This window comes from Talpa occidentalis, unplaced genomic scaffold (assembly GCF_014898055.3).
Source record: "Talpa occidentalis isolate TD23 unplaced genomic scaffold, MPIMG_talOcc4v2.1 talOcc4.13, whole genome shotgun sequence".
In the NCBI taxonomy this organism is placed as follows: domain Eukaryota; kingdom Metazoa; phylum Chordata; class Mammalia; order Eulipotyphla; family Talpidae; genus Talpa; species Talpa occidentalis.
Window position 1 is genome coordinate 5,165,554 of NW_023601322.1, and position 119,099 is coordinate 5,284,652.

Below are 119,099 nucleotides of genomic sequence, written 5' to 3' on the forward strand. Positions count from 1 at the left end.
ATTAGTCTCCTCTTAAAAACACACTGATTCATTGATGTTTTCACAAAGCTAGTTCTCAGCATCTTTGCCATCATTTAAAATATTTTCATTGGGCCTCCTCTGGTGGCGCAGCGGTTGAGCACTGGGCTGCAAAGCTGCCCACAGCCTCTGCAACGCCCGTTCAATCCCTGGCCCCCAGAGAGGGTCCCACATGACGCGACAGACCTCTCCTGCCGCACCCGCTGCTCCCTTCAGCAGCGTATTTCGTCAGTCTGCCTGCTCTGCTCCCCGCTCTGGGCTCTGGTGAATTCTCTCACCTTCCCGCGCTTCTGACTGTACCCAGTGCTTGTATAAATAAATAAATATCTTTAAAAATAAATAAATAAATAAATAAAGTACATTTTCATTATGGGACAAGTCTTCAATAATGCCACGGATGGTCCACTGTCAGATGTCAGCTGTTTGGCAGCTATACTAATATCCACCACCACGAAACAGTGCCACCGTCACCCAGAGCAACGACCAATCAGAAGACCCACAATGCAGAGGCTGTTCTAGAAAAATCTATGGCAGTGCTGTATTTTTAAAAATCAACTGCTTCCAGAAGAGTAGTAATTTTCCAATCTATCCATTAAAGTTGAGTTTCAGGCTGGTTGTTTTTAATTGTAAGAGACGGACACACACATTTCCTTAACATATACTAAAAAAGCACCTGCTAGAGAATTATGTGATTAGATTACTCATGTGAAGAAGAATCTTTGTCTGTAAACTAGTGGTAGAATTTAAAGTTGAAAGGCATTTTCATAACACCAAAGTTAAAAATCCATAGGCTGCACTATGTAAAAGTCCTCCCCTCTTTTTAAGAAGGTACCTGCAAAATATTCACTGAACAAGGAAATTGCTAAAATTCAAGAAATTAAAACATACTGTCGTAGAGGTTTCTAGTAGTTTTGTCTTTGTTACAAATGTTTAGTAATTCTGGTTAGATGCAAATAGAACCTGGTAAGAGATCTGACATCTCTTTTGGTGGCTGATAATTGAGTGGTGTTTGCAGTTTTGTCTTCCATGCCAGTACCTATGTCTACTGCCTCAGTCACAGAAAGCACTGAAATGAATAAAGATACATTGATCTTCTTATGGCACTTACGTACCTATAAATGCACAGACCTCCCACATGGCACCTATAAGCCAACACATACACACACACACACACACACAGTGCATATATAGTACATTATATGTGGGAGTATATAAATGGTACGTGTCCATGGTATCTATAGCCGTATAAGCACATGGTATTCCTATATGTCCTTTTATACATAATTTATATACATATGGGTGAATTTTCATGCAATAATGTTAAACTGAAATTTGGCTCTTTTATAGTAAGAGCCTCCCCTCCTTGGCAAGCTGTATTTGCAGCTTGGACACGTTTGGCCTGTGTAGACATCTGAATCTCAATCCCTTAATCTGAGAGGGTCTCTGCGGCACCAATGACTTTGAACTGCAACAATGACTATTGTTGGTTCAAGTTGTGAATCTGAATTCTTAATGAAGAGGGGGAATGTCACAAACACCTCTTTTCGGCTTTCAATATGACATGACTTCAGGAATGAGCATATTGATGAGTTTGCCTGGTTGGTGAGGACACGCTGATCTGGTCAGAACTTCCATAATCTTCCAAGTTTCCAGGCCCTGTTTAGTTCTAGCCAAAATTTACTCTGGTCCCCAAGGACCCAGGTCCCAGTTCAGTCTGCCATGGGACAGGACATGTGGGTCGGCACATATATCTGTTCTAAACAGGCCACAAATCAGCTCTCCTATTTCCTTACTGACTTACTCTACAGTATTTTAAGATAAGCAGAAAAGCACAAAGATTATATAGAATGAATTATTCCTTACTTGTGTCCCATTCCACTTATTCTTAGCAGCCATCATGATGTATTATTCATAATAATTTATGTGTATGTCTCCCTGTATAGACTCAAAGTCCATGCTGGCAATAAATCATTGTTTATGAAACATTATTCATTAATCTTCACATCATCATCATCTAGAGCAGTGACTGGCACAGAATAGAAGTCACTGCTCATTCTGTGCAAATGAATAAAAGGGAAACAGGTATTTTGATGAACAAATCTTGTTCCAAATTGAAATAATTCTGTGCTTTCACAAGTAGAAATTTTCATAAAAATTCTCTATAGATTTATCACTTGTATATGAATCAAAACCAGCTATCCCATTACAGTGGCTTATGAATCCCTATGATAGAATCTGTGATCATTGACCATAACATGGAACTTTAGATATCTGCATTGCCAAGTCAGGGAACACTAACGCAATTTACTCCTATATTTTCAATAAATGTCAGAATAGCAAAGAATAAGAAAAGGTGACATGAAATTGAATTTTTCTGGCCATTTAGCTTCAGAGATCATATGAGCATAAACTCCTTATATAAATTAAAAATATGAACTTATAAAACTCATCATTAACTCAAAGAATTGAGTGAAAAAATAGAATTGTATATGAAAATACTATAGCTACTTTAATCAAAGTAGAAATAAAATGTATATATTTACAGAATATTGACATTAAAACACCCAAATGACAACTACCACTAAGCAAATATTAAAAAATCTCCCAACTACTTATCAAAAACAATCCCATCTATAACAGTAACTCTATCATTAACTTTAGGATAAAATAATTTTGAAACAAGCTACATTTTCCAAGTCAATTCTAAATAATTCTAGTTTTAGCATTTATGTTATAGACTATCAAAGTTATTTGCAACATGATGCACATTGACTCAAAAATAATTTTTTGAAACTAACTAAAGAAGAAGCCAGAGAACAGTAACTTCAGCTGAATTTAAATGTTTCTGCAGATACTTACCTACTTACCAGCAAACGGTCTTTATAGTGCAGCTCAAACTAATGGGAAATATTCTTAGGAAAGTAAGATCAATTGCTTGGAAAACACTGAGACAAAGCTATCCCGGGAAATCAAATCCATAGGGGCCTATTTATTACTTCACTTTGCCTACCTTTTAGAAAAGTGTGAAACTGTCACATTTATCACAGTCTAACATTTTCATACAAAATCTGTGGCCCACTATTTTCATATACATGAACGAAATGATTTTCATCCCAACGGGAAAAAGGGCAAACTGTCTGCCATCAGAGAGCAGGAAAAGACACCTGCAGAGGGCAGGGGAGGGGGAACAGCAGGGCGCCCCAGAAGCCTCATACCTTGCTGGGGCCTCGCAGGTCGCTCTGTGATGTCGTCAAGCCCAGGCCAGTGGTGCTTCCTCTCCGTTTCCCTCCCAGGAGCTCTTCCATCTCTTTCACCTGGACCTTCAGCCTTTGATTTTCTCTCTCCAGCCCTTGTTTTTCTGTTTCAAACATCTCCCTCTGGTTCCACTCCGAGGTCTTTTCAGCCTGCAGTCTCTCTGGCTAAATGAAGGGAACACAGAGAAGCAGCTGGTCACATCTGTAATTGCAAAAGCTAAGGCACCCACAAGCAGGCCCCCCAAGACAGGTCCACGGGGTTCTGGCTCAGGACGTCAAGCTGTGCGCATAGGCAGATCCTCAGCTCTGTCCTCCCAGGACACACCCAAAGCCCAGAGACTTAAGAACACTCCTTCCTTCCCTCACCAGCCCCTTCCTTCCTTTTTATGTGATAACATTAGTTTACGACATGACATAGGTGTCAGGTGTACAGTTTCTCTCCTCAGCAGCTGTACATAACACCTCTCACCCACACCAGAGTTCCAGTCACCGTCCACCATCAACCATTCTGCCCCCTGGACCGAGTCCACCCCACCCACACCCCATGGAAACCATCACTCTGCTGTTGGAGTCTAAGGGTTTGTTGTTATTTGGTTTGATCTTTGCTTTGTTTCCTTAATTTCTGCAAATGAGTGAGGTCACAGGCTACTGTCATCTTCTGACTTCTTTCATGCACCATAATCCCCTCAAGGCCCGTCCTATGTACGGAACAGTTTTCTCTGGGGATAAAAAAAAAAAAAAAAAAAAAAAAAACAAAACCCAAAGTCTAGCAGAGCAACTTCTGCATATTGGCAAGAGGAAACCCATGTCCAGGTGAAGGTGGCAGAGCAACTTCTGCATATTGGCAAGAGGAAACCCATGTCCAGGTGAAGGCGGCAGTGGAGGCTGAGACAGTCTCACAAACATTCACACGCACACCCTGGCTCAGCCACCACAGTCAGGAGGGAGCTGACAGCCCTGAGCTGCTTCCTGGGGACCAAGGACTCCAACCCCACCATGGTCCCCCCATCTCTCAAGATCTGCACTTAAGGAAAAAGCAATTTAGGGGCCTCGCTGGTGGTGCAGCGGTTAAGGTCAGCGCAATCAAGTTATTGGCATCTACTGTGGCATGAGTCCGATCCTGGGCCAGGGGTGACCCACATGGCACAACAGACCTCTCCGGTCAGGCCACTGCTCCCCTCAGCAGTACATTTTAGCAGATCCACCTGTCCTGCTCCCCGCTCTGACTCTGGTGAATCCTCTCACCCCCTGCACCTCTGGCCTGCACCCCAGCTCTTATATACATAAACAAATAAATCTTTTTTTTAAAAAGGGAAAAAGCAATTTAGTCAACAAGATAAACATTACACTTCAATAATATCTTTGGAAACAAATTTAGATTAAAAGTGTTTAAAACTGCTACTTCACATACATATGGTTGTACCATTATTGGAGAAAATGTTCTGTCCTGCATCTAAATGAGGCCGTTGCTTCTAAAGAACAGGAAACCAAAATGACATTCTTGGCACTAAATCCTTTTTATCAATTAAATATAATAAACTGAGGGAGTATACATTAGATGATGTGGTTTGACAGCCGGGGTGTCTGTTGAGGATATGAAGTGAAACGTGTTTCTTGATCCAATTTGGAAATGACATTACTTTAATTTTTAAGATTAATGCTTAAACATTTTGACCATCATCACATCACTTATCAGAATAAAAATAATAAAGCTGTAACAAAAAGTCACCGGCTTAGTGATGAAAAATTAATTTTAGGAGAAAAATGTAATTTTGTCCAAGGGCAAATATAATGCATTAAATGCCAAGTCTTTGTAAATTTGGAGATACTTAAATTTTATACCTAATAACTGATAACCGATAGACTGAGGCTTTAAGTAAGTAATGGATGGCATGAATGAACACATTCTAAATCTTTAACACAATAATTAAAAGAAGGAATGATTTTAACAGCAGTAAAATGAAACTTAAACAATTATGTCTAATTATATACTAGTTGCAGCTATTTGCTTGATCCACCAATTGTCTAACAAATGTATATGTCCAACACATCAAAAAGAAAAAATTCTATAACAATTAGAATATCATAAAAATTAAAAGAAGTTTCATTTTTGTTTCCATTTTGCAAATCTCTGTTGTCAGTGTATTCTTTTCCAAGAATCATATGAAAATCCACCACCTTGAAAGTCGTTCAATTGAATGCAGATTAAAATAATGAAGGAAAAACTCTGTTACCATGTTGGCTTTCAGAGTTTATAGCAAGCAAATCTAATACTATTATCAAATTACAATGGATTCCCATTGATTTGCATGCAGTGATTAAGAGAAAATCCTAAAATATTTTAATCCTAACTCTAATGTACTGTGAATTTTAACTAAAGTAGGTTTTAGTGTTAAAAGAATTTCAAATAATATAGGAATTATTGAAATTATCTTCTAAATTTTTTTTTGCAATTGTAATCTGCTTTATTTTTTTTTTTAATAATAAATTTTATTTTTATATTCCCCCATACAATTGCAAACGCCCCATTCTGACCCCAATCCTTCCCCTCCGCCCCCCACCCCCCAAAAAGTGTCTCTGGTTCATAGTTTTTTGTTGATTTTGATTTTCACTTTCTTATATTCATTTTCCTGGTCCCTTATTTAAGTTTTCTAAAAGTAAAAGTATATTCTAATCAGAGCTCACTGAAATATTTGTGAATTTAATGACTTTTAATTTTATGCATAATGAACACTGAAAAAAAATACATAATGGCTAACCAGTTATCTGTTTAACAAATATTTACTCAGTTTCTTGTATATGTCAGGCACTAAAGAGGCACCAATATCCTACTTTCAAAATACAAATAACTATGTAAGTACCAAGCAGGTGGTAGTTCATGAAGGAGAACCCCCTGGGTACTGAGAACCACCTGCAAAATTAGGCAATCAGAGGAGGTTACCTGAAGAAAAACATTATTTAAGCCGAAACCTGAAGCTTAAGAGGGTAGCGAAGCAGAATCAAGGCAAAAGTGTCCCAATAAAAGAAGCGGGAAATAGGCTTTTGCATTAGAAGAGCCAAGAGTTGAAGCATAAAGTAGCAGGATTTGGAGAGAATATGATATGAAAGGAAATTGGACAAGCAATCCTGGTTCTCAAAAGTAAGTATAAATATAAGGCTCACTTGAGTTGCTTGTGGAAAATGTAGTATTGTGATTACCCCTAAGGAGAGAATAATGGATCATTTCAAGCATGTTCCTCTATGAATTCTATCTTCATCAGTGGTCATTGCATGAGACTGTGTAAAGGACACGCCAAGATTCTAATCAATACCATAACTAGAATGTTTAAGTCTTGTCGAAATCTTAACTGCTTTGTCATTTTGCTCTTAAACATGGCACCTGGCACAGATATGAAAATGTTCCAGCAATACCTGTGGAAGGAAGGAATCTCCTCTACGAGAAAGTGTCCCCCTATTTCGATTACAACAATTACACACAAAGTGAAATTAGCACAGCAAATTAGAAGAACCAATATTTACTGTACCATTAACTAACACCAAAGGATTTCTCGGTACATTTATTCTGAACTCTTACTACCCTTGTCATAGTTCCATCACATTCTGTAGTTGGAGAGTGCAGTGAGATCAAGGATTTTCAGCAAAATGACCTGGAGTTATAAGGGCTGATAGATTCCAAATTCTTTTGACTCTGAGACTCTCCACTTTCCATTTATAAAACATGGAAATTATTCCTTAAAACCTGATATAATGTTGTGAGGCAGAAATTAATTATTTAGGGGAAATTTTATTAACTTTTCAAACTTAACCCAACTATTTCTTGTCATAATTTTGTTTTCTAAAGAACAATCTATCTCAACAGTCAATTCAAATATGACAGATCAAAGAGTGTGTTAAATTTTTAAGATGATAATCATTTTGCAAATGGACCTTGTCCACTAAAAAAACCCAACTAGAAAGCACAACATGCCTTTCTGCCTGTCAGAGAAGTCACCCAAGACCAGTGTCGATGTTCCAATAATAGATCTGAAATATTCAAAATTGTTTTTTCAGACAAGTCAACCATAAATTCTCATTATCAATACTGTTATTTTGGAGGTCAGAAGTGAAGAGCAGGATGTCTGTGATCCTACTAGTAAGAGGTCATTCCCCATTTACTGAAGACCTCATTTATTTCTGGCAAAGAGCTCTACATTTCCCACCAGGAGGAAACTGACGCCTAAGAGTTGAAGTCACCCTCAAAGTGGGCAGAGCCCATGGCGTGGTTCTCCTCGAGTTTATCCAATTCCAGTTCTGAGTTCTTTCCCCAGATACCTGCTGGCAGACAGCCAACTAATGAATGCATAGTCCTTACAGTAGCTCGGGGCTGACACCATTGTACTACACCACAGCAAGGCTGTCATTATGCTTTGTTTGGTTTGGGTTTATTAGGGATTGGGTTCTTGTTTTGTCTCTACCAGCATACCAATTTAGAGGAGAGGAGATTTCTGTAGACTCACATTCAAAATTCATGCCTAAATGCAGTCTGAATATTATTGATATCACCCCTGGATCTTTTAACATTCTTACTCTAACCTTGGGTTAGAATCACAAATAAGAATTGAAGAAACTCCCTCCTAAATCAAATGCTGTCCATTGTTCAATAGAACTCAGTGAGAGCTCATTTTCTCTTTTACCAAAAGTCAACAGAACTATGAATGATGTTAGTAATGTGTAATGTCATATATGTTTTTGTTATTTTAAATCAATGGAACACTTCTCAAAGCAAAGGTTCCCAGAAATAATTTGAAACAAAATACGTGCAGAAGTTAAGTAAAAGAAGAGGGAGCTGCATGCAAAAATAAACTTAATCCAAACACAGATCTTCCACACTTAGCAAAAATTAAATAAAAAATGGATGACAGACTTAAATGTAAAAGGCAAAGCTATAAAACTCTTAGAAGATGGATAACAGAGGAGGAAATCTTGATGCCCTCAGGTTTGGTGATAACTTTTTAGATACATAATCAAAGGCATGATTCATGGAAGAAATAATTGATAACCTAGTTTCATGAAGATTAAAAACCTTGGCTTTGTGAAAGACAATGTCAAGGCAATGACAAAAAAAGCTGAAGATGGAAATATTTGCAACAGAAATATCTGAAAAAAGGATGGTCATACAAATATATGAAGAATTTTTAAAGTCAGCACTCAAAAACAAAAAAACAAAAACCCAGACATCCCAATTAAATATGGGCCAAGATCTAAGCAGACATCTCGCCAAAGAAGAGCTCTAGAGAACAAGTGATTATATTGGAGGATGTTGCATGTCAGATGATATTGGGAAAATGCAAAGAGTGAAAAGGTGAGTTTTTACAACTCTCCTGCCAAGTTTTGATGTGCTGCAGTGGATTTCCCATAAACTCAGTAAGGCGTGAAACATCACAGAAGCATCGCCTACTGAAGTGGATAAGTGAAATAGTGCAGAGCTTGTGAAATGAGGATCTTGTTCCAATAGTAACAGGAACAAGAGGGTAGATGACACGTATAATAGGACTTAATTTTGTCATTCACCAGTGACATCCTTGCATTGTCTGATGTTAGTAGCAAACATGCACACACACAATGCTGGATGATGCATTAGAAAAATGAATACATTATAAGAAAGTTACAATTAAGTAAGCCATGAAAGTAGATCTTTGTTTCTAAAATCTCCCCTAGAAGTAAATTAAAGAGTAGATGAACTCTCTTGGCCTTTGAGTTGCCAAAGAGATCTCATCAATTTTGGTAGCTGTCAGTATCCAAAGAACATGAAATATGCTGATACTGCCTAAAATGAAGTTTTCCACTCAACTGAGATAATATTTTGCCACTCATTAATTCATATATTCATTTTTTTAAAGTAATTAACCACTTTATGTAGAAGTTAGAGTGACAAGTATGTGTTGTGAAGGTTCAGGCAGAACAGAAAGTTTAACTCTCATTATTAACACTGGGTTGTAAGTGAGAGAAAGTGTTTATCTGATTTACATAAGGAGCACAGACAGAAAGGAAATGGTGGAGCGAAGATCTGGAGAAGAAAGCTAATTTACTTATTAGGAAATTAGATGAGAGAGTTAACACTGATGAATTCTTTAAAAAAAAAAAAAGGCATAATGAAGAATCAAAGCTATTTTTCTTGTTTATCAAACCAGAATTATGCAATTTAATTTTACATTATAATTTCATTGTTCATGACATTAAAAAGATTAATATTGTAATGAAAGGTGTTAATTCCTTCCATTCATTTTTAACCAAAGTCAGTACTGTTACAGGCTCTCTTTCACTGCTGACAGCTCTCTTGCTAAGTCAAATGTCCTGAGGCGAGTGACTTTGATCCTGTTCTGTGTTTCTTCTCTGTTTACCAATCACTGTATAAAAGTTACTTGATACACACACACACACACACACACACACACACACACACACACACACTGATATACTTATATATATATTTTTTTCTTTTCCTGGTATATATGTAAGTTTAAAGTAGCTCTAAACTCTCATGAATTATATATTTTTTAAGATTACTTTGTGTTTTGTAAATAATCATATCAACATTTAATTTACAATTCTCTTTCCAATTCTTATAATTTCATTTTTCTTCTTTGCTGAAATTTCTGGCATCTCAAGTAGAATGTTAACTAAAAAACATAGCATGCTTCTTCATCATTAAACAAAATATTTGTTCTCAAATCTAGCTACTCAATCAAATTTGAAAAGTTTAATTACTTGTGTGTTAAATTGTTTCTGCCTATAATCACAAATTGAGTTGTAGCAACTGTTTTCTATGTAATCTTTGAGATAATCACATAATTGATTTTTCTTTTACTCCAGTGTGCTAATTTACACAATAGATAATTTAATGTCATAGTGTACTTTCCATTCCTGTGACACATCAGTTTTTTGGATTCACTATGAGATTAAGATTATGTGTATTTAATTACTATTTGTGCCATTATATTTATATGCAATGGACTATAATTTTCCTTTATAGTATCCTTGTCTAGATGCAGTAGGGTTAAACTAAAATGATAGAAAGAGTTGTAAGATTTTTCCTTTTATTTTCTTTTATGGAAAATAATCTAAAAATTGAAATTATCTGCTCTAAATAGTAGAACTTAATCATAAAGCATCCTGATGCTAGACTTTTATTATAAGAAGAGTGTAATTCATTAATTTTTAATTTATTTCATTTAATGTTACGAATTTACCAGGCTTTCTATTTCTATAAGAGTCATATTGAATAAGTTATATTTTTCTGGTCAATAATTCATCTCATATAAGATATTATTTTTGTAAGTAGATCCCTTCTTAGAGTTTCCTTATCTTCATAAATTTCTGTTCTATCTAAAGCTGTGTCCCATTTTTATTACTAGTCTTCTAATGACACCTTCTTGATTAATTTTACCTAAATTTTATTTTCATTTATTTTTAAAGATTTATTTATTTATGCATACAAGAACTGGGTTGTAGACCAGAGGTGTGGGGGAGTGAGAAGATTCGTCAAAGAGAGTGGGGAGCAGAACAGGCAGATGTACTGAAACACACTCCTGAGGGGAGCAGCAGGGAGAAAGGAGAGTTCTGCCGTGCCATGTGGGTTACTCCCTGGCTGGGGATCGAACTCGTGCTGCAGTGGCTGGCGATAGCTTGATAGCTGTGTCTTTAACCCCTGAGCCATCAGGGAGGCCCTTATTTTCAATTTTTTAATAACCAATTTCTGGCTTTTCTGATTGCTTTTATTCAACATTTTAAAATTTTATTAATTCCTCTTTCCTTCCTTCTACATTCATTTTAATTTTTCTGCTAGGGTATTAGGGATTACTTTTTTTGCCTTTGGTATTTGGTTATTGTAGGTACTCCAAGAAGAAACTGTGCAATGGGATTTAAAATGCAATCAGCTTAGGAGGAGGGAATGTGTATGAAAAGAAATGGAACAGGAGCCAGGAGAGGCAGCAATTAGTCAGCCTGTATCAGGACTCACTTTGAGGGACAGACGCTGGGCAGAAAGTTTGGGGTGGAAGCACCTACCAATGTTAGACCATGTATGTGAAGGGATAGTAGAATTGGAGTTTTTTCAAATACCAATTATTATAACAATTATAATCAATTCAGATAAAGATCATCCATGTGTGACAAAATCTTAGATAAAAGGTGGCCAAGGGGTTAAGTCTCAGTGCTACCAATGCCATGATCTGAGTTTCATCCCTAGCCAGCGAGCTAAGCCACATGTGGCACAGCAGACCTCTCCTGTCTCACCCGCTGTGCCCCTCAGCAGTGTATTTCAGTAGATCCGCCTGTTCTGCTCCCCACTCCATCTCTGGTGAATCCTCTCACCCCCACATCTCTGGCCTGTACCCCAGCTCTTGTATGCATAAATAAATAAAATAAATCTTAAAAAAAAAAAAGCCTAGGTACTTCTAACAGCAAAGGAGATAAACAATGGTGATGCTCTGTCTTCCAAATACTAATCACATCTATGATTTCCAACTTGGGGTAGACACTTGGCAAAAGAGTCCCTCTCTCCATTTTACAGTGGGGTATACATCAGGTCAACAGCCAATGGACTGGTCTGTGTCCGGTACATTGACTATATATGTCCAGGGACCAATGGGGAAAGTTGGCTTGGTTCTTTTCATCGTTACTCTCAGTTTCTCACCTATTATTTCCAACGCTTGCAGAATTTTAATTATATTTGAGCAGCGATGAATTGAATTCTGGTCAAACATGTTATGCACTAGACACTATAAATATGTAATGATTTTGGGATATTTTGATGGTTTTAGTCTATATTAGCAAGGTTATAAATTTCAGATACTTGTCAAAAATATTGTTTTCAATTTTGATAGTAACATTAGAGGTTTATTTAAGTGTAGCTTTACATCTGCAGTTTACATTTTCTGTTCTAGAAGAGATAGGCGCTCTCTCAAATGTGAGTCAGTTAAAAAGATCGATTACTCAAATATGTCAGCGAGCCAAAGTCCTCCACGAACATTTGTCCAAATTTAAAAACAAATGTCAATGCCTATGGATTGATTACACGAGAATCTTCAACTCCCCTGACCTTTTTACTGAAAAATTCTTAGACATTTATGGTAGACGAAAGAATTTCCCAAAAGATTTGATAAAGGTCAAAGTATAGACCTGTGTATTATTTGAAATTTAGTTTCTAATAATTATTTGTGACCAGAATTCAAAATCACTTGCAAGGGAAAATGTAAGTGGTTTTCATCTAAAGCCAGGCAAATTTTCTGTCACACTATTTTCCTTCCAAATACACACTTGCCCACCTCCTCCCTTCCACAAGATGAAATAGATGGGGGAAGAAAGCAGCTCATTGTGGGATATCCATCCACTATGGAGGCCAAGAAGAGTTACCTTACTGCCTGCAGCCAAGCCGACAGGGGAATCACAAGCCTGTTTTGAAGCCCAGCTTCACACTCACTGGCCCGGAGGCCTTGGGTACGTTCTGAAATAGCTCTTTTCTCAGTGTTAAGTAACTTCAGACTTACATGTGCCACCTTCATCTTTCCCTAGTAGATTATAATTGAATTAATGACAGACTTAGTGATAATTGATTTAATTTCTACTTTAATTCCAATAGAAAAAACTAAAAGATTATCTGCTTTAAATACCTAATCCAGTTAATTCACACATACTCAGTTAAGATACTATTTGCCTTCAATATATTCTCCAAGGAAAGGTGATAAATGTAAAAAATAGTAACACTAAGGAAGGGAAAGTAAAAGAAGAAGTTTTCTCTGATACATCCTCCAAACTCTTAATTTCTATTAGATCATCAGAGTTCCAATTTATGTTCAATGAGCCGTGCTAATTTAAGTTTGTTTATTTACAAGTTTTCTGCTCCTGGAATGAGATTTCTCAGGTGATCAGCTTAAACAATAGGGAACCTTAAATACTGAACTCAATTACGTGTCACTGAAAACTTCCGGTTATCAAATTTCTTATCTGTAAGATAAGTCTTGTATAACTTGGATTGGATGATTTATCAGGATCTTTTTTGAGTTTTAACTTGTTCTCTTACAAACTACTTGTGCAATTTTATTTTGAAAGCAAAGTTATAAATGCACCTGGTATTAAAAAGTAAATAATTGTTATTTATGTAAGAGCAGGTTAACATTCCAGCCTTTAATTTTACTGATTTCTGTTCCCCACAATCAATTTTAACATTCCAGCTGTATCCTCCAGTCTTTTCTTTGTATACATGAACACTGCTCTTTCAGTTTTAGATATGATAATCAAAATTCTAATGCTGGGATAACCATCAGCTGTCTTTCTTCTGTCAGCATTTGGGACTTGAAGTAAAGTGAATGAGAAAGATCAGACTTGCTTAGAAAGGGGTGGAGTGCCAGGAAGGGCACTGAGCAGGTTTCTATGATCCACGATCCACGCAGACGGGTAAAGGAGACTCCTGGAGCCCTCAGTGGCTTTCACAGGCTTTTATTGAGCTTTACATGAATTGCAGCAACCAGGTACACAGCAGGCAGGGGTGCCTGGGGCCAGGAGGGCTGCAGGCCTCCAAGCCCCCAGCAAATCTTTACTCTGGGCTTCTCTGGCCTCTTTCTCCCTTTCTCTCTCTTCCCTGCCTCTTTCTCCTGCCTCTGCTTCCCTTCTCTTGGTGACTATATCTCAATATTCCTCCCATGGCCCACAGAAGTAAACAACACAACAAGGTAACAGCTGAGGGTGCCTCATCAGGCCCTGGCAATCCTCATGGTGGGAGGGCAGAAAAGCCTGAAAAACCATTTACCCTACAGGGGACATGTCCCAAAATTCATGGCAAGAAAAGACCCTGGATGTGCTTTCTCTGTGCTATAGAGCATGAATCTAGAGTGTCTGAGATAATAATAATCTTGTTTATTTTCTTACCCAAGTGGCTCATTCAAATTTCCTCAAGTGTAGTAATGCAAAACCTGCTCTTGTAGTACAAATAGCTGTTATTTGTTTTTAGGATATTTGATCATTTTACTATTGTTAGAATGATAATGATAGTTAAATGTTTACTATATTGAAAAATGAAGCATTTCCATCATCACGTGCTGTATCATTTAACAACATGATTATAAACATTTTTGCTTGGTTTATGTAATTAAGCTTAATACACTAATATAGGAGATTTATATCCCTAAAAATATGCCAAAAATTCAAAACAATAAGATGAATAAATATTTAAAATATTTAGTGGATTTATGGTGGTGTAAGTTAGCATCACATAGTGGTGAAGAGTGTGAGCTTCAAGTCTAAAGTGTGTGTTTCACTAGTAAGGAAACCTTGAGATCATTCTTAAACTCTAAACTCCCTAGGCTTTCTCCTCTATAAATACATACACACACACACACACACACACACACACACCCCTGATGGTATTCGATCATAAAGAAAACATGTGTGTTTTAATAGATATGTGTGCCTCTTCCATTATTTTTCAGTATTTAAGGCAAAGATACATACATTAAATCACTTTTCTTTTTTTGGACCATATCTTTTCCTTCTATCCATGCTAATTTCCAAACTGCATCCTCTACTTTTATAAGAATTACCCTTTGACTAATAGGATAATTTGGAAGAATAATTGTCTTGATTTATCACTGGCCTGATTTATTTCTACAGTAATGCAATTATAATTGTGGTAGTTATTACAAAGTCTAAAGTCAGAGACACAAACGTGAATGAAACAAATTTTTTCTTTTTTTTCCAGGGTGCTTGAATCCTTGCTAAATTATACAGAGAAAAAAAAAAAAAACCCTCAAAACCTCAGCCTACAAGACTCATTAATTCCAGAATCACTGTTTTGAACTTGTACAGATCAATACTGAAAATAAAAACCAATGTGTTCCATCACTGTTAAAAACAATTGAAGTGCCAGTCACCTGTGTTTATGAGGATTTAAAGGAAATATGAGAAAAGTTTTACTAATTCATAATTTATAGAAGTTATCAAACTAATTCATAATTTATAGAAGTTATCAAACTAATTCATAATTTATAGAAGTTATCTAACAGCATATTCCACTGCTTAAATAACTAAAATACAGGAGAATTTCTAATAATACTTAAAAACAAATCTTACCTTCAGTCAATACAGTAAGAAGTTCGGAGGGCACTGAATTTCTTCTATTAACTCCTGAAAGTTGGGTAAGAATTGGGCTTATCTTTATGGCTTCAGTTGATAACTACTATTTCATGAAATTCTCCCTTTTTAGTTCTTGAAACTTATTTATTTATTTATTTATTGTTTTTTTAATTATAAATTTTATTTTTATATTCCCCATACAAGTGTGACCCCCTTATTTTGACCCCAATCCCTCCCCTCCCCCCACCCCCATATTTGTTTGTTGATTTTGATTTTTACTTTCTTATAGTTATTCTTTTTCCTGGTCCCTTATTTAAGTTTTCTAGATCCCTGCTATGAGTGAGACCATCCGGTAAGAGTGGGCATATATGAGATCGCTGTGCTTGGAACACCTAAAATGCAGTCATATACAGAAGACATCAAATCATATTTCAAATGGGGGGAGACAGTGATGATCACCCCACATTTTAATTTTTTTCTTCCAGCCACACAGAACGGTGAAACAGAAGACTCTCCTTTCTTTGCTAGGCATTTTATCTTTCTCCTCATCATTCAATGCAGAGCCAGTTTTGGGGCACATGCCAGTGGTCACCCCCTGCCACGGAATGAAGCCAGGATCTCCACCATCTAAATGACACCCTCCCTTTCCTGTCCTGTTCACATCAACCTTTTGACGGAAGCAAAGTGTGATTACTCATCTGCTTGAAGGCACCTATTTTCAGAACTTCTCTGTTAATACAAAAACATGATTTCTTTTTTATTTATTAATGTGTTGGTGGAAATACACGTCTATATAATTTGGGGGGCATATTTTCACCCCTGCAGTGTGCACAAACTTCTCCCACCCCCCACCCAGCCCCCATGCCAATGTCCCGTCCCTTTCCATCCCTGCTCCTGCCCGCAGTCACTTTATTCCCTTCGGTAACCATTACGTTTTTCACAGTCTAAGAGCTCTGTTTGTTGCGCTTTTCCAGTGAGTGTTCTTTGGCTATTTATATTCCACACACAAGTGAAACCATCCGGGATCTGCCTTTCACTTTCTGACTCATTTCACTCAGCATCACCACCAAAAGATCCATCCTTTTATCCCAAAAGGCACTATTTCATCTTTCTAAATAGCTGAGTAGCGCTGCACTGAGCATGCAGGCCACAGGTTTTTTGTTTGTTTTTTTAAAGATTTATTTATTCATTTATGAATAGAAGAACTCAGGTGCAGGCCAGAGGCGTGGGGGTGAGAGGATTCACCAGAGACAGAGTGGGGAGCAGAACAGGCAGATCGACTGAAACACACTGCTGAGGGGAGCAGATCTGTGGCGTCATGTGGGTCAGCTCCCTCGCCGGGGATCGAACTCAGGCCGCAGCGGTGATAGCACTGATACTCAACCCTTTGCCACCAGGGAGTTCCCTGCAGTTTATCCAGCAGTCTGTCTTGGCATGTAGCTTGCTTCTGTGCCTGGCCTGTTGGTGACCCTGGGACCACACACATTGTGTCACGGAGTTTCCACATCATCTGGGTAAATCCCCAGCAGTGTACAGCTGCCTCACGTGGAGTTTCTGTCTTTATTAAAGGTATGGCCAATTCTGTTTTCCATGGAGGTTGCCCCAAATTATATTCCTACCAACCGTGGATGAGCATTCTTGAAAACTTGTTTTCTAAGGGAAACATTTTGAGGACAGCCATAGGAAAGTTCTAAGTTAAATATCTCTAATACAAGAGTATTACTCTAGTGGAGATTGGAGTCCTTGATAAATGCAAGCATTTCTAACAGTTTTAGTAAAGCAGTTTGGAATTAGAATAAAGAGTAATAATCGATCTGACAACATAAAAATGGAAATAGCATATGAAGATGAATCTGCTGAGCTCACTTGTTGCCCCTGTGGAAAGCAGTAAACAGATTTCTAAATGATTATAGAAAATTCACTTGCTCGAGAGGCAAGAAAAGTCACAGATGGAGGTGTGTGTCCTGCAGGGAGCGAGAGCCGGAGGCAGCACAGTGCCGTCCCAGGTGGCCTGGGGACTTGAAGGTCGCAGAGGGTACCTTGGAGTGAGCACTCAACTGTACAGCAATTTCTAAAGAAGGGGGTTGGGCTGATGGCGACACATACTAGCATTTAAGAGCCGTAATTTATGCTTCTATCCATGCCCACATCACAGTGCTGAGTAGATTGATCACCACCAGAAGATAGAAACTTACAGGTAACAACAAAAAATGCTCAGACTGCAATGAAATCACCAATCCAACTTAGCATTTTTCAATAGCGAGTCATCTGGAAAAGGTACTATTGGGGGACTATGCCAGCAATTGCATTTTAAATACTTTTTCCACCTTACACAATTCAAAATCTTTTTGAAAAAAAAAAAATCTGTTACCCAAAGCACTTAATACTTCCTGGATAAATGATCACAGGCTTTTTATCCATTATTCAATTTTATATTTATCAGTTTTCTGTACATGCAGGACAAGTGACAGTTTTAGTCATGGATAATTGGACTATTTAGGCTTGTATTTCTCTAAATGACCAGAATTCATTTTTTAGTGTGACAGTTTGATTTTCACTTTTTGCAGCATATTACTTTTCTCTAATGGTTTACTTATATCCAATCTCTTTTTATAGATTCTGTTTCATGATTTCTGTCAGTATCAACCCAGAATGTGCCAGAATGCTTAAATTACGGACAGACTTCTAAATTAACCCGCTTGCCACCATCAATACCCTGTTTCAAAATTATATAACCATTTCTGATATATTTGCAGTATTCTCAGTAATCCAAATCTCTTTGCTAGAACATGTAAATAGGAAGTATGAGATCGAAAATTTTCCAATGAACTCAGGTCAATACCTATTGAGGCAATTTCAGAAAATTAAATTAGGATGGCATTGGAGTTCTAGTTATACAACACCCGTCTAGTCAAAGAGGATACTATCTAACTAAATAAATAAAATAAAATAAATAAAATAAAATAAACAAAATCTTAGGTATGTCTTCATCTACAATGTCTAAACAGCCAACTGCAATGTCTACAATGTCTAAACAGGCAACTCCCCAGCCTCACACACACCCCTACTACACAGCTTCCGTGCAGTGGAAATAAGCTCTCACTTATATGACTGTGGGTGAGTTTTGATGTCCCTGGTTGAAGGGAGTTCTGCGAGGGTGGATCCATTTCTATGTCACAGGTCATGGAATACATATTCCCTGACTCAACAGAGAAGCTATAAGGTGTTTGCAGATCAAACCGCCCCCTCAGTTACTGTCATTTCCTGCTGAGATGGTGGTTTCTCCCCGACCTGCTGGCGGCTTCACATGTGGTTCTGAGCTCCACCTCACGCTTCCTGGCTGCTACTATGCACCCTTCACCCCTCATTCCTGGCCTCTTCTGTGTGCATTTGCATAGATGGTTGTACTTGACCTAGAAAAGCCTACCGTGGCCAGCTCTCCCTCACAATGGCAACTCCTCATTGCCAAGTTCACTGGAGGTGTCTGGTAAGTATTTGTTGAATAAATGATTGAATAAGATATTGAATGAGTCAATGAGCATATGAACTATTTATTTTTATTGTCTTATATTTTAACTTCACTATTCCTGCAAGAGAATTCCAGATGTTGCTCATATAGAGAAAAGTTCTGCTTTTAAACTCCAATGAATGACACAATTTGGGGGTATGGAAAAAATTATGTAACAGTGGCCTCCCAAGTGGCACAGGGGTTAAAGTCTCAGTGCTATCAAGCTATGGCCAGCCACTGTGGCCTGAGTTCGACACCCAGACATGAAGCTACCCACATGGTGCAGCAGACCTCTCCTGCCGCCCGCTGCTCCCCTCAGCAGTGTACTTCGGTCCTTCTGCCTGCTCTGCTCTCTGCTCTGGCTCTGGTGAATTCTCAGTTTGATAGGTGAATTCTCAATTTGATAGGGACAGCTTGATGTGGACAGCTAGCTTTGTGTTTATGTTGTCTGGGATTTATTAAAGTTTTTGCATGTGAGGGCCTCCCCGGTGGCGCAGCGGTTGAGCGCTGGGTTGCGAAGCTGCCCACAGCCTCTGCAGCGCCGGTTCGATCCCCGGCTGCTCCCCGGCCACCAGAGGAGGGTCCCACATGGCGCGCAGACCTCTCCTGCCGCCCGCTGCTCCCCTCAGCAGTGTACTTCGGTCCTTCTGCCTGCTCTGCTCCCCGCTCTGGCTCTGGTGAATTCTCTCACCCTCCCGCGCTTCTGACTGTATCCAGTGCTTGCATAAAATAAATAAATAAATCTTAAAAAAAAAAAAATTAAAAAAAAAAAGTTTTTGCATGTGAATGTCCTACATTTGGAAATTTTTCACCCATTAATTCTGGGAGCACTAGCCATCCTCGCGTGTATCCCCTCTCCTCCTGGCCTCTGTTGGCAAAAAGCTTGATCTCTTGTTATCCACCCATCAGTCTCCTCCACACCTGCCAGCAAAGTCTCTCTTTTTTGTTTCAGACATTTTCTTTCTGGCATTCCAACCGGATAATTTTTATTGTTCTGTATTCAAGTTCAATGTTTTTTCCTCTGTCCCATTTGCTGACTTTTAAAAATAATTTCGGTGATTGGTTTTTTCAGTTCTGATGTTTCCATTTGTTTTTCTATTTCTCCTTCTACCCTTTATCGAGGATTACTAGTATTTTCATTTTTAAGCATGTTCATAGTCACTCATTAAACATTTTGATGATGGCCACATGAAAATCCTTCCACGTAATTAAAACATCCCTGTCATTTCAGTGCTGACATCTTTGCTCTCGATTTATGAGTAATGTTCAAATTGCATCCTGGACATTGGGGATATTATGTTATGAGGCTCCAGAACTGACCTAGACATTCTGTTTGAAATGGGATCTTCTGAAACCACTCTGGAAAGTGCAGGAGCACCACTGCCTTATCACTCTAGGTCAAGTCAAGGTAGAACTGAAGTTTCCCATAGACAGCTGATTGCAGGAGCTGATTGCAGGAGCCAAGTGAGGCTAGGAACATCTGCAGCCTGACAAAGCCAAAAGTCTTGGATCCCCACTCACTTAGCTTTTGCTAATAATGGCTGAGATGGGGCTCCATTTTCACTGTGATAATTGAACACAGTAGAGTAGCTATTTTCTAAAAGATTTTGTCTTGCTAAGCTGAACATTCCCAAGAAGACTTCAGTTGGGTTTTCTTTTGATTGTTTTGATTTTTGTTTTGTGCCTGTTGGTGTTTCTAGGCTGCTGGTGTGTATAACTCCTATTCTGAGATATATGTGGCAAAAAGAAAATCTGGGAAACTCATTACAGTGTCATTTCTTTTTTTTTTTTAAAGATTTATTTATGCATACAAGAACTGGGGTACAGGCCAGAGGTGTGGGGTGGGGGGTTGAGAGGATTCACCAGAGACAGACTGGGGAACAGGGGAAAAGAACAGGCAGAATGACCGAAATACGCTGTTGAAGGGAGCAGCGGGCGAGGCAGGAGAGGTCTGCTGCGCCATGTGGGTAGCTCCCTAGCTGGGGATTGAACTCATGCTGCAGTGGCTGCGGATAGCTTCATAGGTTGAGTCTTAACCCCTTGCACCACCAGGGACTCCCCTACAGTGTCATTTCTTGAGCCCCAAATTCCCTAAGGGGTATGACTCTTCAACTTCAAGTTCAGCGTTCAAGTGAGTGTTCAACTAAGAGTTAGTATTTAGCATTTTTTGTTTTATTTAATGGGTTAAGTAGCAAAAAATATGTCTGCTCCATCTCCCCAAAATGAAACAGGAATAGTATGTAAATGTGTGGGAGGGTGAGAAAGGAGCAAACCATAAATAAGTAAAGAAGAAATCAAAATCCCCAATAATTTTACAGTGAAATGCCAGTTATATATTGTTTGGAATAATACAAGATATAATTATTTTCCCTTGAGAAGTGTTTTATCTCAAAAATTATGGCCTCAAAAGTGTAAAGGAGTGTTTACTGATTATGAGTTTGCTTTCAAGAAGCAGATTATAGGAAGATGTCCTGGTTTCCTGATTATAAAATGCCAGTTGATTTTCATTCTAAATAAACTCATTTCCAGTTCAAAGGGCCTTGATCTTTAAAAGGGAGAAAAAATTAAATGTATCCAGCATATATTTGCATATATGCACTTATTGAGACATATTAATTTATCAGGTGACTCCCCGCTCAGAAAATTCACCTCTTTACACATGAGAGAGAAGAGTCTACTATTTAAATACCTTGAATTTCTTTTCATTTTTTAAAAATTATTTATTTATATATTTTTACACCAGAGACAGAGGGGGGAGCAGAACAGGCAGATCTACTGAAATACACTGCTGAGGGGAGAAGCAGGCAAAACAGGAGCAGGTCTGCTGTGCCATGTGGGTCAGCTCCCTGGGCAGGAATGGAACTCAGGCCACAGAGGCTGGTGATGCACTGAGTCTTTAACCCCTGCGCCCCCAGGGAGGCCCTGTCTTTTTTTTTTTTTTGTAAGGTTTTTTTTTTTTGTAAGGTTTTTTTTTTTTTTGTAAGGTTTCCCTCTGTTCTTCCTATAAGTGAAATAATTTGATATTTTTCTTTTTCCTTCTGACTTATTTCTCTGAGCATAATCCCTTCGAGCTCCATCCATGCTGCTGTGAATAGCATTAAATACTTTGAATTTCCATGACCAATCAGATTTCTAAAAGGGGAAGAGCATCATCCTCTTCGTAGGAGTTCCAAAAGAGATTAGGCAGATTATGAAATAAAACAGAACACATTCATCAGGGGGAGGCATGTTGGAAACTAACAGTTTTAGAAAGTTGTTTACCATCTGGGGATCATCAGTGGTTAAATGCCTGGGCTTTTGATATTAAGATATTTGTCTTCCCAGTTCAAACAACATTGTTAGAAATTTGTTGCATCAGTAACTCCACAGGACAGTGATAGAGCAAGTTAAAATGTCAAATACTGGCCGCTGGCAGCACTGGGTTCTGGATTTGAAAGTCATTAGCTGGTGGCCTTTTGGAACTTGTCTAACTTGCTTAACCATCTGAGGCTGATTGTAAAAAATTGAACTAAATGAAAACCAGGTAAAAAATACATTCAATATGCCTAAGGTTACTGTGTGAGTGAGGTGAGTTCTCTAAGGCTATTTCTTTTAAATATAGATAAAAATATACAGGTCATGAGTGTCAAAATATTGAGATCTTCTGTTTTGATGGCCCAGCACTATGTGATGTGACATACAGAAAATTCTCAGTGAATGGAAGTTCAATAATAAACACATCAATAAAAAGTGGCAAACTACTAGAACACTTATTAGTTTAGATCAATAAATTACAAATTTAAATGACTTTTTTGTCTTGGAAAATATTAAAAATAATTTATACTGTTAGCTACAGAATATTGAAATGAGCATGTGTATACACAACAGGTAAGATAATGTAAATTGATACAATATTTCTAAGGGGCAATTTGGCAATGCATATAGAGGATTTAAAAAATAAACTTGAGCAAGTGATAGCCTTTCTATGAATTCACCCTAAGCCATTTTTAAAAGAGATATGAGTACACAGCATTCAAAAAAGATAAACACATGCAATTTGCAGCAACATGGATGGCGCTGGAAGGGATCATGCTCAGCGAAATGAGCCAAAAAGAAAAAGAAAAATACCGGATGGTCTCACTCATAGCAGGAATCTAGAAAACCTAAATAAGGGACCAGGAAAATGAATAACTGTAAGAAAGTGAAAATCAAAATCAACAAAAAACTATGAACCAGAGACACTTTTTGGGGGGTGGGGACCGGGAGGGGGGGGATTGGGGTGAGAATGGGGCATGTGCAGTTGTATGGGGGAATATAAAAATAAAATTTATTATTTAAAAAAAATAAAAATAAAAGAGATATGAGTACATACATACTGCAGTATTGAGTATAGATCTAAAATTAAACAATTTTCAAAATAGATTATATTTGTATAAAATTATGGCATAACCATTATCAAATTATGGCATAAATACACCATATACATTTATGCCAATATAAAAAGTTGACATGATTTTAAGACCTAACATACTCAATGTAAAAAATGAAATAGTGCCAATAATGGTAGTTAATTGTCTTCTTTTCCAAGGAAAAGAGGTAGTTTCTACCCTAATTTAAAAACTTAAATGAACACACACACATACAAAACACACACACACACAAGTTCATTGTATCTGTAAAAATTTATCCCAACTTTTATTTTCTTTTGAAAAAAAGGCTTTGTTCTGCAGTTGTGTGAATTGAGCATACCACTCAGGAGCACACAGTAAAAGACAATGAGTATCAATATTGGCTTTCAACGCTTAGCACTTCAGTAAGAATTAGGTAAAATCATGTCTCCTACTTGAATATGTGTGGGAGATTGATATTAGGGTTCTGTACAAGTAAGACAGAAATAGCTTACTCAAGGCTACATACTAATAAGGAAGTTTTGGAACTTTGTACTAAACCAAACTGGAAAAACCTTGCACGTCAAAATCCTCTAACGCTCTGGCTCCTGCATAGCCTGAAGATGATACAAGATGAGGCCCCCAACTCTTGGAGAGTTATCACTGACATCTTACCCTATGAATCTTCCTGTGTTGCTGTCCTTAACTAATTGTAACTTTTATCCAACTTATTTTAAAATGCTTAACACAGATGCTTCTGGGGACCAAGAAAAAAGTGGTATCTGCCTAACGGGGTGTTCCTCTTAGAGAATAAAAGCTATAAAACATCATCATTTGTTTTCCTTTAACTTAACCACTGGGAACAGTTGGTTCTGACAGTTCAGAATTTCTCATGGTGGAGCTGCCAATGTACCCTTCCTATCCACAGCACCCCGTTATGCAGCGCAGAGAGACAGGGCAGCAAGCTGGGACACGCAGAGAGCTGGTTCCCCTGAGCCCCTCGGTATCCATTTCCAGCACCCCAAGTGCTGCTTAGACTAGTTTCCCTGGCAGTATCTAGTCTTGCAGTGTCTAAATCCTGTGTGATAACTATTATGGTTGTTTTCATTATGTCAGTCTGTGAACTGAGACTCAGAGAGGCTTAAGGATTTGACCAGAATAATCAGTGTGTGAGCTGCTTCTGGCTCCGAGACTGGCATTTTCTGTTGGTAATGCTCATCTGATATGAAACACACTGCGGTGTGAGTTTAGTCTTTACAGCATTTTACAGGGAAAGATCATTTATCACAAATCCATTCCCTCCTAGCCTTTATTTTCACTATCTTAATTCCATTTCCTGAAATGTTTCTACGCATTTGTATCCAAGATATCTTCCACAATTGCCCATTAAAAAAAATAACTTAGGATTTCCTATTTTTAATACACCAACACTAGTTTTTATGAAATGCAAATAATTCACTCCCTGCTCCTATCTCTAAGGGTGATAATTCTCCTTTACCAACAAGACAGAACACAGAGTTTACAATCTGTGAAATTTAATTTGTTGTTGGTGGTGGTAGTGTGAAAAATAGATGTTTCTACTATTTTACTTATCATACCTAGAAAATGAATTAACTATAACAAAAGTGAGATTACCCTGTCTGTCACCCTTGCCAGCTGCCAACAACTTTATTAACTCCACCGTAAACTACACTCAGCACCTCTTGTATTTCATGAGTCCTTACGATAATGTAACACATTAGATCCAATAGCCAACTGAACTTTTAATAAGTATTTACTCACAGTAAGACTTGTATTGTCTATAGGGTGTTTTTTAGTCAAACATTTTCTTAGAAATAATCAGATAATTCAGTCTAGTGATGAGTCAATACTATCCCACAGCATTATAAAACCACATATTAAAACAGATTACATAAACTGACTTGGTTGTTGGTGACCTTCTTCCTCATTAAGTAGCCAAAGATCCTCAGTTAGACCTCCCAGAACACAATCATATAATCACCCTCAGATAGGTTTCAGAATTATATTCTTTAATACCTTACCTCTGCTCTTAATTCACAGACCACTCCATCCTTGCTGCTTTGAGATTTCAATCCTTCCTTTGTTTCTGCTGATATTTCTTCAATATCATTTTTATGTTGACCATAGAGAATATTAAACTGAAAAGAGAAGGTTAAAAATCATCATTGCATGATATTACCAAGACTGGTTCCAAGATAATCCATATTAGTCTTTTAGATTGTTTTTAGTTTGATTTCTGGCAGGTTTTATTTTTATATTCAGAGTAGAAAAATCTTAAATTTATCAAAAACAAATCACCAAAACCTCATAAATTCTAATTAATCAATTGAGAATTGGACACAGGATGGTTACCTCCACAAACGTCTGATAATTGACCATTGACTCTCAACTAACCCAACTGATCTTAATTTCCAGTCTTTAATATTTCCTCTACATTATTCTTTGTACTCCTGGCTATGTCTAGTTTCTATGAAGCCTGAACAGTATATAGATTATAGCAGAACCAACTTGACCAGTGAAAAAATACATCGATGTTTTATTAGAGCTGACAAAATATATGTAGAACATCTACAAAAGATGCCTATGAATTGTCAGAAAAAACTACTGCAGAAAAACAGAACACATGACAAGTTATTCAGTACTAAAAAGAAATGCATCATCAAGTCATAAAAAGACACTGAAGAGCCTTAAATGCATGTTACTAAGTGAAAGAAACCAATCTGGAAAAGCTACAAATTGAGTGATTCCAACTATATGACATTCTGGAAAAGACAAAATAGCAGCAATCAGGGGTTGAGGTGGAGAGAAGGGAAGGAATAAGAAGACACAGGGGATATTTAAGGCAGTGGAAATCTCTGTGTGCTGGATACTATAATGGTGGATGCGTGTCATTAAACCTTTGTCTAAACCCATAGAATCTACAAAATGAGAGGTTACCCAAGGTAAACTATGGACTTTTGGGAGATAATTATATGTCAAAGCAGGTTCATCAAGTGTAACAAGGCTACCACTCCAAGAAGGACACAGATAATGGAGAAGGTTATGCATGAGCCGGGTAGGGGCTGGTGGGAAGTCTACACACTTTCCGTAAAAATTGGCTTTGAGCCTGAATCTACTCTAAAAAGTCAAGTCTATATTAAAAAAAAAAAAAAAAACAGAAAAGTGAGAACAGTCCTGTAAATGCACAGTGATTTTCCCCATAGTTGTTCTTATAATGAAAAGTTTCCTCACAACCATGAAATTTGGTAATGTGTAGATATATATATATACACATATGCTATTTTATTGTTTACCATACTTTTCACTAAAAATATATTGATAAATGTTTCTAGAGCTTCTGGAAACTTCTATTATTTGTATGTAATCTACAATAAATTAGAATGTGAAAGCTAATGTTACACAACTTCTTTAAAATGTAAAAACAATATTACTCATAATGTGATTATTGTTAATAGTAATATTAAACATGGAGATCCTTAATCTCCAGAGCTGGAATTGATATATATTCCATATTTCTAACAGTAAATTCTGTGTTAGGTATTATTATTACCCATCCCTTGAAAAGTAAATCATATTTTTACTAGGCTTAAGCAACTTTCCAAAGTTCACAAAGCTAAATGCTAGAGGGAGAAAATTATAAAAATGTTCTTGCCAAATTCATTATCTGAGTTCTAAATCACAAATTATCTATAACTATAAAGCAAAAGCCCATTATAATAACTGTTTGAAAGGCAATACACTGGTAAATAGAAAACAGAGGGAGCATAAGTAGATGATGCAATAGCCTCCATCATAGCAATCAGTGACAGTGAAGGTAGATTTGACTTGCAAACAACCACAGAGGCTCCATGTTTAGATTTAGTACCACAGAGGATGCAACAAGGACCTCAAGGTGAAACAGGACAGAAAGACACAAAATTCTTTGAAAGTCTGTCTAGGCATGTTTCACCCATTTTCATATAAGGAGACACTGAGGCATTAATCTCTAGCCAAAATAAAAGTTGTTTTGCTACAGGAAATAATGACTTGCCAGGGTAAAATGAAAGCAACAGGTTATGGGTTGAGTTCACCAAAGTAAAATCCAATTAAGTCTGATAATTGAATGCCCCTAACTTACCTTCTGAAATCTTGGTCATTAATTCTCAGGGAATTAGATCAATCAATAAACCCTGCCATTGTCAACAGAACTTTCAATCAACCTTACCACTCAAAGGAGAAAAGAGGTGGGGAAATAAATTTTCATACACAACAGTTGGGGGAATCCACACCAATTAACTAAAATAATTCCATTCCCTTTATCATTATAAGTAGAAAATCAAGGCTCTTTATATAGAGAGAGAATCTAAGAGCATGCAAAAAAACTAGCAGTCAAAATTAAGTAACAGAGTGTCTGAGGGGGAAAACAAAACAGAAAAAAATGGTACAACTTAAAAGATGAAAGAGAATGCTACACTTTTGAAAACTGAACTCCCATCTTCAGGGAAAAAATGAATATATGTAGCATTCATAAATTTAGGACAGAGTAATTTCAAAATTGAGAGAATAATAAAAGAATTTCTTTTATTGTCTTGCCATACATTGTTTGGAAAAATTTACTAGAGAAGTTAGAAGACAGAGTTGAATGTTGGGATGCCCAACAATTCAATCCTTATTCCTGTTCTCTATACATTCAGCTCTCTGGACAGCTTGTATGTTCCATGGGCATTGCACACTAATCAACACACTGACAATGTGCAGAATGTCTTTCTTCCCCATCAATATTGCTACTTTCCATTTTGATGGGGAATGGAACTATGAGAGCTCAAGTGTAGATCTTCCTTGGCCCCCCAGGTCCCGGAGTTCCCATTTCAGCTCTTGGTTTCCTCATTCTATCAAGTAAGAAATAGCTTCTTACAGTCTCCTCCATAAGCTCCCCTTTCACTCATTCCTTCACTGACTTCTGTTTACATCCATTCTCCATACTCTCCAACACACGATATTCTCCTTGCCCTGACTTAAGTTTTTGGCAGAAAATGACATCGTTGATGATGCCTTGTTCATACACACTTCTAGCTTAAGTGTACAAAAGCTTCTGCTCCATTTCTTCCTGTCTTGCCAACCACTCTGTCTTCTGTTTCATTTTCTTTGTCCTGGCAGGGGCCAGTCCTCCAAGATCTCTTTGGCTTCATTTAATGCCCCAATTCTCTATGGTCCCATCTACTCCCATGGTTTCAACCTGCATATCATTGCTCATTGTTCACATTTCTTTTCTCTGCTCATACTTTCAACGTTCTGCCAAATATTTCCATTTCTACTTTGGCATGTTCAGAAGTCAGTTTGTTGTCTTTCACCCTTAAGATTCTCTTTCTGTTGATGTTCTGCCATGATGAATGGCTATCCAAAATTGGACTGGAAATCTAGAACATCTTCTGTCTAATCCCCATGTATTTACAACATTCAACTGATCCTCACACCTCACAATATTTTTCACTTGAATATTTGTCAACTCTCCAGATCTGTCTTCTCCCACCAAGCTCAGGACATGTTTCCTCATTGTCAGGATGCCCCAAAATTCTTCTTCACACTGAAGATGGAGTCTTTTATTTTATTGTAAATCAACTGATCTTAAGCCAACACTTGTCAGTGATTGTGGCATTGCATTCTGATTGATGAATGTATTTATAAGTTGACTCTTAGGAGGCATCCCTGGTGGCCTAGGGGTTAAGTCTCAGGCTGTCACCACTATGGCCTGAGTTTGATCCCCAGCCAGGATGCTGACCTGAAGCAGACCTCTCCTGTCTCACCTGCTGCTCCCCTCAGCAGTGTAGTTCAGAAGATCCACCTGTTCTACTCTCCATTCTGTCTCTGGTAAATCCTCTCACCAACCCCCACACCTCTGTCCTGCACCCCAGTTCTTCTATGCGTAAGTAAATAAATCTTTAAAAAAATAAGCTGACTCTTAGGATAAGTATTAAATATCAGCTACTTCAAAGTATAAGGCCAAGTGTTTAAAAATTACTCAGTTTCTAATAGCAATACCATGTTTTTTATGAAAAGTGAGATAAATAAGAAAGAATGTGACCAGATATAATAGAAGACCACCCAAATGCAGTGGACTTAGTAATAGATAAGAGCCAGGTGAAGGTTCCACCTTGAATTAATTATATATGTATAAAGAATTCTCTGAAATTTCATATCTCATATCATAGCTACGAAAGTTTTACCAAAATTCATTATAGTAAATTTTACCTCATTCACTCCCTCAATCTTAGGGAATGGTAGGAAAGATACTAAAGAAGAAAGGTTAACTGTGATTAACATACAATGTATTGGATACTTCAGTCCAAATAACAACACTAGCAATTGTCTCAGTGATCTTTAAATACCTATGCTCCCTTACTGATGTATCATTTACATTTTTAAAGACTCTTTTAAAAGAGTATATTTATTTAGATTAAAAAACTGAAGTTTCTGATGAATTTTAAATGATCATTTTAAATACAATGATCATGTCACACTTCACTGTGGCACTGATATCTAAAAACCGTAGAAATTTTATATTCATTGTCATCTACTTAAAACATTATATTGTTAATTTTATTTCTTGAATGTTTATTTCTATTTTACATCCTCTAGATCATCATACTGTAATATGTGTATACATGAAAGTGTTTTTACTTTATAATAGGCAATAAAATATGTATATGAATTATATATGTAGGTGTCATGACTGTAAGAGCTCAAATGTTAAAAAGTTTCTTTTGGATTAGATTATCTGAACAATTATTATTGGCACCTCATTGCTGAAAAACAAGACAAGATACCACATATTGTGATAATTATTAAATATAAACCAATCATTTACTGGAAATGCATCTGTTAATGAGATGGATAGATACACTTTTCAATTAGTTTGTGAATCCATGGATGAAATTACTTATTGATAGAATGAAATAAGAATTACCAGTTTTATTTATTCACTTTTAAATGTAGGCACTGAGAAATCTGATCACACATGTTGACTAAAAAAGATTTTTTTATAGCAATCATTGCTTGTGTTATTTGTTAATATCCTTTTGAATAGATAGGTGATTATATCACCATACATTACATTTATTTTTCATCATCTATATATTGCCAATCCATTAAGTTCTATTACAGTACTTTTATGAACAAGAAGAGGAGAAACCACCAGAGGTTTTCTAACCCATTGGTTAGCTGGTTTTTCAACACCAGAATTTCAAAGCATCTCTTTTTTTGGTACTATAAGAGCATTTCTGTATTTTTCTTTTTCTTTCTGGCTTATTTCGCTGAGCATGAAAAATACCGGATGGTCTCACTCGTAGCAGGAATCTAGAAAACTTAAATAAGGGACCAGGAAAAAGAATAACTCTAAGAAAGTAAAAATCAAAATCAACAAACAACTATGAACCAGAGACACTCTATGGGGGGTGGGGGGTGGGGAGGGGAGGGATTGGGGTCAAAATAAGGGGGTCGCAATTGTATGGGGAATATAAAAATAAAAAAAAATTATATTAAAAAAATAAAAAGAGCATTTCTGGTAGAATGTTCTGAAGTTATACTGGGGTTGGAGATAAGTGTACTTTTCATTTGAGAAGGGGGTGGAAAGTAATGTGGACTAAAATAACTTGCTTGCATATTTCAATGGTAGATCGATTTTTGAAGATCTTATCTGGAAGGTGGGAGTCTTGGGTTGAAAACTATCCCTGTGGGAATTGTGGGAAGATGGCCTTGCCATAGTCATGGTAATTAATCAATGTCTACAAATCTCTCCATGAGACCAGGCTAAGCATTTAGAATAATAAAGTTAAAAGCCTTTGCCTACAGCCAAAGGAGAGGACATGTTTTTCCCTGTGAACTCTGAGACACAAGTGGGCTAAGATAATCCACTCAGAGCTTCAAGAATTGTAGGGTCTCTGCATCTGCATGTGAAAATTAAAGGGAAACATGATCTAGAGAGCTGGAGAACCCTAAAACTGACAATAGACATTCCCTGGGACACACATCCTGTCAATATGAAGACAGTAGATGAAACAAGGGGAGTCTGGACATATGATTGGTGAGTGTATGAAAGGTCCATGGTAAAGTCTGAAGAAATGATTCTTTATCCTACACATTAAAAAAAAAAAATCCTTCAATGCCACACCCTATACAGAAAGGAGAATGCTGAGAATAGAACCCATATTGAGAAGCTCTGTGGGGTAAAAGCAGAGAAACACAGATGTGTGTAAAGTTAGGAACCAGGGCCAGGAGTTAGGGGAAAGAATGTGGCCATAATGTGGAGCACCATACACAGATGTTAAGAGAGGGGAGCCCCAGAGCAGAGATACTGGAAAATGTCTCTTTACCCACACATTTTCATCACATAGACAGAAAATTAAATTCACGTAAGAATGAGCAACAGAAGAGAATCATAGTTAGATCATATGGAATGCTGCCACAAAACAAAAGAATAGGAAGCAGAATTATGTTCTTACAGATAATGAACTAATTATACAGATACTGACAACATTCTAGAAATGCATGTCTAATAGAGACAAAGAAAACGAGGATCAACTGTTTTCAAAAAAACTTAATAAAATTGTAAGTTATATAAAAGAGCAACACAACCAAGAATTAGAAAACTCAGAAATGTAACAGTACCTGGAAATAATAGAAACAAAATAAAAATCACTCCAGAATGAATTACCAAGGACACAAGAGCTAATAAACACACAGGTAATGCCTCATGAGATAAGATTTTAAAAACAGACATGAAAAGTCTAAAAGTAATAAAGATTAAAGATTAAAAGAGACGTCAGGAATCGACAGTGGGGAGTAACATTGAAGACTCAGCATATTTATACATTTCGCATTTTTTCCACTGAAAAATAGTGACCACCTCAGCAGCAAAACACACAGCTGTGCAGTGTGGACTTGAGATAATTTTTAAGTTTCCAGGAGCCACAGAAATAGCTTATCCTGGGTCTAAAGAAAAAAGGGCACATCCTGGTGTATCTTTTTATACCACAGAGTAAGGAAACTTCAAGATGACGAAGATTATAACCGCCACCCCCAAACCCCCTTCTCACCGTGTTCCCAGTACAGGGAGTTTTTTGCTTTCTAAATAAATCAGTAAGGATAAAACTGAAGTTGATTGAAGCACACTCAATAACTTTAAATTCATGTATTCATAATTATACTTTAAAAACCTAATTTGATTAATAGTGGAAAATGAAGTGATCCAATTCATTATTCTGAACATTGGTAAAGGCAAAAAAAAAAATCTATCATGTGTTCCGGTGATCTAAATGAACAAAATCTTCTATGAGAGGAACTTCTTTTTCCTTAAATACTCCAACTAATAATTTAAGCAGGAATAATAGATTTAGAAAATAGCGATTTTGCATCTCCTAGTCCTCAAAGTTCTGGACTTGAGTGTCAGTCTGCTCCTTCCTAGCAACAGAGATGGTCAAATGCCCAGTGCTGGGAATCGGACACGGTCCTGGAACTGAATCCAATCAGATCCCTTTATCCGAATAACATTTTATGGGAAATTCAGAGGACATGGTCACATCTTAAAGCACAACATAGGATGGAATCTATAAAGGTCAAACTGAAACTCCATAGGATAGTGGCTCTGGGTTGATTTTTATTTTCTCAAAAAATTTAAAAAATGGAGAAAGAGATTTAAAGAAAAAACTGCATATTAAGTCACACATAGGAAGACACCTCCACCCAAAATATCTAAGCTTGATTTGATATTCTTATTCAAGTAGATAAACCTGGAAAATAAAATTATTTATCAAGGAAATTTTAATCGGAATTTTGATTTTTATTAGCCAATTATTGTTTGTTTGTTGTTTTTAGGTTTGAAAGTGGTAATGTGTTTAACAACAAAAAGAGTACTTTTGTTTTGCAATATGGACAGGTATACCTTCAGGTGAAATAGCAAAGTGAAATAAAGATGGAGATTTTATAAGTGAAAATGGTTAACTACAAGTCAGTAATTTTTAAATATGGCTGATAGTGGCACTGGGATTTGTTTAGGTTATTTCTATCTCTATAGAGCTAAATTTTTCATAACAAAAAGTTTAAAAAGTAGTATCTTACTTATAAACTCTGTCTTCTTTCCTTGACCATGAATGTATTTAATCCAGTGTAAAAATATCTGACTTCATCTTAAAGCACGGGATTTATTGACTTACCGTCTCGTGGTAATTCAGTCATTGAACCTGTATCTATATACACAGCATTCGTCCTTTCTACAGAAAAGATAATGTCCATGGAATGGAGGCTGACTTTTCTTCCCTACATGGTGATAGTACTTCATCCAAGAGCTGTATCAAGTCACAAACTTATAAATCAAAACTATGAAAATTAACACAACCTTATTGCAACCATTGGAAAGTATTCAAAACATCATTTCGAATACCAGCATTTTGCAACGCTGCCCGACTCTCAGTCATGTCAAGAGGAGGCTCAATATTCGCTTCCATCACCCAAGGTTATACAATTTAGCTGAGAGCTGAATTCTGCCCAGAGTCATTCAAAGACCAGGGAAAAGCCAATTAGAGCCCCAGAGAATGATTATTCTTTTTTTTTTTAAAGATTTATTTGTTTATTTATTTATACAAGAACCAGGGTACAGGCCAGATGCACAGGAGGGTGAGAGAATTCCCCAGAGACAGAGCGGGGAACAGAACAGGCAGACTGACGAAATACACTGCTGAGGGGAGCAGCGGGTGAGACAGGAGAGGCCTGCTGCGCCATGTGAGACCCTCGCCGGCCGGCCGGGATCGAACAGGCGCTGCAGAGGCTGTGAACAGCTTCACAGCGCAGCGCTCAATCGCCTGCGCCACCTGGGGAGGCCCACGAATGATTATTCTTAACAGATTTATCCGCAAGGTTATAAAGGATATCACAGTGGTCAATACAGGATGAATCATGACTCGCAGAGAATGTTGATCTGAGAGACTTAATTTGTATTTCCATAAAACCAGTTAACAATGGAAGACACCAGGGTGTAGTCCTTATGCTAGCGTTTATCAATTTATATAATATATATTTAGAGACATATTGATACGAATTGGTTTGATCAGGAAGGAAACTTATTTGTACAATTATTGACAAGTGCGGGAATCAATCCTTTTTCTTTATCCCACTTTTAAACTGGAAATACTGCTTTTGCCATCCCCTTGACTTCTGAGTTAGCCTTTTCTGACAACTTCAGGTACTAAATCACAGTAAAACAATTTATTTCTTAGTCACAGTCTCGAAAAAAAATTCCTAGCATTTTTGTAAAAGAGTAACAGCAGAGTGGTTAAAAGGGCACTGGAAAAAGACCCAGACCCTTGCATTGTATGGATCTGATAGAGGACTGATAAGGTTTTCCCTGCACTTGGACAATCAGACCTTTTAGGTCTCATGGTCATTTACTGCTCACAAAAGGTGGAAGACAAACACGGATATGATGTGAAAGTGAGAGACGGAAACTATCTCTCTTACTAAATTATCAAAAGGAAGACAAATTAACAACTTAAAATGTAAAACAAGAAAATGTCACAGAAAAGGGGGCAATGACCATTGTTCTTTTAAGTCAGAAAAGAAGAAAATATCCTTAATAAAGCTGTAACATTTGTTTAGAGTTGTCATAGCTTACAAAACACTCACATATTCCATATAAAAACTTTTTTGAATTACATTTAAAGGGAAACAATATGGAAGCTACACTCCTAACAGATGATCAAAATGCTACTGACCACTGGCTAAGACAGTAACAGGCCAAAGCTACCAACCTGAAGCCATTAAAAGGGACAGAAGAGCGGAAACCAGTGTTAGAAAGGCACCAAAGATAGGTAATCCCTGAGAATGAGAAATAAACAAAAATAGTCCAGTATAGCCTGGAGGGAGTTTTTAGCTCACCTGGGTGGGGGGGGGGGAAGCAAGGAAAGTGGGGTGACCTCCCTGAGTTGACACCTCACAGCAGGGAGGATGGTGAGAGAGATAAGTGGGTGGGAGTGGAGTTAAGAGGGATGGGGTGAGGCTGGAAGGGTGGGGGAGGAGCAGAGAGGGATGGGGTGCGCTGGGAGGGCAGGGCTGACTCTGTGGACAAGGGTGCCTGAGAGGGGAGAGTTGAAGGGGTAATTCAGGAAGTCTGGGAGAATCCAGCAGGATGGTGATCAGGAGCACAGGAGGAAACTAACCTCTGAAAGGATTAAAAGAAATAATCCTTAGGATTGAAGTTAGGCGAGTAATAGTAATCCTGTTGCCACCAGCCAGGGGGGCAAACCTCACAATTCACAGTTCACTCGGAAAAGGACTCAGAATGGTTTCGCATCAGCACTCAGTAGGAGTAACAGTTTAGACGAAATGCTACTTTGGTCTTAACTGATATGGTTTTAAAGGTTTAAGAGACAAAGGATCAAAATGTCCTCAACTAATGGAAAACAGCTGGAGAATAATCATAAAATTATGAAAATATTCAGCACCCAACAAGACACAATCCCTGGTGATGAGTCCAATACAAAAGTACTTGTCATGCAAATAAGCAGCAACAGACAGCCCAAAATGAGGAGAAAAACCAAATGAGATGGGCCCAGAAATTACACAGGTGATAGAATTGTACGCCGCCAAGAGACCGTAAGCATCAGTAAACTTTAGACAGGTTTACTCATGACTACAGGCTCTTTACTCATTTTCATGCAGTGTTTAGTTTAAAAAAAAAACAAGAACTTATAATTGTAAATTCTTATGTTGGCCTTAAAAGTATAAATCTTCTTCCAGCCTCTTTGCAGTCTCATAACCCAGCCTGCCTTTATCTCGGACCTGGGGACCAACACCTGGCAATGGGAACATAACGGGAGACCATATTCCATGGCCAGTCTCCCGGGGAGGGCAGGGTTCTAACTGCGGTGAGGCCAGCCCGGAGCACAGATAACCTGATCCTAGAAAACCAGGCTCAGAAGCTCTGGAGTAACCAAGATGCTTGAATGTTTCATGAATCAAACCTCCCCTCCAAAGTCTCTGCTTTCCGTTGGGTCCCCAGAGGGACCCCAAGAACTCAGCGAGCTGGGACAATGTCAGACATCGTGCGTGGGGTCACTGGCAGGGGGATGGAGGATGTATTTGAAAATATCCTGACTGATATTTTTCAAAATGTAATAAAAAGAATAAACACAGATTCAAGCAATTCACCCCACTCCAAGCACAACATATAAAAGGGAGATCAGATGGGGCGTTGGCTCAGCTGTCTCAGTGGAGGGTGAGGGGAACACGCGCACCCGTGGATGAGTAACCCCATGGACACATGAATAGACAAAGACGGGGTGGACAAAGAGCTACGCTGAGTGATTAAAAAAGAGGGAATCTCGCCATTTGAGACAACATAGGTGGAGCTCAAGGGGATGGTGCTACGTGAAAGGTGTCAGTCACTCATGACGATCGTGGTGCAGTGTGTCCAGATGGTGACATATACAGCTGTACCCTAAAAAGCACGCAGTGCTGTAAACCAATGTGACCTCCAGAAATATAAAATAAAACACAGGTATTTGTTTTTGACCATATGCACATGTACTGTATATGGACATATAGCAGATGCAGGACCTTGGTGTGAGTGATGTAGGCTAAGAAAGGGTGAGCAGAAAAAGCAAAAATGCATATGCAAAAACCACTCCAACATTTAAATGTAAAGTAATAAAGTAATATTTGCATATATACCTTTATGCAAATTATACATACACAATTGTATGCATATGCAAATATTTTTCAAAGAAAACATGAAGAACTAAGAAAGAATAAATAAATTCCTTCACACAGGATAAGAATTTGCACACGCACAATGACAGCTAGTTTTGTTCTAATTCTTGGTTTTCATTTCTCATTAAAAGTGAGACAGGAGTTCTTTTTTGGAGATAGAAGTAAGCTGTTCTGTTTTGCATCCTCAGGGGAAAACACTGTCTTTGCAATGGCAAACTTTTCAATCTTCTCCTTGCAAAGGGGAAACACAGGCGCCAATTACCAACAACACTCACAGACTACAAAATACTCTTCCTCAAGTATTAACATCAAATAAAATTAGATGAAGATGAGCTCCAACACACCCATATATATATATATATATAGATCTCCAATAAAAACATAAATACAATATCTATATAAATACATCTATTCTATACCAGCTATTCTTTTCATCCATACCAAATCTTTAATCAATTTCAACTATAACAAATATTTATCATTATTGTGCTTTAGAAAAATAACATGTAGAAGCATTTTTCTTTTTTAAAGGCATCTTTTCAAAGTTGTTTTAGATTCACAGGAAAATAGAAAATTGATGGGGTGATGCAAATTTCACAAACCCTGTGTCCTGACATGAACACACTCCCCATTGTCAATATCCCCCATCACAGTGGTGTCCTCGTTACAAGGTTAAAGCTACAATGACACATCATTACGCCCAGAAGTCCACAGTTCACCTCTGTGTCTACTTTGGGAGTTCCTCATTCTGTGGGTTTAGCCAAAAAGTATAGTGCTATCCACCATTGTGGCCTATTTCCATGTCCTAAAGATTTTCTGGGCTCTTTCTAATCCTTCTTCCTCCCACTCAAAACTGAAAACCACTGACACTTTTATTGTCTCTATATAGTTTTGCCAGGTTCAGAATGGCAGAGCTGGCATCACACAGAATATCTTCACACATTTGGTAGTATGCATCCAACTTTCCTCCCTGACCTTTTCATGGCCCAATAACACATTTCTTTTAGTGATGAGCAGTATTCTATTTCTGGATGTACCACGGTTATTCATCCATTGATCTACTAAAGGACCACTTCTTTGCTTCCAAGTTTTGATATTTATCAAGAAAGCTGCCACAAACATGTGCAAGTTTTCAACCCCTTTCGGTAAATTTGAAGGAGCCTGATTGCTGGATCATATGGTCACAGTATGTTCAGTTTTATAAGAAACTGTCTTCCCAAATGGCTCTGCCATTTCGCATGCCTACCAGCAATGAGTGAGAAGCCCTGTTGCTCCCCAGGTTCACCTGAGTTTGCTAAGTTGGGGCCATTCTCTAGGTGTGTGGTGATCTTTCATTATGGTTTTTATTTCCACTTGCTTTTGACAAGTGATGTGACGTGTGCTGTCTTTCCATATATTTTTTGCTATCTGTATTCTTTGGTGAGGTGTCTGTTAAGATATTTGGGTCATTTTCCTTATCCATTTGTTTGAGTTTTAAGAGTTGTATATCTTGAATAACAGTCTTATCAGATAAGACATTTTGCAAATATTTTCTTTGATAATATGGCTTGTATCCTCATCCCCCTGAAATGGTCTTTCACAGAGCACAATTTGTTAATTTTAATGAAGTCCAACTTACAATAATTTCTTGCTTGTCTTGATGTTGTGATTAAAAAGGTAGCCTCAAGATCATCTAAGTTTTCTCCTATGTTACTACTAGGAGTTTTATAGTTTTGTGGTTTATATTTGGGTCCATGATCAATCTTGAGTTATTCTGTGAAGGGTGCAAGATGCATGTGTATCTTCATTTTTATTTGCATGGGAATGTCCAGTAGTTCTACTATCATTTGTCCAGACTATCCTTTCTCTACAATATTGTCTTTACTTCTTTGTTGAAAGATCAATTACCTATATTTATTTGGATCTATTTCTGGGCTCTCTAGTCTGTTCCACTGATCTATCTGTCTATACTTTCCCCAGTTACACACCATCTTGATTACTCTAGCTTTACACTAAGTCTTGAAGGCAGGTTGAGTTAAAGGTGACATGGTATTTGTTGTTCTGGGCCTTTGTGCAAAAGTCCCAATTAGTCTGTTGATATCAATCAAAGAACTTGGTGTTATTTATATTGGGAATAAATTAAAATCTATAGATCATGTTGAGAAAAACTGGTATCTTGATAATATGGAGTCTTCCTATCTAAATCGACTCATCTTCAAGATACATTTTTCAATGTGATACCATTTAAATTTATTATTTATAAGCCTTTTCAATTTCACAGAATGTTAATCCTTAAGTTCCCCACTCAATTTCTTTATCTCTTAAGAAAGTTGAAATTACAGAACATCAAAGTTCTGGGGGAGAAAATGTGTTTTAGATTTTTGCTTTTAGATAAATAGGGTTTTAAAAAGATTAGCATGGTTTAATTATTAATTAAATATTTCCTGATGATACACAAAGTTACTATAGCATGAAACCAGAAAAAATCAAACAATTATCTTTGAATATATTTTATTGGAGCTAAAGTATGTAATTCAACTTCATTAAATAGCAAAGTAGTACCACCTCGGTCTAAAGATCTTACATTTCTGTAAAACTTTAGAAACAAATAGTTTCATGACTTAGCCCTTTTCTATTAAACTTCAGATAGTGGCATGTACTTCTGTCAAAACCAAAGTTTTCATTTAAGGAAAAAAAATATTTAGAAACCTCTATCTCGGGCCTCCCCAGTGGCGCAGCGGTTGAGCGCTGGGTTGCTAAGCTGCCCACAGCCTCTGCAGCGCCAGTTCGATCCCCGGCTGCTCCCCGGCCACCGGAGGAGGGTCCCACATGGCGGGCAGACCTCTCCTGCCGCCCGCTGCTCCCCTCAGCAGTGTACTTCGCTCCTTCTGCCTGCTCTGCTCCCCGCTCTGGCTCTGGTGAATTCTCTCGCCCTCCCGCGCTTCTGACTGTACCCAGTGCATGTATAAATAGTAAATAAATAAATCTTTAAAAAAAAAAAGAAAAAAATAGAAAACTCTATCTCTCACTGCAGACATGCATAAAACAGCTGTTAATGTATCTCTTTCCTATAGAAAACAGGAAGTTATACCTCCTGATATTTTTGTTCTAAATGGGGTAGTCACTTAAATACCATCTGCCCAATGAATTATGGTGAAGGAGTGGCAGGTTATGGGCACCTTGCTGATGGGTATGGTGGACCCAAATACAAATCATGTATTTGAAAAAGGTGTGGACAGAGACCTCTGAATCATATACAGTGCTGCAAACCACTGTCAATGCAATAAAAAATAAATAGAAACAATGCTTGTGTTCTCTATTGAATTGTGACCATAGCAGCTGTTAAGGTAGCAGATTACAGAAATTCTATTCACAAACCTGCAATAAAATGAAAGAAGTCAGTCACAAAACTCCATTCATCGGAAATGTCCAGAATAGACAAATACTAATTGGGTTAGTATTTTCCAAAAAAAGATGGGATGGATGTGAATGAGAAGTGATTGCTAATACATAAAGGCTTTCTTTTTGGACTCATGAAGTTTTCTAGAGTTGGTTGTGGTGATGGATGCACAACACTGAATAGGTGAAAAATACTAAACCGTGCTCTACAAATGGATGTATTGTATGGTTTGTCAATTAGAGTGCATTAAAACTTAAAAATATAAAACTCCCTGGTGGCACAAGGGGTTAAATCTCAGCACTATGAAGCTATGGCAGCCACTGCAGCATGAGTTCGATCCCCAGCCAGGTAGCTGACACACATGGCCAGCAGACCTCTCCTGTCTCCCCGCTGCTCCCCTCAGGGTGCATTTCAGTAGATCCATCTGTTCTGTTCCCCTCTCTCTCTAGTGAATCCTCTCACCCCCTGCACCTCTGACCTACACCCCAGCTCTTGTATGCATAAATAAATAAAATAAGCCTTTAAAATAACTTAAAAATATGTAAAGAGAAAAGATTGTTTTAATCAAAGCCATTGCAACATTATGGCTTCTAATTTAATTTTACGTCTCAAAGAGTTTCTGCCAGGAGCATTCTTAATCAAATGATCTAAAACACAGTCGCTCTTTCACCTCTTAATTTGTGTTGTCAGCTCCCCTATCTCAGGGAGACTCAAAAAGCCTACTCAGGGATTTCTCTACGTATTTCATAGCTTAATGCTGAGAACCCAGTTCAGTGGAGGGATTTCACCCTTCTCGAGTTCTCTCCTCTTTGTTTCTGTTCCTATTGTAATGACATTTAAATGTGTTCCTATGTGGCTGTTTGCTATTTATGTAAATAAGCTACTCTTGGACACGCTCTTATATGATTTTTCACTAACTCGGTGACCTGAAATTTGTTAAGACATTTCTACTCTCCCCCAACATAAGAATTCTTGAAACCTTTGGAGATCCATCCTGACCTGTGCAAATAAATGTTTCCACTGACCAAACAGCTGACAAAACCACTTTTCTTTTGAGGATTTTGTGCCTTTTTGTGTAAACAATGCAATATCTGGAATCAGCAAAAGTCCCCTATATAGAGGGGGAAGGTCAGAACAATGGAAAAATAGGCCAAACGTAGGGAGCTGAAATCTTCCAGCAACTTTCTTCCCTTGCTCTGAGATATCCATTCCCACTTCATTGAGTCCACCTGTGGGCCCCCCTCACTGAGAGGCAGACCCTCGCTAGAGAGGTCCCCATCAGGTGCCTCCCTCTCCAGGGGATCCCTGTCCAGAGGAAAAGCTAAAAAGCAAACAAGCATCTGTAATAAGTGATGCAATAATTGGACACCTGGGAACAGGAAAGAGGCTGAAAACAAGAAACAGAATATTTAGAATCTAAAGGAAACCTGTTGGCTGGAGAGTCCATTATCATATGTTCCAGCATCCCAGGCGGGGTTGCTGGACCGTAAAGCAGCCGCATGCTCTTTGTGGATTTCTGCTGTTTTGGTTTGGCTTTTTTTGTTGATTTTGCTTTCTGTTATTCCAGTTTCTTGGGTGTATTTACAAGGAACCCCCTCACCTGAGGAATCTGAGTATTTCCATAGAAACTGCTTTCCATTTTTGGGGGGCCTCCTTGGTGGCGCAAGGGGTTAAGCACCACACTGTGAAGCAATCCACAGCCTCTGCAGCATGAGTTCAGTCCCCGGCCAGCCAGAGAGCACCCCACATGGCGCGGCAGACCTCTCCTGTCTCGCGCGCTGCTCCCCTCAGTGGTGTCTTTCGGTCTGTCTGCCTGTTCTATTCCCCACTCTGTCTCTGGTGAATCCTCTCACCCCCCACATCTCTGGCCTGTACCCCAGCTCTTGTATGCAGAAATAAATAAATCTTTAAAAGAGAAACTTTTCCATTTTAGATGTTTTCCATCCTATGTAAAATTTTGTGACTTTTATTGGTCACAATAAAATTTTTTATTTGTCAATAGATCTCTTAATAGTGATTATTAGTTCTCAAAGAAGGGTTTGGTTATGAAATACTAAAGTTGGCATCCATTAGCTAAAGTAAACTGTGCTCGAAGACAATCCAGGCTTAGAGAATGAGATGAGCGTAGTACAAATTACATTGTCATTGGTTCGATATCCTCACTAAAAGGAGCTAAAAAAAGGAGGAACAGTGTTCATGTTCAAATGAACCATTGTGGGGCCTCCCCTGGTGGTGCAGGCGGTTGAGCGCTGCACTGTGAAGCTGTCTGCAGCCTCTGCAGCGCCGGTTCGATCCTGGCTGGCTGGCGAGGGGCCACATGGCAGACCTCTCCTGTCTCGCCTGCTGCTCCCCTCAGCAGAACAGTCTGCCTGTTCTGTTCCCCACTCTGTCTCTGGTGAATCCTTTCACCCTTCTGCAAATCTGGCCTGTACCCTAGTTCTTATATAAATAAATCTTTAAAAGAAAAACAAATGAACCATTGTGAGCATTCGACCCAAAGGTACATGAAATGTGCCCAGCACACTCATCATCAACAAACTCAAATCAATACCATGAGAGATGTCACTTGACACCAGCTAGGACGGTTATTATAAAAATGCAGTTGAGAAGTAGAAAATCTGGAACGCTTGTGTATAGTTGGTGGAATGCAGAATAGTGTAGCCACTAGGAAAACAGTGTCGATGTCCCTCAAAAAAAATTGAAAATAGAATAACCACGTGATCCAGCAATTTCATTTCTGGGGTATATCAAAACTTATTGAAATCAGGGTCTGTCAGAGATATCTGCTTCATCATGTTCAAGCAGAATTATTCAGAATAACCTAGATATGGACACAACCCAAATGGCCACTGACAGCTGAATGGATAAGAAAATACAGAAGATAGATGAACGGGCTATCGGTCTGTCTTAGAAGGGAGGAAATACTGCCATTCGCAAGAATTGGATGAATCCCAGGGACATTATGCTAAGTGAAACAGCATTTAGTCACTCATAAAAAACAAATACTGTATCATTCTACTCACACAAAGTATCTAAACTAGCCAAACTCATAGAAGTGGAAATAGAAAGTTGGTACCCAGGGGCTGGGTGGGGACAATGAGGAAGTGTTTATATGTGGGTATAGTTTCTAGTATTAAGATGAATGTGTTCAAGCTCTGCTGTATAACATAACACTATAGTTAACAATACATCATGAATTTTGAACTATTTAAGGAAAAGAAAATAGATCTCTAGTTGAATGTTCTTACTGCAAACTACAAATTTTCTACACAGAAATTTTTGCAAGTGATGGATGTGCTTAGCATTGCGGTTGTGGCAATGGAATGTGAATATGTACAAACTCATCAAAAATATACACTAAATGTCTGTATTTTTTGTATCCATTATAACTCCATAAAGCCAAAAGGACTCATTAGAAACACTTGGATCTCCCCCTCAATAAACATGCCACTTCCAAATCCCCCCAAAAATTAAGGGCTTTTAAGTAGAGACATTTTTTGCTTTTAGATTATATATTTGAAAATATATTTATAGAGTAAAAACTGACATGTAACGTACATGAAAAGAAGGCACAATTTTGAATTTATCACTCCAGATTTGTTCTATCACAGAGAATGTTTTATGGGGTGCTCTCCATTCCTGTCTTAGGGAATGTTTTATGGGGTGCTCTCCATTCCTGTCTTAAATCCAAGAGTTTCACAGGTTGTTTATACATAAGCCTGGCTGGGGTCAGCTCACAGCAGGCAAGAGAAGCACAGAGATTGGGGTTAGGAAAGCAGGCAGGACTGTAGTCCAATTCCCTTTTGACCAGAAAACTGTTCCAATAAAATTAAGGTTAAATAAATAAAGATTCCAATGAAGGTTAAATAAGAACTACCGCTGTTTACTTAAGGGAGGATGTGTGTCTCTGGAAGGATCTTATCTGAATATCCCTGTAAGGGGGATTTCTTATGCAGGGAAAAAAAACAAAAAACAAAAAACAAAAACACACCAACACAGCATCTTTGGATTTAAGAGTCTTCTGTGGAAGGCATCTGCCAGGTGGGAATGAAGATGTTTCCTGAACCAAAAGCTCCCCACCGTGTGGAAACTTTGCCACCCTGTGACTCACCTTGAGACCTTATCCTCTGTTTTCTTTTAACCTATCTGATCATGCATCTCAAGCTATTAACTGTACAGTCACTAAATATCAGCTGAATCCTTTGCATTGTTTTAAATTTTAAAACAGCGTTGCTTAAATGAAACGGATGTTAAAACATCCTGTTCGCACTTGGCGTTTCCTTTATCATTTTATGTCTCTTACAGGAACAGTGGATTCTGAGCAGCCTGATTGTCTTTACAATTGTCTTTACGATTCTTGTGATGGCCTCAAAGTTAAAGAGATCACCTCAGTGTTCTGAGGGTTACCTTGGCAATGTCTAAATTATCCACTAGTACTTCAGTTAATTCTGACTTATGCAATTTACTGCTTATATTATTCTTAAGTACGTTTGTTTAAAAAGGTCTTGATGGCACTTGTATCAGCAAAATGGCATCCCACAGGCTTCATTGTTCGTTCCCATTACAAAATTTAAGATGGCATTTTATCAGCCTCTCTCTCCAGTCCCACAAGCTCACTTACATCTTGCAAAGAACAAGTCAAACAGATTTTCACGAGGGATAGGACGACAGAGGTGAAGCTTCACTCCAGCACCCTGGAAAATCTAAAGTCCTTAGGGATGCAGAGCAGTGACCTCCCCAGGCAGAGAGGGCAAGTTTTGGAGTTCAATGACTGGAGTTGAAGTCCCTGTTCAGAAGAGAAGCAAGTAGATGTGGAGAGAAAAGAGCGGCTCACCACCGACCGCCATGTTTGTGGCGCACTGGGTGGAGGGAGGTGCAGGGAGCAGATGACCGTGCATTATGTGGGATGCACATTATGAGGCTGCAAGTTCAATGGGGAAGGCATCCAGCCAGCAAACACAAAACTGCACAATGATGAGGTCTCTAAAATCTTACACATTTTTTTGAGAGAAATAGTGAAGAAGTAATTTTTAGACTGAAACAGTTTGAAGAAGCTATTTATAAACTGAGGCGAATGTGGGGTGACAGGCTGTTTGAAGGTGAAAGACCCAAGTATGTCTCTTCTAGATGGGGAGAACATCATGGACCCATGTGTGTGAACTGGGGTTCTCCAAAGAAACAGAACCAGCAGGATGTCTATATCACACACCACAGGAATTGGCTCATCTGACGAGGGAGGCTGAGCGTCTCTCCTCTGTAGTCTGCAAACTGGAGAACCAGGAAAGCGGGTGCTGTCATTCAGCATAAGTCTGACGGCCTGAGAGGTGGAGGCTGATGAGTATAAGTCCCAGCTCAACCTAAAGCCCAAGAGCCAGGAGTGGAGATGTCTGAGGCAGGAGGAGATGGATGCCGGGGTCCAGTGAAGAGGAACTCGCCCTCCCTCTGCCTATTTTGTTCTCACTGAACCAGATGATGCAAACTTCTCTACTCAGATGACTCACTGAAGTGCCAATATCCTCCTTAAACACTCACAGACACCCAGAAATAATGTTTTATCCACACTCGGGCATCCCTTGCCTCAGTCCAGTTGGCACATAAATTCACCATCACAAGTCTGCCCGCTGCCCTCGCACCATAGGCATCTACTGAAACCATATTTAATCTCAAATAAAATCAAGTTTATTCTAGCCCCTTGGAAACTGCAGAGCAGTTGCCTCATCCCACCAATGAAAGACAAGTCTGGCTTGAATACAATTCTCAACAACCCTTAAAATTAGGTGTCATGATGCAGAGTTACTAGGCTACAGATCACAAGTGGAAATAAGGCTCACTTCTCTGGGGAAGTAGTTCCCACACGACCCCACGCTCTTCTTGTCCTCTCTCCGCTGTATGCAACATCTCACTCTGTGAGCCCTGAGCGCCCGGAGGTCAGCAGCCACTGGGTACAAGAAGGCTGCCCTCCCTCCTGGAGGGATCAGAGGTGAGTCGGGAACTCTCCACGGCATTTGGGGGCATTGCTTGCCAGAGAAGATAGGAAAGAGAGATGATGTCAGATCAACTGTGGAAATGCCAAGCTGACTCAGGCAGGCAGGTGAACTGGGTGTAATTTGATCCATTTTGCAGTCTAAGAAATATCACCAGTTGCTGGGTGGAAAAATGAAAGAATCAGCCAACATCAATGGGGAAGAGACATGGAAGAGAACAAAGGAAGAGATGATGGTGACTCTGCACGTGACCATGCAGACATGGAAGGGAGCAGTGTAGGCCAGACCTGGGAATCAGAGCTGAGAAGATACAGTCTGGTCTTTGGCTACTTCTGTGGAGTGATTTATTTATTTAAGCCACAAGGTAGCATTGAGAGAGAGAGAGAGATTCTCCACTAATCAGGCTTATCTAAGTACCTTCAAGATCCCTCTCTTGATGCATGCAAAATAGCATGCATAGAATATTACCTTCCTATAACTCATAATTCTAACCTCTGTCTCCCCCAAGTCAGAAAGGTATTTTGATGCGTTTGAGAGAAAAGGCTTCCATATGGAGTTAACATAACATCACTGCCTGTGTCTCTATAAATATTTTACGTCTCTATAAATACTTATAAAAAGAACATTGTGAATTGTAAATTACTAGAAACATTGCCGTTATCACAAAAAAAGGTAGAAAACATCTTAATAAATTCCTTAAGAAGATACTGGGTAAAAGCATAAAAAATTTTAAAGATTGAGCAGCTGCATTTCATTTTTCAGCTTGAGGCCAATTTAAAAATGTTATCAGTATTCTCCACATTTGGAAGGATAGCTTCCTTGACGGAAAGAATGTCATCGATGGTGAAAGAATAGAAGAGAATTATTTGTGATCGATATAACTTAGATGAATGTTTGATTCTCTAGATGATGAGATTTCATTAAGATGATCTTTTCAGCACACTTGGAATTTAAAATCTAATTCAAATCAATATTTACAAACAAAGGAAAAGCTGAATAAGTATGAAAATCAGCAGAGCAACAACATTTAGAATACAATCATCTCTACCTTGCATTGTCATAATTTCATTTTAAAATACTTCTTAGATTTTACAATTAAATTCCTAGATTTACTTCTCTAAATGCCAGTGATTTAAGAATGATTTCTCTTCCACCAGACTTCCAAATACGTTTTTAAAAATCTGGGTCTATTAAGCACATCTGTTTCCAACTCAAAAAATCGCTAATCTTTCTATCAGTACTTCTTTGCCAGGCCTATATTTGCTTATAATCTAAACAGTTTCAGGCATCTAAGAAAGACTTACACTTGTATTCAAAAATGTTTATAGAAGAGCAACAGTGAAAGCAAATGTCATCAGAATTTTTTGAGGAGTAAGACAGGAGAATTCATCATGAGATAATTTTTTTCTGATTACCAATCCATGATATGGGAATATTTTGAATATTGAATATTTTACACTTCTTGTTACTCTAAAAGCCATTTCTAAATGTACCATAAAATGCTTATTCTGTAATGACAATTTATAAAATAATTAATTTTTAAAAAACACTAAGTATTTTTCTTTGTTCAGTTTTAAATACTTTAAAGCATTCTAAGATATTTTATAAAATAATTTTAATACATGTGCCTACCACAACTCTTCAGAGAGGCTCTACAAATATACAAATTCCTTTTTAGGATATGAAAAACACAGTTTAAAAGTAATTTGGAATAAATAACCCTGTGTAGATAAATATTTTCCTTCTCTATCTATTTATAATAACATCTCCTCATTTACATTAAGAAAATTTGTTTCATTCACTCCATCATGGTCATTTTTATTCATTGCCCAAATTTTTAATTCATCTAAGTGAAACATGCACTCAAAAGTTCATGTGTTTGAACAAGTTTTTGACAATTTTAAGTTTCTTCTGTTATGAAAATACTATCATCCTTTTATTTAGAAAAAACACCACACATGTACGAGTACATCTTTCTGTATGGGAATCAAATTATAGATCCAATTTACACTGCATAATGCTACTTTGATTTTATTTTTTTCATGTATAAAGCTTTGCTGAGCAATGCAAAGCAGGTATTTTCCCATTTGAAATCAAAAATATATCTTTGAATAAAAAACATAATATATTTAAAAATATACATATTACTTTGCAGACTAACTAAAAGCAGTGACTTTTCAAGAACAATTGCTACATAAATGTTAAATTACTTGAAAGGCAGATTAACGTCAGGTCTGCACTGCCCACTAGTGGCAACATGTGTTAAAAAGCTGTTTAATTAAATTCTATTCTTATATCTTAATTGTCTCCATCAAATTTTAAGCCTGTTAGGACATATACATGCATATTCTTTTTTTTTTTTTAAGATTTATTATTTATTTGTTTATTTATTTATACAAGCACTGGGGTACAGTCGGAAGCACGGGAGGGCGAGAGAATTCACCAGAGCCAGAGTGGGGAGCAGAACAGGCAGAGTGATGAAATACACTGCTGAGGGGAGCAGCGGGCATGGCAGGAGAGGTCTGCGCGCCATGTGGGACCCTCACCGGCAGCCGGGGATAGAACTGGCGCTGCAGAGGCTGCAGGCAGCTTTGCAGCCCAGTGCTCAACCGCTGCGCCACCAGGGGAGGCCCTATACATGCATATTCTAAGCATAACATGACTTTTGTATTCTATTTTTCTCATATAACATTAATTTACTTTCAGTGTTCACACCCGGAGACTTGTTTACTCAGGTACCTGGGTAACTTTGAATAAGGATGCCATGAAATAAACATATCATGTAAATCCACAAGTTAGAAATCCATATATAAATAATTCATCATTTAAGATAGAACTAAACCTTTCTGACAAACTCACAATAATTCATCAAGGAGAAATAAATTTAACATAAATAGTTTTAATTGTCTAACTTATCCCTCATTGAGGAATGCTACATTTCCTATAGAGACGCCTACACTAAACTTTTGTGGTTCTCACTGAAATTACCTTTCATTCATTAATGATTTTTCACAGGAAGTGTTTAAGAATAGTAGGACAAATTGTCCTTCCTTTCCAGTGCCAGTGGGCACAAGGTTAACACAGCTGACCATTCTGGAATCTGCACGGTAACTGCTTCCCTCCGCTGGACATGCAGATACCTGCCTATGATCCATAAGAAAGGCAAATGCTGGCAGCTGGGGTTCTGGAACATTCTCTCACGTGACTTCAGCAAACTCAAGTGAACATTATCACTTGCTAGAATCAAACCTGCAGTGACATTCATTTGAGATTTCTTAAAGAGGAAAACTACCACTTTTTAATAACTGATTGTTAAATTAAGACACAATTTCAGTGCCTCCCCTCGTGGTGCAGGCGGTTGAGCGCAGGCTGTGAAGCTGTCTGTAGCCTCTGCAGCACGGGTTCGATCCTGGCCGACTGGGGAGATTGCCACATGGCGCAGCAGACCTCTCCTGTCTCGCTCGCTGCTCCCCTCAGCAGTTTATTTCGGTCGTCTGCCTTTTCTGCTCCCCATTCTGTCTCTGGTGAATCCTCTCACCCTCCCACAACTCTGGCCTGTACCCCAGTTCTTGTATGCATAAATAAATAAATCTTCAAAAAAAAGACACAATTTCACAGCTGATTTAGATACTCAGCTTCTTTAGACAGCTGACAGTCTGTGTGTCTGAACATGTATACACATGTGTGTACATCTATATTGCACACGTATCAAGTGATAACTCATTTGTGGACATTTAGCTTATGATACTGTCCCTGTTTTTTTCATTGTGCTGCTGGCTATTCTATTCCACATGCTACCTAGCACAATGCTTCAATACCTACAATACATGTAATTAATAAGGCTTAATAATGAATATTAACAAGCCATTGAATCGAAGGGTTTATGACAAAATGTGATCAATGCAAATGCAAAGGAAATGTATCAAGGTTATTGTATCAAAAGTTAATCATTAAGAAACCCTGTTATTGAGAACAAGATTTCTTAGCTCCTGAGTTTGACTAGGTGTACTACTGACAGGTGAGTTCAAATATTCCTCTTAAGAAGGAAACTCAACTTTTTAACTTTTTTTCCTCTCATCTATTGGTCCTACTGCGCAGCAGGTTACACATATGAACAGAGAAAAGCCTCGGTTTCATTTTTTCATGTTCATCACGTGTCTCCTTACCTCGTTCATGGAGTTTGTCTTCGATTCTTTCAGGTCTTCGTACCTCCGTTTCCACACAGACAAAGCTGATTCTAGCCGTACTATTTCTTTCTCCAAAGATGAACGCATTCTAAATAAGGAATTAAAAGAAACTAGGCTTACAAATTACAAATAATTTGAAGAATGCATTATAATTGGAGAAGAATAGACTTTCTCTTTCCCTAATGTTTGATATTTTATTGTCTATTGTAATGACAGAAAACTTATTCCCACTTATTAAAAACTACAAATACTGAATAAAACTTGAGTTCATTTGTTATTCTGTCAATTAACTTTACAGTAGGTTAAGCACATTTAGTTTGCCAGTATCAAAATAATTGACTTTCTGTCTGCTTTCTCCCGTTTTAGTCATGCATTTCTCTCAAAGCATCTTTATTCATTTTGTTCCCTTACATAGAAGAATATGTTTCTAATTTTAATATTTTTAAATCTAGCTTTATATTGTGACTGAATATGAATGAAGAATTCCTTGATATGACAGAGCATATCAAGGAGACTACCTAACAATTTAAGAAATCAATCACTAAATGGAGATGTAAAAATACTTTTAAAACATTTGCAATTTTGTTTTAATGAAGCAATTTTTCTGGTATCTTTGTCATTTTGAATAACTGAAATTAATTTTTCCACTTGCAGAAAAAGTGACGAAATAAGATTAAACTCTGATCCTTGGATATCTTAATCATTGATTTTTTTTTTCCCGATGCCCACATGCCTATTAGAGTCGCCGAAAATAATTGTTTATTTCTGGTTGTAATTAGCATCTATTGACCTTTGCAGATGGCAGGCTCTCATCTGTGTGATTAGATTACTGTTCGAAAGTGCCTGCTCTTTCTTGCACCCCCTGGTACACAATCCTCGGCTTTGGCCAGGGGACCTCAGTCATGGTACAGATGCAGAAGCTGGAAGACCTCTTGAGGTTGGCTCTTTTATGCGGCAGCCATCACTGTGAAAGATTCCCCCAGTAACTGCTGCCCTGGAACCAAGACATGAAGCAGACCCCAGCCCCAGCTGACCAGGGAGCCAAGCACAGCAGGTCCCGTGGGGCCCCCTGGCCCCACCCTCCTTGCACCCACACGGGCAAAAGAAAGCATTGTCTTAAGACACTGAATTGTTCGTTGTTTTTCTTTTTTTTTTTAATGCAGATAATGCTATTTAAAAGTGGAATCCTGTATTAACACAAAAGAAAAAAATAGAGAAAGAGTAAAGTCAGGGACTAGAGACAGGATGGGGGCTGGAAAAATGATGACAGAACATAAGAAATTGGGAAAATAATACAATGTGCTATTTCATGATGAAACATGGTAAAACTCACTTTCCATGTCTTGCAAGCAGAAAATGTGTCTGACAGGACCCAGGGAAAGCTGGTGAGCAGTCTGCAGTGCAGCCAGACACTTAAAAGTCTGTAAAATTGGGCTTTCCCTCTTATCTCTTGTATTTTGGTCATTGTTTTCAAAGTACTTACAGGGCTGGCCCCTGCTCAGAATGGGAGCATGAGAAAGTGGATTCTACAAGAGTCTCCCCTCAAAAGCCCAGTCTAGATCAGCCAGCCTCCAGACAGCAGGCAACTCAAGTGCCACTAAGAATCCGGGGTTGTTAGTTACAGCCTTATTGCACTTAGAGTAGGTCCATACACATGGATCTATTTCAAAGATGATGTTACTAGAACAACCTTAGAAGCATTCACGGAGCTAGAAGATGCCTGCCAGAACGAAAATTGAAAGCCATTTACATTACTATAAGGATGACTCTTCCAGGTAGCAATCCTACGAAGAAAATAATTCAAAAAGAATTAAGCTGTAAATATATTTGCTTAATGCAATGACATGGCTAAGCAGTCCATTAAAGAATTACATAATTGCTTTTGCTTGAATCGAGACATAAAATTAAAAGAATATGAACAAATTAGGGCTTAATTTAACCTCAAAAGACTCAGGTTGCAAAAACAACCAGCACTACAATTTGGAATATTAATATAGAAAATACATTAAAATCAGCAAACAAAAAGGCTGAGTATAAAAGTCTCTCTCTTATAAGCACTGCCCTGAATGTCTCCTGCTCCAGGCTGACAACCTCGGTACAAACTTCTGAGACATGAGTCAACCCAGCAGCGTGCAACACCTAAGTTCTTAGAGACCGAGTTTGGAATTTCAAAAAGAATAGAATTAAGTGCAGAAATAATAGGCAGATAAGTAGTAATATTTTGTGTGAAATACAGAAAGAAATAGAGAAAGAATGTAAAAATTATTGTATAGTAAGATATTTATTTGCCATTTGGGTATTTTTGAAATTCTGTATAAAGGCATATTCAGTAATGAGTAATGTTGACCTAGACTTGTGAATTTAAATCGCAATTATACTGATTGTAACTTCCTTGAAATGTTTAAGAATCACCATATTTGTTATTTTAATTTATTAGACTTATATTAGTAGAAAACAGGAATGCTTTCTGTTGATAATAAAAATTTTTAAAGGAATGGCATCTATTAAATTAGTAAGAGAATTTTGAAGGGTGTTAATTAACTATATTTGTGTGATGAAGCATACATCACTAAATTCTCTCAAAAATCATTTGGAGAATCATTTTATTTCTAAATAGGACAATTTGAAAGTGTTGGAAAATTCAGATTTCTTAATTTCACAAATTCATAATTAACATGTTGAAAAAGCAATGTTAGTTTTTTTACATTATACTTTAATAAATCAAATGATAATATTAACAAAAATGTTCACATTAACATGAAAATGATTACTGTTCAACTTAAAATGATTTTATTATTACTGTAAATAAATGCTAATTCTCAAAATTGTTATTAGAATTATTGAGGCAACTCTTCCTTCAAAGCTTTTGTAATAAGTTCAAGAGGAACATTTCAAATTATATATTAATTTGTTTTAGTTATCCATAAATGTAGGTATGTCTAAAGATGTAATTATTTCTTGGTTATATCTAGAATATATCTAGATTTAGAATTACTATTTAAAGCCTACTATGAGATAAAAATAATATAACTTTGTCCAAGTATATTAAAATGAATAGATACCTATTTACCTTCCTTCTTTAGGAAGAATAGTAACATTAAAAATATACTATTATTGGGCCTCCCCGGTGGCTCATCGGTTGAGCGCTGGGCTGCAGGCCTCTGCAGCGCCGGTTCGATCCCCAGCCACTGGCGAGGGTCCCACATGGCGCGCAGACCTCTCCTGCCGCCCGCTGCTCCCCTCAGCAGTGTACTTCATCAGTCTGCCTGCTCTGCTCCCTGCTCTGGCTCTGGTGGATTCGCTCACCCTCCCGCACTTCTGACTCTACCTAGTGCTTATATGAATAAATAAATAAATCTAAAATATATATATACTATTATTTATCTCTTTAAGTATGCATCCTAAATTAAATAACTGGTATTTATTAGTTTACCCAAAGAAAACCATGTACTCTTCTACTGTGAAAAGGTACAATTTAGTCCTAGAAGAGAGGGGAAAGGTGATTTGTAAAAAAACGTTTTAATATTAATGTGATATTTGTATCTATTTTTTATTATTTTTTATTATTTTTTTTTGAAGTGGGGTACAGGCCAGAGTCATGGAGGGTGAGAGGAGTCACCAGAGACAGAGTGGGGAACAGAACAGGCAGACTGACGAAATATACTGCTGAGGGGAGCAGCGGGCTAGACAGGAGAGGTCTGGAGGCCCAGGAACAAACTCACACCTCAAAGGCGGTGGACAGCTTCACAGTGCTGTGCTTAACCCCCTGCACCACCAGGGAGGCCCCTGTATCTATTTTTTATTTTGGTCACATCAAGAATCATTTTGTGTCACTGCACATTTAACTTTATACAGCAGAGGGCACCCTTGAATCCTTGATTTTTTGGCTAATCGAATTATTCAATTTAGATTTTATTAGATTCTCTAAATTGCTTATTCATACAGTGATGTTTATAATTGAAATTTAAACTATGTCAAAATATTTGAACAGCAAGACATAGGAAAAAAGACCTAATTTTACTGTAAAGTATATTCCATAGCTTATGCGCAAATTCTTTAAGAAAACAAAATTAAATATGTAAAACTCAACAGAAGAGTATTTTTAAATGATAATATAAACTTTTAAGAATAAGATCACTGAATATATAAAGTTTGCAAGATCCAAAATATAAAATGTGAACCAAAGTGATTCTTATGGAAAATATGATTATATTTCTATGCACTCTTGTTTATTCATCTGCAACATTTTGATACTTTGTTAAATATCATCATCACATGGTGGCTGCACATAAAATTTGGAGAGTTAGACAAGAAAATTAAAGTATTTTCAGGGATGACAATTCCTTAAAAATTAGCATCTGGGAATAATGATTAATCATTTTGAAACTGAAATTTCATTGTAAAATATCTAATAAATATTTTCCTAAAGATCTATTAACGTTTTTTTCCAGAAGAAAATTGTTTACTTGTAATCCTCTATCTAATAAAGAGACAGTCTGTGCATGCACTATAAAAATAGCAGTAAATGTCCACCAAGTGGAGTTTCTAAAAAAAAAAAGGAATAAACCACCACCATATGATCCAGCAGTCCTATTTCTGTATAGGCCCAAAAGAAGTAACACCAATACCAAAGGGATGTCTCCATCCCTCCTGTTCTTTGCAAAATTGTTGACAATACCTAAGATATAGAAAACCTGTGTTCATCATCATGGATATATTTTAAAATGTAGCAAAAAAATATTCAGTCATTAAAAAAAAAGGATGATGATACTTTTTCAGTCACATGGGTGAAATGGAGCCATTACGCTGATGAAATAAATCACAGAGAAACACCATATGATCTGCTCATATGTGGAATCTTAAAAAGCTAAAGTCAGAGAACTAAAGAGTAAAGAGGTTGGCAGAAGCAGTGGGATGCAGAGATACTGGTCAAGGGTGCGGACAAGCAGTTATAAGAAAAAAGTCTTGGGATCTTCTGTAGAAGCTGGCGACTAGAACCGCCAATACTCTTTTGTATACTTGAAGTGTGCTAAGAGGATAGATCCTAAGTGTCCTCACTGCACGTACAGAAATGACAACTGTGAGGTGAGGATATGCCAATTAGCTTACTGGGAACACCTTTTCACTTCTAATCTAAACATCACACCACAAACCCTAAATATATGCCAAATTTATATTTGTCAATAAAACTTCCACAAAGCTGGAAAAATAAATACCACAAGGTACTTTTTACAATGGCAAGAATTTACTGCATGTCCCATTTGTGACAGTGAATAAATAAACATATGCTTCACTTTCTACTTTTTAATATTACATTAAATTATACTTATCAGACTTGAATGCCCATTTGTTCATTGTACTGAGGAACGAATTATATATTGTATAGTATACACAAATATATGTATATAATATACAGCCTATATATTGTATAGTGTGTACAATATATGTTGTAAACACATACATTTCTAGCTCCAGCTAATCTCTGAAGCATAATTTTCTGCATCTTCTCATCAAGATCTTAACTATCATTTTATTTTAAAAAATCTTCACTTAATGAAGCAAAGCAAAGTAATTGAAGTAATTTAATTTTCATACACAGGAAATAAATTAAGAAAATGAAATTGAATGGGATACTGGAGGTTAAGCTTGAATGACACAAAGCATTTTCTGAGGAATACAAGTGCCCTCTGTAGTTCAATTTGAGAACTAGTTCTAAATGTGAAACACAGTGTAGTACAAACATTTGACCTCACTGTCTCCCTGGCTGAAGGCTTGGTAACCCCAAAGCACCTCTTCCTAAACATTCAGAATACCTGACTGTGGGAGGATCAGGTTCTCACTTTCACTTCAAATCCTCTACCCAGGAAGTCTTCAGCTAAGAGGTTGGTCAGAAGTCTACAAATTCTCCATGATAAGGATCTTTCAGAACTGGGATAATTTTTCATAAAGGTGAACAGTACTCAGATTGCAAGTCATATTATTAAAATAAAGTTTAATGGGCTGGGTGGAGAGACTCCCCCCCAGTTGACTCATGCTCCTCCAGCACAATCCCCTAGTTGCTAGAAACAAAGGTCAAGTGTGGGGTAAGGAAAAATGTCAGGCTTTTCTGCCCTCCCGCCATCAGGATAGATGGTGCATCCTTGAGGTTCTGAACGCATGCCTGATGGCGGGCACCTGGAGTAGGGTGTGGGCATAGGTAGATGGGATTCACCTGGGCTAAGACTGGGCATTTAAGGGCGGCATCACAGGGACGCCAGCAGAAGCCAAAAGAGAAGCCGAGAGAGAAGCAGCAGAAGCAAATTGAGAAGCAAGAGAAGCAGAAGCCGAGAGAAGGCCGGAGAGCCCAGAGTGAAGACCTGCTGGGGGCTGGGAGGCCTGCCAGCCTCCCGGCCCCCCAGCGCCCCTGCCTGCCGTGTACCTGGTTAAATAAAAAACCTGCAAAAGCCATGAGGACTCTAGGACTCCTTCTTTACCCGGTCTGCTGGATATTAGAAAACCTGCACCGTGTCGATTCCTGACCCTACACCAAGTTACATTCACATTTTCTTAGGTCAAGCCACGTACTTGCTGAGATTCCAGGGGAAGAATTTAAAAGCTCTGATAGATTTATAGCAACAGTATACACTATATCCTTGGGAAACTTTCTCTTGTGGTTGAAACAAGGCTTGGCAATTGCTGCATGGATTGCAGGCTAATATACGCGCTGGGACTCAGAAACGTGGGGCTGTTTAAGTGCAGAATCATCACAATGTGGATCAGAGGTCCCGCCGCCCCCACACTCTGCAGCCTGTCGATGCTCCTACATTGAACGTGCTGACAGGGCCTCCCCGGTGGCACAGCGGTTGAGCGCTGGGTTGCGAAGCTGCCCGCAGCCTCTGCAGTGCCGGTTCGATCCCCGGCTGCTCCCCGGCTACCGGAGGAGGGTCCCACATGGCGCGCAGACCTCTCCTGCCGCCCGCTGCTCCCCTCAGCAGTGTGCTTCGGTCCTTCTGCCTGCTCTGCTCCCCGCTCTGGCTCTGGTGAATTCTCTCACCCTCCCGCGCTTCTGACTGTACCCAGTGCTTGTATAAATAAAAAATAAATAAATAAATCTTAAAAGAAAATAGTCAACAACAATTAAAAAAAAAAAAAGTGCTGACAACCGGAGCCTTTGCATCCTGTGGGGATGCTGAAGGAAGCACTGCAGAGACTTGACCTTCAGTTAACCTTCAAGCTGACCTGGGAAATCTGAGCTCAACCCCTCCTCCCCATCCTTGGATTATATGTTTCACCTGCCATGCCCCCAGCAGGAATGGGTTGAAGGATGTGACTCTGGGAGACTACTGTGTTATTGACACCACCTGGCCTGTGCAAGTGGCTGAAACCTATTATAGTCTTGGTAGAAACACAGGACGCTGGTGGCATCCAGCTAACAGTCACCTTCCAGCCTGGAGTGTTCTGCCTCTTGGTCTCTGCTTGCACTCGGTTCAGATTTCACAGGGTTGCTCCCTAGGTTGTAAAGTGACAGAGGCTTATTACTTTATTCCAAGGAAGTCAAAATTTGTATGTCTGCACATGTGTGCGAGTGAGAGCCTTGGAGACGAGTGACTGTGGTTACCCGGGAGAGTTGGGACTGGGGTGTGTGTGTGTAGGGGGTCACTTCTGGAGGCCTAGGTTCATGTACTTCCTACTAAATACATCGACAGAGTAGCGTTATGAAAGGGGGTTGACAGAATTCTGTAAGCACCAAAAAGTAAAATCCTTCTAAAAATAAGATGCTGAGCTTAGAACCTGATTGAGACCTATTGTTCCAGTAAAATTGTTAACATGGGTTCTTGTTCAAGATTCATGAGTAAATAGGTGTTTGTTTCAACAATAACCACCGTGTGGGAAGCTGGGCTACACACCCACAGGTAACTGGACCATAAGCTATTGGTATTTCTCAAAAGAGACAACAGCACAGTCTTGGTTAATGAAACATCACAGACGGAATGGCAGAACCAGGATGGATATCCAGGTGGCTTAATCCAGGTCATTTAGTGTCAAGTTCAGGGTCCCCTCTTTCACCACAAATGACCAATGAGTAAAGCAACATTTTCTGTGATCAACCTTACAAAATTTGACTTGCCCATTGTTAATATTAACATATATTTCACTTCAGTTGACTCATTGAAGTCTACTAATTTTGTAGAACTTAGGAAACTAAGTAGGGTTTTCTAAACCACATACATTAAAAATTCAAATGTAATTAATCTTGGAATAATAAGAGATATAAGAACAAGATTATGATAAAAGTGATAAAAACTACCAAATCATAGATGACTTTTTAAAATTTATAAAGTAAATTATATGTCAAACTCATTTTTTGAACCTTAGAAGTTAATGACTAATCACAGGTGAAATACATTATCAAGCACAAGTTAACTAGACTTAATTTTAAGAGGTTTGAAAATCAGACTTGGTTGGAGACAATAATTAGCACTTACTCTCTTTCCTTCCATGAGATTTTTTGGAATTCATCCAACTGCCCCTGCAAAGCTGAAATTTCAAGCACTTCATTCTCCAAAGGCAGATTTATCTCTTGAAGTCTTAATCCAGGTTTCACTGTACAGTTTTCAGAACCAGCATTTTTGAATAAATCAGGATAATCTAGGTTGAGCTTCAGCTCCTCATTTAATCTGAGAGTATCGATAATCAAACTTTCTTCCTGAAAAGAAGCATAAAACTGTTATTACTGTGGAAATGTTCTCTTTCTTACTAGAAAAATCATGAAGCAGATTTTCTTTTGAGGGGGGTTATTATTCAGCAGCAAATTTTCATTTCTTTGTCATTCTCTAATAATGTTATATGGCCAAACTCGTATTTGCATTCTTCAACTATCACTTTTCTTTCACTGCTTTACCTTATTATAATAGAATACATTTCTCAAAAGGTCTGCTTTAACTTTTAGTTTAAAGTTGGTTTTTCCTATCAGAGCTAAAAATAACACTGAATAAATTTGAATAGCTATAAGGAGCAATTTAATGAGTTTATTCATTCCTCTTTCAAGTTTCTTTTGTCACAGAACACTTGAAAGTTTCCAAATGAAACCAACTGGTTATTTTTTAACATCATGGGAGGATAAGGTACAATACATTTTCAATAAACTCTTGAATTTTTAGTAGACTTTTTGAACTATTTGAGTTTCCTACCAGTCTCAAAAAGAAGCCAACCCTCGAGGATGTGGAGAAAAAGGAACTCTCCTGCACTGCTGGTGGGAGTGCAAACTGGTCCAACCCCTATGGAGAGCTGTGTGGAGATTTCTGGACCTACTAAACATAGAGCTTCCATAGGATCCAGCAATTCCACTCCTAGGTATTTACCCAAAGGACACAGAAACACCAATTCCAAAGAGCACCTGCACCCCTATGTTTATAGCAGCACTGTTTACAATAGCTAAGCTTTGGAAACAGCCCAAATGCCCAAAAATAGATGACTGGGTCAAGAAGATGTGGTACATATATACCATGGAATATTACTCAGCATTCAAAAAAGATAAACACATGCAATTTGCAGCAACATGGATGGCGCTGGAAGGGATCATGCTCAGCGAAATAAGCCAAAAAGAAAAAGAAAAATACCGGATGGTCTCACTCATAGCAGGAATCTAGAAAACTTAAATAAGGGACCAGGAAAATGAATAACTATAAGAAAGTGAAAATCAAAATCAACAAACAACTATGAACCAGAGACACTCTATGGGGGTTGGGGGGCGGGGAGAGGAGGGATTGGGGTCAAAATAAGGGGGTTGCAATTGTATGGGGAATATAAAAATAAAATGTATTTAAAAAAAAAAGAAGCAGCCAACCCTTCGGATCCCTTGATCGTGGACTTCCAGCCGCCAGAACTGAGAAAACAAATTTCTGTTGCTCACGCTTTCCAGGCTACCGTCCTTTGCCAGGGCACCCCAACAATCCCCTTGGTCTTGTCATTCCCCATTCTCCCCATGGCTAAGGATGGCACTCAGTATACATAATAACCCAGATGGGGTGACAGTAACAACGCCCACGATGGCCTCTGAATTCTTCCATGCATCCCCCCTTACCTTGCTGTCTGCGCTCTTTGCAGGAAGCTCCCTCTGCGCCCAGCCCTCTCCGGCGGGCGCGCACGGCCCCTCTCCACCTTGGTCTCCTGGCGCCCAGGACGCGTCCCCGCAGCCGGGGGTCCTCAGGCCCTGGCTCCCCTCAGCTTCTCGCGCCTCCTTTGGCTGTGCCACGCTTTGTTTCTTTTTGAGAGCGCTCAGTTCTTTCATGGTCATCTCCAGCTTGATTCGGAGCTGTCTCCCTTCCTCCCTGGCGCTGTTCCTCTCGGCTCGAACCTTGCTCCACTTTTCTCTCCAGTTGGCGGTGCAGTCCGACCACCAGCGCATGGTCTTCTCCATCTGAGCTGCTCTGGCCTTGACTTCATCCAGCTCGCGCCGGCGAAGCTCTTCATAGATGTCCCACTCGCTGGGGCCGCGCAGGTGCGCGCAGGTGCCAGGTGCGGGGGGCGCATGCAGGCCTTGCAGGGGCCAGCAGGGATTGCAAGGCTCCCGCGGGGACGAGGCAGGTGCCACCGCATCACTGGGCGATTTTGGTGAGGGCTGCTGTCTCTGGAAGATTTGCGTTTCCTCGATTAACCGGTGAATGGAATCCAGATTCATATTTATTTTCTCAGGCCTAAGACAGGGAATAGAATAAACATTTGAATGTCTCTTATAATTCTATAAGCAATTTTTTAAAAAGTTGATGAAAACAGTGCATCCTTCAATAGTGCATATTTTCCTCTCCTGTGTAACTAAACAGATATAGGAGTGTATGCACCTGTATTATCCTAAAAAAATAGAAACCGCACACATTGAATATTTTCATACAAGTAAATATATGAAGATGCAATTGGAAATAGTGTGTGGCATGAATCATTCATGTTAACAAAGCCAATTCCATTCAGGAGATACTTATAACATAGGTGTCCATTAACCACTCAGTGATCTGCTTTCCCTCATAACAGCGCACTTGTCCAGGTGGACTGCAACATCTATTGATCTGTGGGAGGACAAGCCCCATCCCAGAGGCTAAGTCATCACTGGTCTACCTCTTCATGTTGACCTCCCCCTCCTGGACCACTCAGGAGTCTCAGGCTGCAGGGACTTACCTCTGCTGATGAGCTGTGAGGGGGTGTCTAACAGGTAGCTTTCCTGTTTAGAAAAATAGGAGAATGTCAGAAGGAGAAACCCCGTATCCTCTGGTTTTGTGCTGTCTGAACAAGGACAGGATCTGGAAGAAGGAGAGCATAATAGTCATCCTGTTACTTTTAAAATGTTGGAGCAGGGCCTCCCTGGTAGTGCAGGGGTTAAAGTCTCAGCACTCTCAAGCTATCACTAGTCACTGTGGCCCTGAGTTTGACCCCTGGCCAGGGAGCTGACCCACATGGCGCAGCAGACCTCTCCTGTCTCCCCGCTGCTCCCCTCAGCAGTGGATTTCAGTAGATCTGCTTGTTCTGTTCCCCACTCTGTCTCTGGTGAGTCCTCTCACCCCCTGCACCTCTGGCCTGCACCCCAACTCTTGCATAAATAAAATAAATCTTAACAAAAAATAAAATGGGACCTCCCTGGTGGCGCAAGGGTTAAGATGCAACCTATGAAGCTATCCGCAGCCACTGCAGCATGAGTTCGATTCCTGGCCAGCCAGGGAGCAACAGACCTCTCCTGCCTCACCCGCTGCTCCCCTCAGCAGTGTACTTCGGTCAACCTGCCTGTTCTGTTCCCCACTCTGTCTCTGGTGAATTCTCTCACCTCCCACACCTCTGGCCTGAACCCCAGCTCTTGTATGCATAAATAAATAAATCTTTTAAAAAATAAATAAAATGGAGGAACAGAAAGACGATGAGAGCTTGATTTACTGATTGAACTGCTGCATGAAACCTAGAAAGCAGAACTTGGGTTCCTTACTCTGAATACTTATGTTTCTATACACTCTGACAGTTGATTTTTCTGTTACTTGCAATCAGAAAGAAATCCAACTGATTAATTTCTCTCTATGATTAATAAATCAGATAAGTTCTAAAAATAAAATATCATGAATCAGACATGGTCCTTGTCCTTAAAGATATTATGGCCCAGTGCCTGAGCAGACACGTATGGATAAAAAACAATTCACATTATAAAGGTGCATTTATTCAGTCAACTTTTTCTTATTACATATTCTGGTGTCAGGGTTGGGTGCAGAGGAATTGCTCAAGAAGTGATTACCTGGCTGCTAAAAATGAGATTTCACAACACAGGCCAGATGGAACAAGACCTTAGTAATTACAAAGCCTTATAAAGGAACTGAAAACAGCTTTCCAGTTACATGGCAAAAGAAATTAATTGGTAAGCACAAAACTTTCTTACCAATATATATACCTATTACTTTATTTGAATAGCAACATACTGAAGATCCAGTAAGTGGAATCTTTTCCTTTAAACAAATACTTAAAACATGCAGGCTAACCTATAAATTAATGAAGTTATGTGGTTCTAGAAGTTTACCCATTTTTATTATCAAATAAGACTTTCTGATATAAATAATCTCAGATAACATTTTACATTCATGATGTTAATTCCTCTCATTATTTCATTTGCTTTTATATAGTTAGAGATCATAAACTGTCTCCTATGAGCCATCTATTTAATCAGCTGAAGGGGTTTCATTATGCCAATAATTTACAAAATAAGCTGGAGAAAAGTGATTGTATGCATTGGGGAAAAAAGATTATATAATATTAAATGTATATCACTTTCAGTTGTAGGAAAAAACACATTATACCAAGTATTCAGTAGAAAAGCCAAACCAATTAACTCCTTATTATACTTATGATAATAATATAGATTTGTGGTTGTAATTATTTTTAGTTAGCATTGGTATATGTCCAATCAAATTTGAATTAGTGCTTATTTGGAGTAATTATTCACTTCATTTACTGCAATTCAGAGGGCAGTGTTAATACAACTGACCAAATTTCGTGGCTCATTAATAAACTAAGAAAAATATTAAAAAGGGAAAGAATAAAGGAACCCTTAATTAGAAGCACACTAAGTATATATGTGTATCTTTATTTATATATACTCATACATGAGCTATTCACTATTTCATAATATTTATTTTGCTTGGAAGTCCAGAATGAAGATAGAAAATTCATTTCACCGTATTAAATTTACATTTATCCTTGCTATTTTTCAAAATAAATCAGTACCATAAAACTGTAATGTCTTTAAAAATGTCCCATTAAATTTTACTTCACTAGTGTTTTGAAGACTCTATAATTGGATTCTGGTACACTGAGATCTTGCCTACCAATTAACTATGTACTTTTTCACATCTGACTAAACAAAATTGAGTGGGGTTTAATCATTCAGTCCTTGAACTTGAATAGTATTTCCAGTTCTAAAGAATTTCTCAAGCCAGTGGAAATGGGGATATTTAATTCTTATGTGTGTTTGTTGAAGCATTCATCTTCCCTACACACGTGTGCCTTTCATTTTTTATTTCATGTGACTGTGAAAACATTTGTCAGTGATTGTAGCATGAAGCCTTTGATGTATGAACAAATATTTTAATGCTACTGACTCTTTGCTTTCTTATACTGATTTTTGCATTGTTCTTACTACCAAGCAAAATAGGGGTGAGCACAAGGAAATTCTTGGAGCAGATGGATAGGGTTTCAAGGGTGTATGTATATGTCCACACTCATCAGATTGTAGATCTGATACATTAAATACGTTCAGTATTTTGTATCAATTGCACCTCAGTGGCACCATGCCATCAAGCTACCATTCCATCAAGCTACCATGATTATTTACAATATTACATACTAGTACAGGAAGGTATTTTTGAATATAGTACATAACTAACTAAACACAATGAGTCTATAATCTATATTTATATTACTCAGCATATTTCTTTTTTGTTTATTTATTCATGCATACAAGAGCTGGGGCACAGGCCAGAGATGCAGGGGGTTGAGAGGATTCACCAGAGACAGAGCAGGGAATAGAACAGGCAGACCGACAGAAAGACACCTCTGAGGGGAGCAGAGGGTGAGACAGGAGAGGTCTGCCGCGCCATGTGGGATTCCCACCTGCCTGCCAGGATCAAACCCGCGCAGCAGAGGCCGCCGACAGCTTCACAGTGCGGCGCTCAACCGCCTGCGCCACCAGGGAGGCCCCTATCTTCCATCTTGTAAAGGCCCTCCTCTGTGTGGGAAATCTACTTTCTGCCTCTGCCTTGATAGTGACAAAATAAACACGGTTTCTGCCATTCTGGGACCTTGCTGATAACCATAAGCAATAAATTAAACTAACAATCACACATTCTAACACTCTTTGAAGAAATAAACAGTGCATTGTGATTCAACACACAGCTATATAATTAGAGATGTGTGCTGTGGATTGTCTGAAGAAGGAGGAGGAGTGGAGATAAAAGCCTTTTTGGCAGAAGTTACACTATTGGGGCGAATAGGAGAGGGCCCAAAGGGGTTTTTGTTTTATTGTTTATACTTATTGCTTTCCATTAACTTATTGAAAATTCATTCAAAATGAAATCCTTCTCGGATTTGTTTTTAGTAGGAAGCATAGGACCTCAAGTGCACACAAAATCATGGTAACAAAAGGCCTGAGTAAGGAGAAAAGAGGTGATTGCACATCCATACATGATAAGGGACAGTCGTTGCTGAGGATCTGATGCCGCACGTGCTGGTAAAATGAGTAAAGGAAGGATCCGTTTTTAATATTCAGCAAAGAAAAACATCCCATTGTATTTAAAATGTAGCCCATCAAAACATGCATGAATGATTAGAGTAAATGATCAGCATTGTATGTGGGTTTAAAGCAGGAAAAAAATACGGCATTTTTAGGAATTTTTTGCAAGAGCACCCAATATAAATGAGAAACTACAATTGTGCAAATTTGACAGTGGAGCAGCAGCAGAAGGACAGTGAGGAGCCATCTGACACCAAGTCAGTGCAGTGCAAGGTCTGCCCGTATTAAATACTGTATTTTTTAAAGCCATGTGCTGTGACTGCTGATAGGGACAGTTGTGGTCTGTGTTGATGTGACTGTAAGATCGCAGAATCACACAGAAGCAGGAAAACTTGCACTGAGAATGAAACTAAATAAAGTAAATTTATATAAGTTGATAATATTTTTACAGCTTGGATACTTTATTTTCCAACAGCGTTATGGTAGAAGCATAAATGTAAACATTTTAAAAACGTATTATCTATTTATGCTTGCCAAGAGTCATTATTATATTTAAAGTGAAGTATTTGACCAGATAGCAATGATCTTTGTTTCAAAGACCTGGCCTGCTATTCATGGGACAAAATCTGACCTTTTTCAGCCAGTTCTCCATGGCTTCCTATCTCTTTAACCTCTTCCCCTTACCTAGTGCTGTTAAATCATATAACACTGTTTAAGTCACTGTGATGTCTTTACTTTAGCCTAGGTTTGCAGTAACCATTAGTTGAGAAAAATAATGTTCCTTCGATAATGCTCAATAATAAAAACAATTTACTTTTCTTTTAAAATCAACTATATCAGAATAATCTCTCAATAGCACCTTGCTGTTATTACCATTTCTAAACAATAGCAGTATTTTCTATGCTTTAAGAAGTTGTAAAAAGAAATTACTACATTAAAATAATAATTCAGTATGTTGTAGGTAGAAAATGATCAGCTTTACTTCTTTGGAATATGATTAAAGGAGTAAAGAAAGATCCAAATTCCACAATCTATTTCATAAAGTGTCAAGGCATCAATTGTAATGAGCATTGGAAAAATAAAATTTCTGTTTTCCAGCAGGCTGACCCCCTTGAAGTTTAATGGTGCTCTGCCTGCCAAATACAAATTTAGTTAAACAATTTTGAATTTCTTGGAGGATATAACATAATTAACTAGTCTGATACAATACTTGGGCTATCAATCGTGTTCAAGAAAAGTTCTGTCTTAAAATATCAGGCAATTTCTCAGCAGTGAACAAATTGTAAGATATAAAGACATCTTGTCTAAGATTTGAGTTTAGCACCTTGAGTATATTTCTTCTAACACTACAAAATCTACACTACTTATTACCTATTTATATGGAAGCTTGACACATTGAATTCATCAGCTTTTTCAAATATGTATCTTCATTTCAAGGTTTTGGAGAACAAAACCACAAACTATTCCAATTTTCTTATGCAGTCTAATCCAACTTAATAGTGCCAAATAAATAAACCAAAATATTTGTCGAGAGCTTACGCCAAAATGAAATTAGTATTAGCTGTGGTGGAACTGCAGGGCCCAACCAGCCTTATTTTCATGTAAGAATAACCTTGCTACTATTTCCAGGTGGCCACCAGAGTTCATATTTCATTGGAAAGTGCACCACAAAAGCCTGGTTGTGTCAAAATCCCTATCATGGTCCATTGTTGGACAGGTGACCATGAATCTGGGAATTTCATCACTATATAAACATCGTTCAGCACCATTCCATGGAGATTAAATAGGATCGAGGACAAACTTACTGTGTCCATAAATAGTTGTTTAAAAGAAATTAAAATAAAATGCAGAAAATCACATAGACAACAGCTTGAAATTGTAATTATTAATCAGTTATGTGAGAAGGGATTGACCTATGGAATTATTCCTATCAACTGCTAAGAGAAAGAGTGTGTTTTCCATTGTTTGCTTGCTTTAAGTTATTTATTTGTTAAAATGGAAGATTTTTGTTTAATATTGAATTCATTTCAGGGTCCCAGTGAGCAAAACTACATACTATCCAACTTTTCCCATGCATTTCCTAAGTAAAATTTTAAGCCACTTATCCCATTTACACTTGCTCTTCAAGATGTCTGAGGTTATAGCAGAGAATTTCACAGCCTGGCTATGCTGTGTCCTGGACAAAACAAGGCCCTTTCATGTCAGTAAGATTCAGGAAACCACACCCGTTTGGTGGACTGCACAGTTGCCAAACTTTGTTAAGTCCCTGGAAAATTTTTTCAGGCTTAACAATGAAGTTTGGAGAGAATAGCCTAAAAGATTATCAGATTTACTTTTGCAACAGTTATGTATTTTTTAATAAAAAGTTTATTCTTAAAGTTGGTTTCATTTTCCTAACAGCACACTTTTTATATTAATCATCCAAATTGGGTAAAGTGAATCCTGCATCCAAAGGTTAAGAGGAGAAAAAAATGAAGTCACAAGTTATAACTACGTGTATTTCCAAATACTGTCTCATTCACCTTACTTCTTTATTTTTCTATTTTACATATTTTTTGTTAAGATGGCATTGATTATAATACTGAATATGTTTCAGAGATATAGGCTCCTCCTTTCAGATATGTGTTCCCACACCCCACTCACAGCAAGGCACCCATAATCTTCCACCATAGTTCATCATGACCCTTCTCTGCCCCTCAGGTAACCTCATTTTTACAGTCATATTTCTAGGGTTTGCTTTTGTCTATTTGTTTAGTTTCTTTATATTCCACACATGAACAAACTCATCCAGCATTTGTCTTTCTCTTTCTGGCTTATTTTGATTAAGGATTGTCTCCTCCAGTTTTATGTATATTATTACAAATGACAAAAGTTCCTCATTTTTATGACTAAGTACTATTCCATCATGCATATAGACCATATCTCCATAAGTCACTGCTCTGCCATTGGGTATTTCGACTATTTCCATAACTTGGCTTTCAATAATGCTTCAATGAACATAGGAGGTAATCTATCCCTTCAAATTAGTGTTTTTGTATCCTTTGAGTAGATACCTAAGTAGAAAATTGCTGGATCATTTGACAGATTTATTTTTAATATTTTGAGAAATCTCTATACTCTTAACCATAGGTACTAGGCCAGTCTACATGCCCACCCACAGTATATGAGGGTTCCTTTCCTCCACATCCTTCCTAACACTTATGATTTCTGGTCTTGATATGGACCATTCTACAGGTGTGAGACAGCTGCTCATTGTGGTTTTGATTTGCATTTCCCTAATGATAAATAATGTCGAACATTTTTTTTTTCATATACCTCTGTCCATCTGTATGTCTTCTTTGGAGAAGCATCTGTTTAGTTCCTCTGCCCATTTTTTGATTGGGTTCTTTGTTTTCTTCTGGTTGAATTGTGGGAGTTATCTGTAGACCCTGGATATCAGCCCATTGCCAAATACACGGAGGTCAAATATTTTCCTACCTCTTACTAAAGCAAATCAATATTCATGTAAAGGCATATTTATCAAGCATTATTGCTTATGTATGCTATGGAGTTTAATTTTCATTATAAAGAGGTATGACATTATCTGTGGCAGAGATTAAAATTTACCCTCTTGAATTATAAATGAGATCAGAAGTCTTTAAAAAGCTGAACTTCCCCAAATCACAAAAATTACTGGTTCATCAAATGCTATAGAGAGCACCTTGGAGAGATGGTGTAAGGTAAATATTTTTCTGAAACAGAGAAAGACCACAGAGATTCAAGGAACCAACACCTGCCAGAGTTCCAAAGACAATTTGTAGTACTTGGATTTGCAGCTATTCTTTCTCAAGGGAACTGAAAGCTTAGTGCCCAAAACACAATATTCATCATAGTAATATTCAGAAGTTTCAAAAATACCGCCCCCCACCCAAGAAGTCACATAGGATTTTCAGTCTTGTTTTGATGGTCAAGTAAAGCAGTATTTTAAATATCGAAATTAATGTTTTCAATTACTGATTCAGTATATCATTAGACTGTACCATGATAAAATTCATTGAATTTGATGTAAAAGGTAATAAACATCTCTGCAAATAATTACCTAACACACTATAGGCAGTGGTTTGTTTTTCCCTATTGCTCCTCTAGCAAATTACAAACTTAATGGCTTAAGATAACAGAAATTTATTTTCTTACACTTCTAAGTTCAGAAACTCAAAAATTTCTGTGGGCTAAAATCGAGGTGTAGACAAGGTCTCCTAGAGGCTGTGAAAGGAGAATCTGGTCTGATCCTTTTCAGCTTCTAAGGGCCACACATCACATCACTCCAGCTGTTTCCTCTCTTCATCAACTCTCCTACTACTAAACCGGAGGATCCTCTCTTCTCTTCTAAGGACCCTCGAGATCTGTTGATTTGGGCCACCCAGATAATCCAGAATAATCTTCCCATCTCAAAATGTGAGACTTTATCACACCTGTAAAATTCCTGTTACCACCTAAGGCAGGTTCCTGTGGAAACACCAGCATTCTGTCCACATGGCTGTTACTGAAATGACTAACATTTCTCTCTAGTCGCTACACAGCAGTCACATAATCATTTTTGAACATTTTAAGTAAAGTTGCATCTCTCCCTAATTAACACATAGCCACGTCTCTCCAGAGTACTTTTGATGATCCTCCTGGGCATGAAGAGGAGCCCTCTCTGCCACCATCTTCCCCTCTCCTACAATGAAAACTTGGAACCACAGTCTCAGTGCCACACGTCTGGCATCAGACTCCCTCCCTGACTTTGTCTCCTGCCATCTCATACTTTTTCTTCTTCCCTCCCTGCTCCAGGCACGCTGACTTTCTTCCTGATCTTTGAAGACGCATTCTCTTTCCTACCTTTGCCCGTGCTGAGTGGAAAGCGCCCCCTCACATCCTTGGATTTCGGTGAGCTCCCCTGCTCTGAGTACTTACATTTCAAGAGGCATGGAAGGTATAAATTAACATGATAAGATGCTGACAGTAGAATTTTGGGCAGTAACCACAAGATGTAACAACTCTTTACACTTGTATATCTGTCTAAAACTCATGTTTAATGTGGATATTTCTGATGCTCATGGAAATCCTATTATGTAGGTGTGGGTGCCTGGACCAGGGTCAGAAGCCTAAGGTATGGCAGAGACAGGGCTTAATTCAGGTCTTTCATTTTTGTTTTTGTTTTTTAAGATTTATTTATTTATGCATACAAGAACTGGGGTACAGGCCAGAGGCATGACATATGTGTGTGAGAGGATTCACCAGAGACAGAGTGGGGAGCAGAACAGGCAGACTGACTGAAATACACTGCTGAGGGGAGCAGCGGGGAGACAGGAGAGGTCTGCTGCGCCCTGTGGGTAGCTCCCTGGCCCAGGATTGAACTTGTGCTGCAGTGGCTGCGGATAGCTTCATAGTGCTGTGTCTTAACCTCCTGAGCCACCAGGGAGGCCCCCAAGTCTTTCATTTCAAAATTAAGCTCCATTTCCCTTCTACCTAAGCTAACGCTCAGGATTATCACACCCTGACCCAAACAGCAGAGCAAAGTGTGTGGTCTCATTGGCCTTCATTTAGGGAGAGTGAGGCCAAGGGAAAGAATTGAATTTCAACCCATCCACCATCCAAGAGGCTACAGAATTTAGCAGCCAATGCTATTTTCTTGTGTTTCTCATAAAAGTAAAATCTGATACCCAGAGAACTGGATGAAGAACGGGCCAGTGGCAACCAAACTCCTCGCCCTGTTCTTACACACTCGGGCTCAGAAGGAGATACTCTTTTCAAGCTGAGATTTCCTCCAAGAACACAGCGTGAAACTGTTGTTTAAAAGAAGGAAATTAAAAAACGAAGGTCACAGTATCCTCCAAGTACTTTCCTAAATCACCCCCGAAAATATATACTGCACATGTGTTATATGTGTGCAGTATGCATGTGTACGTGGCCTGTATGTATACATACCATAAAAGGCACACACATATTTTTAACTGGGTTGTATATATGATTTTGATACTATTATTTGGCAGATTGAGCTAAACTTTTGTTTACATTAGGAATGTCATCAGTCCTAGGGAAAAGTAATTCCTCCACGCCAAATCACTTTTCTGTTTAATCCATCTTCACGGTGATTACAAAGAAACAAAGACTTAAGGGAAATCATAGTTACTTTCAACGTATTTATCAATTTGTTTCATTACTGTTTTCAAGGGATGTGTCACATACTTATAAATTCTTTTTCAGATTCAAAAACTATAGAGCTTCCCACAGTAAGTTTAGTCAACATTATTGTAATCTTTTTGTGGTATATACATATATCAAATCATTATCTATTATGTAAAACTAATACAATGTAATACAATAATTATATCAAAATAAAAGTAAATAAAATACACACAAAAAATAAAAAATTACAAAATACTACACAGATTACCATAGTCTCACTAAGGGTTCATTTCATAAGACCATAAGTAATAATCACTAGCATACATTAAGATAATATACTTATATCCAAAATGTATATGTTTACTACATGTGGTTTATGCTGTGAGAAAAAGGAAAAAAAGAATAGGGCCTATTTTTAAATACCAGGCATTTAGAAACTGACGAATCTGGTCTAGAAGATGAAAAATGTGTGGATGAAATAGATCATTAACTATTCACTCTTGTTAATATTAAGTAATAAGATAAAGACATCGCAAAGCACTGTTAGGAATATAAGCATTTTCTGTAATAAGGTACAGTGAAAGACAGGAAATCTATTGACTCTGTAGCAACATGAACTGAATTGCCTTCAATGACCTTCAGCACCACTGCCCAGTCTTCAACTCTGACCTTCATTAAGACTCAGATGGAGAAAATTTCTTGGCATTGTTGGGAATCTACACATTATTGATTTATGCTAAATTCCCAACTAAAACTTTTGGTTTGTGACTTAGTCAAATCTTGCCAAAAGGGCCTGAAAGAAGCAGCTCAAGAGAGCTCTTGTACATGAAATATTAAAAAAGAAGGAAAATGCCAGCGTAACTCACTGAATTATAAGCATATGGATGGAATTTCCTTTAAATCACTATGGAGTCTAACCCTTAAGGGTAAAGAACTTAACAAAACACATTTGAGGTTTCTTTAACACAAAACACTTGAAAAATTACGCAGGGAATTCAACTGCACCAAAGACTGATGAGATTTCTACTCTTAATATTGAGTAAACTGAACCTTTTCTCCTGCTATTTTAAACTATTGGTATTGTGAAATTAAAATGTCAATTTCTACTATGGATCTTTCTACTAAATAGAAACAAGGCTATATATTAGGCAGTTGACAGTTTTCTTTCATTTTTCCTTGTTTTCTCATTCTAGAGCTAAAAAAAAAAAAAACCCTGTGGAATCAAGGGCAAATGCAAACTATCTATCTATCTATCTATCTATCTATCTATCTATCTATCTATATATAGAGAGAGCAATTCTCCCATGCTTCTACTAAACTTTTCTCACCTTCCCCCTACTAATCTTTTCCAAATTATTATGCCTCTAACTAGCAAATGCTTCATAAAATATGGGTACCTAGGAACATAGGAGACTGAAACACCATGCAGTAAATAAGGGCATTTGTCTGCTTGAACCCCAGGCCTTCTCAATGTTGAATTCTATTTTTGGTATCCTCCTCAAGACAACCATATTTTTAAAAATAGTGTCAACCAATTTATATCAAATAATAATTGTTCAAGCTGAAACTGTAGATAAAATATTAATGTAAGAGAAGTGGCATAGTGTGACTATGTAAATTTTAGATACTATAAAATAATGAGGGATCATAGGTATATTTGAGAATAAGAAAACATCTGACAACATAATGAATTGAATATTACAAATATCAAAGCCTAGGTCAAAAGTTAAACTGCTCTAACCCTAAATTCTCTTTTGCATTAGAACATCCTACTAGACTTCATCACAAGCCCAGCACAGGGCAGGGGGCAGAGGGGACCCCAGGGGTATGATTCTGTGTGTAGGTATATTTCAGGCAGTCATACTTGTAGGAAATTATACGAGTACGGTCTACGTCCTCTTCATCCCGTTTTCCCAAAGACACATTTTCCAAACCTCCAGTCCAATGTCACAGCCAGGGGACTGAAGATGATACAATTCACTGATCTTGTTTTGCTTTTTCCAGCTAAAAGTGTGCTCATTTGTTTTTTTCCCAGGAAAATGAAACACAATTTTGCAACATGTTGTATATATTATCCTGCTGCCTGTATTTGACATGGTTTCATATTGAATTAATTAGATTCCCATATAGAACCAAATTCAGTATTTTTCGTTATTGAAAAGAACTCAGGACTCAAGATTTGTTTTCTCTCTGTGGCATGCAAATATTGTATTTAAGCCCAATAAAGTAGGGAAGAGTTTATAACAGTTTCTCCCAACAGTAATACAGAAAATAATTATTATATTTAAGAACTTACTGAAAGAAACAATTTGACAAAATACAATATCCTGGAAAATGTAAACGTGAGTATCTTTGCAATGTTAAAAATGACTAGAAAAAATGACATCATTGAATTTAAGACAAGTATCTTCTTTTTGTCATTGCTGTTAAGAGCCCAGTGAGCTTATTTGTTGTCATCGTTTTCCTTTTTCGACTTAAAAATGCAGTCTTTGTGCCCGATTTTCATTTAGAGTGAAGGACATGAATTTGCCGATGGGTTACTAAACTCCTTTATTTTGGGGAATTCTCTAAAAACATAGAAAATGAACTGCACTGCCTGGCCAGTTATTCTCATTTACACAACTCTGACCAAATGAATTAGTTGTCAGTTCAAATGAGAGAGCAGAAATTAATCGATCTATTTCTCAGTAGATTACAGAAGTCCCTGTAATCAAATTGTAGGTTGTGTACTCCTGCTGTGGCATCTGAGCACTGGTGCTCATTCTTCATAAATAGGTAAGAGTTTGATTTAATTTCATCACTCTGTCTCCCCCATGGATGAAGCTGTGAGCTCCCCTGGGTAAGAACCACACTTGGTTGTTCTGCTCACAATCCATCCTGAGTGGCTAACACAAACCAGTGTGGGGCAGACAGTGAGTATTTGTTGTTGGATGAATGAATAAATGAATGAGAATTATTTAAGAGAAAAGAGTCGCTCTACATCCAGCAGAGATTATTTGTAAAGAATTTATAAAGAAAATACATCAGTACCAATATTTCACAAACTTCTCAAAATTAAAAAAAAAAAGTTAACACACCCTAATTCACTTTATGAGGTCAATATAATCTTGATAGCAAGGCCTATTGAGAAGTTTATGTCACATACCTTACACTTACGTAGATATAAAACACTAACAGAAATATTGGCAAGAAAATCTAGTGATAAAAAAGATTAATAACACGTTCAAGTTGAGTATATCCCAGGAATACTAAATTCATTTAGTGTTTTATTATTAATCACTGCAATTGACTTAATAAAACATATAAACAGAATAAAGAAAATTCTCAATAGATAGGTAAAATGCATTTAATAAAATTCAACCTAAATTTATCACTTTAAAAACTGGTCAAATCAAAAATAAAAAGGAAAATACATAATAACAGTTGTTTGCAAAAACTTAAAAGCAATAATCTTTAATGATAAACTATTGAAAACTTTTCCTCCAATAGGATCCTTCAAAGGAATAGAACAAATATAACTGAAATTCATATGGAACCACAAAAGAGCCCGTAGAGCCCAAACAAACCGACAGAAGAGAAGAATGTTGGGCTCACACCCCCAGGATTCACACTATACTACAAAACTAAATTAATCAAAAACAGTATATACTGGGCCTCCCTGGTTGTGCAGGGGTTAAAGTCTCAGCGCTATCAAGCTATCGCCAGCCACTGCTGAATGAGTTCCATCCCTGATCCCCACCAGGGAGCTACCCACATAGCACAGCAGACGTCTCCTGTCTCCCTGCTGCTCCCCTCAGCAGTGTATTTCAGTCAGTCTGCCTGTTCTGCTCCCCACTCTGTCTCTGGTGAATCCTCTCACCCCTTGCACCTCTAGCCTGCACCCCAGTTCTTATATTCATAAATAAATAATAAATCTTAAAAAAAACAAAAACAAAACAAGAGTGTGAGAAAGCACAGTGGGAGGCAGGAGGCAGGGGCACAGAATGCAGCAGAGGCCTAGGGGTGCTGTGGCAGTGGGTGTGGTATGAGGTCCTGCCTCTGAAGGGGTGTGGTCCTACACCTCTGAATCACAGTGTTATAAAGCAATGTTAATTCCATAAAAATAAAAATTTAAAAATAAACTACAAATAAAAAATCTCTTCTCAAGAGAGTATGTCCTTAAAGTTTAAGATAAACATTAAAGTCCCTAAAAGTTGACAAAGAAAAATCACTGACTGCATTGTCATAAGCAAACAAGAGAGCAAGCAGGCATTAGTTAGGAGATAAATCTATATCAACTGAACTTTATTAAAACTAAGAATTTCTGTTCATGTGAAGATATTGTCAGTAGAATTAAATACAAACAATTTTGTGGCAGGTCTTAGCCATACATTACTCACTGAGGAGTCATATCAAGAACATATAAAGAAATGTTATAAATTTTGAAGAAAAAATTAGTTATATAGGGCCTCCCCGGTGGCGCAGCGGTTGAGCGCTGGGTTGCGAAGCTGCCCACAGCCTCTGCAGTGCTGGTTCGATCCCCGGCTGCTCCCCGGCCACCGGAGGAGGGTCCCACATGGCGCACAGACCTTTCCTGCCGCCCGCTGCTCCCCTCAGCAGTGTGCTTCGGTCCTTCTGCCTGCTCTGCTCCCCGCTCTGGCTCTGGTGAATCCTCTCACCCTCCTGCGCTTCTGACTGTACCCAGTGCTTGTATGTATGTATAAATCAATCAATCAATCAATAAATCTTTTTTAAAAAATTAATTATATAATACTTAAAATATGCTATAGATTTTAAAATGCACTTAACAAAAGATCATATTTACAAAGATCTGTAAATGCATGAAATGTTCCTAAAGCATTAGTTATCTTGAGGAAATGCAAATTAAAACCACCGTATAAATCACTCCCCTTAAGAATTATCATTGTAGCATTATTTCTGAGCTCTATCCAAAGCTAAATTTGTCCACTCTCTATCAGCTAAAATGAAATCATCACTTTGGCTAGAGTTATGTGGTAAGGAAATCTATAACAACAGAAATGGGTGCTCCAGGGCTATAGCAAGATTATCTCAGAAACAAAATGTAAATAAAAGTACATGCACAAAATGATATATTCTGCATGATCCCATTTAGGCAAGTTCAAAAGGAAGCAAAATTACACCTCGTTTCAGAGATCAGAATACTATTTATTTGCCTTTGGACAGAATGGTCATGGAAGGGGGAAGTCATGAGAAAGGCTTCTAGAATGCTAGCGAGATCCTGGTATTTCATCTGGCTCGTGGCTATTTGGGTGGATCCTTGTTGAAACTCCATGACAGTCTATGTTTACAGTTTGTTCATTCACACAAAGCCATCAACACTGACTTTCATCACTCGTATCATCACAGAGCGGCCAGATGCTTCCTTTACAAAAATATTATCCCGAGGAGATCTGGCCAGGATAGATTAGACCAGGCAGGAGGATAGACAAGATAGAGCATTACCACACTGTGTTACCAAGGACAGACTGTAAGGGGAAGCACAGAAGGAACACATTTCTCTGGTGGCTGGGGAAGTTGTATGAAAGTGTGAGTAAGGAGTTTTCAATCACATAATGGGGAGAAGAAAATATAAGGACTATAGAGTTCTTAGTCCTCAACAAATTATAGATCAATCAGCTCTGCTTGAAAGGAGATATGCTTCTTGAAAAGACAATACTCCGCTTGAACTAAATGAAATTCAATTAGTTGTACTGAATTTGTGCGTTTTTTGTGGTGATGGTGAATGACCATAAAATACAAAAATGCCCAGAAATTTAATGTGTTTAATTCCAGTAAAAAAAAAAAAAAAAGATAAGTGGAATTTGTACCATCATATTTAAAATTTCAGCTTGTTTTGTTCTCTGATGGTTATGTCTCCTTAATACAATATACCAATTGATTCATGCCTTAGTTATACGAGGCCCCCAGGTTAAATTTTCCAGATACTTCCTTGTTTTTCATATGAATGCTCATGAGAACAATTATATCCAGATTGTCAGAATTTCATTATCCCACCATCCATTTCCTCTTAATTTAATGGCAATGAAGGCATGAGTCTCAGCAAACAAATGGTTTGGAAAGCCTTTAACAAGTCCCACACACAGCAGTTAACTTTCCTGGTTCTCCATACACACACACACACACACACACACACACACACACACACACACACTGTGATCATTTGCTTGATGATATATTCCATTCTCAGTGTTCTTCCTTGCCTTTAAAAAATGTTTAATTTGGATATAAACCCAAAAGATTCTTTGGACTGGCTTCAAAATAATGAACATCAACAACACAAAGATAATTGACTGAGGTGGGAAGGAGATAAGTAAACCCAATTGCTTCCTCCAACTTTTTTTGCACAAATTTGACTTTCAAAGACTTGAGAAACACAAACAGAATCAAGATAATAATTTTGCTGTTCAAATGCTAAACTGAAAATGGCAAATGTTCCAAACAGAAAGTAACTGATATTTTAAAAGAAGCTTGAATTCAAATGGTGAGCTCTGCTTGTTCATTTTATGTTTATGAAAGCCAGATCTACTTTTAAATTTCTAACAATATTTGGCAGCTTAAATGATCTGACCTCAGAGAACTAAGTCTCCCACTGAGTTCTGTTGCATAAAATCTAGAAAACAAACTCCTATTCAGATTTCCTTTATGCTTTAAGATAATCTGTACCATTGAGTGTCAAAAGAATTCTAAGACACATGTAACCATAATTAAGCTTTTTACAAAATAACACACTGGAATAAAAAAATAAAATATACAGAATATTTTATAACTGCAGTTTCCCTACTTGTAAAAAAATTGAAAAATGGCAGATTTTTTTTTTCCTAACTAGCAAAAGAGTCAGTACTGACTGCCTGGAGACAGTTCTGGCTGGAGCACAACTCCAAGCTTTTTTTCTCCCACAAAGTAGAACAACAGAGCAGGAAAGCATGTCTTGTTATTCATAACAGAAGTTAACTTGAATGAAAATACTTTCTTTCCTATTTTTTTCTATATTACCAACTGATCTTTTTCCAGTGTAGTGGTCTATGTAGTTATTATTCCTGATTTTTAAAGAGCTTATTCATTTTATTAGCTCTTCAAAAAAAAAAAATCCTGCAATTTTTTGTTATTGCAAAAAGCAAGGGAACAAGAAGAAGCGTATTGAAAAGGGGGCTTGGTTTAACTACTGATCAGGTGTGAGACCTTTGAGAAGTCAACTTTTCCCCCACCCTGTTTCAGCATTAAATTTGGAGAGATGATATATTTGTCTCTTCTGTTTGCTGTGAGGATGCCACACTAAAATACACAAAGGTTGAGCTGTGTGGATATCCCATCAGTGGCAGCTTTTATTTCATCATCCTTCTTTGCCCACCAAAGTCCCCTTTCTGTGCATCACAAATGTATGGCTGAAATGCAAACAGGGAGTATAAAACCAATGTTCACATGTCTCCGATAACTAGTACCAACATTTCAGTGGAGCTAGAACATGTCTTGAGAATCAGCACTTTGAAAAATGTAGTCCATTTTCTACCCCTCTTTTGGGCAACAAAATATTTGTTAAAGTGAAATCAAGGGGAAATGAGATTAATAAAATTCAGAAAGTAAAGCATGTAAAGATAAAATAAAGAACAAGAAACAGGAATGTAAACCACCCCAGTTCCAAATTATCTAAATCTATGGGAACCATGAAATGATGAATTGCAGTAAACAACTCAAACTGATTTTCCCCTGGCTCCTGTCCAGAGACCAAGCCTATTTCACAGAGCACATAAAAAACCGAGGCAAATTGCACTATTTTTCTGCTCTGGTCCTGTCATCAACTCTTAGTTTGCACTTAGAGTATAAGAGGTGTACAGTCTAGTTAAATAGGCATATATCTTGTGCCCATAATGAAGATGTGATGCAGAAACTACTTGAAAACCAAAATAGAGGGGTGTGTGTGTGTGTGTGTGAGAGAGAGAGAGAGAGAGAGACACACTGGGGTGAGGGTGGCTAGAGATGAGAGAAATGATGGATGTTCAGTGTGTTTCTGGTTCATTTGTTCTGCCACCTGTGATGCTGTTTTCTGGCTACTTTATTCTGGATTTACGACACAGCCTAATGCATTGAATATATACTTCTAACACAAGTCTGAGAGCTTCTTCAGGGCTGAATTTATACCTTATTTATCTTTTTCTTCACAGTAACTAGAACAAAGAAGCTCTCAATTAATGAGTTGATGAATGAATCTAGAGGGAACTCAAACTAATATGATTAAAATTAAGTTTACAATTGCCAAAATGCATTTGTTTGCAATTATCTGGATGTATGTCCATCTACCCAAACAAATTAATCATACATCATTAATTTGGACTCCTCAGGCTTGTTGGAAATGAAAGATATATTTGTTGTATGTGTGTATGTGTGTGTGTATGTGTGTACTTATTTAGAAACAGAAAATGTGAATTTTGCTGCTTCAGGGTGTTTGGGGAAAGCTCTACATTTCTCATTCTGCTGAAGGTTAGCTCTGATGTGCCTCCATTTTGTTTTTCGTGTTAATCAAAGCACCACATTCTTTTGGTTAGCATAAGCTGAAACATGCACTCCCCTTACTAATTGTTCTTCACCACCCTCTCTACCAATCAACTGCCAGGTCCTGTTCATTTTACTTTCTAGTCTGTGTTTATCTTTTATTCATCCATCTCAGGTCCTGACACACGTACTAACATCTCATTCTGAGATTCCTGAAATTGATTTCCAACTGTTTTCCCTTTCAATACCGTTCACCTCTGAGCAAATGGAGAGGTATTATTATATTTTAGGTTGATTATTTTGTATTTGTTGAAATCCTTTCAATCCCCGCACCTCCCTCCTCTTGTTCTTAGGATTGGATTTAAACTCCTTCTCAGGGCTACAGCCAGTCTTACTGGCTGACCCTCTTTCTTTTCCTTTCCATTTCAGCATCTCCGAGGGTCCTCTGCTGAGTGGATAGCTCACTTCTCTTCTAGCTCAGCTTTTAATTTTGGATTACCAAAATAATTCAAATCCCAAAGGTAAATTAGTCCAGCCACTATGAAAAACAATATTGATGCTTCTCAAAAAATAGAAAATAGATCTATCACAAAACGCAGTAGTCTCACTCCTGGGAACAGACCCAAAGAAAATGGAAACAGGAGTTGGAGAAGAAATGCACCTTCATCACAGTATTATTTGCAACAGCCAAGATAGGAACACAACCCGAATGCCCATGAACACACGGGTAAATAGACATGACATAAAGTAGACACACACTGGAGTGTGTGATTTCAACAGTGAGGAAGGAATAGACCCTGTAGTTGACAATAACATTTATGGACTTTGAGTATATTGTGCAAAACAAGATCTAAGTGTGGAAAGGCAGGTAATGAAGGCAGTCATGTGGGCAACCTAGAAAAATCAAACTTGAAAAGATGCAAATAAAATATAACAGTGAAATGGTGGCCATGAGGGGCTGGGGGTTGGGGGGACAGGGGAAGGGTGTTTAAGGATACAAACTTGTGAGGGGGACTAAAGGAGCGAGGGAGACTCCGTGGATATGCTATTGAACATCGCAAAATTGCATGGTTATGTAATGTGATAGACATTACAGTGGCAACCTTTTATAATATGTAAGTATATCACTTCAGTTAAATGTTTGCCATGTTGGTGCTTTCATTTCCAGTACTCACATCCTTGCAACGTTTAAAAAGACTTGAAATGGTGAAAGCTTTTATGAGCTCATGTAGCAATCCAATTTCCTCTGAATTAATAGTAAGTGAATATGTATTACAGCTAATTCTTGAAATTTTTACACAATGTTACCTGTTAAATTTATCCAATAAAAATTAGAAATATAATAAAAATAATTCAATTTCCTGTGACTGACAACCCTCTCTTCCTATCTATTAATTCTTTAGAAGGAATATTTCTTCTATAAAAAATGTAGAAGTTTTACTTTGAACTAAATACACAAATCTCATATTTTTAAAAACAGAAAATTCTTGACTAGCCATTAGTTTTGATTTGTTTTTCTTCCTTTTTTATTTTTCTTCCTCTTAATTTATTCAAAACATCAGCCTACTCAATTAATACTCACTATCTGAAAGACATAACTCAAGATAAAGATATTTATTACTAACATAAAAAACACTATCCAAATGTGCTAGCATGTTCTTTAAAGTACTTTTCTATCATTTGAACTGACAGTTAACATGTTGTTTTCTATTGCTTTATAACTTCCATCATCCAGTGATCACAGAGAGTCATCATTTCTAAATGATAATAAAACTCAGAGAAACTCAGCAGTCTATTTCAGTAGAACCGCCTGTCTGCTCCCCACTCTGTCTCTGGTGATTCCTCTCACCCCAGCACCTTTGGCCTGCACCTTTGCATGCATAAATAAATAAAAATAAATATTTTAAAAAAAAGATGAAGAATGGACCTGTTATATGGCCCCTAAATGCCACTCCTAGGCATCTCCCTGAAGAATTATAAACTCCATTTTTAAGAACCTCTCTCCTTGCCTACATTGTTCCCTTTCTTAAGGTTTGTGTTTGTCAGCACGGAAAGAAAACTGTTTTCTGGAAAGTTTCCATGGAGACTCAATATTGTTTTCCACTTAGTCTTCCTAATTAAAAAAATGTTTTCCAAAATAGAGTCTCTCTGAAAATCAGTAAATTCACAGTATCACGAGAATATTCTGCATTCAGGACTAACAACAGGCATTTTGTTTTCTAGATTGTTAAGGGAGATTGGAAGAAATTTCCCCAAGAATTTGTTTCCAGTGATGTAGTGGAAATGCAAAAGAAATTACTCTGGGCAAGTTTTGTTGCTGCATTTTCATCTGAATCCTACAGAGACTGTAATAAGTTGATGCACAGCTACATTGAACCAGGACTACCACTTGCTAAGCATGTTTATGCAAATGACGGTCCTTTGAAAGTTCTTCATGAAGGCTTACAAATCATTTGCATGCTTAAAAAACATATATAAGAATATATATAAGATATAAGATACAGAAGATAATATACATATATAAGAATTGAATCCATCTGAAAATATGCTGCACTACCTCTTTCCAGAGTTTTGATTCTATTACAGTGTTGTTTGCTTTGTGTTTTGTCAACCAGTGTCCCTGATGTCATTCAAAGATGAACTCTTGCAAATCTCCTGAAACTCTGCATTCAACTAGAAAATGACTACAGTCTTAAATACACATCATCAAAAGTATATGAGGGCAAATATAGAATGTTAAAAGAAAAACTGAGACATATTAACCATTTAAAATTCATTTGAGCCAAAAAGCGAGGTGAATAGATATAAATCAAGCCGCACCAAGCAGGGAGTGGTTACAGGTGCTTTGTCTATAGGAACCCAGAGAGACTTTTACAGAGAAAAGGGGAAACAAAGCAAGGAAACTGTTAACTGTCCACGCTTTGACTTCTGTAGCTGCCACCAGGCTAGAGCCACCTCCGCATACAGACCTTCTGGTTTCATTAATTCAACAATAGTTATTACATTTTAGATATCTATATTTATTTCCATTTGTCTTCACTTCCCTTGTCATCCAGTTTAGGGTTCTAAAATCATTTCAGCTACTCATGGGAAACATAAGCAAAATAAAAGACCCATATGTCTTCGAATGCATGTAAAACAATGTATTTGTTACCCATTTTATTAAAAACACACCCTTGTCTATAGATTCTGTTCATTTCTGCATGTTGCCAGGAAAAGAGCAAGGGAAACATTTCTTCGCAGTTAAGTCTTGAATATTCATGCATTCATTCAACAGATATTTCTGAACTTCTACCACGTGCCAGTAAATTGACTTAAATGTCCATCCACATGCAGCTTCTACTCTCGTTAAATGTGAAATCTGACACAAAGAAATTCAAGCATATTAAGAAGACTTTTTTCTCCAAAGATTCACTTCTAATGAATTCCCTAGATGCTTTCTCATTCTTAAATGGAATAAACATTATGTTCTGAATGAACCAAAGCAAATTATTTTAAACAAGTTGGAGAAACTGGAAGTAACGGGATTGCATAAGCTCTAAGATAAACAAACTAACCCAGTTTTTACTGTTTAATCACATATTCCTGATTAATCTCCTAAATATAAATATTTACACATGTTCAGTCCTTCGTCCCTTAAGGAAAATGAAGCAACTCCAGGCTGAGAGTAAACTGAGCTTACTAAAATTTCTCAAAATATTTTAAACAGGAAACCAGCTGCCGCCACCCACCCATGGAACATGTTCAAAGTGTCATACCCCACAAGTTCATTTAAGTTCTTGGATACTCTAATTACAGGTCAGATTTAGTCTTTGGATTTCATGCCTCTATGCATGTGACTGCAGGAAAATTGAAACAATGAAATTATTAGTGAGTGAGGGCCTACCCAAGTTTCAGTTACCTTTTTTTCTTAAAATACATGGTTAATCTATTTTGAAATCACAAGGTTCCTACCTCTGAATAATAGCTTAAGTTTCAGAATGCACATTGCACCTTTTATGACATGAATGGGAAAGATATAAAAGGAAAATGTAAAATTGACTGTTTATAATTAAAACTATATTCACTTGTATATATTCATTTATAGGAGGACAAAAATACGAAATTCATTATTTTCTTTTGCTGACTATTTTAATAATCAGAAAAACCACAAGAAAATAATATAGAAAAGCAAAACAATGGGGTTGTTCAAACCTGAATATTCTTATCACATTAGATTTATAGTCTCATTGTATTTCTATGAGCTCTTTTAAGATGAAATCATATCAATCAACTGCCCTGTTCTAGCTTGTCAATTTTCCTGTAATATAGAGAACTAATCAATTTATAGCTATATCATCTAGAGGAAGGTATTTTAGCCCAAAGAAACAAATATGGTGGTTACACAATACTTAAGCTATGGCTTAGAATAAGGAACTCCAAAATCTTGATTTCACTGGGGAAATTTCATTTATAAGGTTTTGTAAGCCAAGGAAGACATAAAATATTAAAAATGCAAATGTTAGATTTGATTTGAAGAGCAGTTACTCTGCATGCTAGTGAACCTTCTTCCCCACTCATACTTTCTCCATTCTAGTTAAAACATATCAATAATTTGTTGGGACACATTCTCCCAAATTCATCAATCCTTTATTTTAAGTGTTCTCGTTGCCAATTTTTGTTTTTTGGCATAAGAGAAGAGAACACTAAAGAGAATAGCAAATGAACTATAAAGCAGGGATCTTAACATAATTGCTAATTGATCTGGAATCAGTTTTCATCTGTTTGCTTTTATTGTAGGCTTAGCTTTTTATTTCCTTAGTAAAGACAAGTATGGAATTGGATTTAAAATGTCAAACTGACAGGAAGTGAATAATCATTGTTTATATTTCCCAAAATATCTGGTTTCCAGTCTCTACAATAAAAAAGATTAGACTCACAAGGAAAAGTGCAAAAAGTTAAAGGCCAGAGTGAACTCATACATTTCTGAAAGCTTGTTATATTTACTCCCCCAGTTTTAAAATATTTTCTTTTCAGCACTTTTCCAAGTGATCCCTAGGATACCACAATTTCAAATCTTCCTCAAAAACTCTATTTTTACCTTTTTTTCCCTCTGGTCTCCTATATTTCTTATCTTTTGCTTAATTTATGATAAAGAAAGAAAACTAAAAAAGTCTATATACCTAGAATTGGGTTTCATAACTTGCATCACTGCCTACTTTTCACACCAATTAGGTTTTCCTAAATTATTACAAGGGGAGGTCATAGTCACTTCTCGTCCTACTCAGTATAACATAAACATATCAATATAAACCATCAGAGTGGTAGAGTGGAGGCCTGAGAACACTGCAGTCAAAATCATAAAGTTTGGGGTAGATCTGATCCTTGGGAAGGTCATTCACGGATAACAAGGAGATAAATCCAACGTCTTAAATATGATCTGTGGTTGTTCTGACCATACTTCTCAGGTAGATGCTGGAATATTATATCCTGGCTGTCCAATACCATAGCCACCCATGAGAGAGAGCTAGTGAGCTCTTGACATGAGGGTACCATGTAAACTGAGATGGGCTGTGTTTGTGTTCCTATGTGGAACTTAAAGAAAGGTAACAACAGGTCAGTCAGAAACTAAAAATAAACCCTTAATACCTGACTGAGGCCACCAGAGGGAGGGGGTGGTGATGGGGGGACTAGGGAGGGCAGGGGGCTGATGGAACACAATGTGGGGGGTTGGGGCACTGATGGTGGGGAGAGGGTGGAAATACACATTCGTAGAGGCTTGAACCTATCACCTGCAGAGCATATTCAAAGATGTAAACCCACTTGACCTCAAGAAACATAAAATGGAAATAAATAAATAAAGGAGGCAAAATGTGGAAACTGAAAATATGTAAAATATCTCCATAATTTCATGTTGGTTACATTTTGGAATATTATTTTAATATCTTGAGTTAAGTTAAGTCTGTTACTAAAATATTTTCATGTTCTTTTTTAAACTTTTTATATGTAACCCTGAATTGTAAATGTTTCTTGAATCAGATATCTATTGGATGAGCCCACTCTACAGCAACTGAACAATTTCAGGAGTTTTCTTTTTTAGAGAAATTTGCAAAACTAATAATATTATTTACAAATACATGTTTGAAAAAATGTGTTCTATCCACAGTGGAACAACACGCCAAAGTAGTCGCGTCAGCCTCTCAAATATTAATGGGTGCTGCGCCCTCTGCACCCCAGTCACACAAGGAAGTTGAGGTTACAGTGCAGTTGTTCCACCAAAAAAAAAAAAAAAAAATAGACACCATCTGCAAGGCTGACTTTATCTGTTCAACACTCTCCCCTAAGCTTTCAGAAACCCCATTAAAATATATTTGGAGTTCTTTAAACAGCATGAGCTTTTCAACAAAAATAATTATAAAATTATAAAATATATGTCATTGCTTAAATAGCAGTGGTACTACAAATAAAGCCCAATAACATTATTGATTTGTGGCTCCTGAACAATATTGATAAATACTATTTCATTTTATTTTACCTGAAATTTGGCAAAAAAATAACATCTTAAAGAGTTATGGGTTTAGTTTGTTAGATGTGAAAAAGTCTATGCCTAGATCTCACTCCTGTCTGAAAACTGTTTTCTAGGGCGGTCTATTAGACTACCAAAATAAAAAAATAGCAAGAAGGTAAGGCTACAGCCTAGACCTATTTAATTAAAATAAAATGTCATCAGGGATCAAAATATTCAAAATGGCAAACATGCTTATTTAGTAATGATAATTTTATTTTTTTATTTTTTTAATAGAGGCATGTTTTATTTATTTATTTGTCTGTTTATTCGTTTTTTGTTTATACATGCACTGGGCACAGTCAGAAGCACGGGAGGGTGAGAGAATTCACCAGAGCGGGGAGCAGAGCAGGCAGAAGGACCGAAGTACACTGCTGAGGGGAGCAGCGGGCGGCAGGAGAGGTCTGTGCGCCATGTGGGGGCCGGGGAGCAGCCGGGGATCGAACCGGCGCTGCAGAGGCTGCTGGCAGCTTCACAACCCAGCGCTCAACCGCTGCGCCACCAGGGAGGCCCCAGTAATGATACTTTTAAAAGGAGGAATTTTGACATGTCTCTTCATCTATTTGGGTGTGTGGCAAAAAGTTGTCACTCACTAAAGTCTACTTAAATGAAAGCAAGTTTCTGAAATGGTAGACAATGTGTTGCTAAGATGGTACTATAAATACCGTAATGTATGTAATAGAAGTCCTAAACATGAGATTATTTCATTTCATTGAAACCACAGAAGAAGAAGTAAGTGCTATTCCAGATTCTGATCTTATGTGATTCAGGTAAAATATAAAAAATGTTTACATCTTGGACATATGATAGGGAAGGTGTTGATAAATAGATTCTATTGGTTTTACTATGGATGTACTATCTATTGGAGAGCTTTTATGGCTGTATTGTCTATCAGCCACATAAATGTTGTATCTATCCTTAACCCATTGAAATGAGACTGCTATGATACTTATGATAATAATTTAGTCTCACCATCATTTTAGGAAAGTACAATAACATAGGGTCTCCCTGGTGGCACGAGGGGTTAAGTCTCAGCACTATGGAGGTGTCCCCATTGGCATGAGTTCAATCCCCAGCCAGGGAGCTGACCCACATGGCACAGCAGACCTCTCCTGCCTCCCTGCTGCTCCCCTCAGCTGTGTATTTCAGTAGAACCACTTGTTCTGCTCCCAAGTCTGTCTCTGGTGAGTCCTCTCACCAACCCCCAGCCCCTCTAGCCTATACCCCAGTTCATGCATACATAAATAAATAAATATTTTTAAAAAGGAAGCACAATAACTAAGCATTCATTCATCAGAGAGAAACAAAAGCTCATCCATGTGCTCCCAGCATGGTTTCCAGGCACCTCAGCTATTCCATTTGTGAAGAAGTCATATTCAATGAAAATCAACAATGAAATTTTCTCAGAAATAGAAAGATATCATTTCTGAATGCAAGGCTTAAAAAGGGTCAGATATGTGGGGGAAGATGGAAGTTGGTATTTGTAGAGATCATTTTAGAATCGGTATAAACATCCAATTATGATGTTGTATGTCTGAAACCTATGTGGTGGAATAACCCAGGGTTATTCAATAAAAACAAATGTGAGAAGCAGGCCTAAGAGTTGAACATGACAACTGCCAATTTAAATGTAAGAATGACTTTTTTGCAGTATCTGTCTCCCCCATTCCATCCTCCAGTAGAGTGGGCATCTGGGGGAGCTGTGATGGCTTGCATTTACAGACACTGAATTGATCTTTGGTGGGGTTTTGTCCTATCACCTCCTTCCTGCACTCTGTTACCCCAACAACCATCTCAAACCATTCGGCAGCCTCTGGCAGCTTCACATTGCTAAGATACCAACACAGCATAGCAGAAATAGCTTGGGAGGCAGAGCCAGTTTGCCATCATGACCCACCATTTATGATATCAGTGGTTTTCGATAAATCAAATGCCTTCGGATGTAAAATGGAAATAATGAGTAAAATAAAGTTCACCTTATTGCACAGCTTCCAAAACTGTAGATCTGTCTGTAAATCATTTGCATATAGGAAATGCTATTATGTGTGCCAGTGTGATGATAATGATGAAGATGAAGGAGGAGCAGGAGCAGAACAGCAAAAAATATCACATCTCCTCGGAAACTAGCTTTGCATCCACTGCATTAAATGTAAGGACAAAACTGCCCTGAATGTTCAGATGCTGCACAACTTTGTTCAGCTCTAACACTCAGCACAGCATCTGCTATTCTCAAAGAAGCACTTTTTTCTGCTCTAATGAGGCTGATTACTCCTTCCCATCCTTCCTGCTTTATATTAATTCATGCTTCAACACTCTTTGCTCCTAATACTCTACAAAATAAAATAGGACTTTTTGCTTTTTAGCAACTACCCAAATTCCATTGATTTTTCAAGACTCAGTTTTGGATCTTGAGCTTTTAAGTTTCTCTAAAATCTTGCCAGGGCCTCCCCGGTGGCACAGCGGTTGAGCGCTGGGCTGCGAAGCTGCCCGCAACCTCTGCAGCGCCGGTTCGATCCCCGGCCCCAGGCGAGGGTCCAAAAGGGAGCACAGACCTCTCCTGCCATGCCCGCTGCTCCCCTCAGCAGTGTACTTCGGTCCGTCTGCCTGTTCTGTTCCCCGCTCTGGCTCTGGTGAATCCTCTCACCCTACTGCACTTCTGACTGTACCCAGTGTTTGTATAAATAAATAAATAAATAAATCTTTAAAAATAAATAAATAAAATTAAAATCTTACTAACAAATGAAATGTTGAAGGGTTTGGCATTATGGCCAAATTGAATTGTAATATCTGCATAGAAGATGTGATACTTCTTCAAACAGAAGTGGCTGAGATCAGTTTCCAATTTGGAAGAATCACTGTCATTAGGTTTATGGTTCTAGTAATTAGATGAAATGCTCATGAATTCCAAGGCCACACCCATAGTGAGGGCCCAAGAAGCTCTGTGCCAGCGATGGAGCAATTACTGAATCCAGTGAAAACAGATGAAGAATGCAAAGGGAGACCATCAAATGATTATAAGAAACACTATTTTTTCAAGTTTTTCGGTGGGAAGTAATTCACATAAAGCATTTTTCTGATATTTTGAGTCAACATGGTAGTCACTTAAACCTGATACAATCATTGCATCACTTGCTTTTCAAGACTCCTTTTAACTTAATGCTTATATAAAAAATATGGAAAATACAGGAATATTTAATGTATATGCAAGGCTATTTAATAATTAATTAATACTAAAACATTAAATATCAAAAGTTGTCATGATACATTATCTTACAAGACTATTAACAAAAATGTATCCATACAATTATAGAAAATAGAAAACCAGATTTGATGTAAATGAGAATATCTGGGAATATCATTATGTGATATTTTAATGCCATATGTTACTGACATATTTCTAATTATGTTTTTAAGAATATCTTCCTTATTTTCTAATTAATCAACTTAGTCAACATTCATCTTATAATTAGTCTTTGCAGGAGACATAAGCAAATGCTTCCCAACAGTTTCTAAAGATATATGTTTTTCTTTGGTAACTTCTATAAACACTTTCTACGTTGATAAACACCTATTTCCTTTTTGGGATGTACAGGAATTTGTTGTTTTATTCTATGTCCTTATGTCCTCCACACCATCCAGGTAACTTATAGTGCTAAGTTTGAAGTATACTTTATTGTTAACAATGACAGAACTTCTCCAAGAGCACAAGCAAAATGCAAATAGCTGTAAGTGACATGAATATGAGGGTTTGCATCTGAAGCATGAATATGAGGGTTTGCATAAAAAAATCACTTTTTTTCACTTTTAAGAATATAGATTATTTCCACACATTGACACATTCATATTTGTTTGGAACTAGGAAGTTTTAATATCAACATATCATATTACTGCCTACATTTAGAGCTGAAGTTCTTACCTGAGTTTTGTTTAGTATATAGTTACATTTGTGGGTAGTCCACGTTTGACAAGCTGTCAGGGTAAATAATACCAGCAGCGTAAGGGGAAGAGGGAGGGAGGTAGTCAAGTTCACTTTAAGGAGAGACTCCAAGCCCCTTCCCCGGACTTCCACTGGTTTTATTCTGCATCACATAAGCGGCTCTCCTTTTCTTTGGTCTGAGAACAACACATGCAGGAAAATAGGAAAATATATAAAAATTAAATAGAAAACCACAATATTATTAAGCATCTTACCCTCTGGACTCGCTGGGCTGCTGTAGCGGCTCTGAATTACAGACACATGTGTAAACAACAGAAGTTCCTGCATCCTTTTCTCATCTGTGTAGCTCTGGGGTCCCGGCCAACACGATTATTTCCAGCATTAAGGCCACTTCACATGAACTCAAACAAGATTCCTATTGGTTCTGAAGTTTTATCAAAACCAAGACCACAATACCCTCTCTGGATCCCAAGTGAACTCACCAGAATGAAACCATCTGACCACTCCCTCATTCACTAGGGTCATGCAAAGCTCCCATAGAAACCGTTGCAACTCCACTCAGCGAGTGGAAAAGGAATAAACACCCCCATCATCACCCACAAGCTGACTGTCTAACAATAGTGTGAAGTGTAAGCTTAACTAAGTAAAATTGCAAGCAAAACAAACAAACAAACAAAAAACCTGAATGGAGTATCCACAGAAGATCTAAAGGGACCTTATACTGAAAATCCCCAGAATAACAGGAAATGAATGTCATTGACCCACCCGGATATTTTAGTGTGCGCCCCAAAGGAAAATATTTAATGAACTATTTGAGTATAGACATCAGCATACAAAATTGTATGTCAAAGCTCATGATTTCAGTCATACTGGCAGCAACAGGGAGCTGCTGGCTCTTGTGCCCCCAGGGAGATCTCTCTGGCCCAGGCCCTGGGTGGTGGGAATGGAGTGGCTTCCAGATGACAGGACCCAGCTGTCAGGAAGTGTTCTGATGGAGGGTGAAGGCAGAATACATAAAAGAGAGCTTTTCCATAAACTAACAACAAGAATACCGAAGGAAAAAGAGGACAGGAAGAAGAAACTACCAATATGAAGTTCGTTATAAATGAATGAAAAGAGCATTTGAAAGTCAGGGGTAGAGGCCTTCAGATTGCAGGCATACCTCACTTAACACACTTAGCTTGACTGCTGCACTGGTATTTCTCTTTTTATAGTTTGTAGTAACCTGGCATCAAACAAGTCCACCTCATGTCTCTGAGGCACATGTCAGTAGTTCTTGCAACGTTCCAGACTGTCATTGTGATTATGTGTTAAGCTCAGCCGTGACCAGTGACCTCTCCCATTCCACCAACCATGCCCACAGAGATGGCGACCTTGACTGACAGACCTGAGTTCCCCTGCTCACGGCCCACCCTTCCTCGTTTCTCTCTTTCTGCTTCGGCATCCCTACTCCCTGAGCATCTTCAATATTGAAATGTTAAATAATGGTGTTACTATCTATACACTCTCTCAAGGTCGTGTGTGCTAGAGAATTCTTTTTCTGAACCTCAGTTCTTTCACTTATAAAATGGATGTCAGGAGCTATAGAGAGATTTCCAGAGTTAAGAAATGATAGACATAAAGTGCTTAAAACAGCACCTAACACTAAATAACTTAAAGATATCTTTAGTGGTAGTTTTTTTATATTATTTTTTTAAAAAGATTTATTTATTTATGAATACAAGAGCTGGGGTACAGGCCAGGGGTGTGGGGGGTGAGAGGATTCACCAAAGACAGAACGGGGAACAGAACAGGCAGACTGACTGAAATACACTGCTGAGGGGAGCAGCAGGTGAGTCAGGAGAGGTCTGCTGTGCCATGTGGGTAGCTCCCTGGCCTGGGATTGAACTTGTGCTGCAGAGGCTGCAGACAGCTTCACAGTGCTGCAACTTAATTCCTTGAGCCACCAGGGAGGGCCCTGTATTTCTTTTATTGAGAAAACTTGGCTTTACAATATTGGATATGATTTAGGGGAATAGGCTCACACATCTTCAGATGTTTACCACCCCACACCCAGCACCAAAGCACCCCTAATCCTCCACTATAGCTTACTGGGCCCCCCACTGCCTTTGGTCACTATCCCCCACCTCTTCTGGAAGCCTCAATTCTGCAGTTAGATTTCTAGAGATTGTTTTGTTTTTTTCTCACTCTTTGTTTTGTTTCTCTATATTCCGCATATGAGTGCAGTCATCTGGTGTTTGTCTTTCTCCTTCTGGCTTACTCCACTTAACATAATCACCTCCACTTCCATCCACGCTGTGGAAAACGTTAAGTAGTCATGTTCTGCCAACTACGATGTCTACAAAGAAGTCTGAAAGCAGTTTTATATTCTAAGTAGGAACGTGACCAATGCATCAAGCCCCAGCTGGTGATCAAGTCTGCTTTGCTGCCTCGAAGTCGTAACTTCATGCTTGTGACCTTGTTCTGACAGCCAATAAGTTTAGGTCCTGACAAGAACAATTCAGCGTATTACTTATGCTTATAATAAGCATCATATTAATTTATCCTTATGAGAATGTGAGATTATTGTGAATTCACCTCTGAGAGAGTGAACATTTTAGAAAATTTCCTTGGGAATATCCACTTATGAGAAAATTGCCCAGAGAGAAATACTTTCTTTTTTAAGTAACCAGATATGCTTTACGTAACTAGGATTTAAATTTTAGTCATTGGATCTTGATGAAATTCATAGCAGAAGTAAAACCGTGCTTCGGTGGGTTAATCAGAGTGGGGTGTTCCTTGTTCACTTTTGGGAACTGTTTCTGAAACTCAGCACTGCTCACCTTGAGAACCAAGAGACCTTTGTCCTGTGGAGCTGCCTGCCACATGGTAGGGTATTAAGGTGCATCCTTGGTCTTCTTATGATATATTATCCACTAGTTGCCAATCGCACACCCAAGTTGTGGCAACCAAAGATGCTTCCACGTAATGCAAATGTCCCCTGAGAGGCAAAGCTGTGATCAATTGAGATCTTCTGTTTGATGATAGAGTAATAGAAAGATGAGAGTAAGTCACAGCTTAGTTGTGCCAATAACCAGCTGGCAACTGTGACCTTGGGCAAGGGAAGTTCTTCATTCAGGTCTTGCCCATATCTATCGATATCTGTATCACAGATACAGATCAGATTTGTACAGACACAAATCACATCTATATTTATATCTACTTGGAAATGAGATAATCTGGAGTTTACCTTCTTAAAATATTAAGTATCTTAGTATCCCTCTTGTACTCTCTCATACACACACTCACACACACACACATATCAACACTCTAGTCATCTTTCAAACACAGACACTCACTAGTATTAGGACATCTCAAACAACTCAGTCTTACAGTGTTATTATTTTTTTTAAAGATTTATTTATTTGTTTGTTTGTTTGTTTGTTTATTCATACATACATACATACATACATACATACATACATACATACATACAAGCACTGGATACAGTCAGAAGCGCGGGAGGGTGAGAGAATTCACCAGAGCCAGAGCGGGGAGCAGAGCAGGCAGAAGGACCGAAGTGCACTGCTGAGAGGAGCAGCGGGCGGCAGGAGAGGTCTGCGCGCCATGTGGGACCCTCGCAGGTGGCCGGGGAGCAGCCGGGGATCGAACCGGCGCTGCAGAGGCTGCTGGCAGCTTCGCAACCCAGCGCTCAACCACTGCGCCACCAGGGAGGCCCAGTGTTATTAATTTTTCACAGTAACATGAACTCCAGAGTTACCACCTCATAGAAACAGAAAGCTTCTCCTTGGTCTATCTACACTGACAAGGCTCACTGGCATTTTTCTCAAAAGAACCGAGATCAACATTCATCACATCGAAGAAAAGTGCTTTTTAACACTCAGGAACTATGTTCAATTACAACTTGACTTGACCAAACTGAGGAAAGACAGTCCACATGGGAAAAAAATTAATTTCACTAAGTCCATTTAGAAAAGAAATCTCACTTCTGAATTCTGACAGTGTGTCAGACAACCTTGCTCAATTCAGGGCAGAACTAATCCTTCTAGGAGGGGCAATAGTTCAGGCAGAGAGCACAGGACTACAGAACTAATCCTGGGAACTGGTTACTGTTAATAAGGACATGTGCTAAGGCTGATTAGTAAATTTTCCCCACATGACATGAGTTTCCTCTTACTATTTTGAAAAATTGTTCTTGCTAACCTAACCTTGGAGATTCTTTCCAACAAAAGAATTATCTACACTCTGAAAGGAAAAAAAAAATCTTTTTTTAATATTGTAAGGGATTGTAATTTGTGGGTAATATATGCCACAAAACACCAAAATATTAATGCTCCTAAGCGTAATCTACTGTTTTAAAGAAAGTTTAAGTCAAATTCTAAGAGAAATGTTGGTTTTTTTTCTTGACACCAAAATACTGCCTATGTGAGACCACATACTTAATTTCATTGAAAGAAAAGTTGGGATATAAAAATACATGTAGAAAGTTATTATCTTTGTCAGGTTATTAGGGTCTCTAGAATGACAAAATACTCTACTTCATAAACACAGTATCAAGTAAGCTGTAATGATGACACATGAATCCTTAAATTATTATATTTGGTAAACTTTTAAATTGTTTGTGACCTGCATTATCACAACATTAACCAAGTGTGCAATCTCTTAGTGAATATTTAAATTTCACAGTGTTATGTGAGATAATCCAATGCAGAAAAAGGACAAAAAAACACCTATGAGATCCAGGAAAGTACTCGTGATTATCAAAGAAACATCAGAATGGTTTAAAAAAATGCCCTATAAAGTACAAAAGTTTAGTTTCAAGTATGAACTTTTATTGTATTTTTTATTTTTAATAACATATCTTATTGCAGTAACAGATCACCACACCACACCTACCACCAAGGCACCCAGAGTCCCCCATCACAGCTCACTAGCTCCTCTCCCTTACTCCCCTCAAGTCCTGCCACCCCCTGCCAGTAATCTCAGTTCCCAATTCCATTTATGTTGTCACAAATGGCAAGAATTCATCTTTTTTTAGGGAGCTCCCTGGTGGCCTAGGGGTTAAGTCTCTGTGCTATCACCACAAGGGCCTGAGATCGACTCCTGGCCAGGGAGCTACACACATGGCACAGCAGACCTCTCCTGTCTTCCCGCTGCTCCCCTCAGCAGTGGATTTCAATAAATCCACCTGTTCTGCTCCCCACTCTGTCTGTGCTGAGTCCTCGCACTCCCCAAACCTTTGGCCTATACCCCAGTTCTTCTATGTAAAAAAAAAAAAAGAAAGCAGTTCATCATTTTTAGAGCTGACTATATTCTATTGTGTGTGTGTATAGCTATATATCTATATCTCTCATTTTTTATCTTTTTAAACCCCTCATCTGTCATTTGTTGTATGGTTTGCACTCTGGCAGTAGGATACCTCCTTTTTCTCTATCAGATTTGCTTTGGTTATTCAGGGTCCATGTAGATTTCGATTTTTAAACCTGAGACCAAGTATTTCACAAAATTCATTACTGGTATCAGCAGACTCGAATTTTACATAATGGGCTCCAAATGCATGTTGTCCTCTCCTTACACCCCACTGACATAACATACAAGTGATATTGTGACTTTAAAAATAAACCCATAACAGTGCTGAAATCAAGAAAAAGTGATGACAGCAGACAAGGCATCTTTTGAAGTTTCTAAACATACAAGCACATGGGATCTGATGGCAGCAAAGCCAGAGTAGGGGAAAATACAAAACTTAACTTCCATAAGAGAAGGCTCCACAGGTAAAAGCCGATGTCCCCAGAGGACCTAGGAGGAAGTCCAAGCTCAGTGCCAACCCAAACAGCGGCTTCCTTCCCAGGAACATCCCTACATCCCCTGTCTCCTGACCCCTGAACCTAGGGACCCAACCTCTTCTCACATACACAGCCAACCCAGGGAGATATCTGTACTCCCTCCCCTGCTTATTGCAACATCATTCACAATAGCCAAATATGGAGATGACCTATGTGTCTGTCCATAGATAAAGTTGTAACACACTCACATGTTTATGCACACAGGAATACCATGCAGTCATGAAAAAGGGATCCTGCTATTTGTGACAACCTCCCTGGAGGCCAGAGTTGGAGGCCTGGAGAAATGAAGTTCAGCAGATCATCTCCCTGCGGTGGGCTCCAAGCATGTGCGCATGGACAGGGAGTGCACATCACAAAGCTGCAGGACAGTTCAAGACCACAGAGGACGTTGAAGAATAAAGACAAGAGACCCCACTGGTTGTGAAACACACTGAAGAGAGACTGTGATAGCTAGAGATGGCTTCCCTGCCTCCCACCCTCTCCCCACAATGGGAAGCTTGTCTGGACACGGACTTTGTCCTCTCCCACAAAGCCCCCCATCAGGTAAAAAAATCTACCCCCTGCACCAACCTTCACTGAATACCAGTTACATAAGCTGCAGAAGGAGCCCACCCCATTGCCATATGGATTATTTTGAATCTTTAATATAGGATCCAGAATCTGGGCTAGTAAGTACTTGTTAAATGGTGGGACTAATAGTAATAAATAATAATAATAAAGATTCAAATATGGCAAAATAAAAGGTATTCCTTTAGCCCAAGCATTTAAAAAGAAGTCAATTCCCCCCCTGGATTTCATTTAATTCTGGTTAGTAGATAATGGTGAATTCATATCTCTTTTACTTCCAGATATTGGAAATTGGAGTTAAAATAGCATCTCCTAAGCTCTGGAGGAAAATCAAACTCTGATCCAGGTTGAGCATAGCTGAGAATATTAAACTTGAATACAAGGAGATACACAAAAACCCATCATTTGAAACAAAAATGAACTAATAGTATTAGTTAATTAAACCAAGGCACTAATGTTTTCATTATATACCTTCCCTTACCCAGGTATAATTTCTTTATTTTTTTAAATCTCTAAAAGTTTTAACAAGGTACGATTATTTTCAAGTTTTGTTGATTTGCCACTAGTTTAGTTTCCATAGCTGAAATTATTTAAGTCCATCTCAGATGACCCTCTAGGCAATTTGAAAAATAACAAAATAATAAATATGCTGTAATATCTTGACAGCTTATGCCAGAAATAAGCTAATCAAATATTTTTAAAATGTTTGTAAAATAAGGGAGTATTTTCTTAGAAGAATGTTGGGCCTCCCTGGTGGCACAAGGGTTACGCATAGCACTAGGAAGCTATCCACCGTCTCTGCAGCAGGAGTTAAATCCCCGGCCGGCCAGGGAACTGACCCACATGACACAGCAGACCTCTCCTGTCTTGCTGGCTGCTCCCTCTCACCCCTGCACCTCTGGCCTACACCCCAGTTCTTGTATGCATAAATAAATAAATCTTAAAAAAAAAAAAAAAGGATGTATATACACGTACGTCACACAGAAGTCCTGTGTGTCAAAAGCAGGACTGCTCAACCTCATGCTCAGAGGAGGGCCTGGATACCTGCCCACTTGGAAACTCTCTCATCTAATTTCCTCCAACAACGGCCTTGGACATCCACAGACTCCCAGGCTCAAAGGAGCGCTTTGGAAAGCAACTAATATAATAAAATCATTATTTTACAGATAAAGAATCTTGACTTCAGCAAGGAAAAATTATGTCCAATTTTTTTTCTGTCTACCCACTCATTCTTATTAATTTTTGAGAACTTAAATATGTTTTTGTATAAATATACTGATTACATCAGCAATGGGTGTCTACTTGAGGAGGCCAGAAGACATGAATGAGCAGAGAGGCCAGTTCCACAGGATCCCCTTCGTCAGGGCAGTGTGAAGCTGTCTTCTGTGTGCTGTTCACAACATCCTCGACTGACGCTATAGGTGGCGAATAGATAACTTCTGTTTATCATGGGGTGAGACGCACAGTGCACAAATCTGAGTGCTTTATCCTGGGCAGCTAAACTCTCACAGATAGGGTAGGCTTTTCCCGTCAGCCTGGGAAGGACAAGAGTCTCCTTGGCCTATGAACACACCAACCACCTCTGCTCTCTAGTGTGATGTCATTGTGTGGCTCTGAGTCACGTCTTTTTGCTCTGAGTACAACAGAGGATGGAAGAATGAACACAGACCTTCGGCAAGACTGTCTATTTCAAGTGAGTGCAGGCCGCTCCTGATCTAAGAAACATCAGCGAAGATGCTGCAGAGGGCAGCCCTGGGACCAGAAACACCAGCTCCTTAAAACTCAGAATCCCCCTGTCGGAGCTCTGGGAGACAGGTCTACAGGTAACAGGCAAATACTTGCTCATGACAAAGTCCACTGAGACAGAGAGGGCTATCTTGGTGGCTCAATTCAATAAACTAACATTACTTCTTTGAGGAATTATACAAAGAAAATTTAAATTAAGCCCAAAGTATTGAGTGATGGGCACCGGGCTGGCCAGTGACCCAGCTCACTGGGGGGAATGGTTACTGGTCTGTCCCCTCTGCAACATCTTGGTTCCAGGATTGCCTGTGCCCATGTTGGTGGCAGGAGAAGACACCCCTTTCCTTGTGGGACCTGCAGCCAGTTCAGCGAGCACAGAAACTGGAGCAAGCGGTGACATCAGTCTGCCCCGCAGGGGTTTGTTCCCACCTTGGAGAGTGAGATTGTAACAGGGGGTTCTCCAGGAATAGAGGAGGTTCCAGGTTCCCGACCCCACCCAAGAGAGAAGCTGAACAGGGAGAAGCTGGAGAGGAAACTGGGGAGGGAAGGAAGCAGGATGGAGCCAGAAGGAGGCCTGGAGGAGGCCCATGGAGCAGGGAGACACATGAAGAAGCTGCACTTGCCTCGTGGTCCTGGACTGGGTGACACAGACGTGGGTGAGAGACCTGTGGGGAGGTGACAATGGCAGCGTTGATCTTGATTTTGGTTTTGCTCTTTTCCTCCCAGATTTGTCTGGCTGTTTCTGACCCTTTTCCATGGGTCCCCGACAGGAGGTGCCTTAGAGATGTGGCAGGTTTCAGGTCTCAGAGGCCCTGCTTTGGGCCAAGGCTGTTTGGCCAGACATTTACCCACAAGGGGATGGGTAACTTTGGGTGCTTGATTTGGAAATTCTATTCTTCCCCTTCCCTTTGCTGCACACAAATTGTATTAAAATCCTTTCCATTAAGGTCCTATGCATTAGAGTATGTTTTGTCTTGATGCGGCAGATGGGAGAACCCAGAGCAGGCAGCTTTGAGGGTTCTGGGGTGCCCCTCTCCCTGTCCTATAGCAATGGTGGCCGCATCGCTCTGGGAAGCTACAAAAACCATTGAATTACGCAATGCTAAGGGCGAACTATACATGAGGAGTGTATCTCTGTGACGCTGTTGGATTTTAAAACTCAGCTCGTGTGTGAGGCAGCAAGGGATCAGGCTCCTTATCACAGACTCTTTAGAATGACCAACACAACTCACCTCTGTGGTCAGTTCTACTTTTCTCCTTTGCTCTCTGCCTGGCTTTCTGCTTCTCCACTTCAGCAGTCAGAGCATGATGTTCAGCGTGAGCCCACAAGATAAGAACATGTATTCATTCATAAAACATGCGTGCTCTGTTGGGCCAATATATGATGTATGTTACTAAACGACTAAGAAATGCAAAGTTAAGGATAGGATGAGATTTTAAAAGGCAACCAACCATTGGTTTATCCTTTAAACTTTCCCGTTGCCTTAAGCAATCTCCACACACAGGATGCGGGGAAGTTCTAATCCCGGAGGCACTGCTGCTCGGTCTCCTATGACCATATTCCCATGGAATTCTGTTTTCCTGAGGACTGTACTCTTTGCAATTTCATGCTGTGCTGCCAGCTCACCCACATAAAGACACAAACGTACATCTGTGTACAATTTCCTACCAGATTATATTATGGATTTCAATTTTTGATTTGATTTGAACTTTGTTCACCAAGTTATGGGAGATGAGAACCAGGTATTCAAGAGCATTTGTCAACCCCACAGTTGAAAACACTTGCGGAGGGCAGTGCTGTTCTCTGGGCGGTATGTGATACCAACCAGGATCACATAAAACATCTTCGTATGATAGTGATAGTCACTGACCGATATTTTGGTCAACAATGGATCCAATGGTGGACCCAGCAGGCTGTTCCTAAAACCTAGGTGTGTAGTGGGTGGGGGCATCTAGTATTGTGTAGGTAATTGCATTCTGTGATGCTTGCACAACAAAATCCCCTAACTATGCATTTCGCAGGCAGATACTTCCATTAAGCAACACGTTGCTCTATTATTTATAATAAACTCTATCAATATTTAGGAAAAGTCAGATACTGAGATGAGTTTTTTCCATACTCAACATGGCTTAAAAGTGTCTCAATTCTTCAAAATTTCTGCCTAAGTTTCTCTCAGTTTTTGTCTTATTTTCATGTCTCCTGGAGTTTTCTTCTGTTTTCATATTTGCAGTCATAAATTTGGAAAAGGTGCATGGAAGGCTATCACTAGAAATTATATTAACCAGCAGTCATAAGTATTTCTCCATAATTACACTCCTTCGACTCTGCAAATTCCTCAGGTGCAGTTCCCAAGCCTGGGTCACGTTCTACCCCCAGAGCCAGCACATTGGCGAAATAAATACTAGTTATTCAATAATTACAGTTCGATCAAGCGTGTGATCTGTTCGTTTATGCCTTAGGGATTTGACTTTTTTTTTTTTTTTACATAAGCATTTCAACTAAATGAGGGACTCTGGGGGAAATTCTCTAATCACTGCAACTTGATCTTTGTTTTACTTTACATATTCAAAAAGTAAGATTTTGCCTGTTGATATCCAGAATTCTGTTCATGTCTGAGTTGACCTCATTTGGTGAGATGGCAAACTAAAATTGGTACATCTCACATGAAATAGTAGCATCTACTCAATTATGAATACACAGAGGTGACCAAGCCATCCTTGACAGACTCATAGAGAAGTGGTACTTATATAACATGAAGTTAAAGTGTAAATTAAAGGATGTAAAAGAAATGGCAAAAAAGATAAAGCTGCATGACGCTATATTTGTAATTATTAATCAAGAAATTATTTTGCTGGAAAATAGATTTGAGGCCTAGCCAACAGTTACTATTGTCCTTAATTAAAAGAAATATGCGGGGTCTCCCTGGTGGTGCAAGAGGTTAAGCATCAGCACTATGACGCTATCAGCAGCTACTGCAGCACAAGTTCCATCCCAGGCAGGGAGGCGACCCACATGGCACAACAGACCTCCTGACTTGCCCGCTGCTTCCCTCAGTAGTGTAATTCAGTGGATCTGCCTGCTCTGCTCCCCACTCTGTCTCTGGTGAGTCTTCTCACCCCCCAAACCTCTGGCCTACACTCCAGCTCTTATATGCATAAATGAATAAATCTTTAAAAAATAAATAAATGAATAAAAGAAATATGCTAGGACAGTTACACCTATGGAGAGGGAGGACAGTGACAATCTCTCAAGATCCCCCAAGTTCATCAACGTATCATAAAACTCCTATTAATCAGAGATGCCAGTATCTTGAGTTCTTTGTCTCATTTCTTAGCCAGAAAATACTACCTCACTTGTTAAGCTTATAGATCAGTGATTTAATTCATATCCTCAGACAAGTCCTATTATTTCTAAACTAGTTTCTAATGCAGGACCTCTAATGAGTCCACAAAGAACTCAGCAATGAGAATTTTCCTTAAAAGACCAAGGAAACATTTCCATTTAGTTCACTGCAATATGCTCATCAACTGTGAACTTTCTTTTGCTTCTTGAGAAACAAATTAAATTACAATAATTTCAGAAACTGATCTTTGTTTTTGTTTGTTTGTCTTTTATATTGGGTAAGGAACTTGCCAAGTTCTGCTTTTATCTGCTCCATTTGAAGGACGTGACATCAGCCTTTGGGATAGTTTGTCATTCACACCAACTTTAAAATTCAATGTGCCAGAAAATAATTTCTCTTTTATATTAGGCAGACCCTAATAAGCTCTTCTACTCTGCTAAGGAAAGGTTTGAAGTGGCTGGTTCTAAGAAGAAACAATGTTTTGTTGAAATACAAAGGCCCTAAGATACTAAGCTAAATGTGAAGTGAAAGTTAGAAATCCAGGGAGAGCCCCAGTACCAGTTTTCATAGAGAGGGATTTGTCTACAATTGGAAGCCTCAAGCCTGTTTTGAGGATTTCTCAGGGCACAGAAGAAAGAGAGAACGCCTAGAAGCTGTCAAGGTGGGAATTTAACTGCACAGATTCCCACAAGAAACTGAACTCCAAATAGCTATAAAAACATAGAAGTGGGTGACTGATTACCCTGCTGAGTAGAATGTAAATGACCAATTAATATATGCCTGTCGGGAGCTTGCATGTTGGGGGTGGAAATAGTCCCAGAAAATCTGGAGGCATAACTTCATCTCTATAGGTTTACACCCTGACTTCCTATGATCTGCTTAGTCTAGACATTCTCAGCAAATTTATTTTAAAATGGGTCCCTGTTGACAATACAAAATCTCAAAGAGTTCCCACAGATAAAGTTCCAAGGAAAATAGTCTGTGCCCACACATGACTGCACACACAAGCACAATATGTGAATATACACAGGTAGTGAGTGATAACCTGCACCCATGAATGTGCACACACACACACACACACACACAATATATGACTACACATGATATGATGGATGAAACCAGGAAGAAAAAGAAGAGTAGAATAAAAACTGCAAATACTTCCTATATTAGAATTATTAAAAGACCAAATAAAACAAGTATTTTCAATACCTTTCAATGTCTTAGAAATATATGCAAAATCAAGAGATTATGACTTATCCAAGCAGCTTTTAAATAAACAAAAACATTCTAAATATACAAACAAAAGGGTTGAAATTTTTAAGTCTCATTTGAAGGAATAAACAGCAAATTAGATCCAGCTGGTATGATAATTAGTTGACTAAAAATAGAACCTGGAGAAAAATTTACAATGCACTTCAGAAATTAAAAAAAAAATATATGGAAAATGTGAAAGAGATTTAAGAAATATGCAGAATGATGTAGAAATATAAAGCATCAAACAACCCTAGTTCCAGAAAATATCAAAGATATAATAGAAATAGAAGGTCATCATTCTGTACACCACTAGTTAATAAAGAACTCAGGAAACAGTTATTAATGGTTATTAATATGACACCAACTCACATGAACAATCCTCCAGTAACTACATGTCTCCTGATGGAAATATCTAGACTTCTTACATCAAAGTGTTGCCATTTTTGGTCCATCCCCACCCCCACATACACATACAAAAATCAAATCTCTAAATCTAGCATTGATTTATAAGGAAAAATTAAACTATACATGTGGTTACATTAATAAGTAAATTTTATGGAAAATAAAGAACCAGAGAAATATAAATCAAGAGACTCATATACTAATCAAATGCAGTGCATGGACCCTATAAGATCTAATTCTAAAGAAGTATGAAAGTGAGCTCACATATAATAAAAGAAGTTTGATATTATCTAACAAAAATGAAACATACCAGTTACCTTTTCACACAGTGCCAATTCTCCATCTAGAAACACACGCCAAAGATACATGGTCAAAAATACAAAAGGACATATGCAGAACCAATAAGGACAAGACTAAATTAAAATGCATACATTGGAATAACACAAATGGCTGTTATATCAGAAAAAGTGAGTAAGTACCAGCCGATGAATGCAGCAAAATACTGTAAAATGGAATAAGGACTATTTCTGTACATGAATATAAAATGATGTCTATGATATGGTATTAAATTGAAGGAAAAGTATGGTATCCTTTATTTAAGAATGGCATGATTATATACATATTTTAATCTACAAAATGATATATATCTACAGATGATTAAAAAATAACTGGACAAACTAGGATATGTTAAGTGACAGCTATGAGTGGTACAGATTTTAAAAGTTATATATATTAAAATAAAAAGATAAATTATAATATTTTTTAAAGGACAACTCTTGGGGTTATTGGATGGAGAGATCAGGATAGAAATTAAACTTGGACTGTAACTTGTTAAGATTCTAGATTTGACTTTCAAACCCTGTGAAATTAAATTAAAGAGCACTCAGTCTCTCAAACTCCAAATTAAGTTAAACAAATGACCTTATATTGTATAACCTATTAGTGGTATAACCACATGGTGATTTAACAAGTCCATGTAACTTCAGTTATGATAGCTGGGTAAAAATAACAGGAGAAACTATAAACTCTTTTAGCAACTGCATTATTGGTGATAGTGTTGGCACTCTTTGTCCGAGACTGTTGTGTTATGTGTTGTGGATAAAGCAGACAAGGATTTAAGAGATTTGTGACATGCTAATATTATTATTTTTGGTGTCCTCAAGAATCAGGACCTGCAAACATGGAAGGAAATTATTACAGAAGGAAGCTGGAAGGAGCTAGTAGAAATCCGATGTCTGATTGTTAATTGAACTATCAATGATAATTCACATTTTAAATAAATGTGTAACTTATATGTAACTATATATAAAAGTAAAAAGTATACATAAAATGACAACTTATCAATGTCTATATTCAGCTTTGTTAAATGAAAAGGTCTAGGTGTTTTTGCTCCTTAAGCATAATTTCAATCAGGGAAAAAAAATTCATGACTGAATTCACAGAGTATTTGACTACATTAATTGTGGTATTTTAATTGTCAAGGAAATGGATGTTTGAAGTAGAGAATATTTAGTCAAAACTAAGTATTGTGCTAACTTGGAAATCAGTTATACCATCTTAGTGATTTTCCACTCAAATATTTTATTACCAGTCAATATCAAACATACTTGTATTTCAGAAAACCCTCTTAAAAGAATGGTTTAAATCTCTCAAATGCCTCACCTCTAATGACAGCCAATAATTAATATGCTTTATATTTGTATACACTTAAAAAGTTTTTATAAGCGAAAAAGTACATTCAGTTTTAAGAAAATTATCTTAAGCAAACTTGCTGAAAAATCATCATACTTATAATTTATAATTAAGATAAATGTATTTTAGGATTTGATGTAGCAAAAGGCTCTTAGTCATTTAATTTTTTTACAAATTCTAGTGGAAGCATGTAACTTAAAACATTATAGAAAAAAATAAGATAAAGAAGACGAGCTTTCAAAACCTTTATTTTGGATAAATTTTATCTTCTCTTTAGCACATGTGAAATAAACTCAGTTCTTGGATATGGCAGGACATATCAAATTAGCCTTCTTTTCTCTCTGGATCCTCTCCATGGTACTAGGATTTCACTAAGCCTCATTCTTATAACTTTTGGAATGCAAATTATTTACAGCTGTAGACAGTCTTCTAGATGGAAAACAATGACCAGGTTTAAATTTTAATGGAGAAACTCAGTCTTACTTGGCTTTTTTTTTCTAGTTATGAAAGATTACTTCCAAGAATGAAAATGCATTCTATTTCTTTGGAAGAAGTTCTTATAGCTAATGATGTAATTTGGGGGGCATGCTCATATTGATTAAGTTCTTTTTTTCATTGTGGAATGTTCTTTTAGATTCCATTTTCTTGGTCCAGGTCCCAGAAATCAAAGCTCTAACATTAATTAGCCCTTTTCCATTTACCTGGAAGCTATAATTCCCTTCCCCAAACTCATGTCACTTTGCTTATTTGCTGTTCTCTGTCTCTCTGTCTCTCTCTCTCTCTCTCTCTCTCTCTCTCTCTTTCTGCCCCCCTCCATCTTTGTAGTCTTTCCTCCAGAATTTTTTTGGTTCAACTATCAAGTTCTCTGGGAATGTGTACTAGCTAACTCTCCCAAAGAAAATAATAAGCTTATTCTTTTAATCAGTCTGTTTAGAGCGATCCAGAAAAATCTGGCTATCCTCCAGTGTTAACATTCTTTCTTTCCTTGGACTAGACAAATGATTTCCAAATCTCAATTTCCAAATAAACATATAATTAATATTTTGGTTATTTAAACCGCTTATCAAGAGGTAGTTTATCTAGATGAATAATAAATGACTTGTTAAATAGTTTGGCTTTATTTTACAAAGTTGAGAACAAAATCATCCAGTTTCTTAGCAGTCCAGACTTTGCCCAAGCCCATAAAGTAGAAAGCAAAATGGAAAATTGGCCATAATGTTTATAAAGAAAGCCAAGTCAGACAGTTTGGGTCAGAAAGTAAAAATTTTACCCATTGCTTAAATATTAGAAGTTATTCACAGCTGTAGATAATTTGTGCTCTACAAGTTCTAAGACTGGGGTCCTGAGTGTGCTTTCTCCTAATTAACTGATTTCGCTGCTGCTGAAGACCAGTTTTTTGGGCTTATTTCCAACCTTCCATTTCACCTTGTACTTGCAACAAAAAAATATTTCCGGAAAATAAATCCATTTGAGTTAACACGTCTTTATTCTGTTGAGTGGCATGAGACTGTCTTCAAGGCTCTGATGGGCTGTGTGACTTTGATAACTGGGCCAAGGTGCTCAAATTTGGGATTGAGAATGCTTGGATCTTTGACTGCTATCACGGGAGAAGAATTTGATGCTTCTGGTAATTGTATTTGATTGTGCCCTTTGTTATGTAACTCAGCAGCCTTGGAAATGTGTAGAACCCAAACAGTAAAAATCAGAACAACTACACTGTGAAATAAGAATTCTAAACCTTCACTGAGCTGGAAGACCTATGTCCCTTAGGGATGCTGACCAGACATTTAAGAGCTAAGCTTCTTGAGAATTCTTATTTCCCAGTAACATGCTTGTTGGGGTTATTTCATAGTAACAACTCACACTCAGCCACGTAAATCTGCCTCCTTTTGATGAATATGCTCAACCTCCAGGTGACTTCTGTTTCCACTCTTGTTCTTATTTTTCCAAATTCAAGGCAACAGTCACTTCCAGTGGAAAATCTATATTCTGTTGGTAGCTTTCCAAGGGTACCCACAATCACATGTCTACAGAGCTCCACAGCCCAAGTGCTCCTGGCTCAGCCCTTCTTGGTTCTGCAGAGAAAGTGACCTCTGCTCCCATTTTACAAGCTCACCCCATGTGACGAAAGCCATAGAAAAATGAATCCAAGATTTCTCCACATTTCCTCCTCTCCTTTTTGACAGGAGTTACCAAAATCCCACGGTCAAGAGGAAAGAGAGACAGTCAAGTCAGAAGTGTGTGATTTGCACTGGATTGGTGGACCAGGGAGCACCCGGCCCTGAGCGAGCGTTGGCCCTTGCTGGACAGACCACAATTTCGTGACATCAGGTGTTTAGAAGAGGGTGGCCATGATGTCACCAGGCCCTGCTCCAGCTCGTCTTGACTTGTTCATTCTACTTTCTCTTCTGACTCAAGGACATCCCCTCTCTGGGGCTTGGGAATTGGTGTCTGCTTGGACCCCTCTCCGGGAAGATACTGAATTCTACCAAGCAGCTCCAGGCCAATTTGCCAAAACACCAGTTTCCAGTGTTGATAATCTAATTCTTTGGTGCAATCCCTCCCTTTCATCGGTCTTTGAGTGGCAGTGCCATCCGATGTGGCCAGTTTCCAGGCGGTGCTTATCTCTTATGGGGCCCATTAACCCTTGCCGCACCTTTCCAGAGAGTCTCTGAAAACTTTTTTTAAATTATCCAATTTTAAGACCACTGGCACTTGACTGATAATAACACCTCCTTGGTGGCCTAGGGGTTACGTCTCAGCGTGATCACCGCTGTGGTCTGAGTTCAATCCACGGCCAGCGATCTGACCCGCATGGCGCAGCAGACCTCTCTTGTCTCACCCACTGCACCCCTTGGCAGTGTTTTGTAAAATCTGCCCGTTCTGCTCCCCATTCTGTCTCTGGTGAATCCTCTCAACCCCCCTACCTCTGGCCTACACCCCAGTTCTTCTATGCATGAGAAAATAAATGAGTCCTTAACTAAATAAGTAAAATAAAACCTTATAAAGCATTTCAGCACAAATATAGAGAAATAAAATAGTCAAACCCAGAGAAGCAAAGAATGGAAGGTGGCTTCCTTGGTGGGGGAAGGGTCAGTAGTGGAACAATTGTTCAATAGTTACAATTATGCTGGATGAATAATCTAGAGTTTTCCCAGACAGCACAGTGTCTATCGTTGACAATACAGTATTCTGCATTTAAAAATTTGCTAAGAGGGTAGATCTCATGTTAAGCAGTCTCACCACCAAAAAATGAAATAAATAATGAGAAACCTGCAAGAATACTGACAGGTGCTGGGTGTGTCTGTTACTTTGATTGTATAATCACGGTGTGTGCACCTGTCCAATTACACGCAGCCAATGTGTTCACTTCTTGTCACATCAGTTATTCCTCAATATAGCTGCTAAAAGTTATATAAATTATTTAAGCTGTACCTTTAATGCAGACTCATACATAACAGTATTTGCTTTTTTAAAAAAGGTAACCTTGTGAGGACTTAGAGTCTCTGTAGCTATAGAGAAAAAATAAGCTGCTCATGTCAAGGCTAATATTTACAAGGTTGGAGCATAAAAACAAATATTCAGAAGGAGAGTTTCAGAAGTAAATTTTTGTCTCATAGGTAAAAGTTTCAAAACTGGGCCTCCCCTGGTGGCGCAGCGGTTGAGCGCTGGGCTGCAAAGCTGCCCACAGCCTCTGCAGAGCCGGTTCGATCCCCGGCTGCTCCCCGGCCACCAGAGGAGGGTCCCACATGGCACGCAGACCTCTCCTGCCGCCCGCTGCTCCCCTCAGCAGTGTACTTCGTCCTTCTGCCTGTTCTGCTCCCGCTCTCGCTCTGGTGAATTCTCTCACCCTCCGGCACTTCTGACTGTACCCAGTGCTTGTATAAATAAATAAATAAAACTTTAAAAAAAAAGTTTCAAAATTGTATTTTTCCTAAGATCAAAGATGATATTACACTGGTTCTGAGGCTATAACTTCACTGTTCATCAAACATTCTCTGACTAGGGATTTTGTCATTCCTTTGTGCAATCTCAGCCTGGTTTGGATGAAAAGAGAATCATATCACATTGGTAACAAATTGTTAAAGATTCCTTTCTGAGCAAAAGTTAATAAATCTTCCAATGGTCCTTTGAAATTTCTTTTTTCATTGAATAGGATTCTCAGCTGAAAATACGGAGACTTTTTTTAAGATGTTAGTATTTTCCAAATGTTTTATCGAGTGATGAATTGTATTCAGAACTAAAGTAAAGGTGACACTAAGGACCCAGAAATTAGGCAAAGTCTGCTTCTTTGGAAAGAAGCCTTACTACGGCGGTAATGCACTGAGACCCGATTCCACATCTGGGGTTCATTTCTGGGGATTAAGACAAGAAGTGATACATTGCATATATCTTTAAAATTTTCTATGCTAGTAAAAACATTAAAGGTCTACTCACCCTGCGTTAGATAACCCAGATGACAGTGTAGGCAGTGGGATGGAGTGTATGATGTAAATACAGAGAATAATCTCAGCGTCGTAATGACACCCAATAAATAACATCCTTCACCTCCACCTGATTTCTGAACACAATAAAAATTAAAATAGGAAAATGGGACTTTGGAGGACAAAAGCTTATCTATATTTTTTCATATGAGTCAGTTGTAGGAAGCAACAGAGTCAGGGTGAATAAGCTCACGATCTGACCTGCGGACTTAGTCCTGGTCCCAGAAGCAGATAGAACACTACATGATTTTCCTGCGAGAGCTGGGCCGCCCTCAGTGTGTGACATGGCCAAGAGGGGCAGAGACAGAGAGCCCCTGTAGTCAGGCAGGGGCAAAGCAGAAGGTCTGGTGAAGCCAAGCATCGCCTATTTCTTCCCAGATACCCACCAAGGTCATCACTTCTACTCCCCTCCCTTCCACTTCTGGGGTGAGTGATTAGAAGTGGGGGTGATCAGGAGTTTGAAAGGAAGTGTGTCCTCTCACTCCAATACTGAGCAAGGACAGGTGTGTCCCAACACACCTTGAGCCTTTCATCCTCTCAGCTCACTGGGCCAGCCCCATGGACATTAGTGGGGCAGTGGCTGTTCTTCTAGCGGAAGAAAGCAAATGCCAGTTGGGATGTTCTGCTTCAGCACTCACTGGATGGCATCCTGATACCAAGGACTGATCCCCCGGCCAGACTTCTGAACCCATGTGCTGGTCACAGTTGCTGCATGACTAATCACTCAAAGCACCCTGGTGGGGACAGTGATTTTTGGATGCACAGAAGGACAGTGTGGATATCTTGTTTCTGCTGTTGGACCTTAACCAGGGCAACCTGAGAGCTGGGGGTAACCCGAGAGGTGGGAAAGCATCTGGAGTTGTCTTCACACATGTCTGGTAACTGACACTAAGCGGTTGAAGATGTTGGGGGGTGCTCAGCTGCTGCTGTGGCTGGAGATCTCCGAGTTTCTGTTTCATGTGGTCTGGGATTCCATATGATTGGATTTCACACAAAACAAGTGTTCCAAGAGAAATGCATGGACTTTTCCTGACCTAGATCCAGAACATGGGCAATGTACTTCCACGTTTTGTTTCGTTCCAAGCAAATTAGTATACATCCCAGATTCAAGAGGTGGCAACATAAACTCCCCCCTCTCTTGAAAGGAACATCAAAAGACTTTCAGACATGTAAAAACAGGCCAATCGATTTTAGTGTTATTTTGTCTCCCAAGGATCTGAATTACAGGAGTATATTAACAAGTCTACCGCCCAGACAGAAAATTACCTCTCTATTCTATTTCCCACCTAATCTCTGTAGATCAACAGATTATATCAGTGCTTTCATGCAATTAATTGACAATAATGAGACACCAATAATAAATTGCATGAAGATACTCCATTAGTAAAATTCCAACAGTGTATCAATTTCCCACATGTTGCATGGAAAAAATTAAATGCAGTCATAGTCCAAAACTTCAAAATCTAAAGGGATTAAAATAAAAAATACAAATCTCTTGCACTCATAAGTAAAAAGTTCAAAGAAATTAATTCCTCCCCTAGTTCTTTTTTTCACTCCCAGCTATATATAAAAAAAATCTTCTTAATTCATGAGTAGATTTGAGGTTCTTTCAGCAGCAGCAGGCTGTGGAATTGCCCCCTGAAATGACCAAAGTTCCTTCCGGCCTTAAATGTTGTATTAATTCAATCTCAAGTCTTCCATCAGCCGTTGCAGAAATTTCAAAAGTCCATATATCTAAAAAGACAACATCCACAGAGCTTATCCAGACAAAGCTCTTATGGAAAGACAAGATCCATTAAGAGAAAGAGAACAGAGTTCAAGAGCACTTTGGTGACACCCAGGTCCGCTCCCCAGGTTACTAATCCCTTATTTCACACTGACATGCTCTCTGGATAAAACCACCAAGACAAATGCAAATGAATCCAGGCTTCTGGAAAGCTCAGACAGAAGCCCAAGAAAGATTTTTAATATATCTCTGATCACATAGTTTGAGATTTCTACCCCATTGAGCTAGTGGAAAATCATAAGCAAACAATACAGCCTTAAAGGTCATAACTTAAAAGGCATGGTGCAAATTCTATTACCCTTATCGTGGCCAAGTGTCGGAGGCAAGAAACGCAGACTTCCCCAGATATAAAGATAGAGCTATTTCAGACTATCTGTAAATTTACTTAATCCTACACAGTCTCTCTTTTTTTTTTTAGAGTTCAAAGATTATCATTACACAGCCACTGTGCTCAGCACAGTTGGAAAATGGTTAAAACAAAGGAATCCTCGGCCCCTGATGCAGTCAAGTATTACCCAGTAGTTAGTAAGGTGAGGGGTTGCAGCAAAAACTCAACGGCATAGGGGAAGGCAATAGATGGAGTAAAATACTGTTTTGAACTCTAGTTAAACACCCCCCCCCATCTTGGGTCATGGTACATAACCAATTAACTTAAATTTAGAGCAAGGAGACACTTGCCATCACGAAGTTAGCTCTGTCCTTATGATTACCTAATATCCAGGCATATGTCACATCTGTCAGCGTGTGGCCTATGGGATTTAATGTTTCATTGTGGGGCAAATTGGGCCTCTTAAAAGATATACTGAATTGGGCCTCCCTGGTGGCACAAGCGGTTAAGATGCAACCTGTGAAGCTGTCCACAGCCTCTGCAGCACGAGTTCGATCCCTGGCCAGTGAGCTACCCACATGGCACAGAAGACCTCTCCTCATTCCCCGCTGCTCCCCTCAGCAGAGTACTTAGGTCAATCTGCCTGTTCTGTTCCCCACTCTATCTCTGGTGAATCCTCTCACCACCACCACCCACACACATACCTCTGGCCTGTACCCCAGCTCTTGTATGCATAAATAAATAAATCATTAAAAAAAAAATACTGAATTCCTAGCCATGGGTTCCTGTGGGATTTGACCTTAACAAGAAATAAAAACTTTGCAGAAGTGATTTAGATGTGAGTTAAAACAAATCATAATGGAGTAAAAAGGGCCTTTAATCAAATAGTCCTGGTTTCCTTCAAAGAGGAGAGAAGAGACAGACACTAAAGGACACCACTTGAAGACAGAGGCAGGGATTTGAGTGATGCATCTAGAAGTCCAGGAATGGCAAAGTTGTCAGCATCACCAGAAGCTAGGAAGACACGGAGAACAGATTGTCCCTTAGAGCTTCTGGAAGGCGGAGGCCCAACAGACACCTTCCTATTGGAAGCCAGCCTCTGAACTCTAAGACATTCGAGTCCCTTCATGTCAAGCGCTCAGTTTGTAGTCAGTTGTTGGAGCAGCCCTGAGAAACTAACAGAGTCGGCTGTGTTTTTTGTTTTTTTTGATGTGTGACTGCTGACACCTCTTAAGCTCGCCCCTCCCTCTTCAACTCCTTCGCATCTGGGAAGGCAGAATCGAATGCCCACGTGTTCCACCCTTCCGTGCCAGCAGGAACCCTCACTCCAGCCCTGCCCACTGCCACATCAAAAATCCCTCCTTCTCCTTCCCTTGCTGTCTCAAGTCATCTCTGCATCTGCAGGGAGTGTCTCTTTTACCAGAGTCTCACTATGTGAGTATGAAACATTTTTTGTATCTTCTTTGTGTGTGATGGTGTCATCACTCTTGACATCTGGGGTGAATTTTGGATATGGGTCTTTTATCTTTAGGATGGCCAGGCGTGGAACATACCTTTGCACACTGGTGACCCTGTCCTGAGTTTCGTTCTATCCCAGCACCATATCAAACCCTCATCATTCTTATTTCCCCTTAAAGCCCTATGTTTCCGCAATCCCAGGATTGCATTAAAAATAGGTCCTGTTTAGTGGCAGAAACACAAGATTCTCTTGTGGGAAAGAAATTTGATCCTTGGCTCAGGCATTCCTGCTTATATTCTTGGTGAGGGGGTGGAGAAGAGGATTGGGCTGCCCTCTGCCTTTCTGGCTCTTCCCTCCACGTCTGATCAGTAGATGAGCCCCCTCCTTCCTGGCTGGTGGGGGAAGTAGGGAATGATCTTTGTGTTTTCCAAATACCTTTCCTGGGGTTCAGTATTTAAGATCATTATCAATGCTTTTGATGTGCAAAAAAATTTACCATATTTGAAAAGATGGCAACTCAGGATAAGCTATGATTAGGATTTATATTTTAAATGACCCTAAATTAAAGATCTTCTTCAGAGTATCACCCACTGGGGAGTTTTAATTCTGGTCAGGGTTTGTCCTCGGACTGCCTATAGAATGGTGACACCAAATAATTATTTCAAAACGTATTTTTCAAAAGTCCTGAAAATTCTCATGCAATGTAACTGCATCTCACAATGTTAAAGTATCATTTGGATATAAAAGGGTAGGATGTGTGGCTTAAAAATAAGCTTATAAAAAATGTACCTTGTGACTGAAGTTGTTCTGTCAGAAGAGCCTGCCTGCACAACCTCGTGCTACCACATGGTGTCCCCCTAACTTAGTTCTAAGGATGGAACAACACCAGAAGAAATTGTTGAATTGTAAAAGTATGTTTTTAAGTATTTCAGGACCATAATTTCAGAAATAAATTATAAGTCCAACTAAGTGTCCTTTGAAATAGGTTGTCATAATACAACATATATTTCAGCAATATAAGGTTTCAGAAATTTTTCTACAAAAAGTCCTTTATAAGAAACCAAAGCAAAAGGCAACCTACTGACAGGAGAAAGTATTTGTCCATCATACGTCCAACTAAGAATTAATTTCCAAAATATATAAAGAGTTCATATAATTCAACACAAAACAAACCACTCAATCAAAAACTGGTCAGAAAACCCGGAAGAGACACAGAAAAGGCCAAAGGCACACAATGGCCCACAGGCACATAAAAAATTTGCTCAGGGCCTCCCCGGTGGCGCAGTGGTTGAGTGCTGGGCTGCGAGGTTGCCCGCAGCCTCCGCAGTGCAGGTTCGATCCCTGGCCGCCGGGCGAGGGTCCCACATGGCGCGCAGACCTCTCCTGCCGCCCGCTGCTCCCCTCAGCAGTGTACTTCGGTCCTTCTGCCTGTTCTGCTCCCTGCTCTGGCTCTGGTGAATTCTCTCACCCTCCCGCGCTTCTGACTATGCCCAATGCTTGTATAAATAAATAAATAAATCTTTAAAAAAAAAAATTTGCTCAGTTTCAGTTACAATCAGAGAGATGCAAATCAAGGTCACAATGAGATATCACCTCACACCTGTGAGAATGGCCCATTTCGAAAAGACTGGAAACAAGTGTTGGTGAGAATGTAGAAAAAAAGGAAACTTTTACACTGTTGCTGGGAATGTCAATTGGTGCACACTCTGTGGAAACCAATAGAGCGGTTCCTCAAAAACCTAAAATGGAAATGCAATAATTCAGCAATATGTCTCCTGGGTGTTTACCCAAAAAATATGAAATCACTTATTTGAAAAGATAGATAATACTCCTATCTCATAACAGCATTATTCATGACAGCCAGGACATAGAACTGACCTAGATGCCCAATGACAGATGACTGGATAAAGAAGTTGTGGTATATGTAGTCAATGGAATACTACTCTGCTGTTAAAAAGCCTGAAATCTTGCCTTTTATGACAACATGGATGAACTTAAGACGGTTATGCTAAGAAAAATAAGTCAGCAAGTAAATGACAATACCACATGGTTTCACTCATATATAAAATATAAATAACCAAAGCAAACAAAGTTGCAAAATGCAACAAAAATCACTCCTAGACTCTGGGAGAAATATGATGGTTATCTGAGGGGGAGAGGGAGGGAAGTAAGAGCAATAGGGAGTGGGACTCTGTTTTGATAGTTGGATGACACTAGAACTTTGGTGGTGGCTGAGTAAAATTATCGGATTTAAAAAGTTGTCCTTTATGCATAAAGAAAATAATAAATGATTTGCAGCAAGAGTTAAGAGAAGAAGGGAAAGATAATCACAACATCATAAAGTGGCGTGTGGTTTAAAATACCCAGTGTTAAGGAAAACCAAACAAAAAAGATATAAAAACTCAGTTCTAAATTCTAGAGAAAATCAGCAGTGGAGGAGGAAGAAGATCTCACACTCTCCATCCTGTCAAGTTGTGGAAAATAATACAGAGAAATAATAAATAATACAGAGAATGTCTAGAGCATGGTAACTAAAATTATCAAGTGTTTCTTTCAGGAAATGCATTAAAATGGTCATGATCTTTAGCCTGAAAAAAATTCTGGAAAAGGTTGACATTTATAGGGAGCTCATTTGCAGACTATTGAGTGAAAAGGCATTGCTTTGACTCTGATGTACATTTAAAATGATGACATTTGAGTCACTATGCATAAAACCCTGGGCATTTCTGGATTCCCATTTGTGGTTTAAATCTATGCGGTGCATAAAATTTTCCCCTAAGCAAGGCGATGACAGTAATCTCTAGCTATCGTCATCCTGCAGCATTCAAAGCATCAGGCTGACTGCATTACTTGGACTTTAAAACAATACATACCTGGGTACCTGCTGTGTGACCAACCTCTACAACCCTGACACAACAGCCCAAGGTAATAAACACAGGACAGATGGATGCCTCTCTGGCTGTTTGTCTTTTCAAAGCTAGGTATTGCCTGTCATCCCTGGCCTCTTAATGAGCCCCCGAAATCCATATGAGGGGGGGCAGCTAACTCTTCTCTGTTCTCCCTAGGGAACAGGTTTACTTTCACTGCCATAGCAACCACTGCAAGCTGCTCTTTCTGACTTTTGAAGCTTCTTCGTGGGATGCTGCTTCTTTGCAAAGAAATTCTAGAATCTCTCTGCTCTTTCAAAAATTTGTCTTAAAGAGCATGTCTTTGTCCATAGTGAAGCTTTATTAGAAACAGAGCGTGGACTTTGTTAATTCTCTATTTGCCTGGGCATCTGAAACCTCTCCGGGGAAACGCTGCCTCTGGGGACTTCAAATTAGTCAAAAGCTCAGCCTGGCTCTTTCCATGAGGAACACAGGCCACCAGTAGATGGCACCATTCCTATTGCTAACAAAAATTTGAAGCTCAAAGTCCTCCCTGGAAGATAGAATCTTAGCTACTATGAGCGAAATGCCACAAAATGGAAGGAGTAAATCTATGGCATCAACCATAATTTTCTTTTCAAATAAATGAATTTACTGGAGCTGTCACCTAATAAAAAAGTCCTGTGAATTATCGGCAAATCACATATAAGTCTGTTAAGTCTCTGCACAATTCATCTTCTCTGCACAGTGCATCTTATCAGTGGGATGCCTCCCTCTGGGGCCTAGATCTATCCATGGAGGTCCTCAGTCAGGGCCAACCCCACCCTCGTTCCACTGATATGATTAGTGGGATACATTAGATGTGATGAAATCCTTTGCCATTAATCCAAAAATAAAAGATAAATATAAATTTAAATATACCAAAGAGGTGCTACATTGCTGTTGTATCTTATTAGTCACTCAGTCCTTCTAATATCATCACGTTCATCATGATGACATTACAGAATCTAGTGTTAAATATATCATTTAAAAGGTATTTTCTGACCCAAGAGAATGACCTCAAATTGTGACATCTAATCAGACGAAAACATGACATCCATAATCAATCTGCTTTATTTTAAAATTAAGCAATACTTGCATGCTTTTAAGAATATGAATGAGTACAAGATTAATGTTTAAATGTCTTAAAAATTAAGGGGAAAGATATTTGTTGATGTTAAATGTCCTGATCAGCTGCTTATCTTGGGCGGAGTTGCAAACCCTTACAAGCAGAATTACCATGTGACTGAGTCACTCCTCTGTTGAAATTATGAAAAAAATGTCATAATAAGAGAAGAATTTAAGATACTCCCCTGGGCTCACTCTCGACAAGTGAATAACCTAATTAACTGGAATATCAACTGACTTTCTTAATTAGGTTAGCACCTTTCAACTCTAGGGAGACTTAGAAGATAATATATGTTTTTATGATCAAGGAAAATAGAGAATCAACTTTTTTGTATTTTATATTTGTTAACGGGTCAGAAGATCAGACCCACTAGATTGAAAGCCTGGAATTTCATCTAAAAATAGATATTGAGGAATTTATTTAGATAAAATCTTATATTTAGTATTTAGACATCTAAAAGAAACAGGTTTTTGCATTCATAAATATGAATTTTTTCACTTCAACAGTGAATGAAAATTCCCAGGTTTCCATAACCACTAACAAAATGAAAGTCAAATAGTATATTAATGAGATTTTTTTAAATGTTGAGGTGTTTACTTTAAAAAACTTATATCGCAATATCTGAGATAGGACTTAACAGACATAATATACATTCACTGACAAGATGAAATACAGTAGCAGATAAATACAAATAAAAGTAGATCAGCAATTAATCTTATATGACATTGAACTGCTTTCCTGGAAGAAGAGAGGTATTCAAGATAAGGAAAAGTAAAGAACACTGACAGCAGGGGAAGCCACATTTTCAGATTTAAAAACCACGATAAGAGGTTAATATTTGGGAGCAAGGTCCACTTGAAATTATAGCTCCTTTCTTCATGTCCAATAGGATAGATAATGCATATTCCCAGAAGAGCTAAGAAAACATCACTCATATCCTTTCCATCCGCCGTCGAGAACGAAACCACTGTCCAAAGGACAAGGTCACTTCTCAGCTTTCACATATGCCATGTGTTATATTTCTAGTTTGTGGGCTGGTGACAACTCTTTCATTTTAGCCATGGTCCTATGAAAACTCTTATTAAAATTCCTGCTAAAAGAACAGCAACAGCAACACAATGCTATTCCACGATAGAAAATCAGCTGGCTCACTGTCAAAACACCTTAATGAGATTATTTTTAATTTAACAGTTAGTGGAGGACATTTGCATGTTGTTTGCTATCTATGTTTGACATATACATTTCTTCTTTGGTGAAGTGCTTATTCATATATTTTGCCCTTTCTTAAAATAGTGTTTTATATTTTCCCCTTACTGACTTTTAGCAACTGATTCCTTTTTAGTTATAACATTTCATATAACTGTTTCAAATCTTGTCTTCTCAGCTCACTTTCTTCAGGGTGTCATTCAACAGATACATCTTTCCCTCTTGACTAGCAATTTTTGTGTTAATAAATTCTTTTCTATCATATTATAATATCCATAATACCTATGATATTATGAATTGTGATCATCAAAATTCATTATAAATATCAGAATTCATAATATCATAGATATGCTCACATATTCTGCTAAAGATTTTTTTTAAGATTTATTTATTTATGCCTGTAAGAACTGGGGTACAGGCCAGGGGCATGGGGGGCTGAGAGGATTTACCAGAGACAGAGTGGGGAACAGAACAGGCAGATTGACCAAAACACACTGCTGAGGGGATATTGGGCTAG

The 119,099-nt window shown here is 38.3% G+C and overlaps 1 protein-coding gene across 1 annotated transcript; it reads right to left on the bottom strand.

The window, feature by feature from the left end:
• Window positions 1-1,436: 1,436 nt before the first annotated feature.
• LOC119243739 (coiled-coil domain-containing protein 102B-like) lies at window positions 1,437-91,176 on the bottom strand. Its single transcript, XM_054694627.1, has 8 exons — window positions 90,691-91,176; window positions 61,715-61,757; window positions 60,627-61,239; window positions 59,029-59,249; window positions 50,543-50,651; window positions 25,298-25,414; window positions 3,234-3,437; window positions 1,437-1,526 (listed from the first exon to the last, which is right to left on the bottom strand). The coding sequence occupies exons 1-8, from the start codon at window positions 90,761-90,763 to the stop codon at window positions 1,437-1,439; spliced, it is 1,470 nt and encodes a 489-aa protein (XP_054550602.1). The 5' UTR covers window positions 90,764-91,176.
• Window positions 91,177-119,099: the final 27,923 nt, after the last annotated feature.

Excerpts from the sequence above, each read along its gene's own strand:
- LOC119243739 (XM_054694627.1), bottom strand. The coding sequence starts at position 90,763 with ATGCAGGAACTTCTGTTGTTTACACATGTGTCTGTAATTCAGAGCCGC. Across the intron at positions 50,652-59,028 it reads ATCTCATGGAAGGAAAGAGA|AATGCGTTCATCTTTGGAGA; the intron begins GTAAGTGCTAAT and ends TTCCTTATTTAG. Across the intron at positions 1,527-3,233 it reads ACCTGCGAGGCCCCAGCAAG|AATTCAGATTCACAACTTGA; the intron begins GTATGAGGCTTC and ends CTCTTCATTAAG.